This window comes from Xenopus laevis, chromosome 4S (genome assembly GCF_017654675.1).
Source record: "Xenopus laevis strain J_2021 chromosome 4S, Xenopus_laevis_v10.1, whole genome shotgun sequence".
NCBI classification, from domain to species: Eukaryota; Metazoa; Chordata; class Amphibia; order Anura; family Pipidae; genus Xenopus; species Xenopus laevis.
The window spans coordinates 119,663,708-119,807,886 of NC_054378.1; the positions used below are offsets into that span (position 1 = coordinate 119,663,708).

Below are 144,179 nucleotides of genomic sequence, written 5' to 3' on the forward strand. Positions count from 1 at the left end.
TGTCTGTTGGAGGCCTCAGCCTAGGACAATCAACCATCAATTCTTATTTCCACCATAATCCTATATAGCATCTATATCATTTATTACTGTCTCCATCTAATTCTTGTGAGACTGGGCCTTGGATGTCAGGGTATTTGGTGGCCTTTATGATGCCCAGTCTGTTAGTATATCCCAGTGATCCCCAACACATGTTGCTCACCAATCCATTGGATATTACTCCCAGTGGCCTCAAAGCAGGAGTTTATTTTTGAATTTCAAGCTTTAGTTGCATAAAAACAATGGACCTCATTTAGCATCACTGGGCAAATTTGGCCATGGGCAGTTACCTATAGCTACCAATCAGTGATTAGCTTTATGAAACCAGCTGCAGAAAGAACAATGAATGTAGCAATTTGATTGGTTGCCATGGGTTACTGCCCATGGGCAAATTTGCCCATATGTGAATGGATGCAAGTCTCCCTGAACCGCCAATGATATCTCAAAATTAGTGATGGGCGAACTTGCGAAACGGCAAAAAATTAGCGAAACGTCGCCGGCATCTCGTTTTTGACGCCGGTGCCCATTTTTGACGCCGGCGTCCGTTTTTCGAAATATAAAAAAAATTGGAGGCCGGCGAATTTTTCCCGCGTTTCGCGAATTTATTCGCTGGCGGCGAATCGCGGAAATTTGACGCGAATTCGCGCCTGGCGAATAAATTCGCCCATCACTACTCAAAATATCAGCGATGGACGCTAGAGATATTAATACTTTAGAGTTTTTAAATTGTGTAATTCTACAATGTCTAAATATACTGAATGTAGCAACAGAAAATGACCTGTGCTCATTATATTAAGTTATCTATAAATCACCAACATATTCCACAGCACTGTTTAAAAGCAAGCAGAGAGAATTGTTGAAAATAATAGAAATTTGGAGATGAAACAATTTCTTTATTGCCGTGAGACAGAGCCATTCCCCCGATCCCCCTGCAAATCTGGTCTTTTTCACGGCTGAAGCATTCACATGGCAGCGGTGGGTGCAGCTAATTCTGCTTTGTGCCAGAAAAGAAAGAATAGAGGATTGTCTGCCGCATCTACATAAAAGCTTTTTTTTTTTATATTAATCTCACCCAAGAGGATGGCCGATCAGGGCTCGGAGAATACGTCTAATAAGAGCACAAGTCGCCTGTCTGGTTGCCACAGAGACAGCGGAGGAGACTCCACTACCTGCTACGCCTGGTGAAGTAGTCCCTTGCTGGAGAAGATGCTTATCAATCTAAGTGCTGATCTATCTACTTAGCATGCTCAAAAGGCATTATACAGCGCCACGCTCTTCTCCCCCACAAGTGGCTGCCTAAGTGGCACTGCTGAAGAGTCTAAGAACTCTATTTGCCTTTTAACATTTCTCATGTTTTCACATACAGTGGACTCTTGTGCTTCCACCAGGCTTCAATACAGTATATTCATTTTACCCCTCTAGGATAGTGATCTTCCAACTGTAGTAGAACTGGAGTTACAAGCTGAAGATTGCTGCTGCCTCCTATTCTTAGAGAGTGTATGCATGCAGGATAGATTTCCCCACAAAGTACCCTGTACCCTAGATGGGCTCCAGTTTTGAGTGCTGAAAGGGAAGAGTTGCAGGGTGGCTGTTAAGAAGAATACATCTAAAAGTCACACACCCTATTAAAACAAGGCAATTTTTTTAAACAAAATGGTTTCACCTGACTTATTTCTGGACAATATTCTTATTTCAGATACTGTTGAAAGTTTTGTTAAGGAATTTGCAACAAAAGTGGACATCCCTTTTAATTATTGGAATTTGTTATTTAGCCCACACTCATAAATGAATTGGCAACATGGGTGCCATTACCTCATGCAATGACTTTCTTGACAATTCTGTGCTTTGTGGCAACAACTAAGGCAATGTTAATAATGCTTACATGGACAATGTCAGGTCTCTACAGACTTGGTTTGCTGAAATGAAGAACTTGACTGGTCTATAAAGAGCCTTCACTTCAACCCAATTGAACATCTGTGGGATGAACAGAAATACTTTTACTTTTGAATGAAAGTGAATCCTTTTTACTCTATGCCCCCCCCAAGCCGTTTATCCTGATGCAATAATCAGAGAAGGATGAGCGAACAAAATCAGATACGAGTAAACCTGCTGTTTCAACACACACCATCCATCATGTGATAAGCATTCAATTTATAGAAATTAGAAACAGACCAGGAACAGGCAGTACTTTAGACCATAAGGGACTAGCTCCCGAAACATGTCGTGAGTGAGAATACACCAATAAAGGGTGTTTGCAGTCTAAAGTACTGCCTGTTCCTGGTCTGCTTTATCCTGACCTAGAGACCCTGCAAGTATAGTGAGCTGCAGCCCTTGTCTTGTCTCTTTAACTAGTTGAATTAACTAGTTGAATGTAATGACAATTCTTTGGATCTTGTTGGCTAGATAGTCTTTAGTCTTGCCCAGCTTGTGAGGACTAGGACAATATTTGTAGGACCCATGGGTCTTTCATTGGTCAGGGTTAGAAGAAACAAGACAAGGGCTGCAGCTCACATTACTTGCAACCAGCAGTGATGTCTCAAGCGATTGCTAGTCTTTCTAGTATTACCCAGTTGGTGAGGCAGAGGAGAACATTAGTAGGACACACGGGACCTTCTTTGTTCTGGGTTAGAAGAAACAAGATCAGAGAGGCGCTTGTGTTGCAAAAAAAGTTCTGAAGCTCATAGTACTGAGGCATAGGCCTATAAGGGACCAAATCTGTTTCAGGCACTCGGCTAATAATTCAGAGTATAGGAGTTGACATCTATGTCTCTGACGTCTCCAGTAAATGCATCAAATCCAGGTCCCAGAGCTGCTTTGAAAAATTCTATGAATTTCAGGAAGACTCAACCCTTATGTATGTTGGAGCTCACTTACTAACAAAGAGGCACTTTGCTTCAGTATAACAAACCATAACTGCTGTTCAACTGTTAGGGGCTGATTCACTATGGGTCGAATATCGAGGGTTAATTAACCCTCGATATTCGACTAGGAATTGAAATCCTTCGACTTCGAATATCGAAGTCGAAGGATTTAGCGCTGAAAATTCGATCTAACGATCGAAGGATAATTCATTCGATCGAACGATAAAATCCTTCGAATCGAACGATTCGAAGGATTTTAATCCAACGATCGAAGGAATATCCTTCCATCAAAAAAAGTTAGGCAAGCCTATGGGGACCTTCCCCATAGGCTAACATTGACTTCGGTAGCTTTTATCTGCCGAACTAGGAGGTCGAAGTTTTTTTTAAAGAGACAGTACTTCGACTATCGAATGGTCGAATAGTCGAACGATTTTTACTACGAATCCTTCGATTCGAAGTCGTAGTCGAAGGTCGAAGTAGCCCATTCGATGGTCGAAGTAGCCCAAAAAAACCTTCGAAATTCGAAGTTTTTTTACTTCGAATCCTTCACTCGAATTTAGTGAATCGGACCCTTAGCATTAATCCACTACTTTCATCTACTGAAGGAAGAGGAGTGGAAGCAACCTGATTGGTTGCTATGTGCTGATCTGGTAGATTAATAAACCAGCTCCAGCTATTTAAAGGAAGCTTTGAAATAATAAAATAAATCAAAAATACATGCCTCGGCTCTTGTATATAGTGACTAAACTGTGTTGGGGTTGATCTGATCTTTTCAACTTGACTATCCAGGTGTAGATACAAGCAGTCACACTGTGTGTGGCCACCTTGAGATGACTAATCCTCTTGACAGTGGGAAGATCACTAAGCGTCTCCTTTGCTGTACATAGTTTGTAGCAGACCTGCTCTGTGTGTCGGGTCCATAGGCATGAGATAATTCACGAGTTAAACTGTTTAGTTGCTATAAGCTTTTTTGTTAATGGATCATTACCTTTCAGTGAACACAAAACGTCAGGCTCTGCTGTCACACATTAGTGCCTTACCAGTGGCCCGTGCTGTTCATGGTTTTTCCTTCCACGTGGAGAGTCTGGTCTGGGTCAGTCAAGGTGAAAAGTTTGCTGACTAGGGGTTTGAAGCTGTGACCTCCTAAACATACTGTTTTATTCCATCTGCGTGTTCCTCCTCCTCCTCCTGACCCTTCATCTCTTTCAATGGTTCCTTAAATGTATGCTTGAGAAGAATACAATTTGAATGAACCACCTACATGCATTAGGTTAACGTAAGGTGGGTGCTATATAAGTCATGTGACTTATCTACTTTCTTTCTATCCTTGATTGGACCCAATGGGCTGATCTGTGTACTACACTAGGGCCTTGAGGAAAAAAGGGCAGTCTGGTGGGAGCCAGAAGGTGGAGAATACAGGGAACTATATGTCAGTTGGAATATTGTTGCTGGCCATGGGCAATAGTAGGCAGAACCATGGCAAAATATAGATCCGGTTATTTCACAAATAATAACATTCATAGTTCAAAATTTTGATGCAAAATCCAGGAAAACATTACTTAAAATCAGTGAAATGCACCCATTGAAATGCATTATAAATTGGTGCGACCGCAAATAAAAAAATGTAAGATGTGGGAAAACTTAAAATCAGGGTACTTAAAATCAAGGTTTTACTGTATGGTTTTTTATGTATTTTTATTTATGTTTATTACCTGCTCTGTTATTGCTTTCAGACTAGAAGCTTTTTTTCCACTCATGGACGCTCTATTTGTAGTGGCGAGTGGACGTATCCCTGGACATTTTCCTCAAGTCACTTTTGTGGTTGGCTTTTAAGTGCTCCAGTCTCGTTATCTGCTCAGCCCTATCAATTATCAATCAGATAAAGATAATGTTAGTTGCTGTTCTTACAGTGCAGTGCTATAAAGTAAATCATTTGATTAAAAGGCAAAATAAAACATGGAAATTAGCAATAAAAGTGATAATATTATTAGTGTATATTTATCAGATCATGCGTCATTATGATTACAGTCACCTATACCAGCCTGGAGAGCCATGTGTCATGGGCAGCGCTATCCATTATACACTTAAAACAGGGACAGAGGAGGGTATACCGGGAACATATTAAGTTGTACCCTTGAACCCTGTAATTTGGCTCATTGGAATTGTAGTTCAACAGCAGCTAAAGGCAGTCACCCCTCTCCTGTAGACAGCTGTGGCCCAGTCTGTGCTTGGTGACAACGACACCTACTCGGCAAGTGCCGGAAAATAAATATTTTCCTATATACAGTAGTGACAGCCAATCAGTGGCTCCCAACCTGAGCTGAGACCTACAGCTTCCAGCTGGCAGTTTTGGAGTGGGAATTACATCTCAGTCCTAGCAGAGAGGCCACAGGTTGTATATCACTAGTTTACATGAATCATTTCCATAAAGTCTTCCCGCATCTTCCTTTGTGTTCTTTTCCCCTGGCATTGTTCTACTCCAGGGCAGCCCATTGCCCTCCGTGTATTCCTTTCCCACTCTCTCCATTGTCTTTTTACTTCCCTTTATCTTTCCCCAGTTCAGAACCTTCAGCCTCTTTTATTTCCCTCTCATTCGGGTCTCCTCCCTTCTATTGTTCCCTAGCATTTAAGGTACAAATGAAAGAAAATTGGCTCTATTGAGGAGAGAATGAAACACTTCTGCACTTGTCACACAAGGACTGTATTTGGCTGAGCCTGGGACAAAACAGACAGAGGCGCTGGCACAAGGGGCACTTAATTGTCCAATGAGAAATCTGCTCTCCTGCGGGAGATGGAGTGCTAAAAGGAGAACTAAACCACAAAAATGAATATGGCTAAAAATATCATATTTTATATAATGAACTTATTGTACCAACCTAAAGTTTCAGCTTGTCAATAGCAGCAATGATCCAGGACTTCAAACTTGTCGCAGGGGGTCACCATCTTGGAAAGTGTCTGTGACACTCACATGCTCAGTGGGCTCTGATTGGCTGTTGAGAAGCTGAGCTTAGGGCTCGTCACTAATTATCCAGCAGAAAATAAGGTTTGTCTGTAATATAAGCTGATGCTACAGGGCTGATTATTAAATACTGATGCTAATTGCACTGGTTTCTGTCCTGTCATGTAGTAATTATCTGTATTAATTACTAATCAGCCTTATATTGTGACATTTCTATTCTATGTGTACTGTATATTGTGAGTGGGTCCCTAAGCTCAGTAAGTGACAGCAGCACAGAGCATATGCAGTGAATCAGCAGAAAAGAAGATGGGGAGCTACTGGGGCATCTTTGGAGACACAGATATTTACTGCTAAAGGCCTGTGGTTGCCTTGGGCTGGCACAGAAGCACAAAAGATCATGTACAACATTTCTAGCTACTTCTTTAGTTAAGCTTTAGTTCTCCTTTAAAGGACCAGTTGCCTCAATAAATGAAAAATATTTTTCTGTATGCATTTGAATGAAACGCGCTGTTACCCAGTTCTGGTTCATATTGTTTATTTTCTTTTTGGAAACAATAAACCAGTTTTAAAGTTTTTGTGATGCTACAGGTTTGCTGATTATTAAATTCTGATGCTAATTGCACTGGTTTGTGTGCTGCCATGTAGTAATTATCTGTATTAATTACTAATCAGCCTTATATTGTGACATTTCTATTCTATGTGTACTGTATATTGTGAGTGGGTCCCTAAGCTCAGTAAGTGACAGCAGCACAGAGCATGTGCAGTGAATCAGCAGAAAAGAAGATGGGGAGCTACTGGGGCATCTTTGGAGACACAGATCTTTTCTGCTAAAGGGCTGTGGTTGCCTTGGGCTGGTACAGAAGCCTAAAACATAATGTACAATATTTCTACTTACTTCTTTAGTTACGCTTTAGTTCTCCTTTAACAATGCCTGACCCGTCACATTCGCACATAATTTAAAAATGCTTCCTGCCGCAGGTGATTAAACAGGATCACCCTATGTAATATTTTTTACATGAACAGATTCCAACTAATGTTGGAGGGGTTGAACTTGATGGACTTTGTCTTTTTTCAACCCAATTTAACTATGTAACTATGTAATGTGAAGTTGTAGGTATTGTCAGAACCTTTGTTTGCGGGAGTGGAGATTTCCCGCCAGGCAATAAAGCTCCCCCTGTGTCCTGCCCTATTACCTGTACAGAGCTGGTCGGTTTGAAAAACCAATTAGCAGGTAACTTGTACAAGTCAGCAAAGTAAAAAAAGGGGGGTATGGGGCATTCAAAAAAAAAATTCCACAAGGGCTGCCAAAAATAAAGTAAAAAGTTTGTTATTTATTGTAGATGCATTAAAAAAGCAACAGTATCTCCATTGGCCCTACGCATTTTGTGCACTTAGTAATGGGCTATACAAGTCGCCTGTTAGCAGGGCTGTCATGTGAAATAATGGAGACCCATGTTACTTAGTTAACAGTGACTTCCTACTGCCTCTTACCATTAGCCACCCAGGGTGATGGGCACCGCCAACTAAGTAGAATAGGGTCTTAACTGAGAAAATAATACATACCACACCCAAATCTGCCACGTTATGCTTAACACTCCTACTGCCCACCCAAACACTGCCACAAGCCCCTCCCCAGATACAGACTGAAATACGCAGAGGCCCCAAAAGCCCCCCCTCCCCCATTCTCTGCACTTTCCTTTGATAGCGATTTTAAAGATGGCCATACACTGTAAGATCTGATTGTTTGCAGCACTGGATTTAGTGGTCCTGCACGGTCCTATCGTCCGCCCGCATACCCCCGTCCGGTTGCGAGCATGCATGCACGTCTGCACCGGAGTGCTGGGGATCTGGGCTCCCCAGTGCTCCCCGGCAAGTGGCTGGGCAGCTTGCCTTTCCTAATATTCTGCCGCCCTTGGCCCAGGCCATTGTGGCCTTGCCACAAATCCAGGTCTGATTGTTTGGTGAGTTGGGTAGTGATGCAGCAGCCTCTATTTATAGGAGCGCATCTGCCCTGCCCCTTTCATGACATCAACAATGATAAGAGCCAACGATTGGATTATACGGATGGTCCTAGAGACCTGTTGGAAGTAGGGTTGCCACCTGACCGGTATTTTACCGGCCTGGCCAGTAGGGATGTAGCGAACGTCGGAAAAAAAGTTCGCGAACATATTCGCGAACTTGCGTCAAAAATGCGAACGGTTCGCGAACGTCGCGAACCCCATAGACTTCAATGGGAAGGCGAATTTTAAAAGCTAGAAAAGACATTTCTGGCCAGAAAAATGATTTTAAAGTTGTTTAAAGGGTGCAACGACCTGGACAGTGGCATGCCAGAGGGGGATCAAGGGCAAAAATGTATCTGAAAAATACATTGTTGACACAGCGCTGCGTTTTGTGCTGTAAAGGGCAGAAATCACACTACGTCACTCAGGTGATGTTTCTGGACACGGAATGTGAAAAAGCTCACACAGCTAGGTGGCACTTGGTTAAAGACTGGGCAAACAATGCCTGCAAGGGCAACGTATACAGTAATGGATACGGAATATATTATTGCTGCTGTAAAAACATCATTTACGGACACGGAATTATTATTGTTATTTAGACAGAATGTGAAAAAGCTCACACAGCTAGATGGCCGTTGTTTGAAAATGAAGAACACACTGGGCAAACAATGCCTACAAGGTCAACGTATACACTACTACAGCAGTGGATACGGAATATATTATTGCTGCTTGAAAAACGTCACTCAGGCGGTGTTTCTGGAGACGGTATTATTATTGATATTTAGACAGAATGTGAACAAGCTCACACAGCTAGATGGGAGTTGTTTGAAGATGAAGAACACACTGGGCAAACAAGGCCTACAAGGTCAACGTATACACTACTACAGCAGTGGATACGGAATATATTATTGCTGCCTGAAAAACGTCACTCGGGTGGTGTTTCTGGAGACGGTATTATTATTGATATTTAGACAGAATGTGAACAAGCTCACACAGCTAGATGGTTGTTGTTTGAAGAACACACTGGGCAAATAATGCCTGCAAGTGCACTACTATTGGTGCACTACTATGAAGAACAGCAACAGCACTGTACACGTTAAAGAACAGTAAGATAAGTAAAAGAAAAAAAAAATATATGTATATTAAAAAAAAAAAATTTCTTGGGTTGCTGCTGCTGAACTACTAGGAGCAGCACAGCAGCACACCAGTCCCACTCCCCAACACAGCTAGACTAATAGCACTGGGCTGTTAAAGTAGTAAAGTAAAACAACAAAAAAGAAAATAAAAGCAGTCCTTACAAGGACTATTGGGTTATTACAGCAGTCAGCAGATGAGATCAGAAGAGATCAGTGCCCACAGCAGGCAGCTACATACAGAGCACTGCAGTAGAAGGTAGATTACTAGCCAGCAAAGCTACCTAACCTAAAATGTCCCTAAAATCCCTGCAGACTTCTGTCCCTCCAATACAGAGCAGTATCAAGTAGATTACTAGCCAGCAAACTTACTATCAACTGTCCCTCAAAGAAATCAGTGAAATCAGTAACAGCTCTCTCCCTACACTAGCTCTTGCAAGCACACACAGGCAGAATGAAAAAACGCTGCAGTGCTTCAGTTTATATATGGAAGGGGAGTGGTCCAGGGGGTGTGGGGGTGGTCCAGGAGGGAGAGCTTCCTGATTGGCTGCCATGTATCTGCTGGTCTGGGGTGAGAGGTCAAAAAAAAGCGCCAGGTAAGGCGAACCCAAAATGGCGAACGTCGCGCGACGTTCGCGAACATTCGGCGAGCGCGAACAGTCGATGTTCGCGCGAACAAGTTCGCCGGCGAACAGTCCGCGACATCCCTACTGGCCGGTAAAAATGATGGTTGATCCCAATCTCATTAATAGGGAAAAAGATAAATATATAGGAAGGCCAGTATTTTTTTCCAGAAAAGGTGGCAACCCTAGTTGGAAGAGGTCTTCATCTAATAAGAAAATTAAACTTGCCTTTCGGTTTTTGGTCAGATATCTGTTGAGCAGGTCTGTCTGTGGGCCCTACACACTGGCCAATAAGCTGTTGACTCTAGAACGACCAAAACCGTCTTCCTTAAAGTAAAACTACACCCCCAAAATTAATATTTATTCATGTTAAGTGGCATATTAAAAAATCTTATCAAACTGGAATATATATTTAAGTAAATATTTCCCTTTTACATCTCTTGCTTTGAACCACCATTTCGTGATGGTCTGTGTGCTGCCTCAGAGATCACCTGACCAGAAATACTGCAGCTCTAACTGTAACAGGAAGAAGTGTTGGAGCAAAAGACACAACCCGGTCTAATTGGCTCGTGTGACCTAACATGTTTCGTTTGTTTGTGTGCACCGTGAATCATATGATTTATGATTACCCAGTGGCACACCCTACTAAAAAAGTATTATTATGACAATGGTTTATTTAAATGAAGCAGGGTTTTGAACATGAGCTGTTTTATACAATATATTTTTATAGAGACCTACTTTGTTTGGTGGGTATAGTTTTCCTTTAACAGCAGCTAAAGGAGTTCTGTTCCCTCCTGAAACATGGCTCTTTCCTTCAACTTTCCTTTTATGTCCGACATCATGTACTAAATGATTCTTTTCTCCTTTAGGCTAAGGCCACACTAGGCGATAGCGCCGCGATTTGACTCGCGGCGACTTTTCGCCGCGACTTTTAAGCCGCAAACGCTGGGGAAACTTTTGCGCTGGCGTCTATGGGGAATCGCGAGCGTAAAAACACACGCGGCGATCTTTTCTCTACTGTCGCTCGAAATTGCCTCGCTAGGCGATTTCGAGCGACAATAGAAAAAAGATCGCCGCGTGTGTTTTTACGCTCGCGATTCCCCATAGACGCCAGCGCAAAAGTTTCCCCAGCGATTGCGGCTTAAAAGTCGCGGCGAAAAGTCGCCGCGAGTCAAATCGCGGCGCTATCGCCTAGTGTGGCCTTAGCCTTAAGGTGATTCATTCTTCTGCACGTCATGTGTTTCTGCTCCCATTAAAGGCAAACCACTCTGTGCTCTGTTCTAGATTTACCTTTTATTGTCTGTGCTCACAGCGGGAGCCCTTTCTCACTTACAGCCCTTTTTATTGATCGCCCCGTGCCATTGGAATGCATTACGGACATACATTTGCCTAGCTCCCAGCTTCAAAACCTTTCTAAAAATGTACCTTCTCACTTCGGTCTCATCTACACGGGGCCACAGCCATTCCCTCTGACTTTCCCATGGATCCTAAATGTACCCAAACAGTATTTAGATTGAAAGTAGGGATGCACCGAATCCACTTTTTTGGATTCGGCCAAACCCCCGAATCCTTTGTGAAAGATTCGGCCGAATACCGAACCAAATCTGAACCCTAATTTGCATATGCAAATTAGGGGTGGGAAGGGGAAAACATTTTTTACTTCCTTGTTTTGTGGAAAAAAAACACGTGCTTTCCCTCCCTGGCCCTAATTTACATATGCAAATTAGGATTCGGATTCGGTTCGGCCGGGCAGAAGGATTCGGCCGAATCCTGCTTAAAAAGACCGAATCCTGGCCGAATCCCGAACCGAATCCTGGATTTGGTGCATCCCTAATTGAAAGCATATTAGAATCATTCCCTAATTCAGGCTTTATCAATGAATCTGCTCTAAAGGGAAACAGTAGCCCTGAAACTAAGTTTGAAAAATTAGATTTTTTTTGATAAATTTCATAATTTTTTTCTAATTTCAAGGTCATGGGAGTTTATGGGAGTTGTTACAAACTCCCATGAACTCAACCCTTGATAAATCTGCCCCTTAGTTTCCACAAACCAACCCTGATCCCCATTAATCTATAACAGTGATCCCCAACCAGTGGCTCGAGAGAAACATGTTGCTCTCCAACCCATTGGATGTTGCTCCCAGTGGCCTCAAAGCAGGTGCTTATTTTTGGATTCCAGGCTTGGAGGCAAGTTTTGGTTGTCAGACCAGAGTCTCCTGTAGGCTGCCAGTCCACATAGAGGCTAACAATAGATAATCCACAGGCCTTATTTGGCATCCCAGGAACATTTTTCATGCTTGTGTTGCTCCCCAACTCTTTTTACATTTGAATGTGGCTCAAGGGTAAAAAAAAGTTGGAGAGCCCTGACCTATAACATGATCTATAACAGGGGTCCCCAACCTTTTCTAACTGTGAGCCACATTCAAATGTAAAAAGAGTTGGGGAGCAACACAAACCTGAAAAAGTCCCTTGCGGTGCCAAATAAGGGCTGTGATTGGCTATTTGGGAGACCCTATGTGGACTGGCAAACTATGGAAGACTCTACTTGGCACTTTATGCAACCAAAACTTTCTTCAAAGCCTGGAATTCAAAAATAAGCACCTGCTTTCAGGCCACTGAGAGCAACATCCAAGGGGTTGGTGAACAACATTTTACTCACGAGCTACTGGTTGATGATATTGATCACTGATCTAGAACCTTGATCTATAACATGTTCTACCCTCAACATATTTTCTCAAGGCACTAAAATGCCCCTTAATGAAATCCAATGGCAGGACAGCAGCTTGTACTACTTTCATCAGGAGTCAAGTAACCTGTATAAAGGCTCCTATACACCGGCGGTTTTTCCTGCGCTCCTCTGCGTTGCGCTTTCTTCTGTTCAACCGCAGGGGATCACAGGAGTAGACGCACTCAATTATTGTGAAGGGGGCTGTACTCACACAGATGCATTTCTGCGCCGAAAAGAGGTGAAATGCAACATGCTGCGTCCCACCTGCATTTGGCGCTTACATGCGTCTGTGTGAGTACAGCCCCCTTCATAATAATTGAGTTTGTCTACTCCTGTGCTCCCCTGTGGCTGAGCGAAATAAATCGTAACGCAGGGAAAACCGCCAGTGTGTAAGAGCACTAACTGTGGAGCATGGGAGAAATCTGAAGTACCCGGAGGAAACCAACTCAGACACAGGGAGATCATACGAACAATCAAACAGCATCGGGGACTTAGTGCAGAGCTAATTGGGGAGGGGATACTCCTGGGCCCATACGTGAGCCAATAGGTTGCCCTGACAGTCAACATCTGCTCTTGCATGAGTAGATTTAGTTTAGTGAAGGGAAGAAATGGCCGAATCTGAGTGCCTGGCTGAATCGAATCAGAATCCTTCAAACAAATGACTTTTTGTTATGTGTGTCGCACGCAGTTCTCCTAAAGGGGGCTTCACATTTAAGTTAACTTTGGTATGTTATAGAATTGGCAGTTCTAAGCAATTGGTCTTCGATAATTCTAGGGTTTTTTTTTAATGATTTTCCTTCTTCGTCTGACTCTTTCAAGCTTTCAGATTGGGGTCACTGACCCCATGTAAAAAGGAAATGCTCTGTAAAGCAACAGATTTATTGTTATTGATACTTTTCATTACCCATCTTTCTATTCAGGCCTCTCCTATTCATATTCCAGTCTCTTATTTAAATAAATGCATGGTTGCTAAGGTAATTTGAAACCTACCAACCAGATGGCTGAAATTACAAACTGGAGAGCTGATGAATAAAAAGCTAAAATAAATCAAAAACCACAAACAACAAAAAAATTAAAACCAATTGCATATTGTCTCAGAATATCACTCTCTACATCATACTAAAATTTTATTTAAAGGTGAACAACCCCTTTAAATCCTTCCTAACCCTCATTTGCATATTTACAAACATAGTGGATTAAGTGCATCCTTATTGCTAAATCCGTCTAAATCATCAGCCAATAGCTATCTTTACTGAGATCAACTTGTATTTATCGATATATCTGAGCTCTGATGTGCAGTATTGTTCAGAGAATTCTTCAGCAGCTAGCAGCCCCTGTTGTACCAAAGAGCTTACCATTCACATTTAGTGCCAGGGGCCCGAGGATACAAATTGTCTTCCCACAGGCGACAAAGAGCTGATACAGGAGATGTTCTCCCTTGGACATTGCTGATTAGGGCAAGATTAATTAGCTACAAGAGTATGAAAACATTTGCATGACAATCCCCTTGAACTTGTTTTTTTTTCCAGAATGCAGCAAATTCACCATTTAGATGCATTTTTAATGTTTACACTGTACACTCATCTGGGCGTGATGGGACCCAGATGAATGGGAAAGAGCAAACAGGGGTCATGCCCAGAGGGAGATTTTGTTGAGCTGCTTCACATTTGCCCTACTAATTGGTTATAGCAGTGGGAAGCGGAGCAATTCAATTGCACATCATGTAAATAACAATCATGCAGCACCCCTGGGCAGGTAATTCATCCCTACACCTGTCCCACATATAAGCCTTCCTTGTAATGATTCATGTAGTACATTCGCCGGTTATTCATCATTGGCCCTCAGTATACTGGGGAATATTGTAACATGGGCAACGCAGGTTTGGGCGCATCTAAATGCATGATGTAATTGGTTCCATTGAATGCTACCATAGCAGTTTTGGTATAGAAATAGCCCTGTATATTGTAGTAAGCAGACAGCCCCAGAAATCTACCCATAGCCGGGTCCAGCGGAACTGCATTTGTAGGTAGCAGGGGAAAATGACTAAAGAAGGCAGCAGTAATGCTGTATATTAGCATGGCCCTACCAGCAGCACTTATCTGAGGGCCCCCTGTTCCCTAAATCTGGCCCTGACTACTAATTGCTCAGCAGGGAATCTCTCTCTGCTCTCTCTACTGCAAGAGGATGTATACACTGTAGGTATAGGGAATGTAGTGACAGTACTTAGCATTAGTGTTGCACTGGAGACCCATGGACCTACTGGAGAACCTGACCTCCAGGGCCCTGTGGCTGCCAACTACCCCTCCAGCCAGTCCAGCTGCCAACTACCCCTCCAGCCAATCCAACTGCCAACTACCCCTCCAGCCAATGCAACTGCCAACTACTCCTCCAGCCAGTGCCAACTACCCCTCCAGCCAATCCAACTGCCAACTACCCCTCCAGCCAGTCCAGCTGCCAACTACCCCTCCAGCCAGTCCAACTGCCAACTACCCCTCCAGCCAATCCAACTGCCAACTACCTCTCCAGCCAGTCCAGCTGTCAACTACCCCTCCAGCCAATCCAACTGCCAACTACCACTCCAGCCAATCCAACTGCCAACTACCCCTCCAGCCAATGCAACTGCCAACTACTCCTCCAGCCAGTGCCAACTACCCCTCCAGCCAATCCAACTGCCAACTACCCCTCCAGCCAGTCCAGCTGCCAACTACCCCTCCAGCCAGTCCAACTGCCAACTACACCTCCAGCCAATCCAACTGCCGACTACCTCTCCAGCCAGTCCAGCTGCCAACTACCCCTCCAGCCAATCCAACTGCCAACTACCCCTCCAGCCAATCAAACTGCAAACTACCCCTCCAGCCAGTCCAGCTGCCAACTACCCGTCCAGCCAATCCAACTGCCAACTACCTCTCCAGCCAGTCCAGCTGCCAACTATCCCTACAGCCAGTCCAGTTGCCAACCTATCGGGGGGGTAACCATTAGCCACCAGGTCTTTTCCCAGTGTGCCAGTCTGACAGTGATTAGCATTGCTGCATTACACATTGGGGGATATGGTCATGGGAAAAAATGTTTTTTTTCAAAAAGCATCAGTTAATAGTGCTGCTCCAGCAGAATTCTGCACTGAAATCTGTTTCTCAAAAGATATTTTGAATTCTGACATGTGGCTAGACATATTGTCAGTTTCCCAGGTGCCCCCAGTCATGTGACTTGTGCTCGGATAAACTTCAATCTCTCTTTACTGCAAGTTGGAGTGATATCACCCCTCAGCAGCCCATCAGCTGAACAATGGGAAGGTACCCAGATAACAGCACTCAACAGTAAAATCCAGGTCCCACTGGGACACATTCAGTTACATTGAGTAGGAGAAATAACAACCTGCCAAAAAGCAGTTCCATGCTTAAGTGCTGACTCTTTCTGAAAGCACATGACCAGGCAAAATGACCCGAGATGCACCTACACACCAATATTACAACTAAAAAAATTACACTTGCTGGTTCAGGAATTACATTTTATATTGTAGAGTGAATTATCTGCAGTGTAATTTAGATATAAAAACTACATCAGAAAAATCATGACAGAATCCCTTAAGCAGGGCATAACTTGTCAACCCCCGGCTCCCCCCAATATAAAGTTGCAAACCAGTGAAATGCAATGGGGAGGGTGGGACGCGCTGTAGTGGAGGAGTGAGTTCTTACTGCCCCCCCATATTTACACCACATGCCTGGGCACGCCTGCTTGAAGTTTGTATGTTCTTCCCGTGTGGGTTTCCTCTTAACATTCCTGGCCCCTAATAAAACTGACAGTTGATAAAGACTGCGTGTGTATGTGATAGGGAGCTTAGATTGCAAGCTCACTAGGGCAGGGACTGATGAGAAACATGTAGAATAGCTTGGGAATATGCTGGTGCTATTATATAAATGACTGATATCTATAATAAAGGATTTACTGGGTTTGAACCACAAACTCCCAGGAACCTCGCAGTCCTTCAGCTGCCCTTGAAAACAACTCCCAGCAGCTCCAGGCGGGGGATCCTTGTCAGACAAACACTTATACGCCAGGGATTAAAGCTGCTGCTCAGCAGAGGCCATAAAACTACAATTCCCGGCATCCCACATAACCACAGCTATTCCCGCACCCCCCAAAGACGACATTGAAGGGGCCCCTGATAATGCAGGAAGGCCGAGTCCAGGATTTCCAGGTGTAACTACAACTCCCAGCATGCCCTGCCAGACTGCCCGTGGGTGGGGCTGAATAACAGTGTGACTTGTCTGATGTCTATGCTGGAAGTGTCTCACAAGTGTTAAATCAGTATTTGTATATTCCCCAAAGGTCACTTGTGAGGCCGAAGCTCCAGAGAAAACACCGGACGGCCCTTTGTCGCTCCCCGTACCCGCCACCTCTCACCCTCAGCCCCTGCCCGTGTTTAACCTTCACTACTTCCCCAAGTCGCGGACTTTTAAAGCCCCAGCGCGGTGCGATTGGCTGCCTGTAAGAATGACATCACGCTGGCCTTGCCCCGCCCCTCCTTCCGTCCCTGGGTGACTGGTCTGTGTGAGTCTGGCAGCAGCAGCAGCAGTAGAATCGGCGGCGACAGCGGTGGAGGAGCAGCTCTGGGCTGAGGCTCTTCAATTCGGATTATTTACCCCCCTCCCCCGGAACAGCCTTCAGCTCCCACCCTCCGACTCTCCGACCCCACTGGCTCTATCCGACTCCCCCTCAAAAGCAGCAGCTCCCCCTCCCTCACCCAATTCCTCTTTATTTATAGGTGTGTGCGGGGGGCCCTGCAGAAATCCCTAGGGGGGAGGGTGATCCACGAGTGGAATTTTACATTCATGATTATGGGCGACAAGAAGAGCCCGACCAGGTACAGTGACGGGAGGGGTCGGGGGGGTCGCGGGAGGGGGTGTCAGAGGGGTCATTGATATACCCCCCCTATTATATTTATATATATATGTGTGTGTGACTCATATAATCCTCCCCTGGGATCAGCCTGTTTCCTTGCAGGTTGGGGCTGCAGCTCTTCCATCCCCCCCGACCCCTGTCCGACCCCCCACCCAATGTATTTCTATTGAATGTGAGAGAGTGAGGGGCCCGGGCTATGGCGGCTCAGACACACAACACTGGGACTCTCAGGCTCAGACAAAGAGAATATTTAGCAGAAGAGAGAGGAGAGGGTGGAGGATAGAAACGCCTACACTGCCCTTTAAAAGCCACATAAATAATAATAACAGGCAGGGGAGATGCACCCCGAATAGATGCAGACTCTTCTGATGACTCTCTATGGATTAGTATTGGATTATCAATGGATTAGTATTGGATTATTGATGGTGCAGTGAGTCTGGTACCTCTGGGGTTATGGCAGCTTCTTGCTGGGGGGTCTGGGAATGGAAAGAGGAAGGTTTTTTTTCTCTTCCTCCCTTTTGTCTGCTGTTTCTACACCGCTGTCTGATTGTGGCTGCATCATGGAATAAGCCTCTTGTCTGTGCTGCCACTGAGGGGTTAATGTGGGAGGGGTCTTGCTACATCCAACCTGTGGCCCTCCAGCTGTTGGTGAACTACAACCCTCCTCCTGGTGGAGCTTCTGACAGCCGAAAGCTTTTGGGGATTGGGGGGGGGGGCAACTGGGAGGCTGCAGGTTACATGTCCCTGCTGAACTGTACACCCCCCCCCCCCAGTAGTGAGGTGGAAGCCTGGATTAGAGTAGAGCCTTGGCAGTAACAGGTTAATGGTGTGTGTATGGGGGGCTTCATGTCATACCAGTGGCACATTCCTCTCTGTACATGTGGGTACAATGCATTACACCATGGAGGGAGGCTGAGAGCGGGGGCAGGAGGACTCAGGGAATTCAACAACATTGATAGCGGGGCACATGTGTGTGGGGGGGGTATTGGTTGCATTGTCTTTGCTTTAACTACTCCCCCCTTGCTACTCCCCCATTAAATGGAGGACTTTAAAATAATCATGGGTCACAGGTCTTTTCTATTGGACTGTAAAATAATCACTAGGCGCTAGTGCTGCTCTTTATTCCAAACAGACAGTTACGTGTATATGTGTGTATTTGTATGTGTGTTTATTTGTATGTATATGTGTGTATGTATGTGGGGGACACAGTTACAGATGCCAGTTACACTCTGTTATTGCTTAAAGGAGAAGGAAAGTGTTCCTGCACTTGGGGGTGCCAAATATTAGGCACCCCCAAGTGATTGTATTGACTTACCTGAAACCCTGGGCCAGTGCTCCTATCAGCAGAAAACTGCACCGGCCCGGGGTTATACCAGTGAGCACTACGGAGCGATCCTCTTCCGGCTTCTTCGCTCTTCAAAATTCCTGGGGCAGACGCAAGCGCAGTTAAACGAAATTGCAACTTTTTAGTTAAAGTTCGGCTTTTTCGTTCTACTGCGCATGGGCAGCCACGGAAAAAAACGGAAGTCGCATGCGTCTGCCCCCGGAAATTTGAAGAAGCCAGAAGAGAATCGCTTTGGTGCTCACTGGTATAACCCCAGGCCGGTGCAGTTTTCTGCTGATAGGAGCACTGGCCTGGGGTGTCAGGTAAGTAAATACATTAACTTGGGGTGCCTAACATATAGCACCCCCAAGTGCACAAAGCCTTTCCTTCTCCTTTAACCTTCTTTTTGGGAATTCTATAGTCCATTGATTTATAAAGGGTTCAGGGCAGTTTGCTGGGGTGGCTGTAGAAGCCCAATGGCTCTATAATTTATATCAGTGATCCCCAAGCAGTGATTCTTGAGTAACATGTTGCCCTCTGACCACTGAGATGTTGCTCCCCGTGGCCTAAAAGCAGGCGCTTATTTTTTAATCCCAGGTTTGGAGGCAAATTTTGGTTCCATAAAAAACACCACCAGGAACATTTTTTCACACTTGCGTTGCTCCCCAATTAATTTTGATTCTAAATGTTGCTCACTGGTAAAAAAAAAGTTGGGGACCCCTGGTCTATATACATCTGAAAGTTAATGGACTCTTGTTTCTTTATGTTTCTAGGCCAAAAAGGCAAGCGAAACCTTCGGCAGATGAAGGTTACTGGGATTGTAGTGTGTGCACCTTCAAGAACAGTGCGGAAGCCTTTAAATGCAGCATCTGCGATGTCCGGAAAGGAACCTCGACCAGGTACTGTACCTCCTACTCTCTTCCTCGGGCATCACTGGATGTTGTTTGGACTTGTTGATTGAACCCTGGGCCACCAGATCATGGGCGATGTGCAAGATTGTAAATAGCCCAGATCATGGGCGTTCTCACCTAGTTCTGGTTTGGCACTGTATCTTGGAGTACTCACGTGTACTATCATATGAAAGTAAGAGCTGTTTCAAAGTGATTGCGCTGATGTGTATTTAACGGGTAACCCTTTGCCTCCCGGTGAGGCTGTTGCCCAGTGCGCATGTTGGAAACACAAGTCTGTGATTGGATAATAAAATTGGGCATATTGTTATGTTGTTCAGTTCATCTTTGGGAATGTCATGGGCTGAGTCTGATTTACTCCGGTTTCAGGGCTTTTCTTTCTGTTTTGCCACCTGTTTTGCATTAGGGACGTCTAAAGCTGTTGCCGATGTCTCTCTCTTTATCTGTTTTCTCTATACAAGGAAATGTATCTTTAGCTCATTACAATGGGAGTTGTCATCTGCAACGGTACAGGATGCAGGGGGGGCTTTAGCAGCGGAGGGGCTCGGGGCAATAAAAATGGCACCGTCCTATAGACCTTCAGCTGCTGTTCAATTTCACAAACAACTAAAGGACTGATAATTATTATAATAAAGTTGGTCTTTTGGGTAGCAGTTTTCTTGACACCAATAGGGCTCTGTCCCCTGCTCGGACCACTCTAAAGACAATTCCGATGGGATGCTGAAACGACTTGAATGTTTCCAGTCGGAAATCCCTGTTTAAGATGATATCTCTCTCTGTAAATGTTTCATTGGTGCTTTGCCTCCTTCACTGTGCCATCAGACCATAGGGGTGGCCAAACTGTCGTATGGCTGTGTTAATAAAGTCGAGGGTAGAGAACGCTTCCCAAATTCCCACAATTCATCAGTTTGGGAGCAATAGCTGGGAATTGTTGATATTCTTGGTTTGTTGCTGGACAGGAGTCCACTCCTATGGGTAACAGGGGTGATGAGAAAGGTGAAAGCTCTGCACAAGTGTAGCGTGATAGGAGAACCCAGGATATACAAATAGAACTTCTGCACAGATGTTGTTTCAATGCACCGTTGTAGAGTTCGGTATATTGTCCTCTCCTGCAGCTTGGAAGTGGCTTTTATTGGGTTTGCAGTAAACTGGAAGGTTGCCCTTTATACACTATGTATTTTGTTGGCTTCTGCACACTAGCACAGCCGTTACTCACTGTAGCTCTGGTCTTGTTGTTTTATGTGTCTGGATTTAGTGGATGGTCTAGGATAGGGATCCCCAACCTTTTGAACCCGTGAGCAACATTCAGAAGTTATTGGAGTTGGGGAGCAACACAAGCATGAAAAATGTTCTTGGGGTGCCAAAGAAGTGCTGTGATTTGCCATTTGGTAGCCCCTATGTGGATTGTCAACCTACATTGAGACTCTCTTTGGCAGTACACCTGGTTTTTAAACAACCAAAACTTGCCTCCAAGCCTGGCATTCAAAAATAATCACCTGCTTTGAGGCCACTGGGAGCAACATCCAAGGGGTTGGAGAGCAACATGTTGCTCACGAGCTACTGGTTGGGGATCACTAGGAGGTGCATCAAACATCCAAAGTCCCTTCATAGACTATCTGACTTTTACTATCGGCACCATCTCTCCCTACTATACCTGCTATCCCACAGTCACACTCCCTTCCCAGAAACTATTATCCTACTGTTACTATAGGCACCGTCTCTCCCTACTATACCTGCTATCCCACAGTCACAGTCCCTTCCCAGAAACTATTATCCCACTGTTACTATAGGCACCATCTTTCCCTACTATACCTGCTATCCCACAGTCACACTCCCTTACCAGAGACTATTATCCCACTGTTACTATAGGCACCATCTCTCCCTACTATACCTGCTATCCCACAGTCACGCTCCCTTCCCAGAGACTATTATCCACTGTTACTATAGGCACCATCTCTCCCTACTATACCTGCTATCCCACAGTCACACTCCCTTCCCAGAGACTATTATCCTACTGTTACTATAGGCACCATCTCTCCCTACTATACCTGCTATCCTACAGTCACACTCCCTTCCCAGAGACTATTATCCCACTGTTACTATAGGCACCATCTCTCCCTACTATACCTGCTATCCCACAGTCACACTCCCTTCCCAGAGACTATTATCCACTGTTACTATAGGCACCATCTCTCCCTACTATACCTGCTATCCCACAGTCACACTCCCTTCCCAGAGACTATTATCCCACTGTTACTATAGGCACCATCTCTCCCTACTATACCTGCTATCCCACAGTCACACTCCCTTCCCACAGACCATTATCCCACTGTTACTATAGGCACCATTTCACAGGTTTTAGCCTTTTTTATTCTTTGAAATAGTTGAGATTAGTTTTCTATCCTGTTAGATTAAACAGCGCTGTGGGAGACAATGCTGCTACATAAATCATAACTTTTTAATAAATTACATTTTCCAAATATCGGGCAGCTTTGCCGTCCCTGCAGATGCAGCTGCTTGAGTCATTTGTTGCTCCAGATAAATTCATCATTTTCTCCCCAATAAATGTATTTATTGTGCCTAGAACAAGATCCTTGTTGCTTGCCTTTATGACTGGGATTTCTTTCTGATGCCTCCAATGCGGTATTTGTGTATAAAGTGTTTGTTTAGACAGTCGCATGGGTTTGTAGAGGAGGGTCTTGAAAATAAGCCATTATTATTATTTGGATGGATTTGCATCTATTGTACTTTTGTTTTAGTGCGATGTTTGAAAACCCAGCGCTGGAAAGTTTCCAGCAGGCAGCGAGCCATTTGCTCCTAAAATTTCACTCCTGACTCCTAACTTTCAGCAATATTTTATGTTACGGTACTTGTCCCTCCTCTCCGGCTCTTAAATAAATTCTGTCTGGCTCCTATAATAGTCTGTCTGGCTCCTAACTTTTTATGTCTTTTTGTCCACCGCTGGAGGAAATGTAGGGTTTGCAAAAAGATCCAACTGAGAAGCGTGCACAATAATGGCGAGTTAATTTATGTGCATGGGAAAATGTAAAGCCGGCGTTGTGCTAGGTGCCTGTGAATATGGAAAGGCATCAATGTTAAAATAAAAAGTTGAAGTGTCTTGGATCAGTGATCCCCTTTCTCCCTCTTTCACACACACATAAAACCTTTCACGCTCTATGGAATCTGGAATGAGGACATTCTTCCCCTATCCTGTAGATCAAGGATTTCCAGCCTTGGCCCTTTAGCTTCTGTGGAACTGTCGGTGTTTGTTAAAGCAAAGGAATACGTCACAGGACACCCATGTACTGATATTTCCAAGAGCAGCAATTTTTGATTTTTTTTGTTAAAGTATCTACTGTATCTTCTAGTAGACTGCAAGTACAAGCTTTCATGTTGGGCACACACCATCCGTTTGCTTGCAATTCAGTTATATTGCATTATTGTTGTAAAGTTGAGGGCTCCAGCCTGCCCCAGGTCTGTAGGTGATTCTGTTAAGTGGTGGTTGTGGTTGGCTTGCATTTAAAGGCTCACATGCAAAATAATCTTATGTAGTAGGGTAAATAACAGGCGTCTATAATGATGTATTTGTACAGGACCCAGTTGGGCCCAGTGATGGCAGCCATGAGTTTTTGCAGCCAAGGCTAGCCTTACTGGTGGTCCCAAGGTAGAATATCCTCGAAGGGCCATTATTTATAATCCAGTTATAAAAAGGGGCAGTAGCAGAAAATGAAAATTGCTAAAAGAAATTCACTTAAATCGTTCACATAGTCAATTAAAAACTGGGATATTTTTATATAGAAATGCCTGTGGCTTTTGTTGTAGGGCTTCTGGTGGGAGTTCAGGAATATTTATCTTGTAAAACTCTGTTGAATGCGACAGACTGTGTGGAGCTTTGTTAAGGCAACTGGGAAAGATGGCTGAACACAGCAAAGCTGATAATAGACATTCACAAAGTAAAGATTTGTATAGGACTTTCTATTCATCCTTTAATGAACTACAATTTTCTCTAGGCCTGGCAACCTTTGCGGGGCACTCTTTAATAGTTAATTAGTCTGCAGGCTGGGGGTAGCTACAAAGGAAACCAACCCTGTGACGGCATGTGGGTCCAGGAGGTATAGGGTGGAGACCTACAGTCGGTGGGGTACCCACAGAATACTTGCAAAGCACTTTGGTTTTGGGTAAAAAGTTCACAATTCACAAATCAGGTGGTTAGTCTGGGGGTATCTTGTTCAGTTGTGGGTCTATCCCTCCGTCCCACCCTTGCTGATCTAGTTTTTTCTTTACCCTGGATTATTCGGCTCCTGAGTGATGTCACTTCCGATCCACAGTGATGTAACTTCCGGTTGCTAGAATTAGTTGGTGAATAAAACTGTGCAGGTCGGGTAGTGGGTGTGGGTAGGGGGTATAGCAGGGTTGCAGGGTGGCGGGTTTTGTGTTTCAAGGAGGGTGGTGTGGGTTACAGTGTGGCTGGTGTGAGTTACAGGGTGGCGGTTGTGGGTTGCAGGGTGGCGGTTGTGAGTTGCAGGGTGGCGGTTGTGAGTTGCAGGGTGGCGGTTGTGGGTTGCAGGGTGGCGGTTGTGGGTTGCAGGGTGGCGGTTGTGGGTTGCAGGGTGGCGGATGTGGGTTGCAGGGTGGCGGATGTGGGTTGCAGGGCGGCGGATGTGGGTTGCAGGGCGGCGGATGTGGGTTGCAGGGCGGCGGATGTGGGTTGCAGGGCGGCGGATGTGGGTTGCAGGGTGGCGGTGGTGGGTTGCAGGGTGGCGGTGGTGGGTTGCAGGTTGGCCGGTGTGGGTTGCAGGGTGATGGGTGTGGGGTGCAAGTCACCAGGTCTGGGTTTGGTACAAGTCTGCCCAAAAACAACAACATGTCTGACCTCTGCAGTATAGGGGACACAGCAGGGTATCGACTGATATGTAGATTTGGACCTGGGCCTATTAACCTCTAGTTAAGCTGGCATAGTCTTCCTTTCCACACTATAAAGATAATCATGCTGGTGCCCAAGAGAAAAAACAGCAAAAAAATAAAACCTCATGTACTGTAACACACATTATTGTTGTTTGCTGGTCGGTAATGGTGCCAAGAATTGCAAAAACAACGGCACATGACAGGATGCGAGGCCGTTTCAAAGTGGCGTTCGTAAAGCAAAGTGCTGTCTGTCAGTGCTGCACATTAGAAGGAAATCTAATCAGTTAAGAAAAAGATAACTGGGAATTCTAGGGGAAAAAATGAAAGCTCAGGTCTCTCCTGAGAAACTTCCTCTGTGAGCGCCGACTTGTTAGAAGTTGAAAAGAGACATCTGAGGAGTCGGTTTGGTTAAAAAGCCTGTGTCAATCCTGGTTATCCAATGGGTAATGCAATTCAGTGAACTGGTGTCAGTACAAAGTCACGTCGGGTAGAGGAGCTGTGTAGGGAAGACGTCCTTGTGTTGTGAACATGACTTGACAAGTCGCTCTCTGTGTCTCGGTCACTCGCTTTTCATTTTAGCCGAGATCAAAAACCACACAAGGATCTGAGAACAACATATAAAACAGTTGTTCAAATGCTTTTCTACAAGCAGGTCGGGATGCGATGGTCCAGATTTATCCATATTTTAGTTTTTTTCAATTTCCACCTGTTGTGTCAGGTTCCCACGTTTCTGGAAAAAAAACAATTATTAATTATTTATTGAGTCAAATAAAGCAAATTGGGACATTGAAGCGATTCCATGTTGGGTCCTTGCAAGGTAGACAATTAGGAGCAGATTTACCAAAGGTTGGATTTTAGTGGGTTTTAGAGGTTTAAAAATCACAAACTCTAAAACTATGATTATTGTGAGATTTAGTTAAAAATCCAAGTAATGGAAATATGATGGTGCAGGCAGAGCAGTGGGGTCACCTTCCCCCCCCCCCTCCTCCGGACGCACCCCAGTATTTTCTCCCAGTTAAAAAAAAAAAGCTTGAAAGGAAAATTACGCTGAACGATGCGTTAAAAAATAGAAGTAACTCGTAAACCTAAAAAAAAAATGTGTTTTTCGGACCTAGTGGAAAAAAAGATGTGAAAACCTCTATTGATTTACAGCGGTCCAATAGGATCTGCGCAGCTGCCATTGAATTCTATTGGACCTCCACAACGTTTACCTGGGAAGTTTTGTATTTAAGGGTTTTGTGGTTTTTACACTGAATAAATTTTGAATTTTTAAGCGCTTTTTTTTTTTTAAAAAAAAAAAAGACAAAATAACAAATTTTTAGAGAGAAATTAAAATGTGATTGTTACTAAATGACCCCCCCCATAGAATGCCTGTATACCACCCCTCCCTTCACCATTTGCTGTGACTGTTAAGTCCATTATGCAAAGGAATTCTCTGTGCAGCGAGGTTCCGATAGGAACTCTGACATACCTCCCAACATTTTGGAAAGGAAAATATGTACAAAAAAGTTGCCACGTGTAGCATGGCATTTTTATTTTTGATCATGCCCATTTTTGTGGCCACACCTCCAATTACCATGTTCATTTTACAAAATTTGACAGGTTATGTAAGTTTGAACATATTTCAGTTTTTTTTTTCCAGTTATTACAGTTTTGCTAATGAAGGTGAATTGCCCTTTAAGCTGTGAGTCTAACTTTTCCCAAGGGACCTGTTATCTTATAGTGTTACAATTACTTATTAGCTTATCTCGGAAATTGTTACAAAAGTATCTTATCTGCTGCTCTGGCTGGGCTCTCTGCCAAAAGAAACTTTGTTTCTGGCTGTTCAGTGCAGAGAAAAACAGGACTTTCCAGTACAAACGAGGGACTGCGGGTTGAGCTGTCAAAAGAGGGACTATCCCTCTAAAAACGGGACAGTTGGGAGGTATGCTCTGATCACTGTTAAATACACTGGAATTTAAGTAGCCAAAGTGCTGAGCTCTGTTATTCGCTATGCTTTTTAGCTTTAAAGTCACCAAAGTGACTTTTGAATATTCAGTTCGGCTCAACATTTTAAAGGTCGAAGGGAAGGTAAAATCATTGGCCAGTGCAGTTTTCTGCTAGCAGGAGCATTAGCCCGGTATATCGGGTAAGCTATTATAATCGCCAGGGGGTAGGGTTGCCACCTTTCCTACATTTGGAATCCAGGCAGGGAGCGGTACCCGTGATGTCAGAGGTGGTACGTGTGACGTGAAGGGGCGGGCCAGTGACGTGAAGGGGCGGGCCAGTGACGCGAAGGGGCGGGTCAGTGACGTGAAGGGGCGGGTCAGTGACATGAAGGGGCGGGTCAGTGACGTGAAGGGGAGGGCCAGTGACGTGAAGGGGCGGGTCAGTGACGTGAAGGGGAGGGCCAGTAACGTGAAGGGGCGGGTCTGTGACTGGCCACAACGTTGGGGTAACAGGCTTGCCCAGTTTTCAGACTTCAGAAACCGGACAGCGGATGTAAAAACTGGACAGGTGGCAACCCTACCAGGAGGTGCCTACCATTACCATGCACCCCGTAACTGGGAATCTAGGATTCTGCGCATCCCAACAAGTTATATTTCCTTTAATATGAGCCAATAGTTCTGTGTTTGGGATCTTTATTGTGACTGTTGTTTCAAGTGATAATTTTCTGCCGTTTTATTTCAAGCCTCTGCAACTTTCAGTAATTCCAGTCAGCAACATTTGCTTCTTGATTGCGACGTGACGTGTTTGCTTACGACCAGAGACATTCCGCCTTGTTTTGTTTCTCGGTTTCTTGTTAATCCTACGTAATGAACCTCCATTTACTGCTATATTCGTTGAGAATCTCTCGCAGTGAGTTAGAAAAATACCCCTTTGGGTTATACCCGGTGAAAAGAATCGTCGCGCTTGTAAAAAGGAAACCATGGTTACCCACATTAAAAAGCAGAGAGCCGGTTTCGGTTTCATAATGTCGCCAGTTAGCATGAAATTTTCATTATGTTAAGTGCAGAAGCTTTTGCTTGATTATAGACTTTATTTACTGGTCTCGATGCCCACTGCGGGGCACTGCTAATTAAACACTGAGGGAAATCGTACAGTATCTAATTCCAGTTTGGAATACAGCACTGGAACATGAATGTTAAGACGTGAACAAAGCTGATGACCAACTTGATTGTTACCTTTGTAGCCACATCATCTACTGATCGAACTATTAGAAACTCTACTAAAGGGCTAGTTCACCTTTACTTAATAGGTCCCCAACCTATTTTTATCCGAGAGCCATATTCAAATGTAAACAGTTGGGGAACAACAAAAGCATGAAAAAAGTTTCTGGGGTGCCAAATAAGTGTTGTGATTGGCTATTTGGTAGCCCCTGTGTGGACTGGGAGCTATAGGAGGTTCTGTTTGGCAGTACATCTGACAACCAAAATTTGCCTCCAAGCCTGGAATTCAAAAATAATCACCTGCTTTGAGGTCGATGAGCGACATGTTACTCATGAGCCACTGGTTGGAGGTCACTGGTAGACAGTTACTGTATGTTCTGAGACAGTTTGTAAGTCTTATTCTTTTTCATTCAGAAGCTTTTCAGTTTGAAATTTCAGAAGCTTTATTGTGGTCAGGGGCCAGCAGACTGATGACTCGATTACATTGCAAGAAATCGAACTAGCTTGAACCTAGCCAATCAGATATACATAGCAGTGGTCCCCAACCAGTGGCTCATGAACAACATGTTACTCTCTAACCCCTTGGATGTTGCTCCCAGTGTCCTCAAAGCAGGTGCTTATTTTTAAATTTCCGGCTTGGAGACAAGTTTTGGTTGTATAAAAACCAGGTGTACCGTCAAGCAGAGGCCCCTGTAGCTGCCAGTCTTCATGGAGGCTACTAAATGGTCAAACACAGCCCTTATTTGGTACCTCCAGGAACATTTTTCATACTTGTGTGGCTCCCCAACTCCTTTTACATCGGAATGTTGCTCACAGGTAGAAAAGGTTGGGGACCCCCTGCCCATATGCTTCATTGACAGGTTCACCAAATGACTCAAGCTTTGCCCGATATAGTGAGCCAATCATGCGGATCTGAACATTTGACCAGATATCGGTTGGGCAGGCTGATGTTCTGGCCCTGTACACCTGCCATTAAGCTGCTGACTCAGTCTGGAGTCATGTATATAGCCAATCGAAGTGGACCTTCTTTAGTGACATCTTGTGTATCGTAGGCATTCCACTGTGCTTGTGTATTTATCCCCATCCGTAATTTGATAATTCACTATAAATGCCTAAAAGGCAAGGTTTGTGGATCAATGGGTGAGGCGAAATAAGTTGAAATGATGAATGTTGGTGGAAATTAACACTGAAAAAAATCGATCTTGTTCCTTACAATAGGATTATTTTCGGAAACCCTCCCATAGTTTTTGGAAGCATTCTGGATTTTTATATTGGCTGAATTGGAGCGGGCATGGTTGGGTGTGAAGACATGTTCAAGGTGTAATTGGGAGTGGTCAGGATGAGGCTTAAAATCTCTCACCCTCAGTAAGATCATGTGTCTACAAGCAAATTTCATATAAATAGTCATGGAGGACAGTGATTTTTTTTTTTTGTGCACCTTCTCTTCATATATTTATATTTATATGAGAAGTGGGTCCTGGGGACAGCTGGCACTAGACCTGAAACTGAAATTGATCCTAGCAAATCAGTTTTTTCTTTGTAGTCCTCAGGTCAGGATTTGTGAGGAGGCCACAATGGCCTGTACCTAGGGCAACAAGATTTTAGGGGCAGCATGCCGCCCAGCCGCATTCTATGGAATACTTTCTGTATGCTAATCCCTAGTGCTCCGGCACATGTTTGGGTGGGAGAGGAGGGAGGGATGTGCGCTCACATGGCCACTAGGACCCTGCTAGTCCTGACAACTTCATGCTTACCTCTGGACTTCTTCCAGTCCAACTGCTGAAACTGTTGGTTTTCCCTTCATGTTGCGTCAGCGCTGCACTGTGATAGGCTGGAGTACTGACCTTCGCTCCATACATCCAACTCCAACTCAAGTATGAAGTGAAACTTAGAGCACCTTCAAGCAGCAGCAATGAAACGTTTATAAGGGACTATTGACGTGATTATTTTTTTATAAATTAACATATCTGTCAACTCTTAATTGAACAGTATCTTCCGTTGTGAGATGGGGTTCCAGGCCAAAGTGAATCCATCACTGACCAACCACTACACTAAAATTCAGCAAGAGAGACTGGACTCTCATTTATTGGGATGTGTATGGTTTGGGGAGTCAGACGTCTCTTCTCAGTTGGCAAGTCTTCTGTGCAATAAAGCAAAGTTTTGTTTGCAAAAAAACTGTTAATGTTCTCCAACCTCCTTGCACACTTTTTATTTCTAAGCTGTGTTACTAGTAGTAGCAATACCCGTCTTTCCAACAGCAAACAAGGTGACAAGATAAACTGCGATGATAAATTAAGGAATGGGAAGAAACGTGCAAGCTTGGAAAAGCTGAACAACGGATATGCTGCTAATAAGGCATTTTATTGTAAGCATTTCATTTTCTAAAGCATGCTAGATAAAAAATTCAAATGCTCTTGGGCTTTTCTCCGCACCCCTCTTCTGTGACGTGAAGATTGGAATGAGGAGCAGCTGCCTTTTGACTCGGCTGTGGCATCTCCAAAGCGAATTCTTGAAAAGGATCTTACAATTCAAAGAGGCAACACTTTTTTTCCGTTGGGGAGTAAATTGTTTTTTTTTTTTTTCATGGGTTTTTGTTCCATTTATGTTTTCATGGCATCAGTGGGAAGATGTTTGTGGCTTTGATTAGGATCTAACCTATGGCTGGATTTTCAGGTTCTAGTGGTTTGATAGCATTCCTGCAGCAGTTGGGAGTATCCCAGAAAAATAGGATGTATTGTGACCACGGGGTTATACCGGTGCTTTGTAATGTTGAGTAAGAGCTTTAAAAGTGCATTTCCCAGTCTTTTGAATTTGTGTTTCATACAATGTACAAGTAAACATGCATGTATATGTCATTATCATATGTAGTCTAATAAAATAGAATGGTGAATTACTTCACCGGACCACATAAAGTTCTCAGTCATATATTGGCCTCAAGGCTTTGGGGTATGTAGTCATTTCCGACTCACTCAGGTGTGGTCCAGATGAAAGGCTCGGTCGCTACTATTTGCTCTTCAGATGCCACGGTAAATGTTATTGTAAAGCCCTAATTGGAAACAGGTGCTCCCAATATTCCCGATGACATTGACATAAGGCTGTAAGTACTATGGAAATGCTGGCACCACAGGGACAGGCAATTACTATATGTTAAATACATAAGTTAGTTGGCACGATTAACCCCAGTACAATTTAGTGAGGGAGGTTTCCAATTCATCCTTCCAGCTGTGTTTGATCTAATTTCCCAAAACCCTTGGCTGTCCGAATACTCGCAATTGAACATCACTGATGTAATCTCCTGGTGTCAATAGTCTTGTTTCGGAAAACTCAGCATGGCTCCAAGCTCTTGTGTCTTTTTCCCAGAGATTCCTATGGTGCGTGCGACCTACTGAGTGAACGGCTGTATGATGGAGTTAATCTGCCATCAGAGTCATTTGTCTCCGAGGACCCCAGCGTTGAGCATATCATTAGGCGATGAAGTGCAGCTCTTACCGAGCAAAGCTTCTAGTGCTCCCGAGATCCTGCTGCTGCCGCCGCTGCTTGTCTGCAGTGGAAGATAATTCTATTTAACTGATGTCGGAGGGCTCCAAGAGACCGTCTCTCTGCTCTTATTCTGTTACATTAGTGCCATGATCTGCTCAATTACTGGCCAAACCCATAGATCACTGGAATTAGAGCGGAATTCGAAAAGGTTTTCTGTTGTGTAGTAAATCAAGATCTGGGATATTTTATGTGCAAAGAAATACAGGATTTGCGGGGGTTTTACACGTCTTGCGGGTTTTGTTTAAATAGTTTTAACTGTAAGCCCCAAATCTATGAAATGCCTTTTGGTTTCCTTAGAAGTAGGGTACCTTTGACTTGACAAGCCAAAGACAGACATTGTGAGTCCTGCTTGTTCGCGTCCTGCATCAGGTCGGGTACCCGCAGAATACCTGCAAAGTGGTTGGGTTTCAGGCAAAAATTCCCTGGCCATGTGGGCAGTCCGTGGGGTACAAAGGTGCAGTCTTCATTCTTTCCATCCTTCCTTCTGGCAGTTTTCTTCTATTTTTTGTAAAGAATTGGTGCCGGAGTGATGGCACTTCCAGTCAAATGTGACATCACTTCTGGTTGTGCGTGTCCCCCGGGTCGGAAGGTTAGTTGGCCTATTGCTGGTTGGGTCATGTAACGGCTCTGCAGGAAAAATTGTGGTTTGTGGGTCACAGGTAGCGGGTATGGTTCGGGTACGAGTATCAGAAAATAGACTCCCGCAGTACTCTATTGCTTGTTGTGTATATGGTTCCCAGAGGGCATAATTATTTAAACCCCCCATTTTATTAGGATACAGCGTCTTTTGGGTTTGGGGCCCACAGCTGCAGACTAGTAATGTGCAGGTGGACAAAAAGTCGACCCACACATGATCTTAAACTGCCTTCTTCTGACCAGACCGGGCAAGCTATTATTCTTTATATACCTGCTCCCATCTCTGACATCCCACCATCTCTTTTATCAGTTGAATTTGTCTGGTGAAGATATCTCTCTAGTCAACTTTTTGTTGTCTCTCTTTTGGTATCCAGATAAGCAGAAGTCCATTATGCAGGGCAGTGGCATAACTAGATATTACTGGGCCCCACAGCAAACTATTTTTCAGGCCCCCAAAATGTTTAGAGGTTGACTTGTTTTTTCAATATTTATTGAAACTGTATATGAATTATGGGCTCATGGGACCCCTATACCTCCTGGGCCCCCCTGCAGCTGCAGGGTCTGCTTCCTCTATAGTTGTCCCCTGATGCAGGGGATTTATGTGTGCCCTGGTAGCTTGATGCCTGCTCGTCCCGCAATTGCTTGCAAGAACCAGAAAGTTGGAATCTTAAATTACTTTTAGTCTCTAGGTTTGCTGTGCTTTGCTTAAGAAATAACAAAAAGCAGCTTATTCTTAATTATACAGCAGGAAAAAAAAGTGTTCATTATTGATTGAGCTTACAATCTAAGGTTCCAATCACACCTACTAGGGTCAGTTTTTATCAGGAGCCGATCAGCGTGCCTGTATTGTGTGGGAGGAAAGCAGAGCACCCAGGAGAAACCCAAATAGACATGGGGAGAACAAATTCCTTGCAGATAGTTCCTAAAAATGAAGTGCAAGTCAGCTGGTGTATGGGGCCCACGGGTGGGCCTACCTGACTGATATCTGTCAGGTTTGAAAGTCTTGTTGGTCCTATTAAAGCGGTCCTCATCCAAAGGGTCTCCACAGGCGCACTTATTGATCCCTTAGTTGGCCCCAGATCAGGATGGTTTGGCCAGCGCATTGTTGGCTTAATTAGGCAGAGACCCCCTGTCAATTGACCATATCACAGTTTATGGTTAATTGGATGGCTTTGGTATATCAGGGGGCAGGGGGGGCATAGTCATCACTTTTTCTGCTGGGAGGTCCATGCTTTTTTTTAACGTCCTCGTCAATAGGCAAAAATCTATATGATGCAATTAAAAAATAAATCTCCTCAGGTTATGACCTTCCTGCTGATCTGCAGCACATCCTCCCGGAGGTTTATGTCTGTTAAACCAATTGGTTGACTCTCTGGAATATCCACTATTCATTTTATGTAATGATACTAAATATTCCCTTTGTAACTATAAGGAAATCCAAACAGATATTTAAATGCAGCCAGTGAATCATTGATACTCGCCTCTTGTTTTTTTTTTAAATATACACTAAAGTTCATTAGGCAAATCTATCAACTATGTATATATTTCATGTTGATTAGATCATTTTCCTCTGCTATTCTATAATTAATTTAGTTGCCTGTTCAACGTTCTTTCCTCTGCCACTTTATAGAAGAGTGCCTAAAACGGTCTGTCTGTTTCCTCATGAAGCAACTTCGGGCGACTTTGTAAAACGAATCAATCCGAGTGCCATCCCACTGGCGATTTCGATTCTAGTTGGCGGGAAGGCAGGGGAGGCAGTTCGGGTAGATTAGTCGCCCCGAAGAAGGGGAGGTTTGTCGGTGACTAATCTCCCCGAATCGCAGCGTTCGTCTCTGCCCTTAAAAAGAACATTGATATTGATCTGTAACTCTTTTGGCTGGGGAGCAGTGCAGAGAAAGGAGTTAGATGGCTCCTTCTTAAGACATAAGACATATCACCCCAGGGGACAATTCTTGGCCCTTTTGGTTTTTTACGACAAATGTAGGTTTTGCTGCATCCTTGTACGAAACGCAGGGTCGGGGACAGAACAGGATAGGCTTCAGATGCTGCTGAATTGCATGTGAGCTTGCGGTAACATCTGTATATGTTTATTTGCAAGTGATCCAAGGTGTCTCTGCTGCTTTTTAAAGAAAAATGATCCCTCCAGGGTGTAGTAGGGCTATTTTGCAACATTCATTAAAGGAACAGGAACACCAAAAAATGTTTTAAAGGAACGGCAACATAATGTACTGTTGCACGGCACTGGCAAAAACGGTGCATTTCCTTCAGAAAAACAATTATAGTTTATATAAGAAGCTGCTGTGTAGCCATGGGGACAGCCAACAGCAACATGTTGCTCGCGAGCTACTGGTTGGGGACCACTGGCCAACAGAATACACCGTAATTAACAGATACACTGTGAAGAATCCCATTATATACTATAGAGCTTATCGGTTATCTACTGTGTATCCTGTGCCCTTTCTCTTTTTTCAGCTTTGAATGGCTGCCCTCATGGTAGTACTTATCTGTTATCTACTGTGTATCCTGTGCTTGAATGTCTGCCCCCATGGCTACACAGCAGCTTGTTTATATAAACTATAGTAGTACTTATCTGTTATCTACTGTGTCTCCTGTGCTTGACTGGCTGCCCCCATGACTATACAGCAGCTTGTTTATATAAACTATAGTAGTACTTATCTGTTATCTACTGTGTATCCTGTGCTTGAATGACTGCCCCCATGGCTAAACAGCAGCTTGTTTATATAAACTATAGTAGTACTTATCTGTTATCTACTGTGTATCCTGTGCTTGAATGGCTGCCCCCATGGCTACACAGCAGCTTGTTTATATAAACTATAGTAGTACTTATCTGTTATCTACTGTGTCTCCTGTGCTTGACTGGCTGCCCCCATGACTATACAGCAGCTTGTTTATATAAACTATAGTAGTACTTATCTGTTATCTACTGTGTATCCTGTGCTTGAATGACTGCCCCCATGGCTAAACAGCAGCTTGTTTATATAAACTATAGTAGTACTTATCTGTTATCTACTGTGTATCCTGTGCTTGAATGGCTGCCCCCATGGCTACACAGCAGCTTGTTTATATAAACTATATTAGACTTCCTGATGCAAACACATCAGTTTTACAAGTGCACGGCAGCATTACATTAAATCTTCATTACTTCAAATCCCTTTCACTATTTGGTGTTACTGTTCCTTTAAGTCTAAACAGGGTTCTTTTCTTGTTCTTTTCTAGAATTTGCCAATGTTTTGCACCTTTAAATTAACTTTTAGTTTGATGTTGACATTGATATTCTGAGACAATTTGCTGTTGGTCTTAATCTTTTAAATTTTTTTGTGTTTTTTGAATAATCAAGCTTTTTGTTAAGCAGCTCTATAGTTTGAAATTTTAATAGCTATCTGGTTGCTAGGGTCTAGTTTATCTTGGCAACCAGCACAGTGGTTTGAATGAGAGACTGGAAGGTGAATTGGAGAAGGTCTAAATAAAAACCTCAGAAATTATAAAATGTAACCATAAATATAGAATTGTAGCCTCACAGAGCAATAGTTGATTGGCTGCCTGGGTCACTGACCCACATTTGAGGAAGGCAGAGAAATCAAAAATTGTAAAAAAGAAAAAAAAAAAAGGCTGCTAAGAAGAGGTATTCTCTAACATGCTTAAAGTTAACTTTGTAATATTTATGCTTTTTCGGAAGTAAAATTTAGTTATTGTCCCAGAATTCATCTAAACAGCACATGACATCTAACGGAAATAATCACAAATTAGAGGGATACCGGACAAGCTTTTGGCTGCTCTGCTTTTGTCCTGAAAAAGCAGCTTCAACCCCTTAAGGTAGAACAAGTTGTGTGTAGGGACTTTGCTTTATATAGTGCACATACAGTTTTATTGTTTTTGACGGCTGCCTCTGCTAACCTTTGTGCTCTGAACATTCTAACGCTCTGGTTGCTGTGGGCTCGGCTGGGTTGCTTAAAGCAGAACTAAACCCTAAAAATGTATGTGGCTAAAATGGCATCATTTATATAATGAACTTATTGCACGAGGCTAAAGTTTCAGCTTGTCAATAGCAGCAATGATCCAGGACTTCAAACTTGTCACAGGGGGTCACCATCTTGGAAAGTGTCTGTGACACTCACATGCTCAGTGGGCTCTGATTGGCTGTTGAGAAGCTAAGCTTAGGGCTCGTCACTAATTATCCAGCAGAAAATGAACTTCCCCTGTAATATAAGCTGATGCTACAGGTTTGCTGATTATTAAATTCTGATGCTAATTGCACTGGTTTCTGTGCTGCCATATAGTAATTATCTGTATTAATCACTAATCAGCCTTATATTGTGACATTTCTATTCTATGTGTACTGTATATTGTGAGTGGGTCCCTAAGCTCAGTAAGTGACAGCAGCACAGAGCATGTGCAGTGAATCAGCAGAAAAGAAGATGGGGAGCTACTGGGGCATCTTTGGAGACACAGATCTTTACTGCTAAAGGGCTGTGGTTGCCTTGGGCTGGTACAGAAGCACAAAACATCATGTACAACATTTCTAGCTACTTCTTTAGTTAAGCTTTAGTTCTCCTTTAAAGGACCAGTTGCCTCAATAAATGAAAAATATTTTTATGTATGCATTTGAATGAAACGTGCCGTTACCCAGTTCTGGTTCATATTGTTTATTTTCTTTTTGGAAACAATAAACCAGTTTTAAAGTTTTTGTGTATCCATGGGGCAGCCGTTCAAAATTGGGCATTGGGACACCTCTGCATTTTGTTGGCAAAAATTGCAACAGATGGGGTCTGTTTAACTCAGGAATGGGCATTTCACTGCCAGTAGGGAGACCGCCAAGTGAGATGGCTGCTGACTTGGCCCTGCACAATGGGAGCCAACTAGCCGGCTGCCTCATATCTAGCCAAGGTCAACACTGAACTGACCTGTTAACGTGATCCTCTCTAATGGTTCTTCATAGGCCCCTATTATGATTTGGTTTTTGGCCTGTGGTCAAAGGATCAGTCCAATACAGATAGGCTCACCAAGTGGCTATGCTTTAGTCTGCAAACGCTGGAGGTATCCTTGACAAGCTCGTTTTAACAGTTCATTTACCATGCGCAGCTTGTACTGCTTTATTAGGAACTGGCAGCCCTCATTTGGAATTGAGGCTTTAATATTGCACCCACAGTTATGATTTTGTCCGACACCGTTATGCAACTAGGGAGCATCGACGGAGAGAGAGAGAACACCTTGTAGCCATAGCCCTTAAAGTGGTTGTTCAACTTCAAAACACTTTTTTCAATTCAGTTGCTTTTAGATTGTTCCCCAGAAATAAAGACTTTTTTCAGTTACTTACCATTATTCATTTTTTTACTGTTTGTCCAAAATCGAAGTTTAAAGTTCCATGTTCGTGTCTCTGGTTTCAGTCTGGCGGCTCAGTATAGAGACCTGTGCGGAACCAATTTGTCAAACCTGACAAGCGACCTGCAACTACCCGCTTGGACCTGCTACCCGACCCGCAAGTATCTGATCCGCGACCAGCTGACCATTAAGAAACAGGAAGTGCTGTCATTGTAAACTGGAAGTGACATCATTAGAAGTAGGCGTGATCAGAAAAAAGGAGTAAAACTGGAAGTGCTGTCATTGTAAACCGGAAGTGACATCATTAGAAGTAGGTGTGATCAGAAAAAAGGAGTAAAGCTCACTATTGAGAAGACCCGCAAACCCTTGGAACCCGCGGGTACTAGTGATGTGGGGGCCAACCCGATACCCGCGGGTCGGGCGGGTTCGGGTCGACTTCGCAGTGCTCCTCGCTGGCGGGTGCGGGTTGAGCTCTATCCTGCTCTCCCCGCCTGCCACCTTCAAATGCCGGCATCCGACTTCCGGGTTCTAGTTTTATAGTCTCCTGTCTGCTCGTCCTGCCCCTTTTGTGACGTCATTGTGACGTCATTGGCCGGGCGGCGCGGGTCTATAAAAGGACCCCCGGGACAATTTTGCAACATTTAGTTGATCCATTTCTCAGCAGCATCTCTGGAGTATTAGTAACTATTGTATCAAGTCTCACAGCTGCCTGTAATGAAACCCAGAGATTCTGCTCAGCAGGGACAAAGATAAGAAATGAATTAACTGAATGTATCCATTTAGAACAGTTTACAGTGTCGGCGACCCCCCCCCCCCCCCAGGGCTGCTTCATAAGGTGAAACATTCCACTTTATACTTTAATATTAGAAAAACAGTCGCACATAAAAAATAGAAAGTCATTGGATAAAGTCGTTATTTCTGGTGATCTATCTAAAAGAAAAACAACTAGTTTGAAGATGAATAACCCCTTTAAAGGAGACGTAAACCATAAAAATGTATATGGGTAAAAAATGCCATATTTTAGTAAACTTATTGCACGAGGCTAAAGTTTCAGCTTGTCAATAGCAGCAATGATCCAGGACTTCAAACTTGTCACAGGGGGTCACCATCTTGGAAAGTGTCTGTGACACTCACATGCTCAGTGGGCTCTGATTGGCTGTTGAGAAGCTAAGCTTAGGGCTAGTCACTAATTATCCAGCAGAAAATGAGCTTCCCTGGCTGTAATATAAGCTGATGCTACAGGTTTGCTGATTATTAAATTCTGATGCTAATTGCACTGGTTTCTGTGCTGCCATGTAGTAATTATCTGTATTAATTACTAATCAGCCTTATATTGTGACATTTCTATTCTATGTGTACTGTATATTGTGAGTGGCTCCCTAAACTCAGTAAGTGACAGCAGCACAGAGCATGTGCAGTGAATCAGCAGAAAAGAAGATGGGGAGCTACTGGGGCATCTTTGGAGACACAGATCTTTACTGCTAAAAGTCAGGGCACACGCTCAGATTCAGGGAGATTAGTCGCCCGTGCAACTAATCTCCCCGAATCTGAGCGTGTGCCCTGACCCTAAAGGGCTGTGGTTGCCTTGGGCTGGTACAGAAGAACAAAACATAACGTAAAACATTTCTAGCTACTTCTTTAGTTAAACTTTAGTTCTCCTTTAATAATAATGACGCTTCTCTGCCGTGTTAGAGTCCTCCTCTATCAGCTGGAAAACACCAGCAAAGGAATACATCCCATGTGCCATGAGCAGTAGCACTTGGATGATTGGCATATTTCTAGAGGTGACCGGTGGTTAAAGGTGGGTATTTCTCCGTTGGGTGAAAAAGTGGCAACAGGCAGGACACCTACCACAGGCATCATGGGTGCTGGTGGGTGCCAGTGAGTTAGTGCATGATACTTTAGGTTTTCTGTTGCTGTAAGTAAAATGATATGCCCTCCTCCCTATAGAGCATTGCATGGAGCAAGGAATAACGCACTTACTTACTTTGTTCCGATTGGAAACCTCTTGGGGTTTTTTCCAGCCCTGCCAAACACATTTTCATCCCTCTGTTAGCTTAGTGAAAATGATGGAGTCCGCGCCTCGTTCCCTGATTAGGTGAAGCAAGCCAGACGTACGCAGTTGTATTAATGCCGACTGAAACCTTAGTAGCTGTACAGTTGGGAACCCTTGGCTTGTTGCTAGGCAGGCAGGTTTTGCTTCAGCTCTCGCTCGCTCCACCAGATGACACATTGTGTTAGTTTAACAATTCCACACGTGTTCTGGGTCAGGCACGCTGCCAAGAGTTCTGCCTTTAGCCAGCAGGGAAAAATAAGCATTAGGATTCCCAGTAATCCACACATCCGCCCCTACGCGCCTCTCGGCCAGCGCCGATTGAGCGAGGGAACTATGGGGAGATTGTGGGTATTAAGTGGGATGGGTAATGAATGGTTAGGCTGCCACTGAGGCAGGATTCATTCGAGAGCGGAGCAATGTGAAGTGGAGAAAGTCTTTTCTGTTTCTTGCTCTCCGGGTTTGCAGATGGGGGTCCTATATCCGGCAACTAAGTCATAAACGAAAAAGGTTCAAAAGGCGCACTCCCATTGACATCAAAGTGAGGTGCAATCCTACAGGGGCTCCCCAGCAGAGTCACCACAGCATCATAGACATAAAAAGGAGGAAGATTGCACACTCAAAAAATACAAATTCACATTATTTTATTCAAAAGTTACAAAAAATAAATAAAGCATTAGCCCTACGCGTTTCGACCATTTAAGGTCTTCATCAGAGGGAAAAATCTAAATAATGCTTTTTTCTTTAATTATTTCGATTTTTTTCCACTGATGAAGACCTTAAGGGCAGAGACACGCTCAGATTCGGGGAGATTAGTCGCCCAGCGACAAATCTCCACTTTTTCCGCCGACTAATCTCCCCAAACTGCCTCCCCGCGGGCTAGAATGTAAATAGCCGGCGGGATGGCACTCAGATCGCTTCGTTTTTCCAAAGTTGCCTCACGACGAAACTTCGGGCCACGTCAGAAAACAAAGCGATCCGAGTGCCATCCCGCCGACGATTTAGATTCTAGTCGGCGGGAAGGCAGAGGTGGCAGTTCGGGGAATCTTAGCGTGTGAACTTACCCTAAATGGTAGAAACGCGTAGGGCTTTAATTTTTATATTTCGGCTAATGCTTTATTTATTGTAACTTTTGAATGAAATTAAATTGTGAAATATTATTTTTTGGGTGTGCAATCTTCCTCCTTTTTTAGGTCTGCAGGCAACTAAGATCCAACTGATGGAACTATAATCAACTGGGAGGTCTGTTCATGTCATAGCATTCCGTACATGCCGGTGGTGGGGACACATGGATCGATGTATACAGCACACAGTCCAAGGAACTGCAGCGTGCAGCAACTTTGGTCCGATGGTGTTGCATCTACATTTACCTCTACGGAGTTGCACTGTAATCTGATGCACATTGAATTTGTTTATACTGATCTAACTTGGTCTTGTGCAGATGTACAGTGCAACAGCCTGATACATAATAAAACCTCGTGAAATACAAACTGATTTGGTTGGCTAGTAATGGTATTGGCACATGGGATGTCTTTTTCACCTGCAGAAACTGTCCTTCCATGGGCGACACAACTTCTGATGTTTTCTTCCCAATATCGGGAATGAAACATTTCCCATTATCGGGATCGGAAACATGTCGGTTGCTTTTATTTTTGCCAGTAAAGGCACTGCATTTTGGGCTTTGCCCCTTGGGCATGTGTGGGTCCTGTAGGGGCAGATCTTAGTTTTTGTTGCCCACACATTACTAGTGAAGACTCCAAAATATGACTAGTACTTTATGGCTTCCGCAAAGAAACCAGAATGTCTGCATTTTATCTGTTAAAAATGCCCTTAATAGTAAGGTAACCCCACAAAACCATAAATTTTTGAACAGGGAAGCCCTGGGTCGTCTTTGCACTTAATTATACAGATGGTTACTCAAATATATGGCATGGTGGTGCCCTTAAATCAGTAACTGCTACTCGTAGATGACTAGAAATAGTTTTCATTTGTCCCGAGGGAGGAATCCACCCTAGTCCCTGAGGGTTTGTGCCAAAGGAACTCTGGGGTGAGCCACACCTAATTGTTGCTATCAAAAAAAAAGTACAATCTGATAATCTTCATACATGGCATTTGTCTAAACTGATCAGGTGAAAAATTGATTAATAATGGTTAAAATAATAAATATTAGAAAGCACAATACATTTCTGTTAAGATAACTTTCTTCCACAGCAGTGCTAATCTGGGTGTAAGGAATCTAGTATTTCAAAGCATAGGCAGATTATAAACTCATCGGTAAAGCTGTCCCTTTTTATGCCATTATTTTAATCCCTGCATTTGGAGGGCAAACTTGCAGCTGCCGGTACTTCCCATATGGCAAGGCCACCTCACTCCTTTAATAGCAGCCACATTCTGAATGAAAATCCTGCAGGGCTAATTAGCAAATAATTTAAATGCATGGTACAAGGCTGCACATAAATCAGGTTAGTCTGTAGCACACATCGAAATTAATTGCTAATTAGCCATACAGGAAGTTGATTGAATATGTGGCTGATATTAAAGGGGTGCGGTGGCAACCCTGGCGCCAGACTGAAGGTTTGAAGGCAGAGGGAGAGAGCTGGCAGCTTTGTTGTTTGTTTCTGGTGTGTGTAGTTTCACAGCACTAAGCTGCCCTTATGTACCGAGATTTGGTCTGGCAGTTTGGCTGGTTTTAGGGTTGCAACAGTTGAATATGGGCAGGGAGCGGGGCAGCAAGTGTCGGCAGCAGGAGGACCATTAATTGGAGTATCATCTGAGTCGGCCTTAAAGGAGAAGTAAACCCCTAAAAATGAATATGGCTAAAATATAGTATATAGTGAACTTATTGCACGAGGCTAAAGTTTCAGCTTGTCAATAACAGCAATGATCCAGGACTTCAAACTTGTCACAGGGGGTCACCATCTTGGAAAGTGTCTGTGACACTCACATGCTCAGTGGGCTCTGAGCAGCTGTTGAGAAGCTAAGCTTAGGGCTCGTCACTAATTATCCAGCAGAAAATGAGCTTCCCTGGCTGTAATATAAGCTGATGCTACAGGTTTGCTGATTATTAAATTCTCATGCTAATTGCACTGGTTTCTGTGCTGCCATGTAGTAATTATCTGTATTAATTACTAATCAGCCTTATATTGTGACATTTCTATTCTATTTGTACTGTATATTGTGAGTGGGTCCCTAAGCTCAGTAAGTGACAGCAGCACAGAGCATGTGCAGTGAATCAGCAGAAAAGAAGATGGGGAGCTACTGGGGCATCTTTGGTGACACAGATCTTTACTGCTAAAGGGCTGTGGTTGCCTTGGGCTGGTAAGGAAGCACAAAACATATTGTACAACATTTATATCTACTTCTTTAGTTAGGCTTTAGTTCTCCTTTAATGTGTCTATAGTCTTGTACTACTTGTCGGTTATAATCGTCCCTAGTTGGCAGATGACAGAACAAGAAAAAGGGAAAGGGGGGGGGGATTGCGGATGTGTCATGGCTGCAAGTAGGTTTGTAGGCGGAATAATCGGATCGATTAGAAGTTATTCCGTTTTGAACAGTGGCTGTTTGTGTTGCATGAATAATGATGTTGTACATCTGGGCTTTGTGCAGAATCACAATACAAGGCTTGCTCCTGGGCTCAATGATTAGCCGGCCCACTCAGCCATGACCCTGGCTAATAAACTAGAGATCAGGTATCCAGTAACAGGAAATTCTCTCCCCGCTGGGCAAAGGTCACCTGAGGACAACAGAAAATACCAAGGAGCAGATCTGGTTGGTAGAAAAGCCGCAGGAATAGGGAGAGAGAAAGAGCAGTGGCGACGACTATAGGGAGAGGAAAAGAGCAGTGTTTTTGTGCATATTCAGCTTCTCAGTAATGTTGAAGCTACACCGTGTGCATCCTTGTATATAAAAATGAGATTTTCCTTCTGTAGAGCAGCAAAGGGCATATTGCAGTGTTTACTTGTCTGGCTCATGCTCACTGTGCGCTGGGTAAATACAACGTCCTCGGAATAATAAAAGATTGTTTTCAGATTCAGCTTCTCTGTACAAAGTATTAGTATCAACCAACATTTCTGAGTCTGGCTTATTCCAGTTTGTCAGACGGATATCGGCATCTCGTACCAAATTTATTACTTAGGTCATAGTTTCACCCTGAGCCCAGATTTACTTACCTAAAATAATCCCATTCATACGGATAACATTATCCATCCCTCCGTCATTGGGCGACGTGCTGGTTAACTCTGGGCTGGACACTTGAAAAAATGACCTTCGTTTGTGAAGGTGGCAGTGAATTTCGATTTTAAGCTTCGGTGGGACAGAGATCACTTTGAATAATGTAAAGCAATATGATGCATGCACTATATAAAATGAAAGATACCAATAATACTTCCGTCATTTGTTCCTTTTTAAATCAAAACAAGTATTCTTCATTTTTTTCCAAAATATTAGCCCTCAGGCTGTTGCATGAGACATTTTGCAGGCTGAGTTATACAGTATCACTCGTGTATTATAAGGGATAATGTACCCCCTACTGTAAATGATAAGGATATTAGAAGTCACTGAGGGGTTGTTCTGTGACCATATAAAGGCACAAGGCTGCAGGCTGAGTTATACAGGGAACTCTGAGTATCACTCGTGTATTATAAGGGATTATGTACCCCCTACTGTAAATGATAAGGATATTAGAAGTCACTGAGGGGTTCTGTGACCATATAAAGGCACAAGGCTGTAGGCTGAGTTATACAGGGAACTCTGAGTATCACTCGTGTATTATAAGGGATAATGTACCCCCTACTGTAAATGATAAGGATATTAGAAGTCACTGAGGGGTTGTTCTGTGACCATATAAAGGCACAAGGCTGCAGGCTGAGTTATACAGGGAACTCTGAGTATCACTCATGTATTATAAGGGATAATGTACCCCCTACTGTAATTGATAAGGTTGTTTGAAGTCACTGATGAATTATTTGACCATATTGAAACTCAAGGTGACTTTTTTACTTTTCTTCCATTGTGGGAGGCTCACTATTTCTCACAGTGCACATTTCTAAAATATGAAGGACCTTCCCTAATGTAAATACTGCTTATTGGCAGGGTGTACTTTGTTTTTAACATGAGCCAATATCTTGTTATGGAGAAGAATTTCCGACTTGGAGAGGTGAACAGAGAAAATAATGAATTAGACATTTTCTGGTTTGTCCAGTCAAGCAGACACGTGGGTTTGTCTTTTACTAATAGAATTCTTTGTCCATTTAAATATCAGTATACAAGATCATACCAGCATGAGCCTATACCTCAATAACAATCTTGTTCTTTTTTTATATATTTTTTCTCTGTTCTGACAGTGCAAGTAATTGAGTTCAGTCATATATGAATAATAACATAAGGATGTGATCTTCTGCGGCGTGCTAAATTACTGAACAACTTTCTTTAGTGGATTAGTTCTGCCAGGGTTTCACAGTGGACTCGTGGCCAACTCATTGATGGATACTTTTTTTTCCCAGTTTAAACTTACTAAGAAAACAAGAAAAAAATATTGCACTTTTGTCTGGTTATCATTTTTGTTAGACCTCAAATATGTTCTCAGTGCTGCTGTATAATATCGTCCCGGCGTAGATTCGCCAGGACAACGCTAATTCACTAAAATCCGAAATTGCGTCCAGGGCGCCGAACGCTGGTGATGTTGCGCTAGCATTGCCTAATTTGCATACGGCGGGAATTTAAATTTGAATGGACGTATATGTTGCAGCAAATACATTACACTACACAAGCCCAGGGAACCTTAATAAAATAAAATAAAGTTGTTATATTGCCCTACACATGAGCCCAGTGTATAGTTTATTTGCCATATGTTAGGAAATGTAGGGGGGAAGCCGGGTACACCCCAAAAAAATTACAATCTTTTGCAGCCTATCACTCTGTAAAAAGTAAAATACTCCAGCGTTTTTTGGGACTTAGGACTTGGTCAAAAAATATTTGAAAAATGTTCTACCTACTCTATTGTACTTTGCCTGGTCTGAGGTGGTGAAGGCAAGTCTGGCGCAAGAGCTAACGTTCCATCAAATCTCAATCTTGAATTTGCGTAGTTACGTTTGTTCGCCAGAGCGCAACTTTGCCTGGCGTTAGGGTGCGAGGTACCGCTAGAGTCTATCTCCTTCGCTAGCGAAGTTACGCCAGAATGTGTTAGTACATTAGTGAAGTTCTGAAATGATGTCACGCAGGCGAATTTTCGCCAGCGTTAGTCACTTCGCCCTTTAGTAATGTTTCCCCGTAGTCTCCCTAGAGTGCATGTGTGGGATAACAGAGGCTGCTTGAGCTAAGGGAACCCTGACAGATTTGGGGAGATTAGTCGCCCCATCGACAAATCGCCTCTTCTTAGGGGCGACAATCTGCCTGAACTGCTTTCCCCCCTGCCCTCCGCCGGCTAAAATGAAAGTCGTCTGTGGGAAGGCACACGCCTTGAACCTCAGTGTGGGGCTTGAATTAGTCCAAAACCACTGCCTCAAGTCCATGGTTGCCCAACTTGGATGGATACTGTTTGGCCATTCATGTTGACTGACTTCTATAGACTTTGGGATGAGTAATCGCATCATCTGAGAATGAAATTGAAAGGGATTGCAAGGGGCTAATGTCTTTTCCTGCCTGAACACTTGATTGTACAAGTATGCTTCTTATCAAATACACACAAGTTGTAGACTGTGTAAACCTACTATAGCCACTCAGGTGTTCAAACATTACCAAATATAGGGTAATCACATTGTGTATGACATCACAATGGAATCTCTTTGTTTACTATGCTATATAAGTTGTAGTACTACCCATAATAAATCGGAACTTGCTTTGTAACACACGAGCCTACTGTGTATCTGGAGGGTGTAATCAGATGGTTTCTGCCGTGCCAAGACGAACCGGTTCGCATAGGGATAGCACAAAGATAGCACAGTGAAAGCCTGGAATTTCTCCTGTTCCTTTCAGAAATAGTCTTGAATGCAATTCAAGGTCCCCTCTTTAGCTCATAGCAAGAATACAGATGTGGGAAAACATTGAAATCATTGATGTGATACCCGGGGGGATCCACATTTACTCTTGCCCTGCTGGCTTCTGGTTTTATAGGCACGCGCCTATCAGCGGGTTGGTGTGGGTCTGTAAAAGGAAGGCAGTGCTGATAGGGTTGCCACCTGTTTGGTTTTGACCCGAACGGTCTGCTTAGGGATCGTCATAAATGATCAAAACACCACAAGTCAAATAATATCTGCCAGAAGCCGATACAGCAAGACTGATTAATAATCAGAATATACAGACTGCACTGGGTCCTGTGTTGTCATGTAATCTAATGTGGATTTTATAGTTTTTCTATTGTTTAATACAAACTTTCTCCAACTCTGCAGAACCAGTGGCTGCAGCAAAATAATCCTCCGAATAGAATCCCAGTTTATCTGTTTAAATCTGGCTCCATGATCTTTGTCCCTGCAGCTGGAGTTGGAAACAGTAAAGGGGATGTAAAGGCAAAAATAAAATCCAATACAAATCTCTACACAGTCACCGACTGCTCTACAGGGAAACAAATAAAGCTGCTGGAGTTCTGAAAGGCTGGGAAGTAAGGCGAGGGCTCCCCCTGCTGTTCATAAGTATGATTGTTTCCCTGCAGAGCAGTTAGGGACCGTCTGACAATTCCTATCCACAGCAGTAAATGAAGGGAGAATTTCACTGCATACAGTCAGGTTTCTTATAAAAACGGTACACATTTTTTAATAAAAGTATATTGGAGATAGGTTTCTTTTTCATTAAAGAAAGTAAAAATGGGATCTTATTTTTTTGCCTTTACATGCCCTTTAAGGGTGCAATTTGTTTGTTGCCATTGGTGATGTGACTGTGCACCTTAGAATGCTGTTTTCCTGGTTCTTTCTTTGTAAATAATGTTTTTAACTGCCTTTGACAGTGCACATGATACTTTTGTCTCCAAATAAGATTTGTGTTCCTGCAGTCATGTAGTTATGCATGTAAGAAATGGCTGTGTCATTGCCGTTGCATTATCTTTGCAATGGGGAAATGGGAAAGTATTGTGCTATTTTATTTTAGTCCGTGTTTCTTTTATTATAAATGCTGCCAAGTTGTTGGTGCTTCGTGGAAGCAGTTAAAATAAGAGGTTTCTGATGCAAGATCTGTTCGTGTTTTTTTTTTTTGTTTGTTTAATGCATCAGTTAATAGTGCTGCTCCAGCAGACTTATGCACTGAAATCCATTTTTCAAAAGAGCAAACTGATTTTTTTTATATTTAATTTTGAAATCTGCCATGGGGCTAGACATATTGTCAGTTTCCCAGCTGTCCCCAGTCATGTGACTTGTGCTCTGATAAACTTCAGTCACTCTTTACTGCTGCACTGCAAGTTGGAGTGATATCACTCTCCCAGCATCCCATTAGCAGAACAATAGGAAGGAAACCAGAGAACAGCTACCTGGTAGATATAAGAACAACACTCAATAGTAAAAATCCATGTCCCACTGCAACTCCTGGAGAAACAATAGCCTGCCAGAAAGCAGTTCCATAGTGCAGCACTGGCTCTTTCTGAATGCACATGACCAGACAAAATGACCAGTCCTGAGACGGCGCCTACACACCAATATTAGGGCCCATGATCGGACCAGCCCAATATTGGCCACCTCAAGATGGGCATATCGGGAAGTACTGATGTGCGGGTCAGGTTTTTCCCGATCCTAACCTGCCCTCCCTCAGCCCCCGCCCACATCCGACTTCCATGCTCCTTTTATAGACCCGTGCTGACCCGCCAATCGCGTTACAAAAGGGGCGGGGCGAGTAGGCACGCGGCTATAAAGCTGGAAGTCGTAAGCTGGCATTTGAAGGTGGTCCGCCACCCACGAAGAGGAGTGCAGGGTTGGCCCGAACCATCCCGACCCGCGGGTATCGGCCCAGCCTGCACATCACTATCGGGAAGAGATCTGCTTGCCAAACGAGGGGATCCGTGTAGGTATGTCCAGCTTTAGGCAGACCGGCCAGGAAAGGACCCTCTACCCTGGTAGATATCTGGCTGATAATTGCCCAGATATTGATCTGTGAGGCTGTCACTTTGGACCAATTTACTCCTTTTATAGCATCGTTCTGTGTCTGGTCATGGCGAGGAGTAAAAGCTATGTGTTTGGTGCTTCAGGCAGGTAGTAGGTTGGTACACATGGAAGTAAACACTGATTGAACTGCCTGTATCTTCCCAGTGAGTGTCAGGCAGCTCAGCTCACTAGTGCATCTCAGCTGACACTTATTCTTACAGCTGACACTTATTCTTACAGCTGACACTTATTCTTACAGCTGGTCCATAGCAGGTCATTCGTAACATTCTGGGCGGCTTTCCCTTCGGCAATAAATCACTATAGTAAACTCTCTTACTATCTCCTCAGACAGCTTGTGCTTATTGTTTAGCAACTCCACGGTTGTCCCTGATTGAGGGCTGCTAACCCATAGAATTCGCTTATTTGCACGCTCTCTAAATGAGACTTCAAGATCCTGCAATAAAATTTCCCCTGGGAGAGTTACAATATGTCACAGATTAAGCTGCAATCTCACTTTGCTTTGGCATAAAGTGCAACAGATAAAACCCGGAGTGGAAATTTTTCTGCCGAGATTTGATTTCCAAGATTTTTTTTTTTTAAACAAATGTGTCTAATTCCTAATTTTTTTTCAATGCACTCCTCTTTAAAGCTCTGTGTCAGGTCGTTTCAATGTGTTGCAGCTCGTGGATGTGGCATTTTGATATTCGCAAATTTTGAATCAGCCACTGCTTTCACGGTCGGCTTCCCTTTGGTATGAAAAGTAATTACCCTCAGGCAAATAGTTGGAAATTGTCCAATTTAGCCGCCCATGTGTTATTGCTTCTTTCTAATCGGTCTTACAAGAAGCCAGCGGTGGGTGCTGCTTGGGGGGGGATGTTATTAATTGTAAAGTGCCCACAGGTATGTGAAACCCTTTAACCTGTACCTAGATTTGCTCATAGTCTGTACAGAGAGATCCCATAAAAGCTGTGTTTTGCCCCTTTATAAATACCAGGTAAACAAGCTTCTGTGCCAAGCAGGTGAGTCAGGGACAGTTGAAAGGCTGGTTACCAACATTGCAACATGCTGTGCAGAATATAAACAAGTTGTGTTTTGTTTTCAGACAGATTCTGTTTCTTGCTTATTCAGATCATGTAGTTAAATAACTGTATTCATTGACAAGTGTATGAAAAAGCCAACCCCCACTGATCCCCTTTTTTGGGGGGGTTTGTAGCAAATCTATCCAGTTTAGTAGCACGTCCGCTATAGTAATGACTATAAAGGGGTAGTTCACTTTTGAGTTAACTTTTAGTATATTATAGAATGTCTTGTGCATGTTTGCAAACAATTTTAAAGATCAGTCTTAGATCTTAAAGCCATCATGCCTCCAATATTAACACCACTGTGCTATAGTTACTAAGTCTACTAGAAAATCATATAAACATTAAATAAACCCAATAGGCTGGTTTTGCTTCCAATAAGGATTAATTATATCTTAGTTGGGATCAAGTACAAGCGACTGTTTTATTATAACACAGAAAAAGGAAATCCCAGACCTGTAGAAGAAAGAGAGAGGGGAAAATGCAAGAAGCCTCTTGTATGTACAGTTCTGTATGGAAATTTTTTGAACACAAGCAGGGCTTAAGATGCTCACTGTCCTTTGAGCAGGATAATCATTGCTATTGCCGCCTTGGAGAGTGCACTTTACACTCAATATAATGTACTGTTGCCCTGCACTGGTAAAACTGGTGTGTTTGCTTCAGAAACTCTACTATAGTTTATATAAACAAGCTGCTGTGTAACCATGGGGGCAGCCATTCAAGCACAGGATACAAAGTAGATAACAGATAAGTACTACTATAGTTTATATAAACAAGCTGCTGTGTAGCCATGGGGGCAGCCATTCAAGCACAGGATACACAGTAGATAACAGATAAGTACTACTATAGTTTATATAAACAAGCTGCTGTGTAGCCATGGGGGCAGCCATTACAGCACAGGATACAGAGTAGATAACAGATAAGTACTACTATAGTTTATATAAACAAGCTGCTGTGTAGCCATGGGGGCAGCCATTCAAGCACAGGATACACAGTAGATAACAGATAAGTACTACTATAGTTTATAAAAACAAGCTGCTGTGTAGCCATGGGGGCAGCCATTACAGCACAGGATACAAAGTAGATAACAGATAAGTACTACTATAGTTTATATAAACAAGCTGCTGTGTAGCCATGGGGGCAGCCATTCAAGCACAGGATACACAGTAGATAACAGATAAGTACTACTATAGTTTATATAAACAAGCTTCTGTGTACCAATGGGGACAGCCATTCAAGCACAGGATACACAGTAGATAACAGATAAGTGCTGAAGAATCTCATTTTATACTACAGAGCTTATCTGTGTATCCTGTGCTTGAATGGCTGCCCCCATGGCTACACAGCAGCTTGTTTATATAAACTATAGTAGAGTTTCTGAAGCAAACACACCAGTTTTACCAGTGCAGGGCAACAGTACATTATATTTTCATTCCTTTAAAACACTTGTTTATTGTTCCTGTAAGGGAAGCTTAAAGCTGCCGTTCCTCTCGTACTGAGATTGTGTTTGTCCCAGTCTTTATCTGTAACTAATTAGAAATGTGGGGTCAAGAGCACAGGCCCCTGTAACACAATTCTGGCAGAGAGAGTTACTACATGCTGCACAGAGGTGCCTTACTGGCAAGTAAGCTGAATAGCAGGGTGTCTTGCACTCAGAGGCCTCTATTTCACTTTCCTGATAATTTATTTATCCCAAGCCGCTGTGGTAACCAATGTATTACTGCCAACCACGTATGTTATTAAATATATTGTGCGATACGTATATCTGCAACTACGTTCTTAGTCTGCAAGCATGGCGTACTGTTTGCTAGGGTTTAGTTAAATAGGGCTCCTTACTCACATCCGTCCCTGAACCAGTGGAGCTTACGATCTAAAGTCCCTATCATATTAATAAGTCAATGCAACCTGTCTGTATGTTTTTGGAATCTATGAGAAAACCTGGAGGAAATCCACCCAGACCCTACTCTGGGTGGATCAAACCTAGTTCCCCAGAGCTGCAGGGGGAGCAACTGGAATGGGAGTGATTACATACCTCCCAACTGTCCGTTTTTTGTGGGACAGTCCCGATTTTGTCAACTCAACCCGCAGTCCCGGCTTGTTAAGGGAAATGTTCGACTTTCTCTTTGATCTCCTGCACTGAACAGCCAAAAAAAGAAACAATGTGGCAGGTGCACTTAGACACTAGTGATGTGCAGGCCGACCCGATACCCGCGGGACCCGTGGGTTGGCGGGTTCGGGTCGACTTCGCAGTGCTCCTCGCGGGCGGGTGCAGGTTGAGCTCTTCTCCTGCTCTCCCCGCCCGCCACCTTCAAATGCCGGTATCTGACTTCCGGTTTTATAATGTTGTGTCTGCTCGCTCCGCCCCTTTTGTGACATCATCGGCGGGGTGGGTCTATAAAAGGACCCCCGGAAGCGGGTGCGGGCGCGTGTATTAGCAGGGCAGGTTAGGGTCGGGTGCGGATCAGGAAAACCCTGACCCGCACATCACTATTAGACATATATTTAACAATTTAAGATAAGCAAAGAAACAACTGTAACAATTTAAGATAAGAAGGTCTCTTGGGGAAACTGTGACTTGCAGCTTAAAAGGCAATTCACCTTCATTCGCAAAACTGTAATAACACAAAAAAACACAGAAATGTGTTCGAACTTTCATAACCTGCCACATTTTGAAAAATGAACATGGTAATTAGGGGGTGTGGCCACGAAATGAGCATGGCATAATATTTTTGTCCCTCTTTCTATTTCCAAAATGTTGGGAGGTATGCGATTAGCTAGGAAGGAAAAGAATGGAGAACTTGGGGGCCATGAGGACTGAACAGCAGTTGCTTTGCCTATAGATCTGCCAGAGGGAGTGCGGTTGGCACTGAGTTGGTGTCCAGGCAGGTCACTGGGTGCCAGTGCAACTTGACCAAACCCTGCAGCAATCCTAACCACAGAGCAACCTGAAGACTTGGGGAGCATTTTATTTGTTTAGAAAAACAGAGGACATCTCTGTGCAGAACTGAACCTTCCAGTGACTGTTGAGTTTTTGTCCTGCAATCTAAGTTGTGAGGGGACAAAAGTGATCTTGAAACCAGGACCCACATTTCCAACAGGCTTTTCCTGCTGCTACTGACTGTCATCATTATTATAACTCAGTTTTGGTGCAATGTTCTGCATCGCTTCATTACCTATACTTTCATTTTCAGCTGACTGAAAGGAGAACTAAACCCTAAAAACGAATGTGGCTAAAAATGCCAAATTTTATATAAGTAGTTAATTGCACTATCCTAAAGTTTGAGCTTGTCAATAGCAGCAATGATCCAGGACTTCACACTTGTCACAGGGGGTCACCATCTTGGAAAGTGTCTGTGACACTCACATGCTCAGTGGGCTCTGATTGGCTGTTGAGAAGCTAAGCTTAGGGCTCGTCACTAATTATCCAGCAGAAAATGAGCTTCCCTGGCTGTAATATAAGCTGATGCTACAGGACTGATTATTAAATTCTGATGCTAATTGCACTGGTTTCTGTGCTGCCATGTAGTAATTATCTGTATTAATTACTAATCAGCCTTATATTGTGACATTTCTATTCTATGTGTACTGTATATTGTATAAGTGACAGCAGCACAGAGCATGTGCAGTGAATCAGCAGAAAAGAAGATGGGGAGCTACTGGGGCATCTTTGGAGACACAGATCTTTACTGCTAAAGGGCTTTGGTTGCCTTGGGCTGGTACAGAAGCACAAAACATAATGTACAACATGTCTAGCTACTTCTTTAGTTAAAGCTATTGCAGTACAAAGTTCTTTTTTTTTTTTTTTTTTTTTTTTAAATAAACTGGAAAATACTTAATGTTCCTCCATTAATTAGATTGAAACAGCAACTCATGCTTTTTAAGGTCCACTAAATGTCAACTGTTTTAAACACATTTAACACATCTTGCCTCACTAAACAAATAAATATGTAAATGACAGATCCTAAGATTTTCCTGTACTGTATTTACGCTCCCTTTTTTGATGTTAGTCAGTCATTTTCGACTTGCTACAGTGCCTTTCATAAGGCTTAAGGTGGCCATGCACATATAGTTACATAGTCAAATTGGGTTGAAAAAAGACAAAGTCCATCGAGTTCAACCCCTCCAAATGAAAACCCAGCCCCATACACACACCTCTCCCTACTCTCAGATAAAATATATATACCCATGTCTATACTAACTATAGAGTTTAGTATAATAATTACGAAGATTGTACTTTTTCAATACAGACATTTAGAGCTGAATCGTCCAATATTTTGGCAGAAACAAGAGAACTCTACCTGTATTTGACGATTCAGCAGTAAACACTGGCTGATGTTTGGGCACCTTCAAATTTTTCCAACTAGCCAACCGATTGCCAAGTCTTTTGCTGATCTAGGTCGGCTCATCTTCCACCATACACACACTGAATATAGTTTTGTACGATCTTATCTGTGTGTGTATGACCACCTTTAGGGCAGAGACATGCTCCGATTCTGGGAGATTTCTTCGGGCGACTAATCTCTCTGAACTGCCTTCCCGCCGGCTACAATGTAAATCGCTGGAAGGATGGCTCTTAGTTTTCTGAAGTCGCCCGTAGTTTCCTTGTGAGGCGACTTCGGGCGACATGGGAAAACGAAGCACTCAGAGTGCCATCCCTCCAGCATTTTACATTCTAGCTGGCGGGAAGGCAGTTTGGGGAGATTAGTCGCCCAAAGAAAAGGAGATTTGTTGCTGGGCGATTAATCTCTCTGAATCTGAGTGTGTGTACACTGATAGATCTGTTGTCACTACTGCGGGTGACAAATCTACTGAAAAAGACTTTCCAACATTTCCATTGCTTTATAATCGCTGTAAATTTGGTGCCACGATATTCAATATATTTAATAACGTTTTAAGACCCGATTTTCTGAGTAAATAACCTCATGATTCGCATCCTTAGGCTTAACCTGTATTTAATAGCCCAGTTTTGAATATACCCTCTGATAACCCCCTCCACCTGCCGAGAACCAGGACAAAAGTCTACTTTCTCTTGTGTAACAGTGCCCTCTAGTGGCAGTCTGGAACTGATTGTATGTTGCAATACGGAAAAGCTGAGGTCTGCAGTTATTTTTAAGGGAAAACATCTGCATTTATTTATGTTTTGTCAAACTGAAATTCTTTGTTGGCCCATGGGATACAATAAATGCAAGACGCTGGCACTTTTCTTTTAAAGAAGAGGTTCTCCAAGTTACAGTTACAGTGTTGCGTATCATTCAGGCCTATGGTAAGACCTCACTCTCTCTAGGGCAGGGATCCCCAACCTTTTGAACCCGTGAGCAACATTCAGAAGTAAAAGGAGTTGGGGAGCAACACATGCATGAAAAATGTTCTTGGGCTGCCAAATGTGATTGGCCATTTGATAGCCCCATTTGGATTGTCAACCTACTTTGAGGCTCTGTTTGGCAGTACATCTAGTTTTTATACAACCAAAACCTACCTCCAAGCCTGGAATTCAAAAATAAGCCCCTGCTTTGAGGCCACTGGGAGCAACATCCAAGAAGTTGGAGAGCAACATGTTACTCACGAGCTACTGGTTGGGGATCACTGCTCTAGGGATTATAATGGTGCTCAGCCTGTCCAAGGGGCCTTTATGCTGCTATGTATGGCATGTGCTTCCCCTTTAAGTAGGGTTGCCACCTGGCCGGTATTTTACCGGCCTGGCCGATAAAAATGCTGCTTGATGCCAATGTTATTTATAGGGAAACACCACAAAAATATTGGAAGGCCGGTGGCAACCCTACCTTTAAGACTTTGATGTCCTGGCTCTGAGGGCCAAGAGAATAGTCCTTGTGCACTGACTTTCCAAAGCAGCAGACCTCTATCTTGCCAAATGCCGGAGAGATGCTTTGCCAACAGATTCTTTTGATGTTGCCTGGTGAGTTGGCTCTCTCGTTGGGAGAAGGGGAGAGGGAAAGAAGATGTTTACAGCGAGCGAAACCTGTTAATCAGTTCCATCCACATCGGTGAACAGAGCTTTCCAAAATCTCATCCCCCGTACAAATATACGCAGGCACATCTCGTGCTGTTCCACTGAGGTCAGTTAGCCGATAGTTTGGGTCCCCCCTTATCTTCAGTTTGAGAGCCTTTATTGAAAGAAAGAGGAGGAACCTAACTTAAACAGGTTTAATGTTTTTTCTTTAGCTCTGACTAGCAGAGGAGATTGACATCTGCCTGGGATTTGATCCTTTTGGCCTACAGCCTAACGTATGTCTCCCTAAACCTATTTACATGACATCATTGCTGAAAGAGTCTCCCGATGGAGATGCATCAATGTGCTGATGCCAAATTTGTTCAACAAGATTGGGTGCAACAGATATGTATCTGCCTGCAGGCTGCCAGAAAGGTCCCATAGTCAAGTTAATAAGCTGTTTGGAGAGGCCAAAGGTGGCCATACACAGGTTAAATTAAAAGGATTCTGTCATGATTTTATGGTGATTTTTTTTATTTCTAAATTACATTGTTTACACTGCAAATAATTCACTCTAAAATTTAAAATGTCATTCCTGAACCAGCAAGTTTTTTTTCTAGTTGTAATATTGGTGTGTAGGTGCATCTCTAGTCATTTTGCCTGGTCATGTGCTTTCAGAAAGAGCCAGCACTTTAGGATGGAACTGCTTTCTGGCAGGCTGTTGTTTATCCTACTTAATGTGACTGAATATGTCACAGTGGGACCTGGATTTTTACTATTGAGTGCTGTTCTTAGATCTACCAGGCAGCTGTTATCTTGTGTTACGGAGCTGATAACATTGTTTCTTCTCATTGTTTCTGTTGTTGGACTGCAGCGGGGGGGGGGGGGGAAGGGAGGGGGGGTGATATCACTCCAACTTGCAGTACAGCAGTAAAGAGTGATTGAAGTTTATCAGAGCACAAGTCACATAACTGGGGGCAGCTGGGAAATGGACAATATGTCTAGTCCCATGTCAGTTTTCAAAATTAAATATAAAAAAAATCTGTTTGCTCTTTTGAGAAATGGACTTCATTGCAGAATTCTTCTAGAGCAGCACTATTAACTGATGCGTTTTGAAAAAGCATGTTTTCCCTTTAAGCTGAAGCTTATCAGCTCCCCAGTGGGCCTACCTGACTGACTATCCATCTATCAATCTGGCAATTTTGAAAATCTGTCAGACAATGAGTGCATTGGCATGTTGATGCTGTCCGTATTTTTTTTAGACCAAAATGGATGATCTAATTGAGGCCCTAGGATCAGCCCCACATGTTGGGCTCAGATCTACTTGTTTGGCCAAACAACTGTATCTGCCTGGTATAGTTGCCTCTTAGTTTCAGCTTTATAATGTGGGAATTGTATAATACACATTGAGATCGGCATATTTAGTGAGGTTAATTCAAAAACCCGGCTTAATTAGTTGGACAAGGATTCTGGGTGTTTTACGTTCGGCAGTATCGGAAGAACCATGGGTTGAGGGTCATAAATTATGTTCATGTTGTGGTTATTGACCTTGTATTTCCTTTCAAACTCCACTAGGGATTTTCCAAAGGGGGGGGTGTGTATGGGGGGGGGGGGTTGCAAAGAAATTTCAACATCAGCATATTAGTTGTTAGCTAATTTCTTTGGCTCATACTGAGATACATATGTTCTCTTTTAAAGAAGTAAAAACTCCACATGTGGAGAGTATTTGAAGCCATTCTTCACTGTCCTCAGTTCCTCTGAAACTTAATGCTGATCAATTAATTAAATATCCCACGGGAGGATGAGTCCGTTTCGTGAGCCTCCTAGATTAAAGGTGTTTTATATGTTCCTCAGCAGTGCTTCAGATGAATTAAGTCAATGTGTGGAATAATTGCTCGTAAAATGACGGCGCTTTTGTGCCGGGGATCCGACTATAAATTTTCTTTTCATTAATGCTTTTTTTTTTGGCCAATAAAATTCCAGCCGGTTTTGTTCATTCTTTTCTTAAACCTCAGATTTTCAGATGATATGTAGGGAATTCTTTTGGCCGTGAGACAAAATAATCATTGAGATCCCATGGAGACGCACAGAAGCTATTGTTGTGCCAAGCATTGCTGTCCTGTGATGAAGACACGGTGCTGAATGTGCTCTGAATTGGAGATTACGGAGAAGCCATTTACTTTTCCATCTGCCAAGTGTTTCCCAATCTTTTTTCCTCCACCCACAAACATAAGGAAAGAAAATGTAATTCCAAGCAACTTTTCAGGATAGAGTCGTTAAAAATGTTCAGTGGTTTTAAAGTTTATTTCTAAATGTAAATTCTGCTGAAACAGTATCTGTCTCTGAAACTGTGTGGCAGAAGTTCATTTTCTAGTGATGTGCGGGTTGACCCGAAACCCAAGGTGATCTGCAGGTTCAGGGGTGGGATTGGCTTGCAATTTGGGTAACCATTACTGGTTAAGGTTGGGTGTGGGAAAGAGTGGGCAGTACAGGTATGGGATCCGTTATCCGGAAACCCATTATCCAGAAAAAATTATAAACATATAATCCAAATTTAAAAAAACAATTCCCTTTTTCTCTGTGATAATAAAACAGTAGCTTGTACTTAAATATGAACATAGTAAGTTAGGTTGAAAAAAGACACACCTCCAGTTTTTTAACTCTTTTAACTCGTTTAACCTGCCTAACTGCCAGTTGATCCAGAGGAAGGCAAAAAACCCCATATGAAGCCTCTCCAATTTGCCTCAGAGGGGGAAACAATTCCTTCCTGACTCCAAAATGGCAATGGGACCAGTCCCTGGATCAACTTGTACTATGAGCTATCTCCCATATCCCTGTATTCCCTCACTTGCTAAACACCATCCAACCCCTTCTTAAAGCTTAAACAGCCTGTACCACTGATTCAGGGAGAGAATTCCGCATCCTCACTGTAAAAAAAAAACCCGGAATTCCCTTTCGTCTAATGGGTGGCCATGTGTCAGCTGGAAAGACCTACTGGTAAATAAATCATTAGAGAGATTATTATATGATCCCCTTATATATTTATACATAGTCATCATATCACCCCTTAAGCGCCGCTTCTCCACCATGAACATCCCCAACCCAACTAAGATATAATTAATCCTTACAGGAGGCAATAATAATCCTATTTAGTGTTTAAATGATTTTCTAGTAGACTTAAAGTATGACAATCCAAATTACGGAAAGAGATGTTATTCCGGAAAACCCCAGGTCCCGAGCATTGTGGATAACAGGTGCCAACATGTACACTCCTCCACTGCTGTGTGTATGGAGGCTGGGATTTCATTTGGAGGGGTTGAACTTGATGGACTTTGTCTTTTTTAACTATGTAATTATGCTTCTGAAGATTCCCTGACTTGGAAGCAGAGGTGGGCACAGAAGTACCATAGAAAGAGAAGACATGGGTACAGGTTGGGTGCAGGTCCTGCAGTGGCAACATTTTATGGGTTAGGGTCGGGTGTGGGTTGAGTTTTTCAGTATCCACTCCATCACCACCGTTCTCTTCAAGGACTCTTCAAAATGCAAGTCTTCTATAAAGGTTTTATATATATGTGTGTGTGTGTGTGAAGTTAGAGAAACTCATCCAATGATACAGCTTCGATCATTTGTGATTATGACAAAATTCATAGTTTCCAGGCTTGATAATCACGCTGTTTCATAAATAATCAGTTGTGTTGATACCATTGGTAGGGTGTTGGTTTTCAGGAGCCTCTTTAAAAAAGAAAAAAAGACTCACTGGTACAATGTCCTTTCTGCCAGGTTGATAGCCAATGTACATTTCCATAGATCTCCTGATTTCAGAGGATGAAGGGTTTCACTTGAACGGCTAGAAGGCGAAGACATGACCAGGATGCTTATTTACATGTGTCTGCCTAAAGCAGTGATCCCAAACCAGTGGCTCACAGGCAACACATTGCTCACCAACCCCTTGGATGTTGCTCCCAGTGGCCTCAAAGCAAGAGCTAATTTCTCAATTCCCGGCTTGGAGGCAAGTTTTGGTTGTATAAAAACCAGTTATACTGCCAAATAAGGCCTTCTGTAGGCTGCCAGTCCACATGGGGCCTTTAAATAGTCAATCATGGGCCTTATTTGTTACCCCAACTTTTTTTATGCTTGTATTCAAATGTGACTCACAGATTAAAAATGTTGGGGACCCCTGGCCTAGAGCTATTGCAGGGTCACTGGTATGGCCTTGCTTTCACTTTGCTCTAATCTTGATATTCGCTTAGGGGGCCTGACCAAATGTTTGACTGCATCGAGGGGTGGGTTTGAACCCCAAAATCTAATGGGTGTTTTCTAGATTCACCATTCCCTCCTGATATATCATACTGAATGAAAATAATGAATTGATGTATTTGAGCCTGGCCAGCTTTACTTAGTCATGTCAGACTATTATCTTAGGTGTAACTTAATACCATTTGTTTGCAAATATTATTTAGGTTACAATTAAATGGTATTGTCTCCTAAAACAGCTAGGAGCCATGACGTTTCATGTCCCTCAATTTTATTGATGTTTGTAATGATTCATGATATGTCTTTTTATTTATAGGAAACCCAGAATAAACTCTCAATTAGTTGCACAGCAAGTGGCTCAACAGTTCGCCTCCCCTCCACCCCCCAAAAAAGAGAAGAAGGAAAAGGTGGAGAAGCCTGAAAAAGAGAGAACAGACAGAGACAAGTTTGAAAAGGAAAAACCAGAAAAGGACAAGCTAGACCGAGACAAGCTAGATCGGGAAACACTGGACAGAGAAAAGTTGGAACGGGAAAAAATAGACCAGGAAAAGCTTGACAAGGAAAGACTGGACCGGGGTAAAGTTGACAGAGAAAAGCTGGACAGGGAGACAAAAGACAGAGAAAAGCTGGAAAGAGAAAAGTTGGATAAAGAGAAACTGGACAGAGAGAAACCAGAAAAAGAAAAACCAGAAAAAGAAAAACCTGAGAAGGAAAAGCTAGAGAAAGAGCAAAAAACAGACCGAGAGAGACATGAAAAGGACAAGGAAAAGACAGAGCGGGACATCACCTCAAGTGTTGTTAAAAAGACCACGAATAAAAAGACCAGGTATGTCAATAAAGGGACACGAGATGTTTATCTGGACATAATGGGTGCAGCATGAAGGAAATGCTTAGGTGAAGCTACACTACCCATTAAGCACACATTTACAGACAAGGGGCCTTCATTTTAAGGCACTATATATTTTCAGCATGAGCTCAATGAATAGGGCTTCTGTCAATATTTTTAATTATGAAATTGTTTTGGGTTTCATTATTTCATTTTTCTCACTTCCTGTTTATGTCAAGTCACTTGAGTAGGACAAGTTATTAAAGCCCAAACTATAAGGCTGGTGGCACACGGGGAAATTAGTTGCCAATCGATAAATCTTCGCTTCTGCGGGTGACTAATCTCCCTGAATTGCCTTCCCACCAGCAAGAATGTGAACTGCCAGTGGGATGGCATTCGTGTTGCAAACAATCAACGGGCAACTTCGAAAACCAAAGCGTTACGAATGCCATCCCGCCGGCGGTTCACATTCTTGCTGGTGGGAAGGCATTTCAGGGAGATTAGTCACCCGCAGTAGTCAAGATTTATTGCTTGGCGACTAATCTCCCCTAAGCCACCATACCACGTCAAGGTAAACCCCGAATATATTATACCACGTCAAGGTAAACCCCGAATATATTATACTTATATATATACTTTAAAGCCTTTAGAGTGCTCCCACAACCCCCCTGTTTTGATATTATATATATATATAGTCAAATACAAGAGTCGTCTGCACTCAACCCATTATCAATATATTTAAGACAGAGACATTTTGTGCATACTGCTACTAAAAAAATGCCTTACCCTTTAAACAACACAGGGATTGTTTGTCCATATATTGCAATATATTTAAGCTGAACAACTACGTCAAAGTCATCCCATATCTGGCCAGTCCTACGCTTAATTTTCATTTGATTCATTAAGAATTCTATTGCTTCATTATACATTTTACAAAGGGACTAGGTATTACCTGCAACTTAACTTGCTGCTTTCAAAGTAAACCTCCCAAACTTGGCTGCCCTTTTATTAGACACCAGTGGGACCACCTGACTATAGCTGGGAAGGGTGGGAGCTACAACATGGAGCTGGTCACTGCTCCTGTATAAACTATAACAAACAAGGGAAAGTTGTGCTCACCACTATTTTTTAAAACCATTAGGCGGGGGTGCAATGAGGCTGTGACCACAAAATACATATAGTCAAATACAAGATTCCTCTGCACTCAACCCATAATCAATATATTTAAGACAGCGACATTTTGTGCTACTGCTACTAAAAAATGCCTTACCCTTTAAACAAAACAGGGATTGTTTGTCCATATATTGCAATATATTTAAGCTGAACAACTACGTCAAAGTCATCCCATATCTGGCCAGTCCTATGCTCAATTTTATCTGATTCATTAAGATCACAGCCTCATTGCATCCCCGCCTAATGGTTTTAAAAAATAGTGGTGAGCACAACTTTCCCTTGTTTGTTATAGTTATACAGGAGCAGTGACCAGCTCCATGTTGTAGCTCCCACCCTTCCCAGCTATAGTCAGGTGATCCCACTGGTGTCTAATAAAAGGGCAGCCAAGTTTGGGAGGTTTACTTTGAAAGCAGCAAGTTAAGTTGCAGGTAATACCTAGTCCCTTTGTAAAATGTATAATGAAGCAATAGAATTCTTAATGAATCAGATAAAATTAAGAGTAGGACTGGCCAGATATGGGATGACTTTGACGTAGTTGTTCAGCTTAAATATATTGCAATATATGGACAAACAATCCCTGTTTTGTTTAAAGGGTAAGGCATTTTTCAGTAGCAGTATGCACAAAATGTCTCTGTCTTATATATATTGATAATGGGTTGAGTGCAGAGGAATCTTGTATTTGACTATATGTATTTTGTGGTCACAGCCTCATTGCACCCCCGCCTAATGGTTTTAAAAAATAGTGGTGAGCACAACTTTCCCTTGTTTTTCCCTTTATATGTTTATATATATATATATATATATATATATATATATATATATATATATATATATATATATATATATATATATATATATATATATATATATATACCAATTATTGTACAAAAACCGCACTCTCAGGTCTTCTCAAAGGTGTAGAGAAAGCAAATATTTATTTTTATTTTCTACACCTTTGAGAAGACCCGAGAGTGCGGTTTTTGTACAATAATTGGTTTACATAATTTTTGAATACTGCACCCAGGCAGCTGTTTTTGTATACATGAGTGCTCCAGTCTTGTGAATAAATATATATATATATATATATATATATATATATATATATATATATATATATATATATATATATATATATATATATATATATATATATATATATATATATATATATAGCATTAGGGGACACAATCTACAGTAAGAACATAATGGCTATAGACGTGCAGATTTATCCTTATATCCGACGGACAGTAGTCTGTTGCAATCTTCCGACCAACCACTAACGGTTCAGATTAAAGGAGAAGCAAAGTCATTTTATACTTGGGGGTGCCAAAAGTTAGACCCTGGGCCGGTGCTCCTATCTGCAGAAAACTACACCGGCCCGGGGTTATACCAATGAGCACCACGGAGTGATCGTTTTCTGGCTTCTTTTTTTTCTCGTGGCTGCACATGTGCAGTAGTGTGAAAAGCTGAACTTTAACAAAGAAGTCGACTATTTCATTCTACTTTGCATGCGTCTGCCCCGCAATTGGATCGTTCCGTGGTGCCCGCTGGAATAACCCTGGGCCGGTGCAGTTTTCTGCTGATAGGAGCACCAGCCCTGGGCTGTCAGGTAAGTCAATACAATCACTTGTGGGTGCCTAACTTTTGGTCATGCTACAAAAATGTCGGGACGATCCACAAACGGTCCAAATATTGTATTAAAGGGCACCAATCATGACCAAAATCATTTACTAAGTAAATACACTATGTGAAAGTTCAAGAAATCCGATTTTTAAAACAGTTAGAATTGTTTGTATAATGTAAATGATCAGCTCACTATTCCTTCTGCAAGATCTCCCCTATCTCCCCTGCAGTTCTAGCTGAGGCAGCCATCTTGGATTTCACTGGCTCCTCCTACCTATATCTTCCCAGCCAACTGTAGCTCTGAAATCTCGCACATGCTCAGTTCAAATTCCTTGCTTGCTTATCAACCCTTCTAAGCTATTTTCAAATCAGCCAAACCTGTGTGTTAGCTGCTGTACAGTAGTGCTGCCACCTGCTGGAAGTTAGCAGGTGGCAGCACTTCTAGTGGATACTTCTAGTGGAGGAGTTTACTAAAACAAGGCATTCTGGGTAGAATACACAAAGCAGTGTTACAATCTGAGCATGCTCCTGAAATTTGCATATTAGAGTCTCTGTTATAGTCTCAATATGGCCTCCCTCAGTGAAAGAACCCATTTGACAAAGTAAGGGATTTTTTTAAAACCTGCAGTTTTTTCAAAAAACTATATATGTAGTTTGATTAAACGTGTTTAGCTTTTACTGGTCAGATTGTTAATATGTGTTTGATTTTGGCTGTGATAGGTGCCCTTTAAGCTAAGAACTTTATCTTTGTGTCTATGGCCATATGTCATATTAGCCTTTATTTCTTGAGACTGATTTCCAGGGCTTGGATAGGTTTTGAAAGTTGATGAGCCTGCAAATAAAAGTGATAAGGACTCTGAGGCAGTTGTTAGACCGGTTGCTTTGTTTATATGGCTGGATCCATGAAACTATGTTAGCAGAGTTACTTGGGAAATGCCGGAATTCCTTGGATACACACAAAGCTATCGTAGCTATGGAATAAAAAAGGTAAACCATTCACAGGCAAAATCCAGATGTCTGATCCGTCATTGGATATCACTGCCTATGCCCAGAGGTATAATAGGATTAATGCTCCCTCTAGTGGTGAACGATAAAGATGGGGACAAAAGTAACAATTGAATAAAAGAAGTACAAAATATCACAAGCGTTGTGCCAAAACCAGCAATTTCACTGTTCCTGAAGAATTCAGCATACATTGTTTTTTTTTATTAGTTATTTACATAATATAGGAATTCAAATGCTAACATTTATTTCATTGGGTCAGATTTGGAGCCCCCCCCCCACCCAAACACCTGGAGGCTTATTTATTGAAGGTGGTTTTAGAGTTTTTTTTAAACCACAACTAAACTCACAAACTTTAAAACCACAATTGTCATTTAATTTACTGAAAGATCTGATTATAAAAAGTCCGGAAAAAAAAACAAACTTCCAAAACCTCTAATAATTAGTTTTCAGTGTGTGTGGATAAATATTTTGGGAGAAAGACGAGAGGTATTAGCTATTAATGTGTGTAGTGATTAACATAATGAAACGTTGATTGAATAAATAGAATGTATTATGTGATATGTTCATTGGAGCCACCATTTGGCTTTACCCAATCCCTTTTTTCTGTACCTCTCCCTTACGATTTGGAAAAAAAAAATCAGAAATAAAGAATTAAAAAAAAAATTCATAGCAACAAAATTCGAAAATTCAATATAGGATCAGCGCAGCTCCCACTGACTTCTGTAATACCTTGACAACCTTTACTTGGCAAAGTTTGGTATTAAAGGTTTTCATGGTTGATTCAGTTAACCATTTTCAGATTTAAAGAGCTACAATTTTTTGATTGACAAAAAAAACACAATCCGATTGCTGCTAAATAGTCCCCCTTCATGCAGGGATCCCCAACCTTTTTTACCTATGTGCAACATTCAGATGTAAAAGGAGTTGGGGAGCAACACAAACATGAAAACGTTTCTGGGGCTGTGATTGGCTATTTGGTAGCCTCAATGTGGACTGTCAACATACAAGAAGCTCTGTTTGGCAGTACATCTGGGTTTTATATAACCAAAACTTGCCTATAAGCCAGTAATTCAAAAATAAGCCCCTGCTTTGAGACCACAAGGAGCAACAACATCCAGGGTCGGAGAGCAACATGTTTCTCACAAGCCACTGGTCTGGGATCACTTCCTTGGTGTTTGTGATATTGTCTTTATCCATTGCTATATGACCTAATTGTTTGTTATTTTCCTAGACCAAAGCTGGACATTTTAAAGAATCCGTCAAGTGACGCCAATATTAAGTCCGGAAATCCCAACACAAAGATCAGCAACTTTAATCACACTTCAAGGTAAGTTTAGAAGAGATCTGAAAGGAACACAACCACAGGTTCATAAAGGTCAATAAAACCATAAAAGTCAAAAGTGGATCCATCCATTTTAAAGAAATTAAAAAAACAGATTATGAGGGTATATACTGCCTCGTTAAGCAATGTAGGGCTTGTGGCTCTAGGAGAAATAGCAGCTCGGTGCCTAAAATGAACTGCAATTTATTTGCCCTTTAAAAATCAAATGCATATTTTTTTTCCAATTATTAACTTTCTAATAATTATTCCTCAAAACCTGATTTGATCGATTTTAAGGTTATTTGTCGGGATGCACCGAATCCAGGATTCAACCTTTTTCGGCAGGGTTCGAAGCCTTCTGCCCGGCCAAACCCAATCTGAATCCTAATTTACATATGCAAATTATGGGTGGTGAGAGAAATGTGTGACTTTTTGTCACAAAACAAGGAAGTAAAAAATGTTTCCCCTTCCCACCCCTAATTTGCATATGCTAATTAGGATTTGGTTCGGTATTCGGCCAAATCTTTCGCGAAGGATTCAGGGGTTTGGCCGTATCCAAAATAGTGGATTCGGTGCATCCCTAGTTATTAGTAAAGATCGTTGCTTTGATAACAATATTGTCAACTACTATTTCCAGCAGTGAAACATGAATCTGTAGCCTGCTCCCCCCCAGCCAAGATTCAAATTCCCACAAGGCCTTGCCTGTGGGTAAATAGGAGAATAACAGAAGTAGCGATGCACCGAATCCACTATTTGGGATTTGGCCGAATCCCTGAATCCTTTGTGAAAGATTCGGGCGAATTCTGAATCAAATCCGAATTTGCATACGCAAATACTTCCTTGTTTTGTGAACAAGGAAAAGTGATTTCCCTTCCCACCCCTTATTTACATATGCAAATTAGGATTCAGTTTGGCAAGGCACAAAGATTCGGCTGAAAAAAACCGAAACCTAGCCAAATCCCGAACCGTATCCTGGTTTCAGTGAATCCCTAAACAGAAGTAATGAAGGCATTGTAGGAATTGGATTATTGGCTGGTGATAGGCTTGATTTCTTCTAGGGATGCACTGAATTCAGGTTTGTTCAGCAGGATTCGGCCGAACCTAATCCTAATTTGCATATGTAAATTAGGGGTGGGTAGGGAAATCACGTGACTTTTTGCCACAAAACAAGAATTTTTTCCACTTTTTCCTTTCCTGCCCCTAATTGGCATATGCAATTAGGATTCGGTTCGATATTTGACCGAATCTTTCCCCAAGGATTCGACCGAATCCCAAATAGTGGATTCGGTGCATCCCTAATGTCTTGCAAAGGACAGCAAAACATTGTTTTCAGTTACATTTTCATTTACAAATAACTTCAACATATTTGATTTTTAATATATAGGAAAGTTGCTTAGAAATCATAATTTATAAAAATGGGGGGTGAATATCCTCTTTAAATCCTTGGAAAGTAACATTGCTAAATGTCAATGATGTGTTTAACTTGAAGATAAGCCTTTTTTAACTACAACCTTTTTCTTTTTCTTTAACTCAGACCCAGGCTTAAAAACATTGACAGAAGTACCGCACAGCAACTGGCAGTAACAGTGGGCAACGTAACTGTAATAATCACAGACTTTAAAGAAAAGACTCGTTCTTCTTCCACATCTTCATCCACAGTGACCTCCAGTGCAGGCTCAGAACAACAGAATCAGAGCAGTTCTGGCTCTGAGAGCACAGACAAGGGATCGTCTCGCTCGTCGACCCCGAAGGGCGACATGTCTGTTGTCAATGACGAGTCTTTCTGAAGAAGGCCAATATTGCACACAAATTAATGGAAACTTTCGACCTGGGTCTGGATTTCCCAGACACCCAGTTGCCTGTGTTGGCCGCGTACCCGGAGCATTATTATAATTATTACTTTGGTTTTGAGAAGGAGACTTTTTATTTCCTCTTTTCCCCCATTTTGGACAACAGCCTCTTCCTTACCCTTCCGGGGTCATTTCTACATGACGTGGGCATCTGGCTACCAAGGAATTTCCTACCCTCAACAATGACCCTTGACACTTGCGTATTCCATTATTTTATATGATTTTCTTAACAATCATTTATAATTGGATGTGCGCCTAAATCTACTTTTTTTTATACGGATCTGCTGTGCACAATTTTCTTTCCATGTACATGCTAAATTTTTTTTTTTTCTTGCGTTATTTTTTTGACTTTTATTTATTGCATCGTCAACCTCCTGTCTACTTCCTGCATACCCCTTTCTGTTTTCTTTTTCCCCTTCCTCTTCCTGTAATGCAACATACTATCGATTTTTATACATCAATATATATATAAAAAAATATATATATAAATCTATATAAATAAATGGTTATTTGAAACCAATACACAGAACAACACTGGTGCTTGATACACTGTGAAGCATATGGAAAAAAAAAAAACACAGATTGAAGAAAGATCTTTAACCCGTTCGCCGCTTTGTTTGTCGATGGCTTGTCTGGCAGCGAAGGGGTTAATAGAAGGTAAAACAAAACTGTTTAAGGAGAAGGAAAGGCTAAGAGTAAGCTTTATCAGAAAGGTCTATATAATTACACCAGTAACCCCTCAGCAAGTAATGCTGCTCTGAGTCCTCTGTCAAAATAAACACCACATTTCTTTCCTTCTATTGTGTACTCATGGGCTTCTGTATCAGACTTCCTGTTTTCAGCTTAAACCTCCTTGCCCTGGGCTTGAGCATGCTCAGTTTGCTCCTCTCTCCTCCCCTCCCTGCTGTAATCTGAGCCCAGAGCTATGAGTGAGCAGGGAGAGACTAAGGCAGGAAGTGATGTCACACCAAGCTAATATGGCAGTTGCTATCCTAAACAGAGAGCTTTTAGAGCTGTTTACTCAATTATGGTAAAGTATTCTGCAGAATAAATATAGTGTTATTGCTTGTACTATTGTGGCTAATCTATTGGCAAGAAACTGCTTCGGTAGCTTTCCTTCTCCTTTAAGACCTCTGAGAAGATGTCACCTTCTTCAGCTCCCGTTTTCTCTTCCTGCACTGTTTTTTTTTCTTTTTTTGTTTTTTAACCCTCACATCTCCAAATCATCTGGTCAAAGTGTAAATTCCAAAGGCATGGTCGCTCATGTGTGCCGTCATCTACTGTATCTCTGATATCAGAAGCTCTCGGCTTGTTTGCATCAGGTGTGAAAAGCAGAAATAAAACATGGTTTAAGCATACGCCACAATCCTAACAGAAATGTATGCAGTTTTCCCTTCCAAAATCATAATGCTAGGACAATTTTGTTGGGCATTGAGTTTTGAGTCTCTGGACTTCCAGATGAGGAGATGTCAGCCGTTATATGATGATACATACTATAACCCATCTTTGCGATGTCATGATTTGTGCTTTGTAAATAGAGGTTTTAATTAAACAAAATGTTTGATGAAGCTTTGCTACAAAGGTCTTTGTATCTACAGCACGTAGTAGTCTGGAAGGATTTCCTGCAGGTAGTTAGTCCTGTTCCATTGTAGCCTGTGTCCTCACCTGCTGCATCATCATGAAGAACTCTTGATGGATCTTTCCAGGGTGGCAGAGGTTGTCATCCAAGATGGTGCATCTTTGTCGTGTATAGGAGGTATTCAGGTTGTAACCAGCACCCCTATCACTTTGGTTGGGCATGGATTGTAGTTTAGGACCAGTAAATTTTTTTTAAGTTCAAAATCTACTCTACCCTTTTCCACCTGCAGATCTATTTCTCAGAAATGTTACTACGATTAATGGTTAATAAAAAAAATACCATTATAAAACACAGCTTCCGGACGTACTCTTTCTTTCCCAAAAGGCGACTGCGAGATCCGATGTGCGTTGCTCGACATGCCCTCCTTGCCAGCCTTCTAAACCGGAAGTTAGTTCTGGCGGCGGGAAGTGTAACTTCTTCGGCATCATTTATTTCTGTAAAAGCAGGGGAGAGGTGAAGGAATGCACTCACGGATTTAGGAGGGGTCTTCGTTCGTTTTTTAGATTTATTGCTGACCAGTGTGCTGCTGCAGTCCGTCACTCGCCTGCTCTTACAGAAATAAATGACGCCAAAGAAGTTACACCGTCCCCAGCCAAAACTAACTTCCGGTTTAGAAGGCTGGCAAGGGGGATGTTGAGCAACGCACATCGGATCTTGCAGTCGCCTTTTGGGAAAGACAGAGTACATCCGGAAACTGTGTTTTATAATGGTATTTTTTTTTTATTAAGCGTTTATTATAGTACCATTTCTGAGAAATAGATCTGCAGGTGGAAAAGGGTAGAGTGGATTTTGAACTTGAAAAAAAAAAAAAAAAAGTGTTACTGGTCCTTTAAGGAGAAGGAAAGTCCTCTTGCATGTTAGGCACCCCCAAGTGATTGTATTTACTTACCTGAAACCCCGGACCGGTGCTCCTATCAGCAGAAAACTTATTCCAGCAAGCACCAAGGAGCGATCCTCTTCCGGCTTCTCCTTTCTTCAAATTTCCCGAGGTAGACGCATGGGCATTTGAACGAAATTTTTAGTTAAAGTTCGACTTTTCCGCACGAAGAAAGAAGAAGCCGGAAGAGGGTCACTCCGTGGTGCTCACTGGTATAACCCCGGGCCGGTGCAGTTTTCCACTGATAGGAGCACCGGCCCAGGGTTTCAGGTAAGTCAATACAATCACTTGGGGGTGCCTAATATTTGGCACCCCCAACTGCACAAAGTCTTTTTTTTCTCCTTTAAAGGGCAGATTTATGAAGAATTGAAAATTTGAATTCTCAATTTTTTTTTTTGGTCAAATTCGACTAGGGAATTATCCAAACTCGATTCGAGTTTGTTTTAAAAAAAATATAATTAGATTTTTGAGATTTATCATATTCTAGCTCTTTAAGAATTCAAATTTGACTATTTGTCACCTAAAACCTGCCGAATTGATGTGTATGTCAGTGGGAGAGGTCCAGTGACCAATTTGGAGATGTTTGTAGCCTTCCTGACATTCAAGGTTTTTTTTCAGAGAAAAAACTCGAATCGAGTTTAGTCGAATTCGAATGAAATTCAATTCGAGTTTTTAGATTGGTAAAATTTGTCCAAGTTTTAGATATTCTATTTTTTTTGATAAATAATCAAAAAAAAATTGAAAAAAATTGAATTTAAGAGAGTTACAAAAAAAAAAAAAAACTCACATAAATTCGAAATTGGAACCTTGATAAATCTGCCTCTAGCTGTTGGCCATTTAGCAAATAAAATATGAATGCTCCTGGTTTATGTTAACAGCATGGCAAAGTGCCCATATAACCGGCCCTTAAAATAGTAGAGGCCACTGCAAATGTAAGAGAACTGTCGCCCTGGGACGTCTTCTTGAATTTCTCTATATTGAAAAATGAAGCAGATTAAATCAAATGCTGACTCTCATTAGAAGCACACAAAAAAACTGACCTGTATCTGAGGGCACTCATCACTGATTCTTTGAGAAAGAATTGTTTGCAGGTGCCATCTGGGAAGATTTCATTGGGATAAATTATAGATGTAGGAGAATGTAGTTTAACACCCAGGGGCTCAGACCCTAAGAGGAACAGAAACCACCAAAATGGAAGTGTTTTCAAGGAATGACAATTAAAGGAACAGTAACACCAAAAACTGAAAGTGTTTTAAAGTAATGAAAATATCATGTAGTGTTTCCCTGCACTGGTAAAACGGATGTGTTTGCTTCAGAAACACTACTATAGTTCATATAAACAAGCTGCTGAGTAGCAATGGCGGAAATTGAAAAATGGCTAAATGGCACAGGATAGATAATGGATAACAGATAACACCATTAGACAGACAGACAGTTTATCTGTTGTCTGCTGTGTAACTTGAGCCTTTTCTCCTTTGAATGGCTGCCCCCATTGCTACACAGCAGCTTATTTATATAAACTATAGTAGTGTTTCTGAAGCAAACACAGCAGTTTTACTAGTGCAGGGCAACACTGCGTTATATTTTTATTACTTTAAAACTATTTAATTTTTTGATGTTACTGGTCCTTTAAATGCTATTTTGCCCTGCTCTGGTAAAACTGCCGTGTTTGCTTCAGAAACACAACTACTATAGTTTATATAAACAAGCCGCAGTATAGCCATGGGGCAGCCATGCAAGCACAGGATACACAGTAGATAACAGATAAGTACTACTATAGTTTATATAAACAAGCTGCTGTGTAGCCATGGGGACAGCCATTCAAGCACAGGATACACAGTAGATAACAGATAAGTACTACTATAGTTTATATAAACAAGCTGCTGTGTAGCCATGGGGCAGCCATTCAAACACAGGATACACAGTAAATGACAGATAAATTCTGAACAATCCCTTTGTATACTATATAGCTTATCTGTTATCTGCTGTGTATCCTGTGCCTTTTTTCCAGCTTGAATGGCTGCCCCATGGCTACACAGCAGCTTGTTTATATAAACTATAGTAGTACTTATCTGTTATCTACTGTGTATCCTGTGCTTAAATGGCTGCCCCCATGGCTAAACAGCAGCTTGTTTATATAAACTATAGTAATACTTATCTGTTATCTACTGTGTATCCTGTGCTTGAATGGCTGCCCCCATGGCTACACAGCAGCTTGTTTATATAAATTATAGTAGTACTTATCTGTTATCTACTGTGTATCCTGTTCTTAAATGGCTGCCCCCATGGCTACACAGCAGCTTGTTTATAGAAACTATAGTAGTACTTATCTGTTATCTACTGTGTATCCTGTGCTTGAATGGCTGCCCCCATGCCTACAGAGCAGCTTGTTTACATAAACTATAGTAGTACTTATCTGTTATCAACTGTGTATCCTGTGCTTAAATGGCTGCCCCCATGGCTACACAGCAGCTTGTTTATATAAACTATTGTAGAATTTCTGAAGCAAACACACTAGTTGTACCAGTGCAGGACAACAGTACATTATATTGTCATTACTTTCATTTTTAGGTGTTACAGTTCCTTTAATGTGTAGCCATGTCATTCAGCAGCTGCTCTGGTGCCGCAGGTTAGCCAACATGTCCACAGGCGCAGAGCTTTATAACTAAAAGCATCTCTTCAAAGTTCCATACTAATTAATATGTATTAAATTATTATTTGCTTTTAAATATGCGAATGGTGGGGTTTGCTTCATTATATTCTTAGCCTCCCTCCCCAAAAAAGTTGCACTATACCAGAAGGTGACACATTTGTATAAGGTGTGTTAAAGGATAAATACATTTTCAAGTAACATTGATGCCAAAAAGCTTGCTAAGCGGATCTGAATGGCATTTGTTCCTATTAACACCGTTCCTGATCATTGGCAAGACATCCATCATCCCTCCTTAATTTGCCTTCACTTTTTTCCCCAAAATCTTGTGTATATGTTTTATAGTGAGGCGTCAGAACAGCGAGTGTGCCATTGTATAGCTTCTAAATGATGTTGGCAGACCCGCAAATTTCACTTGCGCCACTTCTACTTTTTTTTGGTGTGTAATGGTAGCAATAAGGGAGTGTGTATAACATTTCCCTACTTTAGGAAACAGACTGGCTGGTATGTAACTTCATATATGGCTGATACTGAGCACAATTACTTGGAATGTTTATAACCTATAAACTGTTTGTGATTTGTGTTGTGGATTCTGTACAGACTGAAATTACGAGTTTCCCTGGCTAATGCTACCTGTTCAGCAGTTTTTTGTTTTGGGGGGGGGGGGGGTTTAAGAGAGTCCAAAATGTTGTGGTGTTTGCACAGGCAAAGTCATTAACGCTAGCGTCGTTTCAGTGGTCTGGAGTGCTTGGTGTATTGTCACGGAGCAGGTAGAGAGAGCACAGTGTTACGTTTTCACATTTCATAAATAAACATATTGCTTTGCAATGGCCAATCTGAACTGGGTCCTATCGCCAGAAGACTGTAACATTCAGTGGGAGAGAAACGTTTATTCTCCAGGCTAATAACTGACTTGGGTTTGAACTGACTGTCTTTGAAAATCTGGCAGTCGACCCCCCCGGTGATTTCCACTGAAACCTTCAACCTGCCTTATGTAGACTATTCTAAGGTTAAGGGCACACGCGAAGATTCGGAGAGATTTAGTCGCCCGACGATAAATCTGCTCTTCTTCTGGGCGACTAATCTCCCTGAACTGCCTCCGTTGGCTAGAATCTAAATCGGCGGTGGGATAGCACTCGGAGCAATTCATTTTCCGAAGTTTTCATCGTGATGCAGCTTCGGGCGACTTCATAAAACGAAGGGCACCGATTGCCATACCGCCGGAGATTTACATTCTAGCCGGCGGGAGACAGTTGAGGGAGATTAGTCGCCCCGAAGAAGAGGAGATTTATTGCTGGACGATTAATCTCCCTGAATCTGAGCGTATGTCTCTGCCCGAAGTCTACTTTTGTAAGCTATTGTATCTGAAAGTATTTTAAAAGATTTAATTGTTCAACTATATCAAAATAAACATTGCTTTTATGTAACCCAAATGGCTTTATGCCTTCCAGGGCTGATAATGCATTGTATGTTTTCGGGCCCCAGAGTGTTGAAAAAGTAAAGACCGAAGGAGCACTTAAAAAAATAAATGAACAGAAGTAAAAGGGCAGTGTGTTTATGGTAGAGCATTCTATACCATTAAAATATATAAATAAAAATGTACGTGCAACCATTCCATACCTTGATAGATCTTAATACAAACACAGACACACAGAATCTATATTGCAAGTGCTTCATAGTCTAAGTTATAGATTCTGCAGTTGATACCAGCTAAAAAGTAAACATAAATAAAAAATACAGGTATGGGATCCGTTATCCAGAAACTCATTATCCAGAATTACAGAATGGCCGTCTCCCACAAACTCCATTTTATCCAAATAATCCAAATTTTTAAAAACGATTTCCTTTTTCTCTGTAATAATAAAACAGTCGCTTGTACTTGATCCCAACTAAGATATAATTAATCCTTATTGGAAGCAAAACCAGCCTATTGGGTTTATTTAATGTTTACATGCTTTTCTACTAGACTTAAGATATGAAGATCCAAATTATGGAAAGATCCGTTATCTGGAAACCCCAGGTCCCGAGCATTCTGGATAACAGGTCCCATACCTGTATATGTCTAAAAATGTATGTTATATACAGACTCTTCTGTGCCAGACCGGAGGTTCAGCAGCCCTATAACAGTAATGATCCAAACCTTTATATTTTGCATATTGTTAGGCCATCTTTCAAGTGTCCGTGGCACTGCACATGCTCAGTGTGCTCTGGGTTGCTGGTGATCCCTGAGCTTTGTTGTCATTGGAAATCATCAAAACTTTAGCAGAAAGGGAAGTTACGTCTTTTATACAAGTGCTTTCTATTGGCACATGATATGTGCACCTGAACTAATTACTAATCACCTTTGTATTATGAAATTAAATTGGGGATATATACCGTAAATATTGTAAATAAGTCCCTAAATTGTGTTGTGAATCAGCAGAAACTGAGATAGGGAGCTACTGGGGGTAAATCTTCAGACAGATCTTCACTGCTAATGAATTATGGTGGGCTTGTATTTATATACTATATATACTATTATATACTATTTATATACTACACCAAGATCCAAGGTAATTCTAGCGTAATTCTATTGTTTTTAAGGGAGAGCTATACTCAGAACTGATCATTTCTATTGCAGATGTTCCCTTACTTTCTGCTGTTTTGATGATTTTGGACAAAGCCCTAAGCTTAGCTTCTCAGTAAAAGTCCAGAACACGCTGGGAGTGCCACTGACACTCAAAACATGGCTAATTAAGATCCAAGATGGGCAACTGCTGTGGACAACCGTGAAAGCCAGAATCATTACTGTTATAGGGCTAGAAAATCTCTTCAGAGGCACCCGATCAAAATTTTCCGTCCAGCCCGATCGACGAGCCGACCGACATCCAAGTCTTTTGCGGATCTCGGTCGGCTCTTTTCTCACAATACACGCACCAAATATCGTACGAAAATTAGTTTCATACAATATTATCTGTGCGTCTATGGCCACCTTAATAACCAGTAATCACCAGTTCATTGAGCAGACCCCCTTTTCCCAGCTGCTGCCTTTGTAAGGCTTTTAAATAAGGAGTAGTCCACACCTAGATGTACATGGGAACAGGAAGTAGAATGTGAGTTTACTATTAATTTCAGTTAATGTACTATAGTCATACAGCTGGTGTACCAACCAAGGGCTCCATAGTACTGGATAATGCAGCACTGTAGCCATGTCACTTAGAGTTGGCTACCATGACCCTGTTATTTCTATTTGGTGGTGTATAATTCTAGGTGCTCACTGGAGACTGGTGGGTACTTATCTGTTATGTACTTTTTTGACTCTTGACACTACTTCCCAACCCACATGCCACTCTGCCTAAAGTCCTTTTTTATTTCATGACCTGTACACAACACTCCTCTCTGATGACTCTTATATGGGTGTGATCAGCCATCATATGGTAGGGGTCAGCTTAAAATGTAACTCTCCACCTATCGAACTTTCACTTGGCCCAACCCATGAGTCCTGCAGGCTTTGGATCAACCCACTCATCAGTATAAGGACACAAATTATTCCCACATCAAAATAGGGGTGAGGTTATCAGAAAGCAGGTGGGGTTTAAAGTGAGCCATGTTCAATATTTTATGTAACTAGGCATGCTTGTTTTAGGAATGTGGTTTAATTGGTCTCTATTTTCCATTAGGAATGTAGGAAGGTGTGAACCCTTCAAAATGTGTCACGGCAGTATTGGTGGTATGATTAGGGTCCATTTACCGTAAGTGTTGAGTGGGCTGTAGTCGCCCTTTGCAACAGAGTCTGTGGCATATGCTGGTTTTAGACAAGTACATTATGCAATCTCATCTTAATTATTTACTGTGTGAGCACAGCTTGAATTAGTGTATGTAGACTATCAATAAACAAAATAAGTCCTGCTTGTAGAGAAACAGATTGCTGAAAGGGAGATAATAAGATTAAAGGTGGCCATGCACGGGCTGATGCTGCTAATATGCTCCCTCCAGACCATTTGTTGCAGCTTATTGGCCTGTGTATGGGATCCACAAACGGACATGCCCGACCTATAGCAGGCTAAAAATTAGCCATAAATCAATTGGACAGATTTAAAAATCTTGTTTGATAAGGCATGCATTGACGATGGGTTAAGGCAGGCCTCATCCAACGAGTGTCCATAGGCCCTAGTCTGTGATCCAATTGTTGGCCCCAGTGCCAACAATTGGATCAGTTCAATTTTGCCAAATTAGACTCCGATCTGCTTTTTCGGTGACCTGTATAAACCCCTCACATTTTTTGGCCAACTTGGGTGATTATTTCAGGCACAGGACAGAATTTTTAAATTATTATATAGTGGAATCTACTTTTCCGTTTTCCCAAGGACCGCAAAAAAATCCAGGAAGGAAACCACATCCAGGAAAACAAACTATGTGTTGTGTAAAAGGGGGGGGGTTCTCTTATTTACATCAGAGTTCTCTTGGTTTCCTGCATATATATTTATCTTAAGCACTATCAATGTATGGAAAAAGTTACATGTATGAATGGGATGGTGACAATCTGCTTTCCCATATGAGAGCAATTGCTGTGGCCATAGATGTACAGATATTATTGTACAAAACTAAATTCAATATGATATCTGGCGCTTGTGCGGTACAAGACAAGCCAACTGATATCACAAAAAGACTTGGATATCGGCTCATCAATCGGCCGAGTTGGAAAATTTTCATAGGCGCTTGAACATCGGCCAATGGTCGCGGGAATTATCTATGGTCCCCTTAACTGGTGTCCCTCAAGCTGTTAGATGGTTTAGGGCATATCATCAGTTAGATCAACCTTTTTTACCCGTGAGCCACATTCAAATGTGAAAAAGTCCCTTGGGGTGCCAAATAAGGGCTGTGATTGGCTATTTGGTAGCCCCTATGTGGACTGGCAGCCTACAGGAGGCTCTACTTGGCACATTACTTAGTTTTTATGCAATTAAAACTTGCTTTCAAGCTTGGAATTCAAAAATAAGCACCTGCTTTGAGGACTCTGAGATCAACATCCAAGAGGTTGGAGAGCAACATGTTGCTTATGAGCTACTGGTTGGGGATCACTGAGTTAGATGGTTTATGAATACCAGTCATACTTTGTTCAGAGAAACGTCCTACATTTATGCTGAAAAGCATTTAAAATGTCACTTGATTTGCAGATAGGCCCTGGGTAATACCTTGTGTTATCAGCCGACCAATCAACACTCCTATTTCATGTAGGAGTAGCCATGCCTCTTTTTTAGGGGCTAACAGCCTTGTGTTGTAGCTCATAACAGCTGGAGGGCAGGTGGTTTCCATCACTGCATGGGTGTCCTTTAGGTGCTATGACAATGGAGCTGAACAGTATATAAATGTGCAAGTAGTCCTGTTATAATGAATGATCTGTAACCTTTATTTACTGTGTAAAAATGGTTACATGTCCTTAAATTTTCCTTTTGACTTCTTCTTAGGAGAATCTTATAGAATGATTGTTTATGTCATGGCATAATCTTTTGTTTTTATTCTTTGCTTCGTTAGTGTAATATATGGTTCCATTTTTCAGTTTCCCTGGAAGACCAACTTGTGCTGCTTTTACAAATTTATCCTGTATAGTCTTTACCGCTAACAGTTGTTTTTAGGGTTTTTCTTCTGTTTTTTTTTCCCATTTTCATGCTAAAAGTGTCAATGGTGGTTTTGTGAACTGGTCAAAAAAAAAATCACAGGTCTTTTAATGTTTTTGGGAAATTTCTATTGAACACTGCTTTTTGTCTAGCAAATAAGAGATGTTAATATATTCCTGTTGCTAGCATGTGCACGGCTGTCATAGAGGCCACTTTATATTTTTATTTTTTTTGCTTTACTTAGAAATGTCTATTTATGAATCCTGCTTGTAGTTTTTTTTTCCATAAATAAAATAGTAAAAATTTATTTATATCGTAGTTTATTATTTTTTTTAGCCATATGGAGTGAGATTCGTACAACAAAACATGTGAAGCCGCGCCTTCAGAGTTCTTGTTCAAAATATATTAGGAGGAAATAAGCATGTAAAAACAAAATAAATTTCTTGCAATGATATATATATGGCTGTCTGGATGCCGGCACAACTCGTGTAGAGATGTTGCCTGGGTGCAAATAAAGCCCAAAAGGATAAGTATATACCAGAAGGAGGCTCGCACTCACAGGTCTTACAAAGAAATAACAGTGTTTATTAGTCAAAAATAAGAACTAACTAGTACCTTATTTTTGACTAATAAACATTGTTATTTCTTTGTAAGACCTGTGAGTGCGAGCCTCCTTCTGTTATGTGTTATGTGTATATATATATATATATATATATATATATATATATATATATATATATATATATATATATATATATATGGTACAGAAACACCCCATAAATTTAAGAATTATAGGCGCTACACAGCAGCTTGTTTATATAAACTATAGTCGTACTTATCTGTTATCTACTGTGTATCCTGAGCTTGAATGGCTGCCCCCATGGCTACACAGCAGCTTGTTTATATAAACTATAGTAGTACTTATCTGTTATCTACTGTGTATCCTGTGCTTGAATGGCTGCCCCCATGGCTACACAGCAGCTTGTTTATATAAACTATAGTAGTACTTATCTGTTATCTACTGTGTATCCTGCAGCTTGTTTATATACACTATAGTAGAGTTTCTGAAGCAAACACACCAGTTTTACCAGTGCAGGGCAAAACATGTTTTTTTCAAAATGAATCAGTTAATAGTGCTGCTCCAGCAGAATTCTGCACTGAAATCCATTTCTCAAAAGAGCAAACAGATTTTGTTATATTCAATTTTGAAATCTGACATGGGGCTAGACATAGAGCTTGAGCAGGAGATCAGGGCACAGGACACACTGTCAGTGAATAGCCAGAGAGGAGAAATCGTGCGCCGCAGGATGGACGGTCGCCCTGTCGCCTTTTCTAAAGAGAAGGGAAAGCGGAGTTTCTGTAAGTTATTTCTTAATAAAGGCTTTGCTATTTTACATTTTCGTTCTATTCTAACGAATTTTTTGGTAAAATTTTTTGATGTTGCTGGTCCTTTAATTTTGAAATCTGACATGGGGCTAGAGTGTTGAGTGTTGATCTACCAGGCAGCTGTTATCTTGTGTTAGGGAGCTGTTATCTGGTTACCTTCCCTTTGTTCTTTTGTTTGGCTGCTAGGGGGGAAAGGGGAGGGGGTGATATCACTCCAACTTGCAGTACAGCAGTAAAGAGTGATTGAAGTTTATTAGAGCACAAGTCACATGACTTGGGGCAGCTGGGAAATTGACAATATGTCTAGCCCCATGTCAGATTTCAAAATTGAATATAAAAAAATCTGTTTGCTCTTTTGAGAAATGGATTTCAGTGCACATTTTTCCATGACAGTATCCCTTTAAGGGATTATTGTAGGAGGCTTTAAAAACTTTGGAAGTGGAAGCTGGCATGGGGGCTGAAACGGGTCAGATTTGGCCATCACTAGTTATAAACGTGTACAAAAGAAATGTCTACGGAGTTGATGGTCATTGCATATACTGTAGATACTTAAAGGGGCTGTTCACCTTCATAATAAAAAAAAGCATTTCACCAATATACATGCGTTACCACATATAAATCGTTAAAGAGATATCAACTCGAAAAATATCCAATGCAATAAGCCTGTTCAAAGAGATTTCAGATGCAAGTGGTCGTCCCTTCTCAGTTCTCCTAAACGCAACTTTCATCACATGTAGTTTGGGAGCTGCACTGCCTGCAAATGTATGCCGGTGGAGAAAATTACCTGTGGCACACACCTAATACCTCCATAATTGGTGATAACAAATGTATTTGTTTAACTAACATACAACCAGGGGATATTTTTCTTAAATACACTCCATAAATGTTTGCAGAACTCAAGCAGCTTTGTTTGTTTCCCTGTAGAGCAGTCGGCAAATGTGTAGAGATTTGTATTGGATTTTATTTTTGCCTTTACATCCCCTTTGCTGTTTCCAACTCCAGCTGCAGGGACAAAGATCATGGAGCCAGATTTAAACAGATAAACTGGGATTCTATTTGGAGGATTATTTTGCTGCAGCCACAGGTTCTGCAGAGTTGGAGACAGTTTGTATTAAACAATACAAAATCTATAAAATCCACATTAGATTACATGACAACACAGGACCCAGTGCAGTCTGTATATTCTGATTATTAATCAGTCTTGTTGTATCAGCTTCTGGCAGATATTATTTGACTTGTGCTGTTTTGATAATTTATGACGATCCCTAAGCAGCCCAGACCATACTGAGCATGTGCACAGTCTTGGTCTTGCAAAGATGTATAACAAAGTTATAAGATGGTGACCTCCTGTGGCCAACTTTGAAAGCAGAAATCATTTGTTTGATTAGGCTTGTGGTGCAGTAAGTTCTTGTTTATGTTTAGTATACAAAATACAGCATTTCTAGCCTTATTCTATCTTAGATTTTACTTCCCCTTTAACCAGCGTCAGATTGGGCCGGCAGGACACCAGGAAAAAATCCAGTGGGCCCAGCCTGCCCCTCACTGGAGCTTCCCCAGGCCGTTGATCTCCCAATAAGCTGAAGGTAGGTTTCATTTACTATCGCTCGGGGAGGGCAGGTGGCCTTGGTGGGCCCAGCACTTACCAGTCCAACCCTGTACTTAACCATTTGCTTTGTTTGAAGGGAGAATCAGCAAAAACTCCTACCAGACAAACCCTAAATACCCATGATAATACCTCTAAAAGGTTTACCATTCTTAATACCGAAACATAGTATTAGGGTTGTTGAGGCATCGGCTCTGTACACAGCAATCTCATCTGTCTTGTTAGCAGATTTAACAGTGAAAAGAAGCTTTTCTGCTTGATTTCATAATGAAGATGTTAAAACTGAGAGAGACACCATGGGGAATCAATCCCAATATCTGCACTGGAGGGGAATGAAAGATGCATCTTTGGATAAGAAATGTCTGGAGGAATTGGAGGAGTGCAGGTGCTGATCAAGAGCCGATTAACAGACCAGCATAAAGACTGGGTGCTGGGAATGAGAGGAGGTTGTAGAAAACCTTGCTATGGATAAGGTGGAAAGCCAAGAGGAAATAAGCTGTTTTATTACTTTCTCCGGCAGGCACAGTAAAAGAAATTAGAACTGCATTCTCATATGTTTCCCATATAATCACCTAGAGTATTTTTTCATATCTTGCACATTTTCTGACTGTTGTACTGTCTGCAGATTCTCTGAAACCTGCATCTACCGTAGATGAATTGTATAGTAACTTATCAAAGCTGGTCTCCCTTTACCCCAGTTTTAATCAGCCCTATACACTTCTTCATCTTCTTTCAGGCTTATTAAAGTTATTCACCCATCACCCCAACACGAGAGAATCTTTCCAACAGCCCTGCTCAGTTGATCATCTCCCAAATGAAGCAATGTCACCTCAGTGACCCCTTTTCTGAGCTGTGGTGATGTCAAATAGGTGCCTACTGCGCATGCCTGATTGAATTCCAATGGGAAATGGGAGCAGGCACCTCTTTGACATCTTCACACAAGAAGGAGAGTGCAGAAGGGCAAGGCAGTCACTAAAAGAGCTGCAGTTGAGCTGCTTGTGATTGAGAACAAAATAAGACTGAACGCAGGGAGAAAAGGATGTCATTCTGAGGCTTGTTTAGAGTAATCTTAGGGGCGTTTAAGGGACTAGGTTTTACCTGCAACTTACTAGCTGCTTAATGCCTAATGTTTTTAAAAATTAGTGGTGAGCGCAACTTTCCCTTGTTTGTTATAGTTATACAGGAGCAGTGACCAGCTCCATGTTGTAGCTCCCACCCTTCCCAGCTATAGTCAGGTGATCCCGTTGGTGTCTAATAAAAGGGCAGCCAAGTTTGGGAGTTTTACTTTGAAAGCAGGCCGAAACGTTAGTCCTTAAGTTAATAAACCATATTTGATTTGTATTTAAGACCTGAGAGTACAGACCTTCTTTGTTGGATAGAAATTCTAAAATTTTGGACACTGCACCCAAGCACGTTTGTGCCAATTGACGTGAAGGCTGACTCCTCCACAGATCGCTATATATATATATATATATATATATATATATATATAATAGTTTTTGAAAGCTGGAAAGAGGCAGGAGAGGAAGGTAAATAATTAAAAAAAAAAAGTTTAAAAACAAAAGAAGACTAATTGCAATAGAGCACAATATAAAAGTTTACTTAAAGGTTAACTACCCCTTTCATTTAGTTTCCTCAAGCATTGATCATTTGTTCTTAATTAGCTTTACTGGCTCATCACATCTTATCATATTTGGCAGAATAATTCCACAATTATAAACGAAAGCTAAGCAATGTCATTTTATAAATACGTGTGATTAAATCTTATTTTGGATGAGGCTGGAGTGAAATGTACACTGTAAGGGTAAGGTCAGACGAGGAGATTTGGGGAGATTTTGTCGCCTGGCGACTTATCGCCACGTCTTTTGCGCGACTATCTCCCCGAACTGCCTCAGCGTTTTTTCCCCATAGGCTACAGCGCAAAATCGCCTGCGCTAATGCACACGCGGCGATGCGTTTTCAATAGTCGCCCAAAGTTGCGAGGCAATTTTGGGCGACTATTGAAAATGCATCGCCGCGTGTGCATTAGCGCAGGCGATTTTGCGCTGTAGCCTATGGGGAAAAAACGCTGAGGCAGTTCGGGGAGATAGTCGCGCAAAAGACGTGTCGATAAGTCGCCAGGCGACAAAATCTCCCCGAATCTCCTCGTCTGACCTTACCCGCCTAAAAGCATATTTGTTTCAACAGTTTCTGCATCTTATACTCAATCTTATACTCAAGCTATTTAGTTCCAAGGGGCTCAAAAACCTCTGTACAAACTATAGGGTTGCCACCTGTATGGATTTTACCTGGACAGCCCGGTTTTTGGAAGGGCTGCCCGGGTGACAAGTTCCTGTCTGGATTTCCAAATTAGGAAATAGGGACAGGACATTGAAGTGAATGACATGGTGATCAGCGTATTGATATGTCATCAGCCCCGCCCCTGGCATCACCTGTCTCGCCTCTCCACGTCACCCGCCCCCGATATACTGGCCCGCCCTCTACGTCACCAACCCGGCCCCTGTCCGTTTTCTTTCCAAAAAAAAGTGGCAACCCTTACAACCTGGGACTTAACGAAAAGAAAGGAAAAAAGATCACTTCAACCCTTCAAATCAGCTGTTAAAGTTTTCATGGCTGTGTAACAGTACTCACATATTTATAGGGATTCTGTTATGATTTTCTAATGTAGTTTTTATTTCTAAATTATACTGTTTACACTGCAAATAATTCACTCTACGATATAAATTGTCATTCCTGAACCAGCAAGTGTATTTTTTAGTTGTAATATTGGTGTGTAGGTGCATCTCAGGTCATTTTGCCTGGTCATGTGCTTTCAGAAAGAGCCAGCACTTTAGGATGGAACTGCTTTCTGGCAGGCGGTTGTTTCTCCTATTCAATGTAACTGAATGTGTCGCAGTGGGACCTGGATTTTACTTATTCTTAGATCTGTCGTTAGGCTGCTGTTGGGGGGTAATGTCACTACAATTTTCTGTGCAGCAGTAAAGAGTGACTGAACTTTATCAGAACACAAGTCACATGACTGGGAGCAGCTGGGAAACTAACAATATGTCTAACCCCGTGTTAGATTTCAAATTTAAATATAAAAAAAATCTGTTTGCTCCTTTGAGAAATGGATTTCAGTGCAGAATTCTGCTGGAGCAGCACTATTAACTGATGCTTTTTGAAAAAACATTTTTTCCTATGACAGTATCCCTTTAACTCTTTAAGTGATTGCAAATGTAAAATCTACAGCAACAGCATAAAACTACAGACACACTGGTTTTTCTGGCATATTTCTGTTCATTGGTAGTGGACAGATGAGAGATTTAATTTTACTTAAGCAGGGAAAGTCATTCTTTTTAAGTAAAACACATACTTCATTGCTCACAGGGCTCATTAAATTCCATTTGTAGGCAGTTGCCTTCCATGTGCCATACCAGTGGTCAGAATGAAGCACAACGTGGCACATTTAAAAAATGAAAGCATTCTAAAGTAATTAAAAATTTTCGTGGGATGGTTTCTGATTTTTACAGCTCAACCCGCAGTCCTGAATTGTTACTGAAATGTCCCGACTTTGATCTCCTGCACTGAACAGTAAGAAAAAGATGCAACGCTTCTAACTTAATTGGCTTTTGGCAGAGAGCCCAGAATACATGGCGGGTGTAGTTAGATACTTTTGTAACAATTTAATATAAGCAGAGAAACAATTGTAACAATTTAAGATAAGCAGGCCTCTTGGAGAAACTGTGATTTGCAGCTTAAAGGGCATGTAAATGCAAAAAATATAATCCCATTTTTACTTTCTTTAATGAAAAAGAAACCTATCTCCAATATACTTTAATTAAAAAATGTGTACCGTTTTTATAAGAAACCTGACTGTATGCAGTGAAATTCTCCCTTCATTTACTGCTGTGGATAGGAATTGTCAGACGGTCCCTAACTGCTGAGCAGGGAAACAATCATACTTATGAACAGCAGGGGGAGCCCCCGCCTTACTTCCCAGCCATGCAGAACTCAAGCAGCTTTGTTTATGACGATCCCTAAGCAGCCCAGACCACACTGAGCATTTGCACAGTCTTAGTCTTGAAAAGATGTATAACAAAGTTACAAGATGGTGACCCCCTGTAGCCAACTTTGAAAGCATAAATTATTTGTTTGATTAGGCTTGTGGTGCAGTAAGTTCATGTTTATATTTAGTATACAAAATACAGCATTTCTAGCCTCATTCTATTTTAGACTTTACATACCCTTTAAAGGGTAATTCACCTTCATTACTGTTAAAACTGTAATAACACATAGAACCACAGAAATGTGTTCAAACTTTCATAACCTGCCAAATTTTTTAAAATGGACACTGTAGTTAGGGGGTGTGGCCACACAACTGGGCGTGGCTAAACATTTTTCTGGGTGGAAATCTTTTTGTCCCTCTTTGTATTTTCCAAAATATTGGGAGGCATGAATGAGAGGCTTTGTTGCTCTGTAGCACTGAGAGGGCTCAATAAAAATGAAGGACTTCATCAGAGCAGCTGGGTTTTAAAGAGGTGTCAGCCTTCTAGCTGTCAGATTTTACTGTTTCCATTAATGAAAATATATTGTGGATCCTATGCAGATGCACGCTGACCTTCCGCATTGTCCCTCGGAGAACACCAGAGATAATTGGGAGGTGATAACCAGGCACAGCTGAGCTCTTATTTTCCTATTAGAAATAAACATCCTTCCATATTAAGCAATGCTGCGGCATGTAGCGCCGATTAGAGAATTCTCATTTGTATTCGGCTGGCAAACACCTGCACTGATTGGCTGCTAGCCACAGGAATCCCAGATGCAGAGCAGAGCCCCGTCTTGCACATTCATTTCTACTTTCTAAATATACTCCCTACCCTGACACATCGCTCTTTCCACTGCTTTTCTAATTAACCTTTTCACTGCTTATGGGTGCGCTATAAAACAGGGGAGGCATTTAATATTCCTGTCAGTGCCAAAGAGGAATAGCCAACATTCATGCACAGTCTCTCTCTCTCTCTATGCATTAATTAAAATAATTACATACCGATAAAATATGCCCCCTATGGTGATGTCTCCGATTCACATGAATCATTGAAACGTGTGTATTAGAATTAGAAACATGGTACCATTTACTTAAAGGAGAACTAAACGCTAAAAATTAATATGGCTAAAAATGTCATATTTTATATACTGAACTTATTGCACGAGGCTAAAGTTTGAGCTTGTCAATAGCAGCAATGATCCAGGACTTCAAACTTGTCACAGGGGGTCACCATCTTGGAAAGTGTCTGTGACACTCACATGCTCAGTGGGCTCTGATTGGCTGTTGAGAAGCTAAGCTTAGGGCTCGTCACTAATTATCCAGCAGAAAATGAGCTTCCCTGGCTGTAATATAAGCTGATGCTACAGGTTTGCTGATTATTAAATTCTGATGCTAATTGCACTGGTTTCTGTGCTGCCATGTAGTAATTATGTGTATTAATGACAAATCAGCCTTATATTGTGACATTTCTATTCTATGTGTACTGTATATTGTGAGTGGGTCCCTAAGCTCAGTAAGTGACAGCAGCACAGAGCATGTGCAGTGAATCAGCAGAAAAGAAGATGGGGCGCTACTGGGGCATCTTTGAAGACACAGGCTTCACTTCTCTTTTAAGGGCTGAACTCCACAAACATTTTTTGACTGATGGTGTTGCTGCGATAAAACGCAGTCGACAAGTTGGATGTAGTCACACGTGTCCAAATGTAATGGGACTGAAGAGGGGCCTGGCTGTGCTGCACTTTTCTAAAAAAACGGGCCCCCCTTGACAGCGCTGAAGCCATGCCGCCCTTCCGAAGTCCTGATCCTCCGAAAAGCCGAACAGCCAAAGTCCCAAAGCAGCGAGAAGAAAAAACAGGCTAAATTGAAGTGGGAAAAGACCCGAAGGCACGAAAACAGCCGAAATTGAAGTCCTGAAGCGGCAAAATTATCCGAAGTCACGAAAGGAGGCAAAGTTGAAGTCCTGAAGCCACAAGTTCAATTCTACTGAACACCAATGTGTATTTTTTATTTTTTTTAATCCCTGGCCACCAATGTATTATTTTAATACTATATAGGCCCCTGCCACCAATGTTTTTTTAAAAAATATTCTCTAGGGCCCCAATTTTTTTTACTTGTAAGGGGGGCCCTAGCACCTTATAGGAGGGCCCTGGTCACCAATTATGTTTTTTAACTTGTAGGGGGGCCCAGACCACCAATTTTTAAAAAAAACATTTATAGGGGGCTGTGGCGCCACAGTTTTTTTTTTAACTTATAAGGGGGCCCTAACCATCAATAGCTTTTATAACTTGTGTGTGTGGGGTAGAGGTTACAATTTTAGCGCTGATGTCTGTGTGGTCTTTTAACTGTGGTGTGGAGTGGGCGGGATCTGGGGTGGGGCTTGGGGGCTGGGCCAAAAATTTTAGCAACCAAATAGTTATTGAAATTTCAAAATAGGGAGCAGCTGGACAAAAAGTTAAACAATTAACGGATCTTTCAGTAATTTGGTTCTTCAGTCTACTAGAAAATCATGTAAACATTAAATAAACCCAATAGGCTGGTTTTGCTTCCAATAAGGATTAATTATATCTTAGTTGGGATCAAGTACAAGTTACTGTTAAAGGAAATCATTTTTAAAAATTTGGATTATTTGCATAAAGTGGAGTCTATGGATGATGGCCCTTCAATAACTATCTGGGTAACGGGTTTCTGCATAACAGACCCCATACCTGTAGTGAAAGTTAAAGTGATCCTGTCATCGGAAAACATGTTTTTTTTAAAACACATTAGTTAATAGTGCTACTCCAGCAGAATTCTGCACTGAAATCCATTTCTCAAAAGAGCAAACAGATTTTTTTATATTCACTATTGAAATCTGACATGGGGCTAGACATTTTGTCAATTTCCCAGCTGCCCCTGGTCATGTGACTTGTGCCTGCACTTTAGGAGAGAAATGCTTTCTGGCAGGCTGCTGTTTTTCCTTCTCAATGTAACTGAATGTGTCTCAGTGGGACATGGGTTTTTACTATTGAGTGTTGTTCTTAGATCTACCAGGCAGCTGTTATCTTGTGTTAGGGAGCTGTTATCTGGTTACCTTCCCATTGTTCTATTGTTTGGCTGCTGGGGTGGAAAAGGGAGGGGGATGATATCACTCCAACTTGCAGTACAGCAGTAAAGAGTGACTGAAGTTTATCAGAGCACAAGTCACATGACCAGGGGCAGCTGGGAAATTGACAATATGTCTAGCCCCATGTCAGATTTCAAAAGTGAATGTGAAAAAATCTGTTTGCTCTTTTGAGAAATGGATTTCAGTGCAGAATTCTGCTGGAGCAGCACTATTAACTGATTCATTTTGGAAAAAAATGTTTTTCCCATGACAGTATCCCTTTAATTCAATGGCCAGCTACCCTTTAAATGAGTGAATTGATCAATATCCAACATGCAATTTCAGTGGAGCATTTTATTTTCCTTAATCTCTATGGAGCCAACCATAACCTGCCTAGAAATGCATTTTATCCATTTTCATATCTTTAAAAACCCAGCATGAATAAAACCTTGTCTGTTCTTACCTTCCCGCTTTTTGCTTTTTCCAGTAATTTCAGAAAACTGACATTTTATTATGGTAACTGTGACACTTGTGACAACACAGCAAAATCTTTTTTTTCTCCCTTCCAAGTTGCTCATCCGTCTACTTCTGGCACATTCACAGTATCACTGTCAAACGCTGCTGTAAGCCAGCCAGAGCTAATTAATGCTGCCTCTCTGGGTATTCAGTGGAAATGTTGTCTTTGTGTCTAAAGCTAGAAGTGTTTGCAAACATGAAAGCAAAATAATAAGAAATAATACACAAGTTGCTGCATGTGCACAGTAGAATAGCAAAATATGCGAATGTTATTAATGACAGTTTTACCCTAATTAATCTGCCATCACATTAGGGGGCCAATTCACCAAGCTCGAGTGAAGGATTCGAAGTACAAAAACTTCGAATTTCGAAGTGTTTTTTGGGCTACTTCGACCATCGAATGGGCTACTTCGACCTACGACTACGAATCGAAGGATTCGAACTAAAAATCGCTTGACTATTCGACTATTCGATAGTCGAAGTACTGTCTCTTTAAGAAAAAACTTAGACCCCCTAGTTCGCCGTCTAAAACCTACCGAACTCAATGTTAGCCTATTGGAACCTTCGGCGATATTCGAAGTCGAAGGATTTTAATTCCCAGTCGAATATCGAGGGTTCATTAACCCTCGATATTTGACCCATGATGAATTTGCCCCTAGATGTGTGTAAGGATCCCTGGTGGTCTAGCGGTGCAGCGGGAAGCCTGCAGCCCTCTTCCACACGCGTTCACATTTTCAGGCGCTACGCGATGATGTCCTGCATAATGACGTCATTGCAGCAGGCACGAAATTTGAAAATTTAAAGGGCCTGCGGGCAAATATCCAGTGCCAGATGTAGGTTCTATTGTATTAGGAATGCACCGAATCCACTATTTTGGATTCAGCTGAACCCCCGGACAAATCCGAATCCTAATTTGCATATGACAATTAGGGGTGGGAAGGGGAAAACATTTTTTACTTCCTTGTTTTGTGACAAAAAGTTATGTGATTTCACTTCCATTTGCATATGCAAATTAGGATTCGGATTTGGCTGGCCAGAAGGATTCGCATGATCTTGACTCTGATATTTGCTGCCTGTCCTGATCTTTTCGCCTGCCTTGGCAGGCACATTAACTAAAGGGCGAAGTGACTAACCCTGTCGATAATTCGCCAGCGTGATGTCATTTCGGTACTTCGCCAATGTACTAATGGCGCAGGCATCAATGCGCTAGCAAAGGAGATAGACGCTAGCATTGCTTCGCACTCTAACGCCAGGTGAATTGACGTAACTCCACAAAAAAATAAAGTCCCAAGTCTTTTCCTTTTTTCAGAGTGATAGCCTGCAAAAGTACTTAAAGGAACAGCAACGTCAAAAAATAAAAGTGTTTTAAAGTAATGAAAATATAATGCAGTGTTGCCCTGCACTGGTAAAACTGATCTGTTTGCTTAAGAAACACTACTATAGTTTATATAAACAAGCTGCTGTGTAGCAATGGGGGCAGCCATTCAAAGGAGAAAAGACTCAGATTACACAGCAGATAGCAAATAAGCTCTGTCTGTCTAATGGTGTTATCTGTTATCCATTAGTTAACCTGTGCCATTTAGCCGTTTTTCAATTTCCGTCATTGCTACACAGCAGCTTGTTTATATGAACTATAGTAGTGTTTCTGATCAAACAGATCAGTTTTACCGGTGCAGGGCAACAGTACATGATATTTTCATTACTTTAAAACACTTATATTTTTTGGTGTTACTGTTCCTTGAAAAATGTTTTTTGGGTAACCAGGTTCCCCCCATACATTTTCTAACATATGGAACATAAACTATACAGTGGGCTCTTGTGTAGGGCAATATAACAACTCTATTGTCTTTATTAAGGTTCCCTGGATTTGTGTAGTGTAATGTATTTGCTGCAACATATACGTCCATTCAACTTTATCATCCAGCCATATGCAAATTAGCCTGAGCGAAGACCTCTAACTAAGTTGTGCTAGGCATAATTGAACGCTAGCGCATCTTCGCTTTGATTGCCAACGTAACGCTAGTGAAAATTCGCCAGCGTTCAGCGCCCTGGACACAACTTCCCATTTTAGTAAATTAGCATTGACTAAGCAAATTTTCACCTGGCGAACTGTAGTGATGTAGTGCGCAAAGTCGGCGCTGGCGAATTTTCGCAGGTTAGGGAATTTGCCGCTATGCATTGCTTGTTCCCCGTTCAACTGTTCCTCAGTTTGGTTCCCTTGCCTGCTCAGAACTCCTGCCTCTAGTCCTCTCATAGATAAGACCCGATGGCATTGGAGTAGCGGAGGGCTCCTCCCGAAGTGAAAGGCGGCTGTTAAAGGCAGAAGGGTGAGCCCAGACAGGGACATTGGAGGTTGTTCTGGGTTTTGGGAAACCGGGCGTGACAATGTGCAACAAGAAATTTTCCCCAGGTTGTTTTATCTGAAAGTATAAATAAACTAATCAGAATCTAAGAAGCTGGATCACCCATATACAGACTGAGAGATGCCCCACTGTGTAGAGCAGTGGCTCCAAAACTGTGAGGAGCACCCCCCCTTCCTGGATCAGTGGTGGTCAGGGCCCCCTACAAGTTAAAAAAAAAAAGATGGTGGCCTGAGTTTTTTTTTAAAAGAAAAAAAAGCCATTTTATGTGTAGATATAGTGTTGCAGAATCCGTGCGTATTTATTGGTGGTTCTCTATCTGGGAACCTTGCTGCAATAGTTGGTTTTCATTTTCCAATCACAAATAGAGAATCAGATGGCACACACATGAGCATTTGTGCTAAATAGTTGAAATTTATTGAGATCCCCACAACGTTTTGGAGGCAACAGCACTTGAGGCTGTGCCTCCGAAACTTTGTGGGTATCTCAATAAATTTCAATTATTTAGCACGAATGCTCGTGTGTGTGCCATCTGATTCTCTATTTTATGTCTAGTTAAATCCTGCCGCACCTCCGATCTGCAATCCCCATCCACTTCCGACTTGAATGCAATACAACTATTTTGGCTAAAGAAAATTATTTCAAAAATGAGCTTGTCACACCATCTTCAGTTAAAGATTAATTCTTCCTCTTATTAACTTCAAAAGAGACCATTAAAATACTTGGATTTTTCCCTCTCCTGGAAGCATGCTCATTACACTATCATTTTAAGTAATTAAATCAGAATAAGTGGTTCTGCAAATCTATTTTAATGTATCGTCTAATTAAATCTGACCTAGTCTGTGAGCTGCAGTCATTAACTTTGCGAACTGTGTAATGTTCTATGGGCTGCTTAATCATTTATATAGAATTTAATAAGCTGCAGAACATGGCTCCACAGCATAGCACACCTGCTATATGAATAGTTTGTAATGCAATACCATACACTATACAAGGGGAGACTTTCATTAACAAGTCCCTCTCACTGTATGTGAAAGGAGTAACAGTCATATATGTTATGTTATCATTTTTATTATATAGTAAATGTAAGATATATTTCTTATTAAGGCTTGACTCCTGAGGCATGTTATCACATGAATATCAATCTTTCTTATTGTCATCCTCTCATTTCCTCTTCAATTCTTCCAAACTGAATTGCTTTCCATGAAAATTTGGCAGCTTCAATTGGGTAATTTGTGCATTTAGTGGAAGGTTTGATTTAATATGATCACCACAGATCTGTTCAAAAGTCTTCTCTTAAGGTGGCCATAGATGCAAAGATCCGCTCGTTTGGCGATGTTGCCAAACGAGCGGATCTTTCCCCGATATGCCATTAACAGGCATGGCTATATCGGGGGTAATCTGATTGTTCGGCCGTATGGCCAAACGATCAGATTACGATGTGCCATGGGCTCCGGCGGGATCGGTCGGGTCAAAATCAAACCTGACCGATCGACCAAACGACCGATCTCCGCCGGACGAAAGAAGTCGGCACAAGCCACACACGATCCGAAAATCGTACGAATCCTCGATTCGTACGATCGGATCTGTGTGTCTATGGCCACCTTAACACCACAGTTCAGTCAAGAGACTTTTAGTTTACACTTTGCATACTGTCTGTCCCAAGTTTTATGGTTTCTATAGAGCTTGTTTGCTAATGTGAAACCAAAATTGCCACGTAAAGGTGGCTATACACAGGTAGATTTAAGCTACAGATTCAGGTTGTTTAGACCCATTTGACAGCTATAGCAAACAGCAGAGGAGACAGCTGGCACCCTTGTCTTGTGCCTCTGCGGATTGTTTAATTGTGGCCCAGAAGTACTGTATTCTCATTCTACTAAACTAAATCAAAAGCTTTTTCATTATCCTACTAAAAACATTACTCTGCTCCCTGGGTAATCATGGGTGATGGTTATATTAGTCAAAAGCCTTCTAATATTTGTATCCGTTGACTTCCCAGACAAGAAGCCAGTATGATCAGGAGATATTTATACTTGGAGGCCCTCTGCCAGCTTAGTTGCCAGTACTTTTGCCAGAATTTTTGCTTCTGCATTACTTAGTGAAATTGGTTGATACAACAAACTCTCTGGCAGGTCTTTACCAGACTTGGGAAGGAGGACTATTAGAGTCTAGCACATGGATCACGGAGAGGAATTCCCTGTAAAGCCCCATTGTACAATTGAGCTAATATTGGGGCCAGCTTCTTTACGTGCTGTTTGTACCACTCAGTTGGTAGACGTAGTGTTTTGCCCGAGGCTAAGAACCGAATAGCTGATTCTACTTCTGTCACTGTAATATCTTGTTCCAGGTGTTGGGATACCAGTTCTAGCATGGGAAATGTTGTGTCACTTAGATATGAGTGCTCTATTTTTATATATTCTTAATAATTCACCCTGCTACATCACCAAATCAGTTTTGCAAGAAACAGACCAAAAAAGTTCCAGCAGCAGCCAGAACCACTCTGCAAGCCCTAATTGAACATGTTGATCTAGCTGAGAACCACAAACAATATTACCTATCTACCCTACCTTATCGACTCATTTGTGCATCCAATTGGAAGTTATTCAACACTCCTGTCTCAACACTAGAAGCACTTTACTTTAGTTTAATCTACTCATATGCACACCGACAAGGAACTTGCTGCATCAATCCAACTTCTATGTGCCATCAAAAGAATTTTTTTTGCTCTGCAGGGAAACAATCATACTTATGAACAGCAGGGGGAGCCCCCGCCTTACTTTCCAGCCATGCAGAACTCAAGCAGCTTTGTTTATGACGATCCCTAAGCAGCCCAGACCACACTGAGCATGTGCACAGTCTTAGTCTTGCAAAGATGTATAACAAAGTTACAAGATGGTGACACCCTGTAGCCAACTTTGAAAGCATAAATCATTTGTTTGATTAGGCTTGTGGTGCAGTAAGTTCATGTTTATGTTTAGTATACAAAATACAGCATTTCTAGCCTTATTCTATTTTAGACTTTACATGCCCTTTAAATACTATTTGAATTTTGTGCCATTGCGCGATGACATCCGCGCGCGCCATAGGAGAACCAGCGCTGAAGGAGATAGGCAGCAAACAGCGGGTGTCCGCACTGGAGACGCGGCGGGCATCCCTTCCACCCACTAGACCACCAGGGTAACGTATCGTTACAGTATTTAAGTATAACAAAATACAGCATTTCTAGCCTTATTCTATTTTAGACTTTACATGCCCTTTAAAAATGTTTTTTGGGTAACCAGGTTCCCCTATACATTTTTAAACATATGGAACACTAACTATACAGTGGGCTCATGTGCAGGGCATTTTTAACAACTATATTTTTAGCAAAAATTCGCCAGCATTCGACGCCCTGGACACAACATTCTCCCTGCCCGCAGCCTTCTTCTGCCCCACTTCTGCCTCTCTGCGTGCCTTTTCCTATATTCATGTAGGCCCTGCCCCTTTTGTGACATCACAGCGGGGCAGGTATATAAAGAGGGGTTAGCACTGGGTTTGGTTCGGGTGCTGGCTGGAGTGCAGTGGGTTAGGGTTACCTGCACATCACTACTACTCTGTAAACTGTTCTAATTTGATACATTAGTTAAGTTATAAGTTTTTTAATCTTTTCCCTGCTGAGCATAATTAACAAGTTTCATTAAATTGCAGCTGTTACAACTGATACAATAGTTACTGAGATTCCACAAATGCTGCTGAAAAAAGTATCAGAATGCCAAAATGAAGGGTTACCAGTCATGTGATTATAAAACAGTTTACACAGTGGATTAGTTGGATCCATTAAAAGGGAAATAATTAACAATAATTTGTGATTACAATTGTTGAAAGGCATATTTAGGATTTGTGTGTATATGTTGAGATAACATATAAGATGTTAAAATATTATGAGATGTGAGGTTAAACATTGTAGTGTTACTGGCAGCTGAATGCAAATTGGAGTTTATATCAGGCCCTTTCCAAGTCAACTTGCAGTCTGGAGTTTCAAACATTGGATGTTTGGTAGGGTCCAAAACAAATAGCGATGTAATACTAGTCAAGTGTTATACACACACTAATTTAGAAAAAAAAGACATGAATGAAAATGTAAAAAATTTAATTAAGACAAATAGGTGATATATTTTGAATCAATGTATTTTTTAAAAACAATAGAACATTCAAAAGTACTTTTGTTAATGAAATATACTGGTGTAACTGTAAGTGGCTTTAAACAACTTGTGCGATAAAGCGCGTGTGTAAAAATAGAAGGTGGCGATAGGAAAAAGAGCATTTCTTCAGGGAAACCGGAAGTTATCGCAAAAGACTTGAATTGCATAGTGGAAACATGAAAAGTTGCACTTATCCCATGAAATGTACCATATCATACTGAATTGAATCAAGCCCATAATCTGAATTAGTATTTATTTATCCCAAACATTCTCTAGTTCTGATTCTTGTAGAACAGTGCAGAATAAACTGGCACAATATAAAGCAATGGTTTTCTGACTTATTCAGTTCAAGCCCTTGCTTTGAGGCCCAGCATTTGGCCAAGGCAATTTAACAAGGCTCCAGACATAAGAGATCATTGCTGAATAGGCCATATAGCCATAGTTATAAGCAGGCCCGGATTTCTGGAAAGGCCACCTAGGCCCGGGCCTAGGGCGGCAGGATTTTAGGGGGGTGGCATGCTACCCATCCACACCCACGTTCAAAAAAGCTGGGGATGTGCAGAAGATCAGGCCCGGATTTGTGGAAAGGCCACCAAGGCCCGAGCCTAGGGTGGCAGGATTTTAGGAGAGCGGCATGCACATTGATTCAAAAACACTGGGGATGCGCTGGAGATACAATATTTTTTAAGATTTCCCATGCGCCAATCCCCATTGATGATGAAAATTTGTACAAATAAAGGGGGGGGCAGGGGCGATGAACGGCAGTGGGCCTAGGGGCACCCACTATGTAAATCCCACAATGCAGAAGATACAATAATTTTGTAAATTTCCCATGCCCAATCCACATTGCTCCGGTCCAGATTATGAAAATTTGCATGAATAAAGGGGGGCATGGGCGACCAATGGCAGTGGGCCTTGGGGCACCCTCTATGTAAACCCAGCCCTGGTTCTAAGAATTTGTAGGACATCAAAGAAATGTTCATCCCGCATATTGCTCTAATTGACCTCAAATAAGGTCTTCCAGGAAAATCTAGGACTGCAAAGAGACATTCTCCCCAAATACGTCCCTATATTTCCTTCAAGCTGGATCCTACAAAAGTGTTCTGGGGGGGGGGCAGCCCCACAGTTTGAGAACAACAGATATAAAGCATAGTAACAATACAGGAACACATGAACTCAGAATTCTAACAGTGTCAACACTCCTTTTTATCATTTCTCTTATAGTAAATTAAAAATTCATAGCAATGGTGTATAAAAGCTGTAACTGATCATATGCCAACCTAGGGCCCTGGTACAGCCTTTTTACCTGTGGCTAGAAGGGGAGGGGAAATAAAATACTAGAGAAAATGAATTTCAGTGGAAGCCTTTGTTTGATTCCAGACAAATGCCTTTTATACTATAGTTATTTTTCAAGGCACTTTCTGCAATTGTTCATTACCTGCTCCTCAGTTTTGTCTCGGCCAAATACACTTTCCAATGACTTTTTCATTATAGTCACCATAACAACCAAAGGAAATTTTTCTCTCTTAAAAAGAAATCACCATGCTTACTCAGGTAGGTCAGCTGTGCCATAAGAAGAATAAAGCATAATAAATCTTGATATCACCCCTTTTTTGCAATAGGCAATTTTATGCCTGTATTAAAAAAAGCACAAAAGGGGGAAAGTAATTGAAAATCGCAGGCATGTTTAAAATGGGGATTTTGCAAATGTTTAGCACTGCGAGAAATTATTCACTGGAGAATATTACAGCGCTAAGCAGGTTACCGTTAACACTTGTTATGGAATTTCGTTAAATATGTCATTACAAAATGTATTAAAATGTATTACATACACTGCAAGGGGCAGATTTATCAAGGGTTGAATTTCGAAGTGAAAAATACTTTGAAATTCGACCATCAAATTGAATACTACGAAATTCGAAGTCGAATTCGTAGGATTTTTTGCATCGTACGATCGTATTCCGATCGTAGTATGATCGTACGATCGTACTTCAAATCGAACGATTTTATCGCACAATCGTATGATTTGCCTTCGAATACAAAAAACTTGGAAATATGCTCTGGAAGGTCCCCATAGGCTAACATAACACTTCGGCAGGTTTAAGTTAAGAGGTATTGAAGTCGAAGTTTTTTTTAAAGAGACAGTACTTCGATTATCGAATAGTCGAACGATTTTACTTTGAATCGAAGGTTGAAGTCGAAGTTGTAGTAGCCTATTCGATGGTCGAAGTATCCAAAAATTACTTTGAATTTTGAATTTTTTAACTTCGAAAATTCCCTCGATTTCACTTCGACCCTTGATAAATCTGCCCCTAAATGTTCACAGAAGCCATTTTATCACAAACTTTGCAAGGAAGTAGTTGAGATTTGTAATCAGTCAAAAAGGACGCAAGCATGCTAACATTTGTTTGTACTTCTATTTCTTTGCACAAAACATATTACATTCCCCCATATGTGTTTTCTTACTTGGATTGTGAATCCTAGCGGCATTTTTGATAGATTCGGGGAGTTTCCACACACCACTGTCTTCAAATGGCACATTCAGTAATGCGTGCAATTTCAATATAGTGGAAATAGCAGTGTAAGATGAATTGAGGCTGAATGTTAAGCATCACCATACAGTGACGTGTTTTATACAAGAATGAGCTGCAATTGTGGCTAACAGGGTTCTCCATAAAAGCTGATCTAACCCTCTTCTTTGAATTGGATGTTCAGCTAAGTTCCCCTATGATCTTTAGGGATTGTTCCCACTAAACTGTGCTTTATTCACACTACATTAGATTAAAGTAGCAGTAAACCTCCTCCTAGTTCTACATGAGTGTTCTACAAAAGTGCAATGAATTCAACTTAAATATATAAATATATTGTGCAGAATACTCAGCTTATGACCAAAGGCCCTGTGCATTATACAGTATATGTAGCACACCCGTGGGCATGATATATGTGGAGATAGCGAGACTTGCTGCCAGTGTATCCCGCACACCCCGAGGCTATGGGCAACTACCTGCAACTCCCAGTAGTGTGTAGTGGCCCCTTAAAGCACCTACGTGGATCCTGGCTGTCTCCTGGTGCACAGATCAATCAGGTTGAAATTACAGCAGTCCAGGGGTTGTTTAAAACCAACAGTGCAGTAATCTTGATCACAGCTTTCAGGCGAAAGCTCTTAGTTTTCTGAAGTCGCCCGAAGTTTCCTCGTGAGGCAACTTCGGGCGACTTTGGAAAACAAAGCTCTCTGAGTGCCATCCTGCCGGCGATTTAGATTCTAGCTGGTGGGAAGGCAGTTCGGGGAGATTAGTTGCCAGCAGAAGAGGCACCGGGTGACTAATCTCCCCAAATCTCCAGGTGTGTTTCTGCCTTTAAAGGGCATGTTAACACAAATGTAAAAATGTGTCTAATAAAAGAAAACTGAACTAAACAACTTCCCAATATGCAGTTAAACTGACTCAAAACTTCTCAAATACAAAAATGCAAAGGCTCAATCCTTAATGTGGATAGATGAAAAGGCTGACTATGTAAATAGTACTGGTCTGGTATGTGAAACCCCATACCCCATTCGCTAGGCAGTGATTTCAATAAAACTACTGCTCACCCAATAACGGAATTGACCTGGGTGTATGTACCCCAGGTCCTTCACTTTCGGGGCCAATCCACTCAGTGTAATCAATATAATGTAATATGGTTGAAGTTCGCACTCACCAATGTCGGCAGGTGGCTCGGGTGCTGTGCCCCGAACCCGTAGCTTGGGGCTGAAATGCAGAAATTAACAAAACGAGCATGCACTCCTGCACCAGCCGATGAAGATCAAACTTGACTTTCATTCCATATTATTAAAACCACATGTGGTTTTAATAACATGGAATAAAAGTCAAGTTTGATCTTCATCGGCTGGTGCAGGAGTGCATGCTCATTTTGACTCAAAACTTGCAAGCATCACATAATCCAAATGCTCAAGGATAGAAAAATAAAATATCATAAGTATGAATAATAGGGACCATTGGAATAAGTTCATACCACATATGCATATTATTACCAAGTCATGGGGCTTGTAGAGATCACAGAATAGTTGTTATTATATATAGTATTTTATTTCTAACACTTCCGTTGCTGCAGAAAAAAACTAACTCTCATTTCACCCATGACACTAAATTAACTCCATAAAAACATTTATTTTTAGAAAGTAAAGAAATTGTCTTAACAATTCAGAAGAGTCTCACTACTCCAAACTACCAAACCCCAAAGGTTTTTATGACATTTCTGAAAACTTACAGGATCTTATTTCCTATATACCCAAGGACAGAAAATCAAAATATCATAAATCATAACCGTGATCACAATGGACCATCTGAATAGTTTTATAACAGATCTAGAAATTAAAAAGTAAATCATTTCAAAATAATTTTATGGCTAATATTTGCAAACATTGCACACTGCCTGTGTTTTCTATGTAAGTAGAATTCCGTAACAGTAAATACAACCCATATATTTTTGGAAACCACAAATTCTAAGGAATTATAAATGGGTACTTACATTCAGATCCATAAATATTTGTACAGTTCTTCAGTTACAGCTATTTTAGCTTTTTACCAAAAAATATTTAAGATCAAGTTACAGTATATAATCAGAATGTGAGTTTAAAGTGAAGCCTGCGATCTTTAATGAGGGTATAAAACATAGATCAGCCAATATAACAATGTATACTCACAGTACCAAATATAGAATGACTCCCTGCAGAGCAGAGAATACACGGCAGAGAGTTATGCAGCTTGTGAGAAGGTATTTTCCAATCTTCAGGATCACCTTAAGTGGAACTCAGAAGACTACGTACTTCCCTGAGTCTAACACTTAGTCCCTACTATGGGGTCAGTAATACCCGGGATCATAATCCCAAGTACAATGGTATAGCTGGAAGGAAACATATCAATAGCATCAGTTTCATTCATGGACATGCAAATTGCACCAATATTTTAGTCCATTAAAGATTTGAACCCACAGTCCTCTTATGGTTCCTCATCTAATAACACACAGGCATCATATATACAAGTCTAGCATCACAGCTGAAGAAGGGCCAAAATATTCAGGTACCTCATAATAGGGCCTACCCACAGTGTCATAAGTGAATAGTTGGGGAGGCCTCCTAACCCGGTCACCTCTTCTCAATTCTCCAGTGTTAGGTATGTTAGTCCCCTGAACCCAACTGAATCCAAATTTAAACCCCCCTGCACATCTATGTCATGAGCTTGATTTTCCTGAGAATCAGGCTGAAATGGAGGAGCATCAATATCTAATTCACCTCCGTGAGGTATAATGTCACTTCCTCCACGTGGTGCAGGCGGTTCCACTGTCAGTAGTAGGTAGGACTCTGTCTCCTCTTTCATCCTCGTTTAGAGCCACACCTGTGTCCTCCATCACTTTGGGATCAGTAATCACCTGTGGTTTTGATGCCAAGCCTTAACTCTTCCATCCGGACTCTGAATTCGATACACCGGAACACTGGTTAGCTTGCTTACTACCTCAAACAACTCCTTCCTCCACCGATATGCAATGCTTATGCTTTGCATTGGGGCCTAAGTTTCGTAGGAGCACTTTATCTCCAGGCTTCAATTCTCTGTACCCTACTTTGGCATCAAACCGTAGTTTATTCCCAGCATTGACCTTTGCAGCACTTTCCTCAGCCAGGCGATACGCTTCCTTCAAACTGGTTCGAAGGCGATTCACATACTGATAGTGCTCCTTACATCCAATTCCATCTGTGGAGACCCCCAGTTGAACATCAATGAGCAGTCGCGCTTCCCTTCCAAACATAAGGAAATAGGGTGAAAACCCAGTGGACTCATGCCGTGTACAATTATAGGCGTGAACCACTTACATGACAGCTCCAAGAGGGTTTGTCTGTGGCCGAAAGGGTACCCAGCATGTCCAACAGTGTTCGATTAAATCTCTCACGAAGAGCATCCCCTTCAGAGTCATGCGACTCTTAGCCACATTCAATAGGTCTAGCAGTTCCTTTATCAACCGACTCTCGAAGTCTCTTAGTCTTCACTGATCAGAGTGAAGCTGATTGGGTAAACCATAATGGACAAAGAACTTCTCCCATAATACCTTAGCCACCGTGGCAGCTTTCTGGTCCTTAGTGGGAGCTAGCTTGTGATCAGAATTATTCACTCCTGTAGATGGACGCGTACACAGCATTTAGGAAGTGGAGAAGTGGAGTATGTTTGGGCTTATTCTACGCACCTTATTTAGACAAGGAATCGCGTAGCTGTAGCAGTAATATTTGGCCACATGATTAGTGAAATGATCTGCCACTTGGTCTATACTACTGCTGCCTGTGTGCTGAAGGTGTTAGTAATAGACACGTACTGCCACATAGTGATGCATCACTCTCACATACTTCTTTAGTTTACTGTACTGGAACATCAATACGTCTATTGCACTTTCAGCCCTAAAGAAGTATGTGAGAGCGGCCCGTACATGTCTATTGCTAACACCTTCATGGCAGCAGGCAGCAGTATAGATGATCATTATTATTATTATTATTATTAACATGTATTTATATAGCGCCAACATATTGCGTAGCACTGTAAAGTAAATGTGATTATACAACTAAATCACATGAATTATATACATAGAGCATATGGAGTTACATACATCACAATCAATACAGGTACAAAAAGGTGAGGAAGGCCCTATGCATAGGCATACACTCTAAAGGGAAGGGAGTAATACACAAGGTGTGGGAGTGGGCAAGATCGAATTAAGTGGGTGAGAAATGTGGTACTGTATGTGGTGTTGCGTTTGGTAGTTAAGCAGAGTTTTCAGAGATTTCTTGAAAGCAGAAAGGTTGGGAGAAAGTCGGACAGACCGCGGGAGAGAGTTCCAGAGGAGGGGTGCAGCCCTTGCAAAGTCTTTAATGCGAGCATGTGAGGAGGTAATGAGAGAAGAGTTGAGTAGTAGGTCAGTAGAGGATCATTTCATTAATCATGTGCCCAAATATTACTGCTACAGCTACGCGATTCCTGATTGCACTGTGCTGGGGGGCCTCATTATTATTAATTTCATGATGGAGGCCGAGGGCAGGTGTAAATTTGAAAATGGGCCGCAATTGGCCCCCGGGCCTGACTTTGGACATGCCTGAGATAGAGACTTCTGTTTTTCACCACACACCCTATAGGGGTACCTTAAAAAGCTCCACTTATTTCCTGAAGAAAAGATCCCAAAATAGGATTACAATATCTGATGCTAAACTGAACATACATTGCTGCCTAACCAATATTTGTGGAGAAAAAATGTAAATAATATACTATCAGGCAGGGTTCAACACAGAAATAGTATATTTACACTCAGATTGTAAAATCTATAGGGCATGTCAAAAATGTCTCTTTGACACTAAGCTTTTAATCTAAATTGTACTTAGAATATTTAAAAAAAAAATTTAATGACCCATTTGTACTATAAATTTATTGTTATGCTGTACAGTGAAGAGAACATAAGTAGCAGAGTATAAAAAAACAATACAAATATGCAAATACAAATTCTTTTATCAAAAAAAACCCAAACACCCTCAAACATTAAATAGATATTAGTACATTATTTACCAATCTCTCTGTCTGTAACAGTTGCTGTGAGGACGCTATTCAGCATGGAGGAGGGAGGGACTTTGCTAGTTGCTAAGTGACATCATAGCTAGTGAGAAGCCACTCCCATTCAGCAGTAGCTTGAACTGTCTCTCGGAGAAAGCTCCCTAATTGCATGCATTAATATTTCATTTTACAAAAAAAAGTAAGCATTTCTGTTAAAGAAATATATTTGAAGATATTATAATTTCCACCTCAACTATCCATTCAGAGAACTTTAATTTTGCAATAGATCCCCTTTAACCTCTGCTGCTTAAAGGGATACTGTCATGGGAAAAAAAAAATTTTCAAAATGAATCAATTAATAGTGCTACTCCAGCAGAATTCTGCACTGAAATCCATTTCTCAAAAGAGCAAACAGACATATTGTCAATTTCCCAGCTGCTCCAAGTCATGTGACTTGTGCTCTGATAAACTTCAATCACTCTTTACTGCTGTACTGCAAGTTGGAGTGATATCACCCCCTCCCTTCCCCCCCCAGCAGCCAAACAAAAGAACAATGGGAAGGTAACCAGATAACAGCTCCCTAACACAAGATAACAGCTGCCTGGTAGATCTAAGAACAACACTCAATAGTAAAAACCCATGTATTATTGAGACACGTTCTGTTACATTGAGAAGGAAAAACAGCAGCCTGCGAGAAAGCATTTCTATACTATTAACTGATGCGTTTTGAAAAAAACATGTTTTCCGATGACAGGATCCCTTTAACAGAGGAAAGGTTCAGCAGCAATGGCCTTTTATACTCTCCCACAGTGCCATCTAGCATCCAATGGGAGAAGTACAGAGGTTACATAAACACAAGGTCCCCTTAAAGACCCACTTAGGCGCCAATAATGTGTAAGAGTGTCTAAATGTTCACATCCCTACATGGGGAAAAGGGGGAAAAGATTCTGGCACCTAAACTACATTACATGCAGAGACTGTGAGGTACTCAAAAGTAGGTACTGATCTCCCAAGAACATAATATAGAGAAAGCACCACCAGCACTATAAAGAACATTATATAGTAAGAAGCAGAGGGCACTGGCACACCAAATACATACATAGAGAGCAATGGACAATGGCACCATGAGCAGTAAGATATAGCCTATAAATTCTATCTAGCACCTCCAGATGTACTGCCTCCCTCTATTGCTCTGCCAAAATGCAAGGTATGAGGAGCTGTAGGCCTGGAGCAGTGTGTAACCTGTAGTAGGAATGCCATGCAGTGACTGCATTAGTAATGTGAAAGTGAAATATCTCTCACTACATGGATCCCTTTTATGCCAGTTTGACAGCAATGTTATAATATAATGTGACCATTCTACACATTCTCCAATCCCAATAATAATTATATATAAACATAGTAATTTAGGTTGAAAAAAAGACACATCTAGCCTTTTTGGCCTAAGTAAAACCTGTCTAATTGTAGCTGATACAAAGGAAGGAGAACAACCCCTTCTAAAGCTTCTGCAATTTGCTTCAAAAGATTTCTCCCTGACTCCAAGATGCAATTGGACCATTTTCAGGACTAACTTTTTGCTGAGATCATTAACCCTGTATTTTCTGTATAGAAAGCAGGATGGCACAGTAGAATTCCATGTATAAATACCCCTAGAAATCATAGCGGAATGGCAACTTCATTTATTAATACCCCCAGAATTCATAGCAGAATGGTAATTCCATGTATAAATGCCCCCAGAATTGATAGTAGGATGGCACAGGCGCAATTCCATGTAAAAATGCCCCCAGAATTGATAGTAGGATGGCACAGGTGCAATTCCATGTATAAATGCCCCCAGAATTGATAGTAGGATGGCACAGGTGCAATTCCATGTATAAATGCCCCCAGAATTGATAGTAGGATGGCACAGGTGCAATTCCATGTATAAATGCCCCCAGAATTGATAGTAGGATGGCACAGGTGCAATTCCATGTATAAATGCTCCCAGAATTCATAGTAGGATGGCACAGGCGCAATACCATGTATAAATACCCCCAGAATTCATGGCAGGATGGCAAAGTTGCAATACCGTGTATAAATACCCACAGAATTGATAGTAGGATGGCACAGTGAGATTCCATGTATAAATACCTACCAAAACCCATAGCAGGATGGCAAAGTGGCTATTCTATGTATAAATAACCCACACTGCCTATAGTCGTGCCTATAGTCGTGCCTATAGTCGGAGAAGAGACAAATAGAGAGTACATTGACAATGATGATCAGCTACTCACACTCACCTAGGATGATTTACAAGGCTGCCTGGTGGAGAGGTGGAATCAAAGTCTGCCACAGATTCAGAAGTGCTGCCCTTTTTACGATGTATCTCTATCTGGCCGCGGGGGAAGGGGGGAGCTGGACCCTGGTGCAACTTCTCCCCCACGCTCCCCGGACCACCGTAGTGACATTGCCAGCCCAACATCTGTGTTCACTTCCGGGCTCTGCGTCAGGCGGGCTTTTAGCACAGTTTCAGGTAGGCTGCAGGGGAAGGGGGTGAGCGGGCCGGGGTACAAGTTCTCCCCCGTAGTGACACCGCCAGCCCACCCACCACTGTCTCCATGTCTGGGGCTCACACAATTGCACAAAAATAAAAAAAAGGCAAAAAAATTTATTAAAAAAAAACCAGAAGAGGAAAATTCTGGGGGGGCCACAGACCCTGTAGCCCCCCGGTTCCGAAGCCTATGTTTCTACCGAAGTGCATAACCTTCCATTTATAAACTTTGAACACGTTTGCTGCCCAGTTCTTCAGTTTAGTCAAAACTCTCTGCAAAGTGGCAGCATCCTGCAAGCAACTAATAGTTTTGCACAATTTAGTATTATTAGCAAATATAGAAAATGTCCACCTTAAGGGCTCTTACTCATGAGCGTTTTTACCTGCGCTCCCCTGCGTTCCGTTTTTTGGCGTTCAGCCGCAGGGGAGCGCAGGAATAGACGCATTTCATTATTTCAAATGGGGCTGTACTCACACAGGCGCGTGTAGGCGCCGAACGCAGGAAAAATGCAGCATGTTGCGTCTCAACCTGGGTTCGGCGCCTACATGCGCCTGTGTGAGTACAGCCCCATTTGAAATAATGAAATGCGTCTATTTCTGCGCTCCCCTGCGACTGAACGGCGAAAAACGGAACGCAGGGGAGCGCAGGTAAAAACGCTCATGAGTAAGAGCCCTAAAGGGGATGCTCACCTTTGAATTAACTTTTAGTATGATGTAGAGAGCGATATTCTGAGATAATTTGCAATTGGTTTCCATTTTTCAATAATTGTTGTTATTGAGTTATTTAGCCCATGGTTACTGTTTATATCACATTCACAGAGCATCTTAGCCAGTGTTTTTCTATGCCAAACCTTCCCCCTGGTTGGTCATTCCCAATTTGTAAGATTAAATTTTAATGTTGCACTTTTAAATTCTTTTTGTTTTTATGCGTTTGCTTTTTGTTTTTTCATTTACAAATTTGATTAGATGGTCAGCTTTGTAAATAATTGTTCCAGTACAGGTATGGGATCTGTTATCTGGAAACCCATTATCCAGAAAGATCCGAATTACGGAAAGGCTGTATCCCATAGACTTTATTTTATCCAAATTTTGAAAAATGATTTCCTTTTTCTCTGTAATAATAAAACAGTACCTTGTACTTGATCCCAACTCAGATATAATTAATCCTTATTAGAAGGAAAACAGCGTATTGGGTTTATTTAATGTTTATACGATTTTCTAGTAGACTTAAGGTATGAAGATATAAATTTCAGAAAGATCAGTTATCCAGAAAGCTCCGGGTCTATAGCATTCCGGATAACAGGTTCCATACCTGTATTGTTTATATCCTCTTGTACTGTGTTTCTACCAGGGGAACAGTTTCTGGCTGTAGCAACAAAGGATTGCTCTTTACGTGGAAATGCATTCAGGTGATCATCAGTCCTGATCATTAATATGCAGCTGTTTTATTAGGTTTATTCTGTGTGTTGAACATTAAAAATGTAATTGCCTAATGAAAGAAAATATAACTCTAAACAACTTATCTTCAATTTACATTTTGTTAATGGTTTTAAAGTTATTGGAAAATACTTCTAATGGTATTTACAGTTAAATGCAATATTTGTTATTCTTGTTCTGACTCTGAAACACAGTTCTTCTGCAGTTCTGTTTTTCCGCTGCTACAGCATGTTACATTGTACCTGTGTTTGGCGCTTACATGTGTCATTGTGAGGACGTTCCATTAAAGAAGAATTGGATGTGTCCGGGCCTGCTCTCCCCTGCGGTTGAACACTTTTAACCAGAACACAGGGGAACACATCCCAAAGTGCGAATGTGTACGAGCCCTTACAATGAGCTCATCTACTACCTTCTAGTCCCATTGTCCCATAGGCCAATTCTCGCATAGTTCCATTCTCCCATAGTTCCATTGTCCCATAGGCCCATTGTGGCATAGTCCCATTGTCCCATAGTCATATTGTCGCATAGTCCTATCGTCCCATAGTCCTATCGTCCCATAGTCCTATTGTCCCATAGTCCCATTGTCACATAGTCCGATTGTCCCATAGTCCCATTGTCGCATAATCCCATGGTCGAATAGTCCCATTGTGGCATAATCCCATTGTGGCATAGTCCCATAGTCATATTGTCACATAGTCATATTGTCGCATAGTCCTATCGTCCCATAGTCCCATTGTCACATAGTCCGATTGTCCCATAGTCCCATTGTCGCATAATCCCATTGTCGCATAGTCCCATTGTTGCATAATCCCATTGTGGCATAGTCCCATAGTCATATTGTCACATAGTCATATTGTCGCATAGTCTTATTGTCCCATAGTCCCATTGTCACATAGTCCGATTGTCCCATAGTCCCATTGTCGCATAATCCCATTGTCGCATAGTCCCATTGTCGCATAATCCCATTGTGGCATAGTCCCATAGTCATATTGTCACATAGTCATATTGTTGCATAGTCAGATTGTCCCATAGTCATATTGTGGCATAGTCCCATTGTGGCATAGTCCCATTGTCACATAGTCCGATTGTGGCATAGTCCCATTGTCACATAGTCCCATTGTGGCATAGTCCCATTGTCACATAGTCCCATTGTGGCATAGTCCCATTGTCACATAGTCCCATTGACGCATACTCCCATTATCACATAGTCCCATTGTTACATAGACCCATTGTCCCAAAGTCCCATTGTCGCATAGTGCCATTGTCGCATAGTCCCATTGTCACATAGTCCCATTGTCCAAAAGTCCCATTTTCGTATAGTACCATTGTGGCAAAGTCTCGTTGTGGCATAGTCCCGTTGTTGCATAGTCCCATTGTGGCATAGTGCCATTGTGGCATAGTCCCATTGTGGCATAGTCCCATTGTGGCATAGTCCCATTGTTGCATAGTACCATTGTGGCATTGTCCCATTGTGGCATAGTCCCATTGTGGCATAGTCCCATTGTCCCATAGTCCCATATTCACATAGTCATCGGACTATGTGAAAATGGGACCATTGTGGCATAGTCTCGTTGTGGCATAGTCCCGTTGTTGCATAGTCCCATTGTGGCATAGTCCCATTGTGGCATAATCCCATTGTTGCATGGTACCATTGTGGCATAGTCCCATTGTGGCATAGTCCCATTGTGGCATTGTCCCATTGTGGCATAGTCCCATTGTGGCATAGTCCCATTGTGGCATAGTCCCATTGTCGCATAGTCCCATTGTGGCATAGTCCCATTGTGGCATTGTCCCATTGTGGCATTGTCCCATTGTGGCATAGTCCCATTGTGGCATTGTCCCATTGTGGCATAGTCCCATTGTGGCATAGTCCCATTGTGGCATAGTCCCATTGTGGCATTGTCCCATTGTGGCATAGTCCCATTGTGGCATTGTCCCATTGTCGCATAGTCCCATTGCCGCATAGTCCCATTGTCGCATTGTCCCATTGTCGCATAGTGCCATTGTGACATTGTCCCATTGTCGCATAGTCCCATTGCCGCATAGTCCCATTGTCGCATTGTCCCATTGTCGCATAGTGCCATAATCCCATTGTCGCATAGTGCCATTGTCGCATAGTCCCATTGTGGCATAGTCCCATTGTGGCATAGTCCCATTGTGGCATAGTCCCATTGTGGCATAGTCCCATTGTGGCATAATCCCATTGTTGCATGGTACCATTGTGGCATAGTCCCATTGTGGCATAGTCCCATTGTGGCATTGTCCCATTGTGGCATAGTCCCATTGTGGCATAGTCCCATTGTGGCATTATCCCATTGTCGCATAGTCCCATTGTGGCATAGTCCCATTGTGGCATTGTCCCATTGTGGCATTGTCCCATTGTGGCATAGTCCCATTGTGGCATTGTCCCATTGTGGCAAAGTCCCATTGTGGCATAGTCCCATTGTGGCATAGTCCCATTGTGGCATAGTCCCATTGTGGCATTGTCCCATTGTCGCATAGTCCCATTGCCGCATAGTCCCATTGTCGCATTGTCCCATTGTCGCATAGTGCCATTGTCACATAGTCCCATTGTCGCATACTCCCATTGTCACATTGTCCCATTGTCGCATAGTCCCATTGTCACATAGTCCCATAGTCCCATTGTCGCATAGTGCCATTGTCGCATTGTCCCATTGTCACATAGGCCCATTGTCCAATAGTCCCATTTTTGCATAGTCCCATTGTTGCATAGTCTCATTGTGGCATAGTCTCATTGTTGCATAGTCCCGTTGTTGCATAGTCCCATTGTGGCATAGTCCCATTGTGGCATTGTCTCATTGTCGAATAGTCCAATTGTCTCATAGTCCCATTGTGGCATAGTCGCATTGTGACATTGTCCCATGGTGGCATAGTCCCATTGTGGCATAGTCCCATTGTGGCATAGTCCCATTGTCCCATAGTCCCATTTTCACATAGTCCCATTGTGGCATAGTCCCATTGTGGCATAGTCCCATTGTGGTATTGTCCCATTGTGGCATAGTCCCATTGTGGCATTGTCCCATTGTCGCATAGTCCCATTGTCGCATAGTCCAATTGTTGCATTTACATAGTTACATAGTTAAATTGGGTTGAAAAAAGACAGAGTCCATCAAGTTCAATCCCTCCAAATGAAAACCAAGCATCCATACACACACCCCTCCCTACTTTTACATAAATTCTATATACCCATACCTATACTAACTATAGAGCTTAGTATCACAATAGCCTTTGATATAACGTCTGTCCAAAAAATCATCCAAGTCCCTCTTATAGTCATTAACTGAATCAGCATAACAACATCACCCGGCAGTGCATTCCACAACCTCAATGTCCTGACTGTGAAGAACCCCCTACATTGCTTCAAATGAAAGTTCTTGTCTTCTAGTCTAAAGGGGTGGCCTCTGTTACGGTGATCCACTTTATGGGTAAAAAATTTGTCTATAATGTCCTCTAATGTACTTGTAAAGTGTAAAGTGTACTTGTAAAGTGTAATCATGTCCCCTCGCAAGCACCTTTTTTTCCAGAGAAAACAACCCCTACCTTGACAGTCTCCCCTCATAATTTAAGTCTTCCATCCCTCTAACCAATTTAGTTGCATGTCTCTGCACTCTCTCCAGCTAGTCGATTGAGGCATAGTTCAATTGTGGCATAGTCCCATTGTGGCATAGTCCCATTGTCACATAGTCCCATTGTCACATAGTCCCATTGTGGCATAGTCCCATTGTCACATAGTCCCATAGTGACATAGTCCCATTATCACATAGTCCCATTGTCACATAGTCCCATTGTCACATAGTCCCATTGTCCCCTAGTCCCATTTCCCCTAGTCCCATTGTGGCATTGTCACATAGTCCCATTGTGGCATAGTCCCATAGTGACATAGTCCCATTATCACATAGTCCCATTGTGGCATAGTCCCATTGTGGCATAGTCCCATTGTCACATAGTCCCATTGTCACATAGTCCCATTGTGGCATTGTCCCATTGTCACATAGTCCCATTGTGGCATAGTCCCATTGTCCCCTAGTCCCCTAGTCGCATAGTCCCATTTTCCCCTAGTCCCATTGTGGCATTGTTCCATAGTCTCTTTGTCCCCTAGTCCCATTGTCCCATAGTTCCATAGTCCCATTGTCCCATAGCCCCATAGTCACATAGTCCCATTGTTGTATTGTACCATAGTCCCATTGTCACACAGTTACATAGTCCCACAGTCACATAGTCCCATTATCCATAGTTCAATTGTCCCATAGTCCCATTGTCACATAGTCCCATTGTTCCATAGGCCCATTGTCGCATAGTACCATTGTCCCATTGTGGTATTGTCACATTGTCCAATTGTCCCATAGTCCCACAGTCACATAGTCCCATTGTTCCCTAGTCCCATAGTTCCATTGTACCATAGTCCCATTGTCACATAGTCCCATTGTCCCATAGTTCCATTGTCACATAGTCCCATTGTGGTATTGTTGCATATTCCCATTGTCACACAGTCACATAGTCCCACAGTCACATAGTCCCATAGTTCCATTGTCCCATAGTCCCATTGTGGCATAGTCCCATTATGCCATAGTCCCATTGTGGCATAGTCCCATTGTCCCCTAGTCCCATTGTGGCATTGTCCCATTGTCCCCTAGTCCCATTGTCGCATAGTCCCATTGTCACATAGTGCCATTGTCCCATAGTCCCATTGTGGCATTGTCCCATAGTGGCATAGTCCCTTTGTCCATAGTCCCATTGTCCCATAATCCCGTTGTCCCATTGTCCCTAGTCCCATTGTTCCATAGTCCCATTGTCGCATAGTCTCATTGTCCCATAGTCCCATTGCACCCTAGTGCCATTGTCGCATAGTCCCATAGTGGCATAGTCCCATTGTCCATAGTCCCATAGTCCCATAATCCCGTAGTCCCATTGTCCCTAGTCCCATTGTTCCATAGTCCCATTGTCGCATAGTCTCATTGTCCCATAGTCCCATTGCACCCTAGTGCCATTGTCACATAGTCCCATTGTCGCATACTCCCATTGTCCTATTGTTCCATTGTCACATAGACCGATTGTGGCATTGTCGCATAGTCCCATTGTCGCATAGTCCCATTGTCGCATAGTCCCATTGTCCCATAGTTCCATTGTCCCATAGTTCCATTGTCCCATTGTCACATAGTCCCATTGTGGTATTGTCGCATAGTCCCATTGTTCCATAGTCCCACAATCACATAGTTCCATTGTCCCATAGTTCCATTGTCCTATAGTCCCATTGTCCCTTAGTCCCATTGTGGCATAGTCCGATTGTCCCATAGTCCAATTGTGGCATAGTCCCATTGTCCATTGTGGCATAGTCCCATTGTCCCATTGTGGCATAGTCCCATTGTCACATACAGTAGGTCCATAAATATTTGGGCAGAGACAAATTTTTTTCTAATTTTGGTTTTGTACATTACCATAATGAACTTTAAATTAAACAACTCAGATGCAGTTGAACTGCAGACTTTCAGCTTTAATTCATTGGGTTGAACAAAAAGATTGCATAAATATGTTAGGAACTAAAGCCTTTTTTTAACACAATCACTTCATTTCAGGGGCTCAAAAGTAATTGGACAAATAAAAAAACTGAAAATAAAATGTTAATTTCTAATACTTGGTTGAAAACTCTTTACTGGCAATGACAGCCTGAAGTCTTGAACTCATGGACATCAGCAGATTCTGGGTTTCCTCCTTTATAATGCTCTGCCAGACCTTTACTGCAGCGGCTTTCAGTTGCTGTTTGTTTGTGGGCCTTTCTGTCTGAAGTTTAGTCTGTCTGAAGTTTAGTTTGCAGCTCAATTGGGTTCAGTTCAGGTGACTGACTTGGCCATTCAAGAATATTCCACTTCTTTGCTTTAATAAACTCCTGGGTTGCTTTGGCTGTATGTTTTGGGTCATTATGAAACGCCTCCCAATCAATGTGACTGCATTTAGCTGGATTTGAGCAGACAGTGTCTCTGAACAGCTCAGAATTCATTCTTGTGCTTCTGTCCTGTGTCACATGATGGATAAACACTAGTGTCCCAGTGCCACTGGCAGCCATGCACGCCCAAGCCATCACACTGCCTCCCAAATGTTTTATACATCATGTGCTATGCTTTGGATCATCAGCTGTTCCACGCCTTCTCCATACTTTTTTCTTGCCATCATTCTGGTAGAGGTTGATCTTGGTTTCATCTGTCCAAAGAATGTTTCCAGAACTGTGCCGGCTTTTTTAGATGTTTTTTTAGCAAAGTCCAATCTAGCCTTTCTATTTTTGATGCTTATGAGTGGCTTGACCTTGCAGTGCACCCTCTGTATTTACTTTCTTGCAGTCTTCTCTTTATGGTAGACTTGGATATCGATACACCTACCTCCTGGAGAGTGTTGGCCACTTGTTTGGCTGTTGTGAAGGGGTTTCTCTTCACATGGAAATGATTCTGAGATCCTCCACCATTGTTGTCTTCCGTGGATGTCCAGGTCTTTTTGCGTTGCTGAGTTCACCACTGATTTCTTTCTTTCTTAGGAAGTACCAAACTGTAGATTTTGACACCCATAATATTGTAGCAATTTCTCAGATGTTTTTTTTCTGTTTTTGCATCTTAAGGATGGCTTGTTTCACTTGCATGGAGAGCTCCTTTGATAGATCATTGAGAGACATAACAAAGGAATTGCCCACACCTGCCCATGAAATAGCCTTTGAGTCAATTGTCAAATTACTTTTGAGCCCCTGAAATGAGTTGTTTCATTTAAAATTCATTGTGGTAATGAACAGAACCAAAATTAGAAAAAAAGTTGTCTCTGCCCAAATATTTATGGACCTAACTGTAAAATAGCATAGCCTTGTTTGCAAGGTAGATATACTCACTGTGCTGGTGGGAACCACTGAACACAGGTAGAATGCAACTTGACGTACCTTTAGATGAACTTAAATCTAAGAACATGCCAATTTTCCTTTTCTATGGGGACTCAGCTAGGGCTTTTGTGCTCAGCAATGTATTAATAAACTTTATGAATGCACATAACCTCAGCTGTGAGGGAAGGCACCAGAAGATATTGAAGAACAGTACCCATACCTTAATCCAAATCCGACTACTGTACATTGTGCAACAAAGTGAAAATCTTATGAGTACAGAGACACCACATACAGTTTGTGTGAGAATACATTTAAAGGGCACCTATCACAGCCAAAATCAAACACATATTAACAATCTGACCAGTACAAGCTAAACACGTTTAATCAAACTACATATATAGTTTTTTGAAAAAACTGCAGGTTTTAAAAAAATCCCTTACTTTGTCAAATGGGTTCTTTCACTGAGGGAGGCCATATTGAGACTCTAACAGAGACTCTAATGTGCAAATTTCAGGAGCATGCTCAGATTGTAACACTGCTTTGAGTATTCTACCCAGAATGCCTTGTTTTAGTAAACTCCTCCACTAGAAGTGCTGCCATCTGCTAACTTCCAGCAGGTGGCAGCACTACTGTACAGCAGCTAACACACAGGTTTGGCTGATTTAAAAATAGCTTACAAGGGTTGATAAGCAAGCAAGGAATTTGAACTGAGCATGTGCGAGATTTCAGAGCTACAGTTGGCTGGGAAGATATAGGTAGGAGGAGCCAGTGAAATCCAAGATGGCTGCCTCAGCTAGAACTGCAGTGGAGATAGGGGAGATCTTGCAGAAGGAATAGTGAGCTGATCATTTACATTATACAAACAATTCTAACTGTTTTAAAAATCGGATTTCTTGAACTTTCACATAGTGTATTTACTTAGTAAATGATTTTGGTCATGATTGGTGCCCTTTAAGGCAAGTATTCCAGGGTTAAATCCTTGGATTTGCTAGGATGCCTCATAAACTCATTAACACATGGAAACTACAGGATACTGTGTAGCTGATCTCTCTCTCTGTGCAAGCAGAACAGCCTTCGGCCAGATAAATACTTAAAGGGATTCTGTCATGATTTTTATGGTTTACTTTTTATTTCTACATTGCTCTGTTTAGATTGCAAATAATTCACTCTACCATTTAAAATGTTATTCTTGAAGCAACAAATGTATTTTTTTAGCTGTAATATTGATGTGGAGGCAGCCATCTCAGTGCATTGTGCCTGATTCTGAGCTCTGAGACGGAGCCAGCGCTGCACAATAGAGCTGCTTTGAGGCAGCTGTTATTTCTCCTCTTCCCATTGGACTAATTAATTGGATTAATAGCAAAGCAGGGTTTCTCCTGCTTGGGTGCTATTCTCATGTCCACCATATGGTAGGAGCACTTTTAGCAATGTAAATAATTTCTGACTTCATATTGATCTTTACAATGCTCAAAATATTTCCCAGCCCAGTTCTTGGGTGTCAGAAATCATTGACATTGTATTTAATGTATTGGGCCTACAGTTCCCACTGGCTCTCAATGTATTTACTGCATATGGGACTAAAGTTGCCACTGCTTTCCACTGTATTTAATGTATTTCTTGGTGCCACTACTTTCCCCCTCACTGTATAATGTATTTAGGATCTGGAGTTATTGTTTATAGAAGTGTAACATTATTTACACGTGCATACTGTGTGTATATATCTACAGTATATCTCCTTTACTGCACAAGCTTATGAGGCTAATGGTGCAGTTTAGCTCGCAGAGAAGTACCTGAAGCCACCCTAAATTACTGGGGAAGCAGCATAGGCAGTTTTGCCTGTTCACTCTCTTTCTAAAATTCAGGACAGTAGCAGCAGTGCTATTAGCTATTAGCCCATTGAGGCACTATTGGTTCAGGCAACTGAATCCTTCAGCAGAGGTGGCTGCTATATGGTTATTTGCCCATTGTTCTATTGATACGCTGCTGATGGACTGCTGGGGAGGGTTGATATCACTCCAACTGGCAGTGTAGCAGTGAAGATGACTGAAGTTTATCTTAGCACAAGTCACATGACTGAGGGCACCTGGGAAACGGACATCATGTCTAGCTCATGCCCAATTTCAAAAATAAATATTAAAAAATCAGTTTCCTCTTTTAAGAAATTGATTTTGGTGCAGAATTCTACTGTAGCAGCACTATTAACGGATATTTTGAAGAAAACATGTTTTTCTGCGACAGTATCCCTTTAATAGTTTATTGCACCTTTCTAAAGGTTCCCATAGACGCAAAGATTTCGATTACCGAACGACCGATTTTAGCGAAGTCGACAAAGCCTTCAAAATTATCGTGCGGTTAGTGGGATTCGAACATCTTACGATTTTTCGGCCGACATCTGTCAGGAAATTGATCGGCCAGGTTAAAAAATCTTTGTCGGTCCCAGTGCAATCTATCTATGTTTGCAGGGCCAAGCAGGCAGCTCCCCTTTGTTTTCCTGCCAAATTGGTCTTTTTAGATGATGGAAAATTCATATGATCGTACGATCGTTCCGAGATAATCGTGGTCTCATGATGACGATTGATTTTTCGTTTGATATATTTATCAAATATGAAAAGGTCATAGTTACTCTGCAACAAGTTGAAAAAATGCTGTTCTTTTGTAATTATATTCACTTTCTCCAACAAGAATTGTGCCCCATATGCCAATCCATTACCCTGACATTTGTCTCCTTGTCTGTATAACTATTTATTACCTTTCCTCTTGTATCCTTTTTGATCACCATCCACTTACAATGCAAACTTTGAAGGGACATTGGTGCCTCATGGTCAAGGTTAAAGCTCCCCATAGATGCGACGATTCTTCTTGCCGAACGACCGATTTTAGGGAAGCCCGACCAATCCTTCAAAATTATTGTGCGGTTAGTGGGATTCGAATGATCGTACATCTTACGATTTTTTGGCCGACATCTGTCAGGAAATTGATCGGCCAGGTCAAAAAATCTTTGTCGGTCCCAGTGCAATCTATCTATGTGTCAGGGAGCCGGGAGGTCCCTCCAGGGAGGTAGTCAGGATCGAGGAGGAAGCCCTCTTGAGGGAGCAAGGTCGCGGTGTCCAAAGGGTTAATCAGAAGAGTAGTCAGGATCCAGGCAAGAGTTAACAGGCAGGCAGAAATCAGCAAAGTCCAAAGTCCAGGCAAAGGGTCAGGATATCAATCAGGAACAAGATTTAGCAAATAAGCTCACAGGAAACCCAGGATACACTTAGGGAAAGTATTCCTATACTTGGGCGCCATTGTGGCGTCTAGATGGCGTTTTTATTTTGAATTTGGCGCCATTGTGACGTCATTGACGTCTTTGCGCTGACGTCGGTGCGCTGATGTCATTGCGCCGGCGCCGCTACCCACGTGGCGGCCATGGGCGCCGCCATTTTGGGAGCGACGCCGGCAGGGGAGGACGCGCCGCCCGGAGCTCCAGGACCTGCTCCGGGCGGCGATCGTGACAGTACCCCCCCCCTCACGGGGGGCCTCTGGACCACCAGGACTTGGCTTCTAGGGAAATTTAGAGTGGAAATCCCTCACAAGACGAGGAGCATGCACATCAGAGTGTCCTTCCCAGGAGCATTCTTCAGGGCCAAAGCCCTTCCACTTGATGAGGTACTGAAGAGAGCCCCTGGAGATTCTGGAGTCAAGGATCTTCTCCACCTCATATTCTTGTTGACCATCCACAGAAATAGTAGGAGGGGGAGACTGATTCACAGAAAAGCGGTTGGAGGTAGCGGGTTTCAGCAAAGAGACATGAAACACGTTGGGAATTCGCATCTCAGGGGGAAGCTGAAGTCTGAAAGCCACAGGATTGATCACCTCCGAGATGGAGAATGGACCCACAAACTTCGGACCCAACTTAGGAGATGGCACCTTCAACCGAATGTTCCTGGAAGACAACCAGACTTTATCACCAACCTTGTAGGGAGGAGAGGGTCTACGTCTACGATCTGCAAATGTCTTGTGAACCAGAGCGCTCTTCTCTAAGTTCGACTTGGTTGCAGCCCAAATAGCCGACATGTGGGCTGCATGGTCATCAGCAGCCGGGACGTCAGACAACACAAAGTCGTGGGGGAAGGCTTGAGGATGCTGACCATACACCGACATGAATGGAGACCTCCCAATGGAAGTGTGGCATGCATTATTATGAGCAAATTCCGCCCATGGGAGGAGATCAGACCAGTCATCTTGACAAAGGGAGACGTGATTCCTCAAGAACTGTTCCAAAGCTTGGTTTACTCGTTCAGCTGCTCCATTAGTCTGGGGATGATAAGCGGAGGAGAACTGGAGAGTAATACCCAGATCTTTGCACAGGGAACGCCAAAACTTAGCAGCAAACTGAGAACCTCTGTCAGAGACCACTTCCACAGGAAAACCATGCAGACGGAAAATATACTGGATGAAGAGCTGAGACAACTCCACAGCAGAGGGAAGCTTCCGCAGGGGAATGAAATGAGACATTTTACTAAAGCGGTCAATCACTACCCAGATCACAGTGTTACCACCAGAGGGGGGAAGTTCAACAATAAAGTCCATTGCTAAATGAGTCCATGGCCGAGATGAGATAGGCAATGGTTGTAATAACCCACTGGGGCGAGAATGGCTAGGTTTGGATGTAGCACAAACGGTACAAGCAGCAACAAAGTCTTTGACATCTTTTCGGATAGTCGGCCACCAGACTAAACGTCGAAGGAGTTCAAGAGTCTTTTCAGGACCAGGATGTCCTGCTTGCTTGGAACAATGGGTCTGTTGAAGAATGGGCAGACGTAACTCGGAGGGAACAAACGCCATCCCAATGGGGGTATCAGGAGGAGCAGAAGATTCACCGGCCAGAATTTGATCAGCGAATTGAGGGTACAAGGAAGCGATGATCTTGACAGGAGGAATAATAGGCTCTTGTCTTTCAGGAGTATGATCCACCGGAGTGAAACTTCGAGACAGAGCATCGGCTTTCCGATTCTTGGAGCCAGGGCGAAAAGTCAAGACAAAGTTGAAGCGGGAGAAGAACAGGGCCCATCTGGCCTGACGAGGATTCAGTCTCTTGAGAGAATGTATGAACTCCAAGTTCTTATGATCAGTGTAAATCGTGACCGGGATTCAAGAACCCTCTAGGAGGTGACGCCACTCTTCGAGAGCAAGTTTGACTGCCAGAAGTTCTTGATTCCCTACATCGTAATTCTGTTCTGCAGGGGAAAACTTTCTGGAGAAAAAGGCACAGGGGTGCAATTTCCCATCGGCAGAATGTCTCTGGGATAGAATAGCCCCAGCACCTACTTCAGATGCATCCACCTCAATGCAAAAGGGTAACTTAGGATCCGGATGACGGAGGACTGGGGCAGAAGAAAATGCGTCTTTTAGGGACTGAAAAGCTTCTATAGCAACTGGAGGCCAGGACCTGGGATTACCCCCTTTTCGGATGAGAGTAAGGATAGGTGCAATACGGGAAGAAAACCCCCTGATGAATTGCCGGTAGTAGTTGGCAAATCCGATGAACCTTTGAATAGCCTTGGTGCTTAAGGGAAGGGGCCACTCTTGGATTGCTGACACCTTAACGGGATCCATCTCGAAACCTTCTGGGGAGATGATATAACCCAAGAAAGGAATCTTAGACACCTCAAAGACACACTTCTCCAACTTGGCGAAGAGAGAGTTCTTCCTCAAACGAGAGAGCACTTCTTTCACCTGGGAGTGATGAGATTCAAGGTCTTTCGAGAAGATTAGGATGTCATCCAGGTACACGACCACAGACTTTCCCAAGAGATCCCGGAAAATGTCATTCACGAGCTCCTGAAAGACAGCGGGGGCATTACAGAGGCCAAAGGGCATCACGAGATATTCATAGTGCCCATCCCGAGTGTTGAATGCCGTCTTCCATTCGTCCCCTTCACGGATGCGGATGAGGTTGTACGCCCCACGGAGATCTAATTTAGTGAAAACCTTAGCCCCTTTCAATTGGTCAAAGAGTTCAGCAATCAAAGGCAAGGGGTACCGGTTTTTAACAGTGATCTTATTAAGGCCCCGGTAGTCAATGCAAGGACGTAGGCCTCCATCCTTCTTTTCCACGAAGAAGAAACCTGCCCCGGCAGGAGAAGTAGAGGGGCGGATAAACCCCCGCTGGAGATTTTCCTGAATATAGTACTTCATAGCGGAAGTCTCAGCCGGAGAAAGAGGATAGGTGCGACCCCTAGGGGGCATGGTTCCTGGCAGGAGATTGACAGGACAATCGTATGGTCGATGTGGAGGAAGGAATTCTGCGGATTTCTTACAGAATACATCAGGTTGAAATCGTTTACAACGCTCCCTCTCTACTTGATGCTCTCTGAGACGAGTGTTCACCTTAATGGATAGTGCAATCAGATCTTCCAGCAGATCAGCGAACTCCCTGGAGACAAGATCATCTTTAATGCGAATAGACAGACCTTGATAGAATATGGCCTTATAGGCATCGTCATTCCAGGAAGTCTCAGCCATCAAAGTTCTAAAGTCGGAGTTGCAGAAGACGAGAAGGGGCATTTGTGACCCAACCTGGGGCATCAAACACAGTACGAAATGCTTGAAGAAAAGCCTTGGCATCAAAAGTCAGTGGAGAATTCTTCTCCCAAAGAGATGTTGCCCACTCAAGCGGTTTGCCCACCAGTCCGCGGAGCGCTCGTCCGACATCAGGCGTAGCTTCCTCAGTAGGATCCATGACCCAAGTATAATGTCAGGGAGCCAGGAGGTCCCTCCAGGGAGGTAGTCAGGATCGAGGAGGAAGCCCTCTTGAGGGAGCAAGGTCGCGGTGTCCAAAGGGTTAATCAGAAGAGTAGTGGGGATCCAGGCAAGAGTTCACAGGCAGCCAGAAATCAGCAAAGTCCAAAGTCCAGGCAAAGGGTCAGGATATCAATCAGGAACAAGATTTAGCAAATAAGCTCACAGGAAACCCAGGATACACTTAGGGAAAGTATTCCTATACTTGGGCGCCATTCTGGCGTCTAGATGGCGTTTTTATTTTGAATTTGGCGCCATTGTGACGTCATTGACGTCCTTGCGCCGACGTCGGCGCGCTGACGTCATCGCGCCGGCGCCGCTACCCACGTGGCGGCCATGGGCGCTGCCATTTTGGGAGCGACGCCAGCAGGGGAGGACGCGCCGCCCGGAGCTCCAGGACCTGCTCCGGGCGGTGATCGTGACACTATGTTTGCAGGGCCAAGCAGGCAGCTCCCCTTTGTTTTCCTGGCAAATTGGTCTTTTTAGTTGATGGTAAATTCGTATGATCGTACGATCTTTCTGAGAAGATCGTGGTCTCACGATCAGAATCTTGAAAAAGGGACTGGTTCCCGAAACATGTCGTGAGTGAAAATACACCAATAAAGGGTGTTTGCAGACTAAAGTACTGGACATGGTTATATCTCAGAGGGACAGTATTTGAGATACAGAGAGTTGGTGTAGAATTTAATCTGTTTATATGTTACTGTACAATACATATAAAAAAACAAATATTTCAGAAAAGGATGTTACCCAGGTTCTATTTTAATTCCTTATGCTTATGACAAAGAAAATTATTTTTTTTCCTCTTTCATTATTCTGATAATTAATTGGGTTGAAAGAAATAGTTAGTTTTCGAAGTTCAAAAATATTTACACTGAATTGAGGCCTTTTATTGCATGTAAAAGCTAAAACATCCAAAATGTGTATCAAACGCATATAAAATAATTTATGTTATTGTGTTTGTGATGCTCTCTAGTGGCAAAATGTGTTAATATTAGAGATTTGTGACGAATTTGCGAAATTCGCAAAACCACAGCGAAAATGGACTCCGGTGTCAGTTTCTTTTTACACCGACACGAATTTGTGCTGGCATCAAAAATGAGACACCAGCACCGTTTCGCAAATTTTTTCTGCTGGTTCGTGAATTTCACGGGAAATTCACGAATTTTTCAGCTAAGCGAAATGCCCCAAATTCGCCCATCACTAGTTGATATGTAAAAACTGAAAAATTGTCCTTTATTCAGCTGGAAACCATAAATGCAAACAGTTAAGCTAAACTATCCCCTAAATATAGAAGGGAAACTGTGCAGCTACATCTAGAAAAAGTGCTGCCGAGACGGGCTCAAGTGGAATAGCAGTGCAGAATGTGCAGAATGTGCAGCACTTAAGGTGATAGCAGACTGTATTAGAAGAAGGAAGTTGCAGTCCTGAGCTTTTCAGACCACTGATCCTTTATTGATACACAGGGAAGGGAACTTAATATATGGGACCCAATAACTAGGAAGTACTGTGGCTGTAAACTATGTCCTGGGGGAGGGATGTGTTCCTATAGGCCCAGGGTAGTGTGAGATTTTCTTTCCTTGCATTAGATAAGAAGAAGGAGCATTCAGATCTAATTTTTTCCATCAGTGCTTGGAGTAAATGTGCTGGGGAGCCTGAAGCGTAAGGCCCAGTAAAAGCTTAGTGCCCTAAGAGCGTTAACCCATAATGAAGTCTCGGAAAGGAACCCTGTGAACAAAGTGTAAACAATTGGTAGTAGCTCATATCAAAGCATACTACTAGGTGGTGTGTGTTAGGCAGGTAATCCAGAAAGAGCATTTTGTGCTCTACTGAGATCTAGTGTTCCCCAGGTGGCACTCAACAAGTTCAGAGACAAGTAAGTATGACTTATGAAAACCTGGGTGTAAGCCCTTGGAGCACCTTTGAGGCAGCCTGGGATATTGGTAGCAAATGCCTGTGGTGTGTATAGTATAACCCAGAGAACTCACCCAAAGTTTGGTTGCATCTACTAATCCAGAAGTATTAATTATAATGAGATGTGTCTTTCTTTTGTTCAGTGAATTGTTAATTTGGAAAGAACCACAGAATCTTTTTATAAAGATTGCTGAGATTTAGCAGCAGTTCAGCAGCATCTGACCCTCCCGCCACCTACTGCAAAGGCTCAGTTGAGAGAGAGAGAGAGTTGTAAATGAAGTATAAAGTTTATTTTCACATTCTCGTGTCTTCCCGAAGCAGCTTGGGTGGTCACTGACTCTGTAAACTGTTCTAAATCTTATCTTTGCCCTGTGGAGCATAATCCCTGAGTTTCATTAAACTCAATGATAGCAGCCCCTCTGGCATTTGCCAGAACTCACACATCGCCAGTCTGGGCCTATTTACCCACCACTACTATTTTATCTAACAGGATCTCTACAGCCACGTTGGTCACCCTCACTGTATGTCTTCATTTAAAGGGCACCAATCATGACCAAAATCATTTACTAAGTAAATACACTATGTGAAAGTTCAAGAAATCCGATTTTTAAAACAGTTAGAATTGTTTGTATAATGTAAATGATCAGCTCACTATTCCTTCTGCAAGATCTCCCCTATCTCCACTGCAGTTCTAGCTGAGGCAGCCATCTTGGATTTCACTGGCTCCTCCTACCTATATCTTCCCAGCCAACTGTAGCTCTGAAATCTCGCACATGCTCAGTTCAAATTCCTTGCTTGCTTATCAACCCTTCTAAGCTATTTTCAAATCAGCCAAACCTGTGTGTTAGCTGCTGTACAGTAGTGCTGCCACCTGCTGGAAGTTAGCAGGTGGCAGCACTTCTAGTGGATACTTCTAGTGGAGGAGTTTACTAAAACAAGGCATTCTGGGTAGAATACACAAAGCAGTGTTACAATCTGAGCATGCTCCTGAAATTTGCATATTAGAGTCTCTGTTAGAGTCTCAATATGGCCTCCCTCAGTGAAAGAACCCATTTGACAAAGTAAGGGATTTTTTTAAAACCTGCAGTTTTTTCAAAAAACTATATATGTAGTTTGATTAAACGTGTTTAGCTTTTACTGGTCAGATTGTTAATATGTGTTTGATTTTGGCTGTGATAGGTGCCCTTTAAGATTGTAAGCAACATCTTTCTGTAAGATTGTAAGTTACATCTTGTATTTGTATCCCCTTACACTGTAAATCTCTGCACTATATACATAGTAATAATTCAGATTTTTTTGCATATACTGTAGTATTCATGTATACAGTTTAGTTAGGTTCAAGTACAAGGTACTGTTTTATTATTACAGAGAAAGGCAAATAATTATATTTGCTGAAAATTAACTCTACAAGAGGTCATAAGACCTCTGGATATGGGAATTCAGCTCCAGAACAGATCCCATACGAGTACTACGATAATCTCTGTATAGACTTAAAGCATAAAAAGGGAGCAGAGTCTGACAGAATGGCACAGGTATGGTGAACAGAAAAAGCTCTGCTGGCAGACAGACTGGAGCTTCTCTTCACAAGAATGAATAGAAAACATCCATACTGAAGATTTCACAGAAACAAGACTAAAATGTTGCCACAAGGTGGCACATTCTTGCCTTGCTACAACTGCTTCTTCAATTGTGGACAAAAAAATTATATGGCATATTAAATAGGCACCGCCCTTCTAAATTGACAGTTTAATACCTATCCTTATCTTGCATTGTACTTACAGAGGCAAAATATCTAAAGCTGCTAGATCCACCTAAATTCACTTAGATGTAAATAAGACACTGGAAGCTTGTAATATATATCTGGGTCAGATAATTTTAACTGATATCATTAATATCCTGCCAGATATCCTTAATGTGCAGATAGCAGTCTGCTAAATGATTTTCAAGGTTCACTTAAAGGGGTATATTTATCAAAGAGTGAAGTTAATAGTGAAGTTCCGCCACTAGAGTGAAATTCCGCCACTCTCCAATCATTTCTATGGGATTTTTATAGGCGTATTTATCAAAGGGTGAACTTTCACTTCACCCATTGATAAATACGCCTTTCAAAATCCCACAGAAATGAATTGAGAGCTGTGGAATTTCACTCTAGTGGCGGAACTTCACTCTTTGATAAATTTACCCCAAAAACCCTCCCATAATTGCCAAGGGGGTAATCATTATACCAAGCTTATACCAGAATTTCCTTTAAAAACGTGAGTAGTCACATGTCCTTCCCCATTTTAATCCCTTTTAGAGTATAAGGAAATTACATATTTTTAAAAGAACAGTAACGTCAAAAAATAAAAGTGTTATAAAGTAATGAAAATATAATGCAGTGTTGCCCTGCACTGGTAAAACTGGTGTGTTTGCTTAAGAAACACTACTATTGTTTATATAAATAAGCTGCAGTGTAGCAATGGGGGCAGCCATTCAAAGGAGAAAAAGCTCAGGTTACACAGCAGATAAGCTCTGTAGAACATAATCGTGTTATCTGTTATCCACTATTTAACCTGTGCCATATAGCCGTTTTTCAATTTCCGCCATTGCTACACAGAAGCTTGTTTATATGAACTATAGTAGTGTTACTGAAGCAAACACATCAGTTTTACCAGTGCAGGGAAACAGTACATGATATTTTCATTACTTTAAAACACTTACATTTTTTGGTGTCACTGTTCTTTTAAATCCTAAGAGCATAACCAAATCTCATTTGCCACTTAGCTGCCTAGAATGGCAGTTGGTAAAATCCCCCGGCAATGATGTGACATCTTGAATCGAATCAATTGTTCTGAAAAATTGTGTTTTATCAGCAAACACAGATACTTTTTTTTTTCAATGTACCTCTTCAGGTCATCCTTGAATGGATTTACCTTCTCTCTTCTAACACCCACTCCGTCATTCTAATACCGTATAACCACTATCAATCGTCTCTGCATTTACTCTGCTTACTTCTTAAGCTGCATATACAATAAACACTAACTTCTGCCCTTGGTCAACTAAGACCTGAACAGTTCTGTCCTTGGCATACAGGAAAAGTAGATAATGAAATTATTTACGTGCTTGAACACTACTGGAGTTACTCATCTTCTGACGGTATGTACATAATAATGTTTAAAGGATATCAGAAATAAATGAATGAAAATAAAACTAAGAATTAGGATGCAATTAGTCCATATATATAGATGCCTCAACAGCACTGTACTCTGCCTTTTTACCTGAAGTATGTTTCAGGTGGATAGTCACAAAGTTGGCCTATTGATGATTGATGTACCATGTCTATCTTTTCTCAGAAATTCTCTTTACATGATTATCTCTGAAAAATAGGAGAACATGTGAACATCCGGACAGTTCACCTCTGTTTGAGATATGTACTCAAGCAAAGGAATCTGAAACACGCTACTGAAAAACCTTGAGGTTGTAATGTTTTTTACGTATGTACCACTTTATTCCAACGAATGAATAAGTATAATTAGTCGAATGCATGGAGTATTCTGGTATCTTTCTGTCACTGTCTTTCAAGGTTGCTTAGTAAAATGCGTGGTGTAAATGCAGGGAATATTTCTTAGGTCAGTCAACACGTCACAGATGTAGGAAAACGCAAGGGTCATGGAGACAAATTGTATGTGAAGTACCTATTCATTTGTTAATTTTTAATTTGCTTGTAGTATGTATCTGTAACCTGCCCATTGTTGCATGCTATGGTATGTTTCTACTTAATTATGTGCATATATTTCTGTTTCTAAATGGGCATGTCTTCAAGACTTTATTTCAATATGTCTGGACTTGGGTCTCTATTTGTGTGTGTCCCTGTATGACTGAGTTTCTATATATAAAGTCAACTAATTATGTGGATGTCTCCATTAGGTTTGTCTCTTTGTGTGCATCCATGATTGTATTTTTACTGGTTTAAGTAAATGTGTGTGTGTATGTAGTATATTAATTAGTTTGGATGTTTCTATCTGTTTAGAGGAAGATTTTAATGCGAAAAGAAAGCCACCATAATGCTTGTTATCAACTTTTAGCACCCCACCCCAAATTTAGCCTCAATATCTGGTAAAGCCAACACATCCTTGTATGTACCAGGCACATTCAGAAAGCATTCATTGCCAGGAACTAAAGCCTTTCTGGATAACCGAAGAATGAAAAGGAACACGCACTCCAGGAGCCAGATGCTGCCGATAAAAATTTACTTTATTCCAATAAAGCTATAATAATTAAGGTCCTAACGCATTTTGTATCTGGTGATACTTAGTCATAGGCACCGTCTGGCTCCCCTTCATTCTTCGTTGATATTACTGCGATACTTATATGTTATGGCTGCAACCGAACGTGGTAGACCTGGGGTTTGTACACCCAGGTCCAACTTGCTAGGTGAGCTACATTTTTTGTAACTTCATATCTTTACGTGTGGGATTGAGCCACAATTTTCCTTTCTTTCTGGATTAAGCTGTGATGCCAGTGGTGAAATATGGCACTAGCTGGCGGCAGTGGAATGGAGAACTAAAGACAGCGCTTATACTTGGGATGCATGCAAAGTTCAGCTAGGATAAGAGCTAAAGTTATGCATGCCACAAGCTGTGTTCTCAGTTCTCTATTTCACTGCCACCAATTAGTGCCATATTTATACTTCTTTAGTACTCAGGCTTTAGATGCCAACCAGGCAGTCTGAATGGTGAGTTAGCAGAGAGTATTGTTTTCATTTACAAAGCTTTCAACCCAAAATCCAAAAATGTAAGTCTACGGCATGTCACCATGTGAAATGTTTGTGTTTGCCCATATTTTTTGTACAGGAATGCATGTTCCCCATCTTAATAATCCTACATTTGTATACATAGACTAGTACACAGTGTAATGCAGTCCCCTCATATGCATTTTGGCTACCCCCAGGTATTCCAGCACATGCACTTCAGATACCAACATCCCCCCAAAAAAATGTGCACCTGGAAGATCAACTGCCACCATGCTTGTTGCTAAGTAGCACAGGCAACAATCACACTATCCATGTAGATGAACTGGGCGTGTACCCTTGGTTTTACAATTACATTCATGCCATTCTTTCTGCAGCTACAATGTAGGTTTATCACATACTTTGCACAAAGCAGACCTCCTAGAATACTTGTAAATGTACTGCATAAATCATTTTTGTTTGTCTTGTAGTATGTATCTGTAACCTGCCCATTGTTGCATGCTATGGTATGTTTCTGCTTAATTATGTGCATATATTTCTGTTTGTAAATGGGCATGTCTTCAAGACTTTATGTACTGTATAAATCCCACCTTCCAACACAAATACAAATCTGCAGTTGCCCTGCAAATCTCCTTTATACACTAGTACTGATGCATATGTGCAGATTTTGCCCCCTTTGCCCAGTGTCTCGGTAATCCCACAAATTCTTATTATTATTTTATGGGCTACGCTCCACAGTATATTTTGTAGGATGTGTCGGATCGACAAAAATGCATCCCACAAGTCGGATGGAGTTGCATTGGTCAAAATATAATCGAACTGACAAAAATTTGATATGTAAACTACATGGAAGTGTTTTTATCCGATGCTACACAACTGTCAGATGGGAATGCATGCTGCATCTTCATCCTATAAGATAAAATCTGATGGTGTCTGACCAACTTTTTTTCCATTAAAATACATTCACTGTGCGATGTAGATGCATGAACAAACTACATCATCATACATCATCTGCTACAGTTTTTGACACCTAAACACTTAGCACAGAGAGTTGCTTTCTGTTTTGTATATTTTTAAACCCATCCACTCACTTTCTCCCTTCCCTTGTTTCTTACTTTCACTCTTTCATTGTCTTCTTCCACATTCTCTCTCTGAAGTGCTTTATGATTAAGAAAGTTCCTTGGCGTGTGTTTCTCCTTCATGGGTTAGCATTTGCATGTTTCAGTAAAGCTTCTGCTGCTTGTTTTCAAACGTTATCATGCAATTCCTGTCCAGTGTCTTGGCATCTGTCCATTATGTATCACAAGTCATTTCTTTAGTTATTGGTGTTTGTCTGGTACCAAGTACATTAAGTCGATGGTCCGATTATCCATATCTGTCCCAACCACCTGACTTTGCAGGACTTCTGAGCTACTGACCTGGAACTTGCATGATCTCTGCACACCCTAACACTTGCCTTGCTTTCTAGCAAGTGTTGTTTATCCTCTTAAAGGGGAAGGAAACCTAGTCGGCGGAAACCCCCCACCCGTTTGTTGCCCACCCTCCCTCCTCCCCCCTGGCCTACCCGTCCCGTTGGGCAAATGCCCCTAACTTGTTACTTACCCTTCTGCGCAGGTCCAGTCCAGGGAGTTCACAGACGACATCTTCTTCCAGGCGATCTTCTTCCTGCTTTGAACGGCGCATGCGCAGTAGGATCATTTCGCCGGTACGATCTACTGCGCATGTGCGTGACTTTTGGCGCATGCGCAGTAGATCCGTACCCGCAAAATGATCCTACTGCGCATGCGCAACAACGCCGTTCACAGCAGGAAGAAGATCGCGTGGAGGAAGATGTTGTCTGTGAACTCCCTGGACTGGACCTGCGCAGAAGGGTAAGTAACAAGTTAGGGGCATTTGCCCAGCGGGACGGGTAGGCCAGGGGGGAGGAGGGAGGGTGGGCAACAAACAGGTGGGGGGTTTGCACCGACTAGGTTTCCTTCCCCTTTAAGTACTGCTAACCACCTCTCTCTGATACATCCTCAGGTGCATTTGTATTTCTGCAGTCACTGTTCACTTTAGTAAAGCTGGCCATAGATGTTGAGATTTTTAAAAGATCAGATCCTCATCGTGAGACCACGATTTTCTCGGAACGATCGTACGATTGTACGAATTGAAGACCTAAACTAAAAACTAAAAAGACCAATTTGCCAGGAAAACAAAGAGCAGTCAGCACGACTTCTTACACCTTTTTTTTCCTTTTAAAGTTGTGGTGCAGGTTCCCCAGTGGCCACTTATCACCGGTCAATATTGAAGAAATTGTAATGGAACATCACCACTCAATCTTTGTAAGATAAAAATACCTTTATTGCAGACTTCTGGGCATCACAGCAAAATGATGCCCAGAAGTCTGCAATAAAGGCATTTTTATCTTACAAAGATTGAGTGGTGATGTTCAATTACAATTTCTGAGACACTATAGTGCTTGTTTCTATTAGAATTCCAACATAATTGCATGCTCCATAAATAAGCACAATATTTGGCCAAGTGTTACACAGATGTTCATCTTCATCAATATCAATTCTAGGCCACCAAACATCCTTTCATGTGCACTAATCCTGGATGTGCTGTGTTTCGCTTGTCTATAATAACTGTGCAATACTCTTCAAGGGATGATGACCCTGCTTCACTTCATGAGCAGGCAGCTCATGTCGATGGCTTGAATACTTCAGGCCACTTTTCACTTGGCCACCCCCTCCAAACTCAGTTGAGAAAGCAAGGAAGAATTGGATCCATTGCAGTCATCTAAGCTCTCAGTAGTTCCAGAGCTGAATCAGGGAGGGATTTCAACATTAGTATTCAAGTAAAAACTGTACTGAACTTTCTAAAATCTACAAAGGCATGAAAAGCATCAAAGTTCATGATTAATATAAAAGTATAATCATAGGCACTCATTATGACACTCCATCTGAGCATTTAAGGTAACATAGTAGTAGAATGTCTATTGATAGCAAACTGAATTATGGCTTAAAATACATAAGTATTTCAAATGTAGGTCCATAGAGATAGTTACGAAACTTTTGAACACCAACTATAATATCTAATGATTCTTTGTCAATCTGTACATACAGTAGTTCCTTTCTGCTAATGCTATGGTCCAACAGTACACCATAAGAAGATGCATCTATAGTAAGCATTGATGAGTGATCTTTATCATAAAAAAATATACTGTTTAACTTTCTGGAGTCCGGTTCCACTGAACTTTGTAAAGCATATTGTAAGGAGTCTCTGCAACTGTTGCCCCCATAATTAGAACATCATCAAAATATGGTATAACATCAGATATGCTGAATATGCACCCTGATGGGTGAAAAAAGTTCTTTAATAGTTACTTCAAAAATCTAGCTAGCTAGTGTGGCTAGATTCACACTTGATTCCCAGAAGGCACATGGTATGGGTACTGTTTAAGACTTACAGAAAAACCTTTTGTAAAAGTGCCCATAATTATATCTTTACCTCACTTTTTATATCCGAAGACTATATCTTATCTCCAGGTGCCCCTAAAAAAGCACCATAAAAACTGCTCTTAAAAACACAAATTACTTGGGTACTCTGAAAGCCCCTTTCTTCAAGACTTCCTAGTATATTCCTTTTTAAGTTCTTTATAATGAAGTATCTTTGGATAAGTGACAAGATTGAAGCCCAGCTACTTACACAAATAGAAGCGGCTTCACTATTAGGTCAAGTTATTATTATGGGTGACTTCAATTATCCAGATATTGACTGGGGTGATGGGGTTACCAAGTCAGAAAAAGCTAACAGGTTTGTAAATATGCTGACGGACAACTATTTATTTCAGCTCATTCAGGAACTTATTAGGAATGACTCTCTTTTTGGACCTGGTAATAACGAATAAACTCATCTCTAATATTTGTGTGGGTGAGCATTTAGGGAATAGTGATCATACCATGGCCTTCTTGGATATTATGTTGCAGAGGCAACTCTATAAGGGAGTAAATGAAACACTAAATTTTGGACATGCAAACTTTGCCATGGGCATCACCGCAAAACAAAACCTTTGTGGTTCAATAGAAAGGTTGGTGTTGAGGTGAGTAAGAAAAGACGTGCTTTAAAGGCATTCAAGTTAGCTGGGACAGCTGTAACGTTTATCAGGTACAAGGAGGCCAATAAATCATGCAAAAAAGCTATCATACAGGCTAAAATAGATTACAAAGAATGGTGGTAGATGGAACATTTTCAAATTGGACCAGTGTTGTCAGTGGAGTACCGCAGGGCTCTGTACTAGGTCCTTTGCTTTTCAACTTGTTTATTAATGACCTGGAGGTGGGCACTGAAAGTACTGTTTATATTTTTGCAGATTATACTAAATCGTGCAGAACTATAAGTTCCATGCTGCCACTTTGCAGAGTGATTTGACTAAAGTGGAAAACTGGGCAGCAAACAGGAAAATGAGGTTCATTGTTGATATATGCAAGGTTATGCACTTTGGTAGAAATAATATACAGTAGAAATAATAAACTTACTGGGGCTCATTTATCAACACTAGGCAAATTTGCCCATGGGCTGTTACCTATGGCAACCAATCAGATTGCTGCATTTATTGTTTTTCTTGCAGCTGGCTTTATAAAGCTAATCACTGATTGGTTGCTATAGGTAACAGCCCATGGGCAAATTTGCCCAGTGTTGATAAATGAGCCCCAGTACTGTCTTGCATAAAAGAGGGCATTAAAGGGATGAAAAACATAGTTTTGTCTTTTTATGGAGTATGTTGTGCAATTTTGGGCTCCAGTTCTTAAGAGTGATATAAATGAGCTTGAGAGAGTGCAGAGACTAAGCGCAACTGGTTAGAGTCTCAACTCAATTTATGAGACTCAAATTATGAGGGTAGACTGTCAAGGTTGGGGTTGTTTTCTCTGCAAAAAAGGTGCTTACTGCACTACAGGCCACCCTTTTAGACTAGAGGAAAATAACTTTCTGTAAAGATACCAGGTGGTCTAGTGGGATGGCGAGGATGCTCACTTCCATCTTCTTCTTGCATTTGATGCATTCATCCTTTTATTTTCAGTGCAGTCCATGACATCATTGTGCTTAAATTTGCGAAATTCAAATATTGGTGCCACAACCTTACCCAATGTAAGTCTATTGTCAGATAATGGGGGAGGAGATTTGGCTGGGGATACTGTTAAAGGGCACCTATCACAGCCAAAATCAAACACATATTAACAATCTGACCAGTACAAGCTAAACACGTTTAATCAAACTACATATATAGTTTTTTGAAAAACTGCAGGTTTTAAAAAAATCCCTTACTTTGTCAAATGGGTTCTTTCACTGAGGGAGGCCATATTGAGACTCTAACAGAGACTCTAATGTGCAAATTTCAGGAGCATGCTCAGATTGTAACACTGCTTTGAGTATTCTACCCAGAATGCCTTGTTTTAGTAAACTCCTCCACTAGAAGTATCCACTAGAAGTGCTGCCACCTGCTAACTTCCAGCAGGTGGCAGCACTACTGTACAGCAGCTAACACACAGGTTTGGCTGATTTGAAAATAGCTTAGAAGGGTTGATAAGCAAGCAAGGAATTTGAACTGAGAATGTGCGAGATTTCAGAGCTGCAGTTGGCTGGGAAGATATAGGTAGGCGGAGCCAGTGAAATCCAAGATGGCTGCCTCAGCTAGAACTGCAGTGGAGATAGGGGAGATCTTGCAGAAGGAATAGTGAGCTGATCATTTACATTATACAAACAATTCTAACTGTTTTAAAAATCGGATTTCTTGAACTTTCACATAGTGTATTTACTTAGTAAATGATTTTGGTCATGATTGGTGCCCTTTAAGGATAGGGAGGACCACATGTCATATGTTCAATATGGTGCCAGTATTAAATGTATGTTTACAAATGCAAGAAGTCTGACTTGTAAAATGGGAGAGCTGGAGCTGCTGGTGTTGGAAGGAAAATATGATGTGATTGGGGTGGCCGAAACATGGCTGAATGAGTCGCATGACTGGGCAGTAAATATCAGTGGCTATACTTTGTTTCGGAGGGATAGAGGCAATAGAAAAGGAGGAGGGGTATGTCTGTATGTTAGGCAGGATTTAAAAGCTCATATAAAGGAGGAGGTTATGTTAGAAAATGAGGGGGCAGAAGTCGTATGGGTGGAGTTCTTCACCAATTGTTAAGAATCCAGCAAATTAATCGTAGGAGTATGCTATAGACCCCCTAATGTAAGTGAGGAGGAAGAGACAAAGCTCCTAATAGAAAAGGCTGCTAGTATAGGTAAAGTAATGATAATGGGGGATTTTAATTACCCAGATATTGACTGGAGCAACGGTACTGCTAGATCAGTTAATGGGAACAAGTTTATAAACTTATTGCATGACAATTTTTTAGCACAGGTTGTTGAGGAGCCTACCAGAAAAAATGCTATTCTTGATTTAGTGATCTCAAATGACCCAGAACTTATAGCAAATGTGCAAGTCATTGAACCCCTGGGTAATAGTGACCATAATGTTATATCTTTGAGGGGCAGATTTACTAAGGGTCGAATATCGAGGGTTAATTAACCCTCTATATTCGACTAGGAACTAAAATCGTTCGACTTCGAAGTCGAACGATTTAGCGCTAATCCTACGATCGAACGATCGAAGGATTATTCGTTCGATCGAACGATTAAATCCTTCGAATCGAACGATTCGAAGGATTTTAATACAACGATCGAAGGAATATCCTTCGATCAAAAAAACACAGGCAAGCCTATGGGGACCTTCCCCATAGGCTAACATTGAGTTCGGTAGCTTTTAGCTGCCGAACTAGGGGGTCGAAGTTTTTCTTAAAGAGACAGTACTTCGACTATCGAATGGTCGAATAGTCGAACGATTTTTAGTTCGAATCGTTCGATTCGTAGTCGAAGTCGTAGTCGAAGGTCGAAGTAGCCCATTCGATGGTCGAAGTAGCCCAAAAAACACTTCGAAATTCGAAGTTTTTTTAATTCGAATCCTTCACTCGAGCTTTGTAAATGTGCCCCTGAATGTCTGGTGCAAAAAACAAAAATATACTGGGGCAACAAAAAACATGAATTTTGGAAAAGCTAATTTTAGTGCCTTGAGGGCTGCCCTACAGAGCATTGATTGGGGCATTAGGTTTTCAGCTAAAAACACAGAACAGAAATGGTTGTCCTTTAAAATGATATTAAATCATTACTGTTCTCAATTTATTCCCTTAAGGACTAAACGTAGAAGCTCTAAGAATCATCCTGTGTGGCTTAATACAGAAGTAAAAAAGTTAATGGGAAAGAAGAGAAAGGCATTTAAAAACTACAAATCTGTAGGGACAGAAGCTGCATTCAATGAATATAAACACTGTAATAAATGTTGTAAATCAGCAATCCGGAAGGCTAAGAAAAGAAATGTAGAGTTAATTGCGGTGGAGGTGAAAACTAACCCTAAAAAGTTTTTTAAATATATTAATAGTAAAAAGATGCAGGTTGAGAGTGTTGCTGCATTAAAGGACCAGTAACATCAAAAATTTTTACACAAAAATTCGTTAGAATACAACAAAATAAAACACCAAGACAAATTAAAATTTCAAATAGAAAAGCCTTTATTAAGAAATAACTTACAGAAATTCCACTTCCTGTCCTCTACAGAAAAGGCGACACGGCGACCATCCATCCTGCTGGGCTCGATTTCTCCTTCCTGGATATTCACTGACAGCGTGTAGATCTCCTCTTCTTCATCCCTCTCCCAGGATCAGCAGTAGGCGATGTTCGGCGGGCTCCCCCTCCGTGTCCCCATCCCATGGTTGCCCCATTCCCAGGCCCCTTTGTTAGGGCCCCACTGCAGGCAGCCTAGTAGGTAGCGGAGGGAGGGAGGGACGGCTCTGCTGGGGGCGGGGTGAATAGGTCCCTGTGATTGACAACTGGCCAAGAGCATCAGCATCGGTCAAATTATAGGGGCATTCTAACTTTCCAAACAAAGTTATGGAGCAGAAGGGGAGACGGAAAAGGCTGCAGAGATCTATGAATATGTTTCAGAGTGCGCATTCACTTGCGCTATAACGCGAATGCATTACGTGCGGGAAGCGTGACTGTCTGGGGGTTGGCGCACGGGACCCACGGCAGGACGTTACACAAGCGAAGATATGAGAGGGATTGTGCAGCCAAGTGTTTCTGCGCATCTGATCTCCCCTTGCCGAACAAGAACTGAAGCGATTAATGATTGAAAGGCAGCAGTGCTGGTGACGGTACTAGAATAAGAAGTTGCTGAAAGCTTCTTCCCCACACTGAGGGAGGGGGAGCCCGCCGAACATCGCCTACTGCTGATCCTGGGAGAGGGATGAAGAAGAGAAGATCTACACGCTGTCAGTGAATATCTAGGAAGGAGAAATCGAGCCCAGCAGGATGGATGGTCGCCGTGTCGCCTTTTCTGTAGAGGACAGGTAGTGGAGTTTCTGTAAGTTATTTCTTAATAAAGGCTTTTCTATTTGAAATTTTAATTTGTCTTGGTGTTTTATTTCGTTGTATTCTAACTAATTTTTGTGTAAAAATTTTTGATGTTACTGGTCCTTTAAATAATAGTACCAGTATGGTTGTAACAGATACAGATAAGGCAAATGTGTTAAATCAGTTCTTTTCTTCAGTGTATACAATAGAGGAGTCTGGGTTCACAGGCTCACTTAATAACTGCACGAATGGTTCAGCTCAATCTAGTCAGTGGTTGACTCAGGATATGATTCAAAAAGCTTTAATACAAATTAAAGTAAACAAGGCTCCAGGGCCTGATGGCATACACCCCCGGGTTCTAAGAGAGCTTAGTTCAGTTTTAGACCAGCCCTTATTTCTGATTTTCTCAGATTCACTGTCATCTGGTATGGTGCCTATGGATTGGAGAAAAGCTGATGTTATTCCAATATTTAAAAAGGGATTACGATCACAGCCTGGCAATTATAGGCCAGTAAACTTGACATCTGTGGTAGGCAAATTATTTGAAGGCTTGTTAAGGGATCAAATTCAAAATTTTTTCCTAATGAATGGCATTATGAGCAACAATCAGCATGGCTTTATGAAGGATAGGTCATGTCAGATGAATTTGATTGCTTTTTATGATGTGGTAAGTAAGATTCTGGACAGTGGTGGGGCAGTAGATGTGATATATTTGGATTTTGCCAAAGTGTTTGATACTGTGCCCCACAAACGACTGCTTTCTAAACTAAGGTCTGTTGGGCTTAATGAAGTCGTTTGCACATGGATAGGAAACTGGCTACAGGATCGGGTACAGAGGGTGGTTGTTAATGGGACATTCTCTACTTGGAGTAAGGTTCTTAGTGGGGTCCCCCAGGGCTCAGTATTGGGTCCACTTTTATTTAACTTGTTCATTAATGACTTAGCGGAGGGTGTTGTAAGTAATGTATCAGTGTTTGCAGATGACACAAAATTATCCAGCCCAATTAATTCCATCCAGGATGTGGCACTTGCAACATGATCTTGACAAACTGGCAATCTGGGCAGCTAAGTGGCAAATGAGATTCAATGTTGATAAATGTAAAGTCATGCACCTGGGATGTAAAAATATCCAAGCCACTTATACCCTTAATGGGACTGCACTAGGCAAATCCATTATGGAAAAGGACCTTGGAGTCCTTGTAGATGATAAACTTGGCTGTAGCAAGCAATGCCAGTCAGCAGCATCAAGGGCAAATAAGGTCTTGAGCTGTATTAAAAGGGGCAGAGAGTCACGGGAGGAGGGGGTCATTCTTCCACTGTATAGAGCACTTGCGGGCCCCATCTAGAATATGCCGTACAGTTTTGGTCTCCATCACTCAAACAGGACATTATTGTATTAGAGAGGGTACAGAGAAGGGCAACTAAGCTGGTAAAAGGTATTGAAAATCTTAGCTATGAGGAAAGACTGGCCAAATTGGGGATGTTCACGCTGGAGAAGAGGCGCTTAAGGGGTGATATGATAACTATGTATAAATATATAAGGGGATCATATAATAATCTCTCTAATGCTTTATTTACCAGTAGGTCTTTCCATCTGACACGAGGTCACCCATTCCGATTAGAAGAAAAGAGGTTCCGCCTAAATATTCGGAAGGGGTTTTTTACAGTGAGAGCTGTGAAGATGTGGAATTCTCTCCCTGAATCAGTTGTACAGGCTGATACATTAGATAGCTTTAAGAAGGGGTTGGATAGCTTTTTAGCAAGTAAGGGAATACAGGGTTATGGGAAATAGCTCATAGTCCAAGTTGATCCAAGGACTAGTCCGATTGCCATTTTGGAGTCAGGAAGGAATTTTTCCCCCTCTTAGGCAAATTGGAGAGGCTTCAGATGGGTTTTTTTGCCTTCCTCTGGATCAACTGGCAGATAGGTAGTTAATAAAAAAAAAAAAAAAAAAGGTTGAACTCGATGGACATGTGTCTTTTTTCAACCTTACTTACTATGTTACTATGTATATGCTATGCAATTGCTATGCTTATTGTCTGGTTTACCTGTTCTTGACCCGTGCTTGACCCTGACCTCTCCTGATTTGCTGCCTGTACCGACCTTTGCCTGTTACTGATCTTCAGGATCCTGACTTTGAACACAGATTACTGATTGGTTTGTTTCATGGCCTGTCCCACGACTACTCTTTCTTTTTACCTGTCCTTCCTGACACACGTTCCGGGTTCCTTGCCTGACTTGTTTCGAAGGGCTCTTCCCAATTTAAAAGGGGGCATGTTATATGCAGATGCATGCCTAGAACCTTGGCGTTTGTTCTGGGTTTAGGATACTGGACATGACACTTTCATTTGAAGCATTATAGGTGGTTCTTCACAGTGAGGGCAGTGAGGTTGTGGAATGTCCGTCCAGATGATGTTGTGATGGCTGATTCTGTTTTGGCTTTTAAGAGTGGCATGGATGTTTTTTTGGACAAGCATAATATCCAAGGCTATTAAGATACTAAAATCTACAATAAGTATAGATATTGGTATATATATAGTTTATGTGAGTGTATGAAGGGTTCTTCTTATGAGGTAATGGGGGCCTCACTAAATGTTTGACTACAAGGGGAGCTTGCTTAGGGAGGTATGGACGAATGCGTACGTGCCTGCCTTGAGCCCAGATCTGTTGACTTTGCCTCTTGCTACTCCCTGGTACCAGGAGCATTTTTATATTAAGGCACTCCGGTGCCTATTTTTTCCGGCTTTTGTTTTTTTTTTCATTTCCCCACCCTCCACCATGGCTTTTCATAGGAAATCCAGTGACGGAGCTGTGTGGGGGGGTAAGGTTAGGAGGCTGCAGTGTCGTACTGGGATGCCAGGGGCCTACCAGAAACCCTTAGGCAGTGGGCACACTTTACTATTATTCCACCTCTCCTCATTCAACCTTTTTTTCTCCTAGTCTTTTAGCTCTACATACTATACTCTATTCTTCCATTATTAAGCCCCATAAAGAAATAGGGAATGACCATGAAATAGGCCAAATGGTTAGAAGCAAGAGGGCCCACTGACACCTGGGCCGAGCAGGAGTTTTCTTGGTATCCCAGTGGGCCAGTCCGACACTAGGGGGCTGAGGAATCATATGGAAGTGAAGTCACATGCATGGCCCGCTGATGTCACCTCCGCAGTATACTTAGTGTGATGTCACACACACAACGCACTGACGTCACGCGGGCAATGTAAGGGCGTGTTTAGGTCCAGTGCCTAGGGCAGCATCGGATCTAAATACAGCCCTGCCTGGTACCATGCTCCAGTTGAGCCTCACTGGCTTCTCTCCACTCAAGCTTCCCTCTGTGTCATCCTCGGGTGGGTTTGCATGAATTAGCCAGTTAAGTTTTCTCTTATATGCCTCTACTAGTGATGGGCGAATTTATTCGCCAGGCGCAAATTCGCGGCGAATTTGCGCGATTCGCCGCCAGCGAATAAATTCGCGAAACTCCCGCGAAAATTCGCGGAAAAAATTCGCCGGCGTCAAAATTTTTTTTTTCGAAAAACGGACGCCAGCGTCAAAAACGGTCGCCGGCGTCAAAAACTAGACGCCGGCGCCGTTTCACGAATTTTTCGCCGTTTCGCGAATTTCGCGCGAAATTCGCGAATTTTTCGGCGAAGCGAAACGGCGCAAATTCGCCCATCACTAGCCTCCACATTTGATATCAGTGGGCAATTTTCAGGATGAAAGTGTATAACTCAGTTCTTTTGGTAGCTTGGAAACACTAATCTGATGAAGATGGCAATGGTTATGTACTGTGCACTTATAAAAGTGACTATACATTGATTGATTTAAGATTGCTTGAACTTTTTGGCCCGAGACATCTTTTAGAAAACCCTTTTCGGAGGGGTTTTATAGGTTGCTGTAACCGAAAAAGTCCTTTATCAGCTATTTTCATACTAATCTATTTTACTAAATATGCATTTTAATTTCAAAAACATTTTTTAAAGGAGAAGGAAAGCTACAGAGGCATTTTAATGTCAATTGATTAGCTGCAATAGTGCAAGCTAGAATGCTATATTTATTCTGTGGAATGTTTTACCATACCTGAGTAAAAAGCTCTAGAAGCTCTCTGTTTGTTTTGGATAGCAGCTGCAGTATTAGCTTGGTGTGACATCACTTCCTGCCTGAGTCTCTCCCTGCTCACTTATAGCTCTGGGCTCAGATTACAGCAGAGAAGGGGGGGAGAGGAGCAAACTGAGCATGCTCAAGTCCTAGCCCTGGAGGTTTAAGCTGAAAACAGGAAGTCTGATACAGAAGCCCATGAGTACACAATAGAAGGAAAGAAATGTGGTGTTTCTTTTGACAGAGGACTCAGAGCAGCACCACATTAAGGGTTTACTGGTGTATTTATATATTTATTAAATTATTTCTGATAAGGCTTACTTAGTTTTAACTTTTCCTTCTCCTTTAAGATATTCCTTTAAAATGTTTATACTGTCTATATAATTGATTTCATAATAATAATTCCACCTATTTAGTGTGACTTAAAAATAAAGGGGTGGGGCCCTGACATTATCACCACAAGAACTATCAAATAAATACATTTTTGTTATTCACTGTTGTTTTTTATTGTCCATTCTATCAGCTGAGTGCATTTTTTAAGGAATTGGCAGCTTTCTAAATGAATGCATGTCCTTGTTAACTTCGCAAGTGAAGGCTGCTTAGCCATTAAAACATCCTGAAATTACACATAGAAAATGCCTTGCATTGTCCTGCTTCTCACTGATAGATAGATAGAGCTAAGATTATAGGCTTAATGCGTAATTTGTAAAAACAGCCAAGGTCTGGCTATGGTGGAATAAACATGCAAGACATTCCAGCGTGTTACTAGTCCCAAACTACACTACATGTTCTAGCAATGGAACAATAGTTTAGGGGTCAGTAACTTTTGAAATGCTATCATGACCTCCTTCTGCACTCTTTGTCTTCTGGCTGATCTTTTAGAAGTTCAGTTCATACTTCCATTGTACAACACTGTTGAATATGTAGGCGCTTTATAAATACGTTCTAATTATAATAATTTAGGCTCTCTTGTCCATGTAACACTTGCCATTTTACTGCTGATTGCTGTGAAACGGAATATTTTATGTAGTAATTAAACAATTATATTTTTTTCAGCATGGTTTTTGAAAGGATATTATAATTTCATATTCCCATAGTATAATAACTGCTGGGTAGTTTTCTGTTGAAGATAATTAACTCATTTTGATAAAAATGCATGCACATGTAAAAAAAACAATTCAATTTATAGGGGAACCGAATTATCCTTGCTGCCTGTGTGGGCAGTCTTGCCACATTAATTAAACTAATCATATTGTTCAATGATCATACCACAGTTGGTGGTTCAAACTGGAAAACAAGGTAACCAAATGCACGTGGGACAAAAGTGTAATTTTGAGCACAATTGCCATGTGGATCTGCTTGATCTTTGATGCAAATCAGATACACTTGCTCTGAAAAATTGGTTGAAGTCCAGCTGGTGTAATTTCCAATGTTTGTAGTGGGTATGTTCTGTATATCCTATTCTTTAGGTGCAACTGTGTTGTGGCTAGTGATGGGTGAATTTCTTTTGCCAGCCATGGATTCATGGTGAAATATAAACTATAGTTGTGTTTCTGAAGCAAACACACCAGTTTTACATGTGCAGGGCAACAGGACAATATTTTGTCATTCCTTAAAAAGACTTTAATTTTTAGGTGCTACTGTTCCTTTAAGTGTATATTTATGAAAAATCATGCATTAATCATAATTGTGTTAAGTCTTGGAGAAAAAACATGAATCTCTGGTTTCTGTGCATTTTCAAGCGGCAGCCATGTACACAATCTCGACTGTCAGTTTTGCAGAAATTGTTGTTTGATAAAAAAGTTTTGCAAGGTTTTGCTCAAAGTGTTGTTCATATTACTGTTACTAAAACTTAAACCTGGCAAGCTTTTTATTTTTTGAAAAAAAAAAACTTGGTTATGGAAGAACATAAAAAGCAATCGAAGCAGAATAAATAACATATCATTGGCTATTATGATACAGGTATGGGATCCTTATCCGGAAACCCATTATCCAGAATGTTCCATATTATGGAAACAAGCAAATGAGGAAACGGCACACAGAAATGAATGCAAAAGGGGATATACCCCTATGGATTTATTGTGTCAAACAAGCACAACGTTTCGGGGGTTGGCCCCTTCGTCAGGTGATGTGGCAAGCTAATACAAACAGCGCTTAAATAGCCTAAAAGGCCCTCCCACCAACAGTAAAAAAACAGAAAAAACTTTACTCAAAACGACATTTTGTTCTTGCAGAAAAAAATTTTTTGCTCAAAAAAACATTATTTGAAAAAAATGTCCATTTAGATAAATAAGTCCATTCACATTAAGAATCCAAAAACTGGTAAATTAATAAAGTGAAAAAAAAACCACAAATACAGGTACAAGGCAGACACAGGTTATACTTTCCCTAATACTGGAATTACCTTTCCCTTGGAGAAAAATCATGCACAGAAGTTTATCTGAAAGGGAAAAAGATACATAGTCAGTTATCAATCTCCTGCAATATTGAGACATTTGTAACAAACATAGTGGATTGTTGCCAAAGTTATAGGTAGCAGGATATATTGAACTCTTCATTTAGTCCCCTTGGCATTTGTGTTTGTAACAACCAAATCCAATAGCTTTCACGTTGTAACAGTTTTTGTTTAAATTTTACCCACTGCTAACCTCCATCAGTTCCAAGATCTGCCATCGTAGTTGTGAAACTCCATGTTGTTTGTCAAAAAAATGTTTAGCCAGTGTAGTTTCGTGTTTAGTATGTTTAGTCAATTTATTTTTATTTTTTTCATCTTCTGTTGCAGGTTGAAAATTGCGTATAGCTGATTTGTGCTCATTAAGTCGTGTTTTAATTGGTCTACTTGTTTGGCCAATGTATGCTAATCCACATGGACATTTAGGGGCCGATTCACTAACTTCGAGTGAAGGATTCAAAGTAAAACAACTTCGAATTTCGAAGTGTTTTTTGGGCTACTTCGACCATCGAATGGGCTACTTCGACCTTCGAATCGAAGGATTCGAACTAAAAATCGTTCGACTATTCGACCATCTGATAATCGAAGTACTGTCTCTTTAAAAAAAACTTCGACCCCCTAGTTCGCCATCTAAAACCTACCGAACTCAATGTTAGCCTATGGGGAAGGTCCCCATAGGCTTTCCTAAGTTTTTTTGATCGAAGGATATTCCTTTGATCGTTGGATTAAAATCCTTCGAATCGAACGATTCGAAGGATTTAATCGTTCGATCGAAGGAATAATCCTTCGATCGTACTATCTGGGCTTAATCCTTCGACTTCGGTATTCAAAGTCGAAGGATTTTAATTCCCAGTCGAATATCGAGGGTTGGTTAACCCTCGATATTCGACCCTTGGTGAATCGGCCCCTTAATGTAATAAATAACATTCATGGAATTACAGGTGTGGAATCCCTTTGTATGACGTTGTGTACCTTTATATCCCCTTTTGCATTCATTTCTGTGTGCCGTTTCCTCATTTGCTTGTTTCCTGTGGACCCAGGGGAGTGCCGTCTCCCTAGAGGACTGAGCACCAGATAATTACATTACGGAAAGGCCAGGGAGTGCATACGAATTTCACTTTGACCATATTATGGAAAGCCTTCTCCCATATACTCCATTGATCCAAATAATTAGAATTTTGAAAAATTATTTCGTTTTTCTATGTAGTAGCAATACATTATCTTGTACTTTATCTAAACTAAGATATAATTCATCCTCACTGGAAACAAAACCAGCCTATTGGGTTTATTTAATGGTTACATGATTTTTTAGTAGAGTTAAAGTACAAAGATCCAAATTACAGAAAGATCCATTATCTGGGAAACCCCAAGTCCCGAGCATTCTGGATAACAGGTCCTTTACCTGTACTAAAATGTACAATTAGTACAGATATTGTACCGATTTTATCAGAGCAAAAGGACATTATATTTTCATTACTTTAAAACACTTTAATTTTCTGGTTTTATTGTCCCTTTAAATCACTGGAGAATTCATAATAGAATTATTTTTTGCATTACATTTTATAAACTAATTTCACTATTATAGCAATGCATAGGTTTTTCATTACAGGTATGGGATCTAATGTCTGCAATGCTTTGGGCTTTATGGATAAGGGGGGCTATAATATGGACTACTATGGTTTAAAGCTCATAAATATTTTAACATTAAAAAAAGGGTGTTTTGTCACCAACATGGATTTATGCAGCGGTACTGTTCTATTATTGAATATAAAAAGTATATAATCATAAAAATGCAATTTGTGTATTTTAGCTCTTTCTGGATTATACGTTTCCATAATAGATCCCTTTCATGTACAAGAAAAGACATCACATCTTTACAAAAAACACTTGAATGGAAGATATTTACCTCATTTGCTGCTGTTTTCAGATACGTATTACACTAAGCTTCTCTGCACAAAGCTCTTCAAAACCCCTCCATTTCAAAATACAATGATACAACTGCTTCGAAGGCAATTACCAAATTATTATTTCCAGCAGCATAAATGGCCACAGGAATTGCATCCCTTTTAAGTTGGTTACTACTATGTCTTCCTATGGCTGTCTTTATGTGTGATTTGTATGTGTAGAAAATAGTATGGATCTATTATAGTGAATGCTACAGTAATGTGAAGCGCCATGCTTTTTGGCTCAAAAAAATCTTC

The 144,179-nt window shown here is 41.7% G+C and overlaps 1 protein-coding gene across 1 annotated transcript; it reads left to right on the forward strand.

Annotated features, from left to right (window-relative positions):
- Positions 1-16,847: 16,847 nt before the first annotated feature.
- Positions 16,848-67,836, forward strand: rybp.S (RING1 and YY1 binding protein S homeolog). The gene is made up of 5 exons (XM_018261471.2): positions 16,848-17,200; positions 19,336-19,461; positions 59,749-60,258; positions 65,291-65,386; positions 66,915-67,836. The coding sequence occupies exons 1-5, from the start codon at positions 17,169-17,171 to the stop codon at positions 67,165-67,167; spliced, it is 1,017 nt and encodes a 338-aa protein (XP_018116960.1). The 5' UTR covers positions 16,848-17,168; the 3' UTR covers positions 67,168-67,836.
- The last annotated feature ends 76,343 nt before the right edge of the window (positions 67,837-144,179 follow it).

Bases quoted from the DNA above. Each gene is read 5' to 3' on its own strand.
- rybp.S (XM_018261471.2), top strand. From the start codon at position 17,169: ATGATTATGGGCGACAAGAAGAGCCCGACCAG. The intron at 19,462-59,748 runs GTACTGTACCTC...TTTTATTTATAG, and splicing joins CGGAAAGGAACCTCGACCAG to GAAACCCAGAATAAACTCTC. The intron at 60,259-65,290 runs GTATGTCAATAA...TTATTTTCCTAG, and splicing joins ACCACGAATAAAAAGACCAG to ACCAAAGCTGGACATTTTAA.